Source organism: Ursus americanus, chromosome 5, assembly GCF_024610735.1.
Source record: "Ursus americanus isolate L20-20 chromosome 5, mUrsAme1.1.p, whole genome shotgun sequence".
NCBI classification, from domain to species: domain Eukaryota; kingdom Metazoa; phylum Chordata; class Mammalia; order Carnivora; family Ursidae; genus Ursus; species Ursus americanus.
Genome location: NC_142131.1, coordinates 84,576,863 through 84,721,041, shown reverse-complemented (window position 1 = coordinate 84,721,041; position 144,179 = coordinate 84,576,863). Strand labels below are relative to the sequence as shown.

The 144,179-nt window shown below is 36.6% G+C and overlaps 1 protein-coding gene across 1 annotated transcript; it reads left to right on the top strand.

Moving 5' to 3' along the window:
- The first annotated feature begins 32,832 nt into the window (after positions 1–32,832).
- LOC148110174 (erythroid membrane-associated protein-like) lies at positions 32,833–104,539 on the top strand. Its single transcript, XM_087862473.1, has 6 exons — positions 32,833–33,232; positions 82,871–82,891; positions 87,416–87,436; positions 103,045–103,065; positions 103,317–103,343; positions 104,013–104,539. Exons 1-6 carry the CDS (start codon positions 32,833–32,835, stop codon positions 104,537–104,539), a joined length of 1,017 nt encoding a protein of 338 aa, XP_087718599.1.
- Positions 104,540–144,179: the final 39,640 nt, after the last annotated feature.

The window sequence follows — 144,179 nt, the reverse complement described above, 5'->3', positions numbered from 1 at the left end:
TGCAAAACTGGACTATTGAGACTTCATCAAGATAAAAAGTTTCTGCACAGCAAAGGAAATAGTCAGTAAAACTAAGAGGCAACCCATGGAATGGGAGAAAATATTTTCAAATGATGTGATAGATAAAGGGCTGGTATCCATGGTCTATAAAGAGCTTATCAAACTCAACACCCAAAAAACAAATATTGCAGTCAAGAAATGGCCAGAAGACATGAACATACACTTCTCCAAAGAAGACACAAAAATGTCTAACAGACATGAAAAAATGTTCATCATCACTGGCCATGAGGGAAATACAAATCAAAACAACATTGAGATACCACCTTGTGCCAGTTAGAATGACAAAAATTATCAAGACAAGAAACAACAAATGTTGGCAAGGATATGGAGAAGGGGGACCCTCTTACACTGTTGCTGGGAATGCAAGCTGGTACATCCACTCTGGAAACAGTATGGAGGTTCCTCAGGATGTTAAAAAAAAATAGAACAACCCTGGGCATCTTGGTGGCTCAGTCAGTTGGGCAACTGCCTTCGGCTCAGGTCATACCCTGAAGTTCTGGGATTGAGTCCTGCATTGAGCTCCCTGCTCAGTGGGGAGTCTGTTTCTCCCTTTGACCCTCCCCACTCATGTTCTCTCTCTCTCATTCTCTCTCAAATAAATAAATAAAATATATATATTTTTTAAAAAAATAGAGCTTTCCTATGACCCAGCAATTGCACTACTGGGTATATACCACAAAGATACAGATCTAGTGAAAAGAAGCGATACATGCACCCCTATGTTTGTAGCAGCAATGTTCACAATAGCCAAAATGTGGAATGAGCTGAGATGCCCTCAACACATGAATGGATAAAGAAATCTGTTTCATACATGCAATGAAATATTTTTCAGCCATCAGAAAGGAGAACACCAAACATTTGCACTGACATGGATGGAATTGGAGGGGATTGTGCTAAGTGAAATAAGTCAAGCAGAGAAATGTAATTATCATAAGGTTTCACTCATGTGGAATATAAGGAATAGCACAGAGAACCATAGGGGAAGATAGGGAAACTTGAATGGGAAGAAATCAAAGCCAGAGACAAATTATGAGAGATTCTGGACTCAGAAACAAACTGAGGATCACAGATGGGAGGGGTTGGGGCAATGGGGTAACCAGGTGATGGGTATTAAGGAAGGCATGTGTTGTGATGAACACTGGTGTTATAAGCAACTGAAGAATCATTGAACACTACATCTGAAACTAATGATATATGTTAGCTAACTGAACATAATAAAAAATGGACATATACCTTTTTCTGAAGAGGACATATGGATGTCTAAGAGAAGTAAAAAGTACAATGAGATTATCACCTCACAACATTCAGAATAGCTAAAATTAACAACACAGGAAACAATAGATGCTAGCAAGGATGTGGAGAAAGGGGAACCCTGTTGCACTGTTGGTGGGAGTGAAAACTGTAGCAGCCACTGTGGAAAACAGTAAGTAGGTTGCTATAAAAGTTAAAAATAGAACTACCAACTACCATCCAGCAATTGTACTGCTAGGTATTTACCAAAAGGATACAAAAATACTGATTTAAAGTGGCTCATGTACCCCAACGTTTACACTATATAGTCACATTATCAACAATAACCAATTTATGGAAATAGCCCAAATGTCCATCAATTGATGGATGAATAAAGAAGAAACTATAGATAGATAATAAATAGATAAATAGATGATAGTAGAGAGATAGATTATGGTAGATATAGATAGATATAGATGATAGATGATAGATAGATAGATGATAGATAGATAGATAGATAGATAGATAGATAGATAGATAGATAGATGATAGATAGATGATAGATAGATACATCTAGATCTAGATATATAACTTAGCCATCAAGAGGAATGAGATCTTGCCATTTGTAAGGATGTGAATTTAGCTAGGAAGTAATATACTCTGTGAATTACATGAGTCAGAAAAGACAAATACAGTATGATATCACTGATATGTAGCATTTAGGAAATAAAACTGATGAACATAGGGGGACAATAGCATGCAAACCAGGAAATATACTGTTAACTATAGAGAGCAAACAGGGTAACTGGAGGGGGAGAGAACAGGGGGGATGGGTTAAATGGATTAAGGATCACACTTATTGTGATGAGCACTGCAGTGTTGTATATAAGTGATGAATCACTAAATTCTACACCTGAAACTAATATCACACTCTATGTTAACAAATTTTATTAAAAAACTTGGAGGAAAAATTATATTCCTTTACTAACATCTTAATATCATTTAACTGTTTGGATTGAGTGATAGCATCCTTTTTACTTTTTTCTTTTTTTTATTTTTAATTATATTATGTTAGTCACCATACAGTCCATCCCTAGTTTTTGATGCAAAGTTCCATGATTTATTACTTGCGTATAACACCCAGTGCACCATGCAATACACACCCTCCTTAATACCCATCACCAACCTACCCCATTCCCCCACCCCCTCCCCTCTGAAGCCCTCAGTTTGTTTCTCAGAGTCCATAGTCTCTCATGCTTCACTCCCCCTTCTGATTACCCCCTTTCGTTATCCCTTTCTTCCCCAACTGATCTTCCTAGTTCTTATGTTCCATAAATGAGTGAAACCATATGATAATTGTCTTTCTCTGCTTGACTTATTTCACTTAGCATTATCTCTTCCAGTCCCATCCATGTTGCTGCAAATGTTGAGAAATCATGCTTTTTGATGGCTGAGTAATATTCCATTGTATATATGGACCACATCTTCTTAATCCAGTCATCTGTTGAAGGGCATCTCAGCTCCTACCATGATTTAGCTATTGTGGACAATGCTGCTATGAACATTGGGTGCATATGGCCCTACTCTTCACTACATCTGTATCTTTGGGGTAAATACCCAGTAGCGCAATTGCTGGAACATAGGGTACCTCAATTTTTAACTTTTTAAGGGACCTCCACACTGTTTTCCAAAGCAGCTGTACCAAATTGCATTCCCACCAACAGTGTAGGAGGGATCCCCTTTCTCCACATCCTCTCCAACTTTTGTTGTTTCTTGCCTTGTCCATTTTTGCCATTCTAACTGGGGTAAGGTGGTATCTCAATGTGGTTTTGACTTGAATTTCCCTGATGGCTAATGATTTTGAACATTTTTTCATGTGTCTGTTAGCCATTTGTATGTCTTCATTGGAAAAATATCTGTTCATATCTTCTGCCCATCTTTTGATTTGTTTATTTGTTTCTTGTGTGCTGAGTTTGAGAAGTTCTTTGTAGATCTTGGATACCAGTCTTTTATCTGTAGTGTCATTTGCAAATATCTTCTCCCATTCCGTGGGCTGTATCTTAGTTTTTTTTTACTGTTTCCTTGCCTGCGCAGAAGCTTTTACCAATGGAACAGAATAGACAACCCAGAAATGGACCCCCGGCTCTTTGGGCAACTAATCTTTGACAAAGCAGGAAAAAACATCCAGTGGAAAAGAAGACAGTCTCTTCAATAAATGGTGCTGGGAAAATTGGACAGCTACATGCAAAAGAATGAAACTTGACCACCCTCTCACACCATACACAAAGATAAAGTCCAAATGGATGGAAGACCTCGATGTGAGACAGGAATCCATCAAAATCCTAGAGGAGAACACAGGCTGTAATCTCTTTGATATTGGCCACAGCAACTTTTTTCATGACACATCTCCAAAGGCAAGAGAAAGAAAAGAAAAAATGAACTTGTGGGACTTCATCAAACATCCTTTTTTCTTATATTAATTTCTAATATTAATGATCTGTAACTTTTTTTTCACGCTAGAGTTTTTGTCATTTTCATTTATTATTTCAATTATCCAACTCTTGTTTTTGTTAGTTTTCTCAGTTTATATCCTGATTTCAATTATATTGATTTCTACTGTAATTTTTATGATTTACTTTATTCTCCTTATTTAAACTTAATATGCTTCTCTTTTTCTAGAGGGTGGGTAGATTATCAATCTTAGTTTTTCCTCTTTTCTAATATGTTTTTTCAGTGTTATAAAATTCCTTCTAATCACTGTTATTGCTGTATTCCACAAATTTTGATAGATTGTATTTTCTTTTTATTTACTTCAAAATTGTTTTGAGATATTTGGATACTTCTTCCATGGTATATGTGTTATGTACAAGCCTGTTGTTTGGTTTCCAAGTATTTTAAGGTTTTCAAGTTATCATTCTCTTTATTTCCCTGTTAATTTCACTGCAGTTGGAAAACATACTTTATGTGATTTATATTCCTCTAAGTTTGTTATGGTGGGTTTTATAGTAGAGAATGTGATGTACTTGGTGAATGTTCTATATGAGCTTGAGAAGAATGTGTTTCCTGTTTTCGTTGGATTATGCAAATATCAGTTAGATGGAGTTGACTGATGGTGCACTTCTATTCAACTATGTGCTTACTGATTTTCTGTCTGTTGCATCTAACAAATACTGATAGAGGAGTACTGAAGTTTACAATGATAACGGTAGATTAATCCATTGCTTTTTGCTGTACTATTCATTTTCACCTTACATATTTTGTCACTCTTGTTAGACACATACACACAAAATATGGCTATATCTTCCTAGAGAATAACTCTTTATCATTATGTAATACTTTTTTCTTTAACACTAGTGATTTTCCTTGCTTTTATGTCTGTTTTATCTGAAATTAATATAGCTACTCCAACACTCTTTGGATGGAAGTTAAAATGACTTATTGTTCTTCATCTTTTTACTTTCATGAATTTATAGTTAAAGTGGGTTTATTGAAGATAATATAGAATCTGATCTTGCCTTTTTATACACTCCAACAGTCTCTACATTTTAATTAATGTATTTAGAACTCTGAGATATATAACATAATTTTTTATACAGTTAGATTAATACTCCCACATTTGTTACTGTTTTCTACTCATTGTTCATGTTCATTCTTTGTCTTTCAGGTTTTTTCCTACTCGGTTTGATTTTAATTGAGTGTCTTACAAGATTCTGTTTTCTCTTTTGAATTAGGATAATAGTTTATTTTCATTTTTTCTACTGGTTTAATTAGAGTTTGCAGTATAAATATTTAAGTAATTATTCATTTCTGTATTTTGACCAATGGAATTTTTATTCTTTCTGGATTTTTTTTCCATTTCTTGCATGAGAATCAGTTTTTGTCCATGGGAGTCATTAATTACCTTTCATTTTGAAAGATTATTCCACTGATAGGGAATACTAGGTATTTTTATTTTCCAACAATTTAAATCTTTTAATGCAATCTTTCTTGCTTGAATGATTCATGAACAGATGTCCAATATAATTCTTACCTTTATCCTCTAAAAGAAAAAAAAAAGTAAATAAAAAATAAACTCATTTTCTCCCCTGCTGGCTTCTTTAAGTTCTCTTTTCCTTTCTTTCTTTCTTTCTTTCTTTCTTTCTTTCTTTCTTTCTTTCTTTCTTTCTTTCTTTCTTTCTTCCTTCCTTCCTTCCTTCCTTCCTTCCTTCCTTCCTTCCTTCCTTCCTTCCTTCCTTCCTTAATTTGTCTTTGATTTCATCAGTTTGAATATCATATACCTAGCTGTAATTTCTAAGTTATTTCTCTTATTTATTATTCTCTGGGATTCTTTTATCTGCGGTTTGGTGTCTGCCATAAATTTGGGTAAATTCTCAGCCATTATTTCTTCAAATCTTTCTTATATACCTTCAGACGTCTTTCTTTTCCTTTTTGTTTTCTATCACATGTATGGAACACCTTTTGTATTTGTCTCACAGGTCTTAAATATTCATATGTTTTATAATTAATTTTCAGTTTTCACAGTTTCTACTGACCTTTTGTCAAACTCACTGGTGTTTCCTCTGCCATGCCACATTTACCGATGATCCTAGTGGGGGGATTTTTCATTTGTGTTACAGTGCTTTTTGTTTCTAGCATCTCTTCTGTTCTTTCTTAGCATTTTCCATCTCTCTGCTTACATTTCCCATTTCTTTTTGTATGTTTTACATTTATTTTCAATTAGAAACTTTATACTATCAACTTTGTTTTTAATTCCTAGTCTGATAACTTCTACATCTCTTCTGTTGAGACTGTGATGCTGATATTTTCTCCATCTTCTTCAAAATCTCTTCCTTGTCTTTTAGTATGTCATGTAAATTTTTTTTTCTTGAAAGCTGTGTATGATTTAGGAGGTAAAAGCACTAAAGTAAATGGACACTCAGTGGGGAATTTTATGTTTATCTGCCTTGGAATTAGTCTATGTTTACTGTTTGTTCTAGGTAAGGTGTCAGAGGCTAAAATTTCTGACATGTTTTTGTTTTTATCTCCCATTTTCCATTTGGATCTCCACAGAGATTTCCACATCAATAAGATCTAAAGCATGCATTTCTTTTACTATATTCCCCCAATGTTAGGGGATCCTTATTGATGTGGTGGTAAGGTGTGGGGAAAGGGTACTGTAGTTTTAGAATCAGGATCTAATCTTTTAGTGAGCTTGTGTCCCTGGACTATGATTTGTACAAGTTTCTCAGTTGTCCCCCTCTCTTGCCCATCATTGTGACAGGCTGGTTAGAAGAGGGATGAGTTGGTTGTTTCCCTTCCCAAGATTAGTGAGACTCTAATAAACCCAGTTTGTTAGGCTTTGCTAAAGTAGTTTCTTTTGAGGAGAAGCCTTTTAGGAACAGGATGTTATGGGGTATTTTAAAATGACCACTTTTCTCTACTTTCTGCTGCTTGTCTGAGGAGATTTTTCTCCAACTTTCACCATGGGAATGTAGAAGAGCTCCTGGAGGTAAAGTTCACAGAAGTGGATGTGTCCCCCTAAGAAAGACTCCCTTTTAAGCATTTCACTCTCAAGATTATCCATCCCAAGCATCCAGCATCTATTAGAGTTTAAGGTTTTTGCCGTAGTTCTGTGGGTGGTTCCTACTATATAAACTGTGATTCTCTGTATCTGCCTGTTGGTCTCTCTAATTTGGGGGCAGCTGTTTTCTCTGTGATAACAACTTTCTGATGGAACTAAGAAGAGTTGCTCATTTTCAGTTTCTTCATTGCTTTTTCTGTTTTTTGTTTGTTTGTTTGTTTGTTTGTTTGTTTTTCTTGTTGTGAGGATGGGAGTAAGGACTTCCAAGCACCTTACATGCCAGACTCGAAACCAGATTGTCTATATATATATTTTTTTACATATCAGTGTGGTGTAAGTATATAGAAATGAATGATCATACTAACTAAAATGTTGAATTAATAAATCAAGACTATCTTCTAATTTACAAAAGGTCTTCAACAGCAAAGGTTTTTTTAGAAATGTGAAAATGCTTTTTAAAAGATGAATATATTAATGTTACCATGTTTATATCTACCCATATTAATAAATGCAACTTTTCTTTGATGTCTACTATTATGCCTCCACTTCTCTGCCCTAAACACTCATGTGTTTTATTTTCAGTGAACTTTTCTTATATTATTGATAACTTCTATTTTTGTCTTACTATTTTAAATAAATCAAATTTTATAAAAAACTAATTCATTGTTTCACACCATACATTGTACTCTATCTAATCCTGTAACAACATTTCTTTTCTAACATATAAAGTCAACCTATTATCATTTAGTATCACTGATTTTCTATGACTTTGACTTTCTTAAAATTACATTTATTTAATTATATTATTTATTTATTTGAGTGAGAGAGACATAGGGAGAGAGAGCATGAGCAGGGGGCAAGGGACAGAGGGAGAGGAAGAAGACGACTCCTCACTGAGCAGGGAGCCTGACACAGGACTCAGTCCCAGGATCCCAAGACCATGAACTGAGTTGAAGGCAGACACTTAACTGACTGAACCACCCAGGCACCCTTATTTTACATTTTTGATTTTTTTAAAATTTGAAATGATTATACACTTGTGAAAAGTAGCAAGTTTGGTACAGAGAAGTCCCTTTCACAATTTCTCTCAGTGATAATATTTTCTTTTTTTTAAAAAAGATTTTAACCACTGTGCCACCCAGGCACCTCTCAGTGATAATATTTTCTATAACCCCAACATAATGTCACACCCAGGAAATTGAATTGACTACAATCCACAGAAATTGTTCAGATGTTACTACTTTTAAATGTGCTCATTGAGTGTTTCTTTTTGTGTGTTGAAGGGCCAGGTTTATGCAATTGTATCCAATGTGTAAATGTGGATAACAACTTCAACCAAAAAACAGAAAAGTAAAATCAGCATAAAGATCTCTTAAGTTACCACTTCACTGTCACTTTTTCTTCCACCCCTTACCTCAGCCCCATTCCCAGTCCCTAATCCCTGTGAACCACTAATCTATTGTCCATTCATGTAATTTTGTACTTTAAAGAACATTTTATGAATAGACTCATGTAGTATGTAATCTTTGTCATTGCTTTTTCACAGTGTAATTCCACTGAGATACATACAAGTTGATTTGTGTACTAACAGTTTATTTTATATTGATGAGCAGTATACCATATTATGGATGTGCCACAGTTTTAACTACTCACCCACTGGAGAACACTTGGATTACTTCAAAATTTTGACTATTACGACTTAAGGTTTTAAACTCTTGTGTACACATTTTATGTGGACATAGTTTTATTTCTCTGTGAATATTGCTTAAATTGCAATTTTAATATCATGTGGCATTTAGATATTTACTTTATTAGAAATTGCAAAACTTTTTTTTCTGAAGTGTCTGTGCCATTTTACATTCTCATTAGCAATGTATGATTGGTCCAGTTTACCTGAGTCTTTCTCAGTATCAGCATTGTCACTTAGAGAAAAATAAATAGAAGTTTTATTTTTTTACAACAGATGTTTAATGATATTTCATCACATTTTTATTTCATATTTGCTTTATAGCTAAGGATGTTGTACATATTTTCATATAAGTATTTATATACCTAAGTGCACTCTATGGATAACATAGAGTAATCATAAACCATGCCTATTTATGTTGTTTGGCACATTTTTATAATTAGTTTATTTTTTTTTCCATTTTTACTCTTGATTTGTGATGTTTGTTTATATATTATAGCTAAAATATGCAACACAGCTTCTCCCATGCTTGCTCCAAAAATGTAGGATCAAAGAAGGAGAAGATTCCCTCTCCTGGGACACATCGCTGAAACACCCTCCCCTGGGATTGGAGGTCTAGGCAATCTTTCCAACCTCTGTACTTCTGCACAGGAGCTTCTGTCTGCATTATGTGACACTGTCCATGTTTGCTTTGTGCCAAATACAAGAATTTGATTGTTATTAATTTCATTTGCCTTGAAAGAGTAAAAGAGTGTTTTTTAATTTTAATTCAGAAAACCTATCTTGATACTAAACTGAAGATAGGGTCAAAGTTTTCTTCATTCTGTAAGGTGTTTGTTTCATCCTGTGATTGATAACCGTGTGTTAACATTGTTCCTTATTGGGCCCTTCAATGTATAAAAGCATGAGTCAGTTTGTTCAGAGTCTGCTTCCTGCTTTCACTTTCCAATATGTGAGTGGCCTAACAAGCCAGTTTTCTGTTTGGGCGTCATGTTTACAGTGTTTTAGAAACAGTGTGAATATAAGTGAACCAGACCTCAGGACTGGGACCCATGACAGCTCATGGGAGGGCAGTGGCCTTACCTTCCAGCCCTGGGACCACCAGCTGGGATGCAGCCTTTATGTGTGAACATCAGGACCCTTCTTCTCTTGGTTCTGCTTCCCTGGCCAGGTTCAGGTGAGTAAGATGGAGGGATAGGTGGGTTTTTCTTTACCCTGGAATTTAACTCAGAAGTAATTTTGTTCCATAGCACATTGCCAGGGGTCTGCTTTTTTCCAGGTCCTACCTGGACCAGCTGACAACCTCAGAACTATTCTTTCAGTCATTTTTTGTTTCTTTGTTTGTGCCCCCCCCCCGTCTTCCTGTGTCTCTTTCCCTTTCTATGCTTTTTAGGATAAAATCATATAATTATGAAAAGATGATTCATAAACTGTATATAATAGAAGAGGAATATCTCAAATCTCAACACACTCTGTTATTAATTTGGTCCAGTTGATGTAACACATTTTCTAAGCTGAGCCTGGAAAAGAAAAGTCAGTTTGCTTCCCTGAGGAATGCTCTCTGCTCACTGCTGTCAGAACCTACAGTCAGAAACTTAGGGATCCATGGTCATGTTGCACCCATCCAGCTGCATGACCCTTGGCAGGGTATTGAACACTTTTGGCTTTAATAAATGCCCTTATGTTCACATGAGTGCATTTGAACTGAGATTGGATATCATTTACAGTATGGAAATTACAGATGGAAGAAAAATAGGTGTCAAATGATCATACTAATGAAACATGGATCTTTCCAACATTGTTTTAGATATGGAAGATTATACAGACATGTGGTAGTCTTAGTGTTATAACCTTGCATCCAAGCATAACCTATAGTACATATTCTAGTCCAGCCTGGTGGAAGCCAAGGCTACAAATTTGCCCCACATAATCATTGTGTCGATTGGATGCTAGCCATCTGAGGCATGATGGCCTTGTTCAGTCTGTAGCAAGCCAATTGGTTGCTTGTAAATTAATGGTATGGTCACAGGTTTCTGAGGTGAGCCATCCCATTTGATGAGTAATATTGGGTCATGAATCAAGTATATGGTTTTTCTGTTCCCAGAATAAAAAGGTCTTCATCTTAATTTTCCTATTGTTGGAGTAAGCCACATATAGCCACTCCATATTCGATATCATCTTTCCTGAGTGTATGATAGGAAGGAATATGTACTTAGGAAATTTGTCATCAGAGCCAATCTGTTGGTTGGCATATTCAGGTAAAATCTTGATAATTTGAGGATAAGAGAAAGGCCTCCTATGTCCTGGAGAGTCCCATGTAACATTTAGCATAAGACAGCAAGAAACATTACTCTTTTTTTTTTTTTTTGGTAATAGAAATGTCCCTATATGTGTTAGAACTCAGGTGACTTCCTATTGGATTTGGTTAAAGGTGGCCACTGTGTGCTTGGGTAAACCCTCTACTTGTAATTTATATCAATAGAGATGCCTCCCAGGACCAATATGGCTAAGAGATAAAACCATTATGAAACCTGATGTCTATCATTAACTGTATCCTAATTATGAGGAATCACTGGCAAGTAGGAAATGACTTGTCCCAGGAGATAAGGGCATCCCCAAGTTCATTCTCCAGTTCTATTATAAGAAAAGGGGTCCCTTCCATTATCTCCACAAACCTATAGTTAACCTCATGGAATGGGGTACGCTTTGACTTTTTAGAACAGATTTTGTTATCCCAGCCACATAGAATTGATCAAGGTGACAGCTGAGTTACACAATTATTGTGAAGTTTATCCCATTGTCCAGATATTTAAATAATCACATGTCCTGGGGGTCTCTTTTATTATACCCACAGACTAACAAGCCACAAGATTGTCTATATGTGAGCTATTATGGCAATCCCTCTGAAGGTAACTTCAAGTTGTCTAGTTTAGGCAAATAACAAACATTTAAAATCCAATCAATTCTGTATGTGTAAGAAAGATCTAAGGATTGGGAATACACTTTTGTTGAAGGAAAACAAAAGCCAATCTAAACTCAAATCTAACATCTAAACAGATACTTTATTGAAACACATTTTTCTCTCTAAATTTACCCTCATTTCCAGAGATAGCCAAATCAAGACTAATTTGTTTATAAAACAAGTATGGTTTTAACAAAACTAATCTAATTATTTATATAAGCTCGTCAAAAATACTGATTGATTACATGGATCCTTTAAAATGTGCTTTGCTGCAACTTTTCATAAGGAATCTCCAGACTGAACTTTTAATAACCTTTTGAGGCCAGAGCAAAGTGAAATATTTGTCATCATACTAGCCTTCAATACCTGTAGAAGGTGTATTCCTCTTCTCAAGGTCTCCAATATATCCTGCATCTGCCAAGGAGTGTCATTCCTCACTCACCTGGTCAGGCTGCTGGGAAATCCATAAACATAATATCAGGCCAAATTCTCAAGGGGCTTTATTGGCTTCAATATTCAACCTCAATTCCTTAAAACTATCTGTTCTCTCCAGGTCTATCCAGTTCTCTTTCAAACATGACATTCCAGTCAAAGACTTGGTAATATAACCAGAGTTTCCAATGGTGTCCTGTTGCCAGGAGAACAGATTCTCATGGAACTTATGCAAATGATTTTAATTGCCATGGAAAAAAGAATACTCGCTGACAGTTTAGAATTCTGGAGGGTTCAGGTAGGGAGAAAAGATAAATGCTTCAATTTTTTTCACAAAGGAATATTTTATCATTTTCCTTAATTCATCCAGTCCTATGTTTTTCATATTTATTCAGTTTAAATGTAGCTTTCCCATTAGTTCTGGAAATTCTTACCCAGGACAGTTTTATGATTTTAAATATATAAAACACCTGTATTTGTCAAAAATTCTTTCTGTGAACCTCTTTGCAATCAAAACCTATTTCAGAACAGTAACTGTAAATGACAAAGAAAAAATCAGAAATGGACATGGTTAAAGATCTGATATGAGAATTTATTATAATGCAATTGAAGAAAAGTGTGGTTATTTCTGTGACCCACAACATTTCTATAATTCAAGTAATGACCTTTTATCAGGGCATATTATAACTTACAGCATCAGGAATTTCATATATTTTCTAGAATAGCATTTACCCATACAACACAACCTAAGGCTTATCACTATTGTTTTGACAATGCTGTCTGAGTAACTTCACATACCAAATAGACAAGGATAATTAGTAAAAAGGACTCCATTTACCATTTAAATCTTTAAAGTTTGTTAAAAATCTCAGAGAGTTAAAGCACATGTCCTAGAAGTATTACAGATCATTATAAATCTAATATTTATATTTAACCAAAGTGACAATAAGGTACTCTATAGGAAATCATATCTTTGTTAGCAATACTTAGCTCCTTCAACATCAAGAATGTTTCATTTATTTATTTATTTTTTTAAGTAGGCTCCATATCCAAAGTGGAGTTTGAACTCACAAACCTGAGATCAAGAGGTGCATGCTCTAAACTGACCCAGCCCGCAGCCCTGAGTAGTTTTACCTTTCTTAAGTAATAAAATCCTGATAGGGCGTGATCCCGGTGTTCCGGGTTCGAGTCCCACATTGGGCTCCTTGGCTAGGAGCCTGCTTCTTCCTCTCCCTCTCCCCTGCTGTGTTCCCTCTCTCGCTGGCTGTCTCTCTGTCACATAAATAAATAAAATCTTTAAAAAATAAAAATAAAAAATAATAAAATCCTGATAAAGACAAAACATAGAAGCTTCGCTTTTAGGGTAGATAAAGAAAAACAAAAAATAAAACAAAAAGCAAAAAAGACCAAAAAACTGGTTTTCTGGGGAGAAAAACAACAACAACAACAACATTCTTTACACTGTCTTATAAAGAGCAAACTATCAATTCAAAGAAACTTTGTCTTTTTAACAAAGAGAAAAGCAGAATTTCAGTCTTATACCAATGTACTTTAAAATCCATTCATTTCAACCACAGTCCTGATCATATATAACAATATTTTCTAAAGATTTCCCTTCACAAACCTTCTACAACTTTCCTTTTCATTCAGATTTTATCCTAACCCTTATCTCAGCAAACAACCAGTCTCACTTTAGGACAAAATTACCTTTATTTTTTCCCCTCAACAATATGTATTCCCATTCTTTATATATTTCTTACTAAAAAAAAAAAATAGGGGCGCCTGGGTGGCACAGCGGTTAAGCGTCTGCCTTTGGCTCAGGGCGTGATCCCGGCGTTATGGGATCTAGCCCCACATCAGGCTCCTCCTCTATGAGCCTGCTTCTTCCTCTCCCACTCCCCCTGCTTGTGTTCCCTCTCTCGCTGGCTGTCTCTATCTCTGTCAAATAAATAAATAAAATCTTTAAAAAAAAAAAGTAGTAACCAATTGTGAACTGTCACTTACCCAGAATTATTTAGGTCTGAAATTCATAAATCTAGTTTTTAATATTAAAAACTTAGGTTTTTTCCCTAGTACAGTCTTTCAAAAAAGCATAACACATGTTTACCAGCAGATTCAAATATGTTCAATTTCTCTGCAATTAGAGGCTGAAGCACAAAACTTCCTTTAGCAATCAATGCTTTACCTCTTTATCTTATTTGGAAAGGCTTTTTTATCCAATGAATACAGTCCAATTTATCAATTAAATTAGCAAAACTTCAAAGATAGGATACCAAAGATTTTGAAAGCTACTAAAAGATTTATATATAAATGTTTTCATTCATTTAACCTACTTGTTTTTAACTATTATCCATGAGAAGTTTGAGACAGGCAAAATTAGACATCCTATTAAGTCATCTTCTCAACTTCTTCTTTGCTGATTTGAATACATTTTATCCCTAGTTGTTGTCTGATTGCTGTTGAAAGGACTTTTGTATTATGTTGAATAATAATGGCTAGAGTGGGCATCCTTGTCATGTTCCTGATCTTAAGGGAAAGGCTTTCAGCTTTTCCCCACTGAGAATGATATTCGCTGTAAACCTTTCATACACGGTTTTTATGAAATTGAGGAATGTACCCTCTATCCCTACACTCTGAAGGTTTTTTTTTAATAATAATATACTTTTTATTTTATTATATTAGTCACCATACAGTACATCCCTGCTTTTTTATGTAAAGTTCCATGATTCATTAGTTGTGTATAACACCCAGTGCACCATGCAATACGTACCCTCCTTACTACCCATCACCAGGCTATGAAGGGTTTTAATCAGGAAAGGATGCTGTATTTCGTGAAATGTTTTTTCTGCATCAATTGAGAGGTTCATATTGTTCTTGACTCTTTCTTGTGATATGATCTATCACACTGATCGATTTGTGAATGTTGAACCACCCTTGCATCCCAGGGATGAATCCCACTTGGTCATGATGGATAATCCTTTTTATGTACAGTTGGATCCTATTAGCTAGGATCTTGTTGAGCATTTTGGCATCCATATTCATCAGAGATATCAGTCTGCAATTCTCCTTTTTGATGGGGTCTTTGCCTGGTTTGGGCATCAAGGTAATACTGGCCTCACAGAATGACTTTGGTAGTTTTCCTTCTGTTTCTATTTTTTGAAACAGCTTCAGGATAATAGGTATTATTTCTTCTTTGAATGTTTGGTAGAATTCCCCGGGGAATCGGTTAGGCCCTGGACTCTTGGTTTGGGGGAGGTTTTTGATCACTGCTTCAATCTCTTCATAATTAATTGGTCTGTTTAAATAATCAGTTTCTTCCTGTTTCAGCCTTGGTAATTTATAGGTTTCCAGGAAGGCATTCATTCCTTCCAGGTTGTTTAATTTATTGACATAAAGCTGTTGATAAAAGTTTCTAATGATCCTTCCTATTTCCTTGGTGTTGGTCATGATCTCTCCCCTTTCATTGATAATTTTATTAATTTGGGTCCTTTCTCTATTCTTTTGAATAAGTCTGGCCAGTGGCTTATCGATCTTATTTATTCTTTCCAAGAACCAGCTTCTAGTTCTGTTGATCTGCTCTATGGTGCTCCTGGTTTCTAATTCAATGATATCTGCTCTAATCTTGATCCACTACTTTCTCTCTGCATGGATTAGGCCTGTTCTTTTCCCAGCTCCAGCTTCTTGAGGTGAGAATATAAAAACTGCATTTTAGATTGCTTTATTCTTTTGAGTGAGGCTTGAATGGCTCTATATTTTCCCCTTAGAACCGCCTTTGCAGTGTCCCATAGGTTTTGGACCATTGTGTTTTCATTCTCATTGGTCCCAAAAATTGTTTAAATTGACTTTTAATTTCCAGGTCAGTGATTGGTATTAAGGAGGACACGTATTGCATGGTGCACTGGGTGTTATATGCAACTAATGAGTCATGGAACTTTACATAAAAAAACAGGGATATACTGTATGATGACTAACATAATGTAATAAAAAATTAATATAAAAAATAAAATAAAATATAAAAAAGTCATCTTCTTGAGGACAAATTGCAACAGAGATTCTCATGAGCTTACCTGACCTTTAGTAAAACTTGGTAGAATAAAAGTTTCATACTTAATGCTAATAACTCTAAAGACATATCTGCCTTAATTAAACTAACAAATTAGTTTAAATACAAATATGTTGGACCTGGGTCCACTTAAACGTCAACAATTTGTTCCTACTATCAATTTTTTACCGGGGACACCCATAGGAAAAGGAAGTGGACAGTTTATGTCTAAGAGAACCCTTGGAACCCTGCATGTTGATTAGGGATGTGCTGCATTTGAACCTCATACGGTGGTGGTCCAACTGCTTGGGGTGCTCTTTGCTCCTGATAGCAAGGATAGGAGGAGCAGCAGCCAAAGGCACTGGGGGCATGGAGGATGGTTTAGGAGCCAGTTATGCAAGCTGCACCCATAGTGGGGCAGAAACAGGATGAAGGGAAGGTTGAGGTAAAGAAGGTGAGGTGCCATCAGCAAGGCTGGAGGAGAATAAAAGTCCAGAGGCAAAGAAAGAGGACTCCCAGTCTTAAACCTGGTCAGCTCAGACAGAGAAACATACACACACTTTCTATCCACCAACAAAAAGTGAAAATAGGCAGCCCAGCCCATGTTGGGCTGGAGAAGAGAGGGAAACTCCCTGAAACAAAAGGAGTCTTGGCAACTGTTTTGGAATATTCCTTAAAGTCCCTGTCTTAAGGTATATTAACCAGATAATTGACTCCAATTATCATGGTTATTACCCTGGAAGTGAATGAGGGAGGAAAGCCCATAAACAACAAGAGCCAGGCAACATTCATCCAGTTCTTTCAAAACATTCCATATCTGACACACAAAAGAAGAAGCAGACAGAGAGGAAATATGTGACTCAGAAAAATAAAAGGGGGCATGTACAGTATCTTGACAGCAACAAGTTTACAAGAGAGACAAGGTGGGGGCACATAGAAAACATGACATATCACAGGTGACTTGGTGGATTAACAGAAGTAGAAGGGTCAATGCAGCTGAACTGATGATGGATTAAGGGCTAGAGGGTAAAGAGAGAGGTGTCCTTAGGCCACCTAAGGTAGGATGAACAGATCAATGTTTTGGTACTGGCCCATAAGGGCCTGACCATTTGGGATTTTGGTCAATTTTCCCTGACATCTACAATAATGGTTTAATTTATAAACAGTATTGATATTTAAGGACCCATTAATGGGCCATTTTTCATCATCCTCCAGAGAACATTGAAGCCAGGCATTATTATAGAAGATGAGGTGTTTCTTTAAATCCTGATGTCCAAATTGACCCCAATGTGTTAGGAGACAGCCCCAAAGGGAATCCTTTTGGACTGAGAAAGTAGATCCCTTAGCCAGTCCCTACAAAATGAGGAAAGTACACTAACAACCTAGGGGTCGGTTACCAAATTCTCCCTCAGCTTCCAAATGGCATCACATCAAGAATATTGCTGAAGTTTCCTGGGGTTTAGAGAGGTGGCACCCATCTCAACAACTCTGACACCTTTGTTCTACCTGAGAGGGGATGTTGACCTCTCTGAATGGAATCAATGCCACCAACATTGGGGCTTCTTCTTCCCATTTTGAGAGAGACAATATATTTGGTAACCAATAATAACAATACCACTTGTAAGCCTCTAGATTTAGTATAAATGAATGGAGTATAGATCCTGGCCTTTGTGAAGAAGGGGCAGCAATTTTATGTCATAGTATGCATCATATATCTAAGCTAGGTAGGTGTTTGTCTGTGTCTGTCACAGTGGTTAATTAGATGAACAGCTAGATAATCTGGTGGATGTATTAAACCACCTCACCTTCTTCATGGGAGAACAACAGACAATTCCATATCTTTGGCAGCATTTACTTTTCCAGGCATTGTGAGGAAGGAATTGAAAGTAGTAAGGGCAGAATGCCAGGGCCCAGTTAGTTGTCTTTACTCTCAGACTATCACAAGATAGTTCCTGAATCCTACACCAACAGTGATAAGAAAGCCAACCCACCCAGCACATGGGAGACAGCATTGAACGTGTACCACTTTGACCTCCCTTTCTTAGATACTGTAAAGATTCTGCTGAGATGATGCTCTTCCTTATTATTAAGCAATAAGCTCAGTTTTTCTCCATCAATTAATTATTCAATGGATCTTTGTGAAGACTCATAAATTGTGAGTTGGCTCACATCACATACAACTTCATCATGTCTGAGTCAGAATATCCAGCTCCAAATGGCCAATGTGCCAAGGGCCCAAATCTCATTTTGTAGCCTCCCAATCTCTTGACATCCCAGATATATTTTGGCAAATAAATGTACCACTGAACTCTAAGCCTTATGTACCATTTAATTAGAAATGTCCTGTCTATTATTAATATTGCTCTAGAAAAGAGAGAAAGAGAGAGAGAGAGACAGTAGGTTATTGTCTGAGATGTTGTAATGCCCATAATTCACCTTAAGTTTCATACAGATTCTCAAGTTAACTATATCCCAGCTTGCCCAATTATGTGGCAGACAAGTTGTGCCACACACCCATCCTACTTATTTCTTAACAGATTTACCTTGCCTGGTCAGAGTCCACTCCCTGTTGTTTGCTTTCAATTATCAACCTGTCCAATCTCATTTTTTTTTTTTTTAGTCTATAAGAGCTTATGTAATCTGGCTTTTTATTTTTTTTATAAAATAATTTTTTATTATATTATGTTAGTCACCATACAGTACATCCCTAGTTTTTGATGTAAAGTTCCATGATTCATTATTTGTGTATAACACCCAGTGTACCATGCAATATATGCCCTCCTTAATACCCATCACCGGCATTCATTTCTAAGTATAGTCTGCATAGAGTAGGGACTCTATTAGAATTAAATATACACTAGGTGAAAAAACAGCTTCTGCAAAAATACATTATTTTTTAATGTTTTTACTTTGATCAGATGGTTGCTTTTCTTGCTATCTTTGTACTTCTGATTGCACAAAAACAGATGCCTTACTTCTACACAGAAGGTCTTGAACTACAAATAGGAAGTGAAGAAATCCTATTACACAAAATGTGGATAATGCATAATAAATACTTAATAATCTCAATTGTCTTGAGAAGCCTATGACAGGAAAATTTAAAAAGTAGGTTGGACTTTGTTGGGAGTTTAGATATTTTATTTCACTTGCATATAAAACCAGTAAAGAAAAATTAGATTTTAAGTGAAGAGACTTAAAAGTAAATTTTCCTACCAACACAGAGCATCTTTTCCACAAATATAGAAAAGAACTAAACAGCATATAGTTCAAGATGGTGGCAAAGGACCTCGCCTCCTCCCACAGGCACAACAAATCTACAACTACATACGTAATTCTCTGAAAGTAGAACTTGAAACTAGATGAACAGAGACTTCACATAAAGGTCAGCACTGAGTTGGGTAAAAGAGGGAAACATACAGTCTTGATAAGGAAAAAAGAAAAACAAAACCAAAACCAAAACAAAAGAAAACAAACCAAAGCGAAAGCACCCAGGATGATATTCCATAGTCAGGAGACATCTCAAATGTAAGAAACTTCCATGAACAGCAGGTACCACAATAGGTACCCTAACCCTTATATTCTGCATGGAACAGTAAGCCCCCAAAACACCTGTATTTGAAAAACAACAAGGAATACATCAAGGAAAATGATAGCATTATAGGAAAAGGAAAAATCTTTTTTTTATAAAGGGCTTTCACATAAACTCACTTGACAAGAAAACAGCTGCAAAAATACTATATCAAAAATGTATATACCATACATGAAGAAGGACCACTTACTAATTTTGGTGTCCCTACCAAAAAGGCAGAAGACAGCTGAGTCTATCATTATGGACTGAGACACTGGCATAATCCATTTTTGCTATCTCCTTCTGCCATGCTGCTCCTAGAACTGCCAGGTGACATTTTGGAATTCTCTCTCTAGTCTGTTGATGCCAGGTGGCACGCCCTGCTAAGAGCTGACACAAGAAAACTACCTGAAAAAGAGTTCAAAGTAAAGGTCATAAAGGTACTTACCAAACTCAGAAGAAGAAGGGATGAATACAGTGAGAATGCCAACAAATATATAAAAAACATAGAGACAATACCCACCAGAGCCAAAGAATACAATAAGAGAAATGAAAAATACACAAGAGGTTATAAACAGCAGATTACATGATACAGAAGATTGTATGAGCATTCCGGAAGACAGGGTAGAAGAAATTACCAAAACTGAAAAACAAAAAGGAATAAAAAGTAAGGATAGTTTAAGGGACCTCAAGGGATGACATCAAGCACACTAGAATTCACCTTGTAAGGGTCCCAAAAGGAGATGGGAGAAGAAAAGGGAAGAAAACTTATTGAAAGAAACAAGAGGTGAAAACATCACTAATCTGGGGAGTAGGATGAAACAGACTTCAAGGTCCATGTTGCATACAGAGTCCCAAAAAAGATAAAGCCAAAGAAACCCACACCAAAACACATTATAATTAAAATGTCACAAATTAAAGATAAAGAGCGGATCCTAAAAGCAGTAAGAGAAGAGTAATTAGTTACATGTAAAGGAAGCACCATAAAACTATCAGCTGACTTCACAGCAGATTTTGCAGGCCAGAAAAGAGTGGCAGAATATATCCAACGGTTAAAGGAAAAAAGGGGGAAAAATGACCACCAACTATACTCTACTGGCAAAATTGCCATTCAGTATTTGAGAGATAGTTTTCCAGAGAAGCAGAATCTAATGGAGTTCATCACCACTAAACTAGCTTTATAAGGAATTAAAAAGACTTTTTTAAAAAGATAATTAAAAACCATAACTAGAAATGAGAGAGTATAGGATAAAAATTTTAGTGGTAAGGTAATCATATAGAAAAATGGTGGATTAATTACTTATAAAACTGGTAATAATGTTAAAACATAAAAGCGGTAAAATCATCTTTATCAAGAATAATTAGTTGGGGGATAAAAAATAAACAGATAAAAATATGATGTCAAACATAAAACATGGAGGAGGAGTTAAAATACAGTGCTTTTAGAATGTATTCAAACATTAGTGACCACCAACTTAAAATACTCTGATAAATACATAGATTGTCATATATGTACTTCTCTCATGGTGACCACAAACCAAGAGTCTATAATAGATCCATAAATGTTAAAGACAAAGGAATCCATATATAACACTAAAGAAAGTCAAAGTCATAATTTTGCAAAGGAATAGAGCAAGCAAAGAAGAAAGAGACAGAAGAGAATTACTGAAAACCCAAGAAATGGCAGTAAGCACCTACCTACAAATAATTACTTTAAATATAAGTGGATTAAAGGCACAAATTAAAAGACACAGGATTGCTGCATGGATAAGGAACATGACCCATCTATATACTGTCTACAAGAGACTTTATTTAGATCTAAAGACACACAGAGTGAAAGTGAAGGATGGAGAAATATATTCATTCTAAATGGAAATGAAATGAAAGTGAGTAACATATGAAAACAAAACAAAACAAAACAAAAATTCTAAAATTCATTGAATGCAGCAAAAGTAGTTCTAAGAGGGAAGATTAGCGATAGAGGTGCACCTCAAGAAAAATCTCAAATAAATAATATAACATTATGCCTAATGGAACTAGAAAAAGAACAAACACAAGCCCAAAGTTACTGGAAGGAAGAAATTAATCAGAAGGAAAGATCAGAGTGGACATGTATGAAATAGATACAGTGTTCTATGGATCAATGAAACTAAATGTTGATGCTTTATGAAGATAAACTATATCAAGCACATTTAGCCACACTTATCAAGGAAAAAAAGGAGAGCACCCCCAAAAAAATTCGGATAGGCCGGTGATGAGTATTAAGGAGGGCACGTATTGCATGGTGCACTGGTTATTATATGCAAGTAATGAATCATGGAACTTTACATCAAAAACCAGGGGTGTAGAGGGGCCTGTGTGGCTCAGTAGTTAAGCGTCTGCCTTCAGCTCAGGGCATGATCCTGGCGTTCTGGGATCGAGCCCCACATCAGGCTGCTCTGCTGGGAGACTGCTTCTTCCTCTCCCACTCCCCCTGCTTGTGTTCCCTCTCTCACTGGCTGTCCCTCTGTCTGTCAAATAAATAAATAAAATCATAAAAAAACACAAACAAACAAACTAGGGGTATACTGTATGGTGACTATCGTAATATAATGAAAAATATTATTAAAAACATAAAGGTCAATATCCCTGATTACTATATGTGCAAATACCTTCAACAAAATATTAACAAACTAAATTCAATAACACATTAAAAGGATCATACATCATGATCAATTGGGATTTATTCCAGAAATGGAAGTGTGTTTCAAAATCTGCAAATCAATCAACCTGATACAGTATATTAACAAAATGAAGGATAAAAATAATGTGAACATCTAGATAGATGCAGAAAAACCTTTGGACAAAATTTATTATCAATTATGATATAGAAGGAACATATCACAACATGAGGTTGTGTATGACAAACCAAGAACTAACATCATATTCAACAGTGAAAAGCTGAAAGCTTTGCCTCTAAGATCAGGAAAAAGACAAGGATACCCAATCTTGCTACTTTTATTCAACACAGGATTGGATCTCCTAACCACAGAAAGTATTCAAGAAAAATGCATCCAAATTGGAAAATAAGTAAAATTGTCATAGTTTGCAAATGGCATATTATATACAGAAAATGTAAAGCATCTGTCAAAAAACTATTAGAATTAATTTTCTGTAAAGTTGCGGGATACAAAATAAATATATAGAAATACGTTGCATTTCTACACACTAACAGTGACCTATCAGAAAGAAAAATTAAGGACAGAATCTCATTTACAATTGCATCAAAGAGAATAAAATGACGAGGAATAAATTTATTTTTTTATTTTTTAATTTTAATAATTTTATATTGTTATAATAGTCAACATACTGTATATCCCCAGTTTTTGATGACTTGTTCCATGATTCATTATCTGTATATAACACCCAGTGCACCATGCAATATGTGCTCTCCTTAATACCCTTCACCTGCCTATTCGATTCCCCACCTCACTTCCCTTTGAAGCCCTCAGTTTGTTTCCCAGAGTCCACAGTCTCTCATGGTTCATTCCCCCTTCTGTTAAATTTCCCTTGATTCTTCCCTTGCTTCTCCTACCAATCTCCCTGCTATTTCTTATGTTCCATAAATGAGTGAAACCATATGATAATTGTCTTTCTCTGCTTGACTTATTTCACTTAGCGTAATCTCCTCCAGTCCCGTCCATGTTGCTACAAATGTTGTGTAATCGTTCTTTCCGATGGCTGAGTAATATTCCATTGTATTTATGGACCACATCTTCTTAGTCCAGTTATCTGTTGAAGGGCATCTCGGCTTCTTCCATGATTTAGCTATTGTGGACAATTCTGCTATGAACATTGGGGTGAATACGGCCATTCTCTTCACTACATATGTATCTTTGGGGTAAATACCCAGTAGTGCAATGGCTGGGTCATAGGGTAGCTCAATTTTTAACTTTTTAAGGGACCTCCACACTGTTTTCCAAAGTGGCTGTACTAACTTGTATTCCCACCAACAGTGTAAGAGGGATCCCCTTTCTCCACATCCTCTCCAACATTTGCTGTTTCCGGCCTTGTCAATTTTTGCCATTCTAACTGGTGTATGGTGGTATTTCAAGATGGTTTTTATTTGAATTTCCCTGATGACTAATGATTTTGAACATTTTTTCAAGTGTCTGTTAGCCATTTGTATGTCTTCATTGGAAAAGTATCTGTTCATATCTTCTGCTCATTTTTTGATTTGATTATTTGTTTCCTGTGTATTGAGTTTGAGAACTTCTTTGTAGATCTTAGATACTAGTCTTTTATCTGTAGTGTCATTTGCAAATATCTTCTCCCATTCCGTGGGCTGCCTCTTAGTATTTTGGACTGTTTCCTTGGCTGTGCAGAAGCTTTTTATCTTGATGAAGTCCCACAAGTTTATTTTTTCTTTTGTTTCTCTTGCCTTTGGAGATGTGTCATGAAAAAAGTTGCTCTGGCTGATGTCAAAGAGGTTGCTGCCTATATTCTCCTCTAGGATTTTGATGGATTCCTGTCTCACATTGAGGTCTTTCATCCATTTGGAGTTTACTTTGTGTATGGTGTGAGAGAGTGGTCAAATTTCATTCTTTTTCATATAGCTGTCCAATTTTCCCAGCACCATTTATTGAAGAGACTGTCTTTGTTCCCCTGGATATTTTTTTCCTGCTTTGTCAAAGATTAGTTGCTTAAAGAGCCAAGGGTCCATTTCTGGGTTCCCTATTCTGTTCCATTGGTCTATATGTCTGTTTTTGTGCCAGTACCATGCTGTCTTTTTGATCACAGTTCTGTAGTATAGCTTGAAATCCGGCAACAAGATGCCCCCAGCTTTGTTTTTCCTTTGCAACAGTTCCTTGGCGACCTGAGGCCTTTTCTGTTTCCACACAAATTTAAGGGCTGTTTGTTCCAGTTATTTGAAAAATGTCATTGGTATTTTGATCGGGATAGCATTGAACGTGTAGATTGGTCTGGGTAGCATGGACATTTTAACTATGTTAATTCTTCCAATTCATGAGCATGGAATATTTTCCCATCTTTTTGTGTCTTCTTCATGTCTTTCAAGAGTGATTTGTAGTATCAGGAATATATATCCTTTACGTCTCTCGTTAAGTTAATTCTGAGATAACGTACGATTTTTGGTGCCATTGTAAATGGAATGGATTCCCTAATTTCTCTTTCTTCAGTCTCATTGTTCATGTATAGAAATGCAACTGATTTCTGAGCATTGATTTTGTATCCCACCACATTACTGAATTACTCTGTAAGTCCTAGTATTTTGGGGTGGAGTCTTTGGGGTTTTCTATATAGAGTATCATCTCATCTGCGAAGAGAGACAGTTTGACTTCTTCTTTGTTGATTTGAATACATTTTATCCCTTTTTGCTGTCTGATTCCTGTTGCAAGGACTTCTAGTACTATGTTGAATAATAATGGTGAGAGTGGGCATCCTTGTCATATTCCTGATCTTAAGGAAAAGGCTTTCAGCTTCTCCCCATTGAGAGGGATATTGGCTGTAGGCTTTTCATAAGTGGTTTTTATGAAATTGAGGCATGCACCCTCTATACCTACACTCTGAAGTGTTTTAATCAGGAAGTATGCTGTATTTCATCAAATGATTTTTCTGCATCAATTGAGAGAATCATATGGTTCTTAACTCTTCTCTTTTTTTATACTATTTTTTATTATATTATGTTAGTCACCATACATTACATCCCTGTTTTTTGATGTAAAGTTCGATGATTCATTAGTTGTGTATAACACCCAGTGCAGCATGCAATACCTGCCCTCCTTACTACCCATCACCAGTCTATCCCATTCCCCCACCCTCCTCCCCTCTGAAGCCCTCAGTTTGTTTCTCAAAGTCCATAGTCTCTCATGCTTCATTCCCCCTTCTGATTACCCCCCCCTTTCTTTATCCTTTTCTTCCCCTACTGATCTTCCTAGTTCTTATGTTCCATAGATGAGAGAAACCATATGATAATTGTCTTTCTCTGCTTGATTTATTTAACTTAGCATTATCTCCTCCAGTGCTGTCCATGTTACAGCAAATGTTGAGAAATCGTTCTTTCTGATAGCTGAGTAATATTCCATTGTATATATATACCACATCTTCTTAATCCAGTCATATGTTGTTTTAACTCTTGTTGATATGATCTATCACACTGATCAATTTGCGAAAAGTGAACCACGTTTGCATCCCAGGGATGAATCCCACTTGGTCATGATGGATAATCCCTTTTATGTACTGTTGGATCCTATTAGCTAGGATCTTGTTGAGTATTTTGGCATCCATATTCATCAGGGAAATCGATCTGTAATTCTCCTTTTTGATGGGGTCTTTGCCTGGTTTGGGGATCAAGGTAATACCAGCCACATAGGAAAACTTTGGTAGTTTTCCTTCTGTTTCTATTTTTTGAAACAGTTCAGGAAATAGGTATTATTTCTTCTTTGAATGTAGAATTCCCTGGGGTATCCATCAGGTCCTGGACTCTTGGTTTGGAGGAGGTTTTTGATCACTGCTTCAATCTCAAAGGAAAACTTTGGTAGTTTTCCTTCTGTTTCTATTTTTTGAAACAGTTCAGGAGAATAGGTATTATTTCTTCTTTGAATGTAGAATTCCCTGGGGTATCCATCAGGCCTTAGACTCTTGGTTTGGAGGAGGTTTTTGATCACTGCTTCAATCTCTTCATAATCAATTGTTCTGTTTAAATCATCAAATTCTCCCTCTTTCAGTCTTGGTAGTTTATAGGTTTCCAGGAAGGCATCAATTTCTTCCAGGTTGTTTAATTTATTGGCATAAAGCTGTTGATAAAAGTTTGTAATGATCCTTCCTATTTCCTTGCTGTTGGTCGTGATCTCTCCCCTTTCATTGATAATTTTATTAATTTGGGTCCTTTCTCTATTCTTTTGAAGAAGTCTTGCCAGTGGCTTATTGATCTTATTTATTCTTTCCAAGAACCAGCTTCTAGTGCTGTTGATCTGCTCTACTGTGCTCCTGGTTTCTAATTCATTGATCTCTGCTCTAATCTTGATCAACTGCTTTCTTGTGCATGGGTTAAGCCTGTTCTTTTGTTCCAGCTCCAGTTTCCTGAAGTGAGAATATAAAAATTGCATTTTAGATTTTTCTATTCTTTTGAATGAGGCTTGAATGGCTATATCTTTTCTCCTTAGGACCGCCATTGTAGTGTCCCATAGGTTTTGGAGTGACGTGTTTTCACTTTTATTGGTCTCCAAAAATTGTTTAAACTGATTTTTAATTTCCTGGTTTACCCAATCATTTTTGAGCAGGATGGTTCTTAGTTTCCATGTGTTTGAATTTCTTCCAAATTCTTCCTTGTGATTGACTTCAAGTTCCAAACCATTATGGTCTGAGAATATGCAGGCAATAATCTCAGTCTTTTGGTATTGGTTGAGACCTGTTTCGTGACCCACTATATGGTCTATTCTGGAGAAAGTTCCATGTGTATTCAAAAAGAATGAGTATTCTGTTGTTCTGGGGTGTAGTGTTCTATATAAATCTATGAGGTCCATCTGGTCCAGTTTGTCATGCAAAGCTCTTGTTTCTTCATTGATTTTCTGCTTAGATGTTCTGTCTATTGCTGAGAATGGAGTGTTGAGGTCCCCTACTATTAACCTATTATTTCCTATATGTCTCTTTATTCTGGTCAAGAGTTGGCTTGTGGGGGCACCTGGGTGACACAGCAGTTAAGCGTCTGCCTTCGGCTCAGGGAGTGATCCCGGTGTTGTGGGATCCAGCCCCACATCAGGCTCCTCCGCTATGAGCCTGCTTCTTCCTCTCCCACTCCCCCTGCTTGTGTTCCCTCTCTCACTGGCTTTCTCTATCTCTGTCGAATAAATAAATAAAATCTTTAAAAAAAAAAAAGAGTTGGCTTGTGTATCTAGCTGCTCCCCTGCTGCGATCATAGATATTTATTATGGTCATATCCACTTGTTGGATACATCCTTTAAGAATAATATAGTGTCCTTCTATATCTCTAACAGTCTTTAGTTTAAAATCTAAACTGATATGAGAATTGCTACCCCAGCTTTCCTTTGAGGTCCATTGGCATGAAAAATGGTTTTCCATTCCTTCACTTTCAGTCTGGATGTATCTTTAGGTTCAAGATGAGTCTCTTGTCGACAGCAAATGGATGGGTCATGTATTTTATCCAATCTGCAACCCTGTGGCGTTTTATGGAAACAGTTAGGCCATTCATAATGAGAGTGAATATTTAGAGATATGATTTTAATGATGTCATGTTGCCTGTGAAGTCTTTGTTTCTATAGATTGTAACTTTCTCTTCTGTATCACTCTTGGGGCCTTTTTACCTTTATAGAACCCCCCCTCAATATCTCCTGTAGGGCTGTTTTGGTGGTTCTGTATTTCTTCAGTTTCTGCCTATCCTGGAAGGTCCTTATCCCTCCATCAATTCTGAGTGAGAGCCTTGCTGCATAAAGGATCCTTGGCTGCATGTTATTCTCAGATAGAGCTTTGAAAATACGCTGCCAACCCTTCCTAGCCTGCCATGTCTCTGTAGACAGGTCTGGCATTATTCTGATATTTTTCCATCTGTACGTAAGGATTTCCTTCCCCCTGGCAGCTTTCAGTACTGTGTCCTTGGATCTAATATTTGCGAATTGCACTATGACGTGACGTGGTGTAGGTCTGCTTTCATTGACCTTGGGAGGGGTCCTCTCTGCCTCTTGGGCACAAATGCTTCTTTCCTTTGCCAGATTAGGGAGGTTCTCAGCTACAATTTGTTCAAATTTCTCTTCTAGACCTCTCTCTTTCTCCACCCCCTTGGGGATGCCAATGATTCTGATATTGGAACATTTCATTGAGTCAGTAATCTCCCATAATCTACATTGTTGAGATTGGATTTTTTTGAGCCAAGTTTCTGGTTTAACTTTCTCTTCTACCATCCCACCCTCCAATATACTAATTCATTCTTCTGCATCATTTACCCTGGCCGTCAGAGCATCTAGTATAGACTACATTTGATACATAGCATTTTTAATTTCTCCCAGTTTCACTCTCATTTCCACCCTTAGAGATTCTATATTCTTGTTAATATTTTTGTTCATATTTTTTCAAACCTACATATCATCCTGACTGTTGTTACTCTGAACTCCACTTCTGACAATTTGGTTATATCCATATCCATCAGTTCTGTGGCAGAGGCCACAGGCTCATTATCTTTTCTTTGCTGGGGGGGGGGATTTCTCCTCCTCATCATTCTAATGAGGAGAGGTTGTGGGGATGCCCAGAGCCCAAATTATTGACCAGAACCCAGGCAGTGTGCACTTGTTTCATTGGGACTTTAGGGATGTGGGCTTCTTGATTTTTCAGCCTGCTTTCTGGGGGAGGGACCTGCCACTCTGATATTCAGGCAACCTTGTTTGGGTACATTCACCCCGTCCCCTGCAAGGGGGGACGGGGATGGGCACAAGGTAAGCTGGTATTTCCGGGCTTTTATTCTCTGGTGGCTTTCCCTTGCGGTTTTCTGTGACTCTTCTGAGAGAGCAGCAGTGGCCATATCCTAGCCCCTGTCTCAGAACAGAGAGATCGTAGTCTGCTCTCCACTGAGTTCTCTTGGCCACTTTAACTCTGTTTTTGTCAGAGCTGCTAAAAACTCTGCAAGAGTCCCAGGTTGTGCACCCCACAGCCGGTGTCCCAGCCCTCACTTTCAGGGCTGGCACATATCTCTCCTTTGTGCTTCTAACACTGCCAGCCTCCCCTGGTTCCCGTGCATGCTCCCAAGCTCCCTGTTTCAGTGTGGTTTGCACATGCTCTGGAGCACCATTATTCAGTCTGGTCGCACATGCACTCCCGAGCTCCCAGGATCAGTCCGGTTCCAGTGAGCACTCTGGAGCTCTGGTTTTCAGTCTGGTCACATGCCTGATCCCAGACTCATGGTCCCAGTGTGCTCTCTCACAAGTGCCGATCTGTGAGTCCGGCCCCTCCCCAGTGTAAGTGCCTACTGCTTCCTGGCGCCTGAGCACATTGGCTCCCTCCCCCTTCCATTTATCTTAGAATATCTGTGTGCAGATTCACAGCTCCCCGCTTCGTACCTCAATATTCAGTGCTGGAGCTGTTAGTTTGTAGAGATCCAGATGTATCTTCCTGCATCTCGGTCTGATTCCGTGGGTTTTCAGGATGGTCTGGTAGATACCCAGCTCGACTCAGGGGACCAACTGAAAAAGTGGTCCCCTACTCCTCTGCCATCTTTTCTCCTCCTTAGCCCAGGAATACATTTAATCAAGGAGGTAAAAGATCTGTTCTTTGAAAACTTTAAGACATTGTTAAAGTGTCCATACCACCAAACTAATCTACATAGTCTTTGTAATCCCTATTAAAATTCCAAAGGAATTTTTCACAGAAATAGTAAAAATAATACAAATTTAGTATGAAATCACAAAAGACCCCAGATAGTCAAAAACAAAATGAAAACAACCACAACAAATAGAGGGGGAAGAAACAAAAAACAAAGCTGAGTTATCACATTTCCTGATTTCAAACTATATTATAAGGCTATATTAATTTAAAAGGTGTAGGATTGATATAAGAACAGATACAGAGATAATTTAATAAAATAGAAAGCCAGAAAATTAACCCTCACTTATATGGCCAATTAATCTACAACAAAGGATGCAAACATATAGAGTGGGAAAAGGACAGTGTCTTCAATAAATGGTATTTGGAAAAACTGTACAGTTTCTGCAAAGGAATGCAACTGAACCATTTCTTACACCCTATACAAAAACAAACTAAAAATAGTTTAAAGATTTAAATATAAGATGGAAAACTCTAAGACTCCTAGAAAAAGTATAGGTGATAAGTATTTTGATACCACTCAGTGATATTTTTGGATCTGTTTGTTCAGGCATAGATGACAGAAACAAAAATAAATAATACCACATTAAATTAAAAAAAGATTTTGCACAGGAAATGAAACAATCAAAACAACAAAGAGGCAACATACTGAATTGGAGAAGGTATTGTCAATTATATACCCAATAAGTGGTAACATCCAAATGTATTAAAACTCATACAAATCAATCAATGGGAAAAATATGAAACAAAAAAAATGTGCAGAGGACTGGGTAGTAGACATTTTCCAAAGAATACGCACAGATAGCCTTCAGACACATGAAAGTATGCTAGAAATCGCTAACCACAAGGGAAATAATCAAAACCACAATGACACACTACCTCACACCTGTCAGAATGGCTAGTATAAAAAAGAGAAGAAATAACTAGTGTTTGGTGAGGATCTGGAGTGACAGAAATCCTAATGCACTTTTGGCAGGAATGTAAACTGGTGCAACTTCTATGGACAATAGTATGGATGCACCACAAAAAGTTAAAAAATATAGAACTATCTTATGATTCAGTAGTCTACTTCTAAGTATTTGAAAAACAAAAACCCTAATATGAAAAGACATATGCATTCCTATATAAATTGTAGTAATTTTTCACAATTGCCAAGATATGGAAGCAATCTAATCTGTGAATAGTAAATAGGTAAAGAAAGAAGTTGTACACACACACACAAACACACACACACACACATGCACACACACACACACACACACACAATGGATGATACTCAACCTTAGGAAAGAAAAACATCTTGCCATTTGTGACAAGGATGGACCTAGATGGTATTATGTCAAGTTATATCAGTGAGAGAGAGGAAGGCAAATACCATATGGTTTCACTTATATGTGGAATCTAATAACAAAACAAGAGAAAACAAATGAACAAATGATCCAGAAACAGAATCATAGATATAGAGAATAAACTGATGTTTGCCAGAGGTCAGGGGATGGAATAATGGATGAGAAATGCCAGAGATTAAGAGGTACTATCCTCCAGTTATAAAATAAGACATAAGGATGTAATATACAGCATAGGGAATATAGTCAATAATATTTTAACAACATTGTACAGTGATGGCAAGTAGACATTTTGGTGAACATTTCTTAATGTATCACTATGGTGTACATCTGGAATTAATACAATATGGTAGGTATGTCAATTAATCTTCAATAAAAAGAAATGAATTGTTTTATTAATAATAAGCTCCAAACCAGACTGCAATGTCCATTGTAAGCAATCTGCTAATGAAATTGATCATGTAACACTCAATCAGTGAAATTGCAATAGAGAAAGAAATTTCATCCCCTTTTCCAATGAAGCTGGTTCGATCCATTACATGCACATCCCAAAATATATAACAAAAAACTTGTCCAAGCTCATCAAGGTGCATTAAATATGTGCAATTTTTATATTTCAATTATAACCCAATAAAGCTAAGAAAGTAAAGTAAAAACAAAAATGTGTCCTTAAGTAAAAAGAATTTGACAGTACTTTTAGCTATACATCATTTAAAATTTATCTAGTAATTAGGGGGTTATCTGTGTTAGTTAATTGCTTCTATATAAAAGAAAAATTGAGCTTTCCTTACATGTATGACAAGCAAGCAGTTAGAACTTGGAACCATGTGTGTCTAGGTTAAGCATACATAGTGACAGTGAGACAGGAATGCTATCGCTTTTGATGTTTACATTTCTAAATGATACCCTTAGAAGCTTAAGAAAGAAATATGTTAATTTCAATATTAGAACAAAAGACTATGTAACCTTTTAAAATATTTAAACCAGGCAAAATTCAACTTCTTTCAGATTTGTATTTAACCTATAGTTACTCACTATGCCTATTCTGAGATAAACTATAGTAATGTTCCAGAAAATTTATGTTGTACACAGTATCTCACACTTATTTTCTAAAATGGTAATATATTACAGTGTTCTATTTTTTCTTAACACAACAACTTCATTTTAATAGTAGATTATAGTATGTTAGTTAATACAAGATTTAAAGAAGGAAATATTTGGTTGCTATTAGAATTCTCAGTTTGTGCCTTTGTAATTACATATGCAGGGGCAATTTATCATTCACTCAATTCATTAACCACTGACTCCATTATGTATTATTTTTTGACAGACTTGATATTCTTATCTGTTAAATTAGAATAATATTCTATAACACATGGAATATTTATAAGGGATAAATAATGAGATTTATATAATTAGAATTCCAGCCTAGGCAAAGGGAAAAGCAATTAAATTTTTGTCAAGATCACATGAACCGCTGCACATTGGCATCATGTCCTCTACTATCTCTTACACTAATAGTGTATTGTGAGTCCTTATTTTAGTTCTGTTCATTAATTGGCTACAGTTCACTATGTCAGTTAGCCTGTTCTTTGTTTACTGATTAGATGGTCACAATCATGCCTGTCATAGTCTCAGTGATGATTCTATTATTTTCAAAATTACTTCCAGGGCAATTCCATGTGATAGGACCTGGAGCACCAGTCATTGCCTTGGTTGGGGAAGAGGTTGTGTTGTCCTGCCAGCTCAGCCCATCAGTGGATGCTCAGAACATGGAAGTGAAATGGTACCGGAATGATCCTTTTGGCCTGGTGCATCGTTATAGGGATTCTCAGGATCATATGGAACAACAGAGGCCAGAGTACCAAGGGAGGACAGAGTTCCTGAAGGAGAATATTACCAAAGGGCATGTTGCCCTAAAGATCCAACCCATTCAACCTTCAGATGAAGGGGAGTATGTGTGTTTCTTTGAAAGTTCCACATACTACAATGAAGCACAATTCCAAGTGTTGGTCACAGGTGAGTCTGTGCAATGAAAATTCCTACACAAATTGTATTATTTTTCCATCACCAGTCTAAAGTATCTGTGTATATGGATAGAGGTAGCTAAATCCATGCAAACACTATGATGGAATGCCAAGATAGTTAGATATGTAAAATTAATCCCAATCAATCTGTCCCAACGTTCTCTGGCTGTAGTAAAAATATATTTACATCTTTTTATTCCAACATAATTACTTTGAAGGAAAGAATGAACAGGAATTATAGTATTTATCTTAGTTTCTATTCAGAAATGCAGAAGGAAGTAAACAGAGGCTGAAGGAATCTCACCAGCCTGCTAACAGGCTTTTTCTGCACCTTGCTGTTGCCCATGCTGGCAATCACCCAGTCAGATGTGGTCCTGCTGACTCTCAGTGTGACATCCTTGTTTATTGAGATCCCTGGATAGTTTGTCCCCTTAGATCTCACTCCCTCTCAGATATTTTCAACCATCAAAACAAAACAAAAATAAAACAAAAAACTGTACTGCCAGAATGAAAGTTAAGGAAGGACTTTAATTCAACCATACACTGAGCCATAAATCAGCATTTTCTCTACAAACATTGCAGGACCTTATACTGAACTCTGATGATGAGTTTCAGTATCACTTTATTTATAATGGGCATTAAGAGAAACTAACCCAGTCCTTCAGATGGAGCCAATAATATTGACCTTTCTCCCAAAGGCAGGAAAATCTTCTCCTCCAGAACTCCCCAACCTGTTTGCAAATGCTCAGAATTTAGTGACAATTCTGCATATGCCCTAAGTAATCCTTAATCCACATTTATATAATAAAGGGTGGGTTCTTATATAATTCTTCATTAAACAAAGGGGGCTATTGCAAAGAGACTTGCTTGCAAGTTTTAAACAGCTTTTTGAGTCAAAGTTTTGTCAACAGAGACTTTGATGCACACATCCCCTAATAGAATTTCTGCAGAGTCAGGGAAAGAATACTTGCCTCCTGAGACTCCTTCCTGGGTTTAGAGAAAATCTGCATCATTTTTTTTAATTACAAATTTTTGTTATGTTATGTTAGTCACCATACAGTACATCATTAGTTTTTGATGTAGTGTTCCATGATTCATTGTTTGCGTATAACACCCAGTGCTCCATGAAATACATGCCCTCCTTAATACCCATCACAGGGCTAGCCCATCCCCCCTTGGAAGCCCTCAGTTTGTTTCCTAGAGTCCATAGTCTCTTGTGGTTCATTCCCCCTTCCGTTTACCCCCCCCCCTTCATTATTCCTTCCCTTCTCCTACAATCTCCCTGCTCTTTCTTACATTCCACAAATGAGTGAAACCATATAATAATTGTCTTTCTCTGCTTGACTTATTTCACTTAGCATAATTTCCTCCAGTTCCGTCCATGTTGATGCAAATGTTGGGTAATCGTTCTTTCTGATGGCTGAGTAATATTCCATTGTATATATGGACCACATCTTCTTTATCCATTTGTCTGTGGGAGGGCATCTCAGCTCCTCCCACAGTTTAAGATACTGTGGATAATGCTTCTATGAACATTGGGGTGCATATGGCCCTTCTCTTCACTACGTCTGTATCTTTGGAGTAAATACTTAGTAGTGTAGTTGTTGGATCATAGGGTAGTTCAATTTTTAACTTTTTAAGGGACCTCCACACTGTTTTCCAAAGTGGCTGTACCAACCTGCATTCCTACCAACAGTGTAAGAGGGATCCCCTTTCTCCACATCCTCTACAACATGTGTTGTTTCCTACCTTGTCAATTTTTGCCATTCTGACTGGCATAAGGTGGTATCTCAATGTGGTTTTGATTTGAATTTCCCTGATGGTGAATGCATCATTTTTAAAAAATATATTTTATTTATTTATTTGAGCCAGAGAGACATAGTGATAGAGAGCACTAGGGAGGAGGAGGAGAAGCAGGCTCCCCTCCCTTTCCAAGTAGGGAGCCTAAGGCAGGGTTGAATCCCAGGCCCCTGGGATCATGACCTTAGCTGAAGGCAGATGCTTATCTGACTGAGCCACCCAGGTGCCCCAGAAAATCTACATGTTTAGGCAAATAATGTGGAGTTCCTCATCTCCAGTCTCTATCATATGCAAATGAATGTCACTAAAACTGGAGGCATTTAACCAGGCACTAGGACTGATGAATGAGAAATTATGTTCACCCATTCACAAAGTTTTCCTTTAGAGCAGGGATCATTCACTCATTATGATAACTTCTGAAGCAATCCTTGTATTAGACATCCCCTTCTAGAAGTCCCACAGACATTTTCCAAACCTTGGGTAAACCCTTATCAGGGTCTTTGAATTTGAGAGCCAGTTGTTACTACCGATTCTTCAGTGAACAACATGTCATTTCTCAGGATCAGCTCAATTTTCTTTATCTCGCATTTACTTGTTCTTTGTACAGAGTAATTCTATCCCTAAATACAAAACAACTTTTCACTATTTTCCATTTTAAATTTTACCCCAGATTCATTAGAAGAGTGCATTTCCTGTCTTGAAGCTTTTGGCACTAAACTCTGACATTGTGCTTTTGTATGAGTTTGTTATCAGCTCCAACAATGGTTAATTGACACACTTTCTACAAACTACTTTACAGTCTCTTATATCTTGTAGATGAGGTTATCTGTTACATAACTTCATTGATTTTTCCAAATCATATATGCAAGGGAAGTTGTATTTGATACCCAAGCAGATTTTTTAAAATAAAACTAAGATAAAGCTTATGGTGATCTTCTTAATTTGCCCTGCAGATATGTATTACATCAATAGCCATGAATTCCACCCAACTTTTTACTAGGCCCAGAAGTCCCCACAACATCCAAAGGAATTTGGTTCACTTTTTCATGTTCTCTGTGGGTAATAGAAATATCTGGATTTTATATTCCAAATAAATACAATATTTGCAGATGCATCCATTCACAGGGCACCCATGGGATGCACTCCAAATTAATGAAAAGAGATGCACTTTAAATTCTTAGGAAATTGTATCTCCCTCTGCCTTATTTAATATAAACTTGTATATAAATATTGACATAATAAGTGATTATGTTTGTTCTGAAGAATCCAAATAAAGACTTCTGTGTTCCCTAATTGTAGGGGGCTGTACTTTAAATGTTTTCCAACTGGGCTGCTTTTTTGCCACATTTTGTGAATTAAGTGGGAGGCATCTCATTTTTTACCTGCTGTTCTTAGTCATTATAAATCAGAAAAATAAAGTCCCATGCTGATTCAATGGTCTCACCTCCTCCCGGTGAATTATTTATGACCTTGTGTTATTTTTTCTGGGTTGGATCCATTTCTGTCCTACACCCATACCCAATGCAAAGTAGTGTCTGATGCTGTGTGTCATTGGGAGTTTCACCTGTTCCAGATCTTCAGATAGAGTCCTTGATGTTTTCTAACAAGAGACCTCGTGTTTTCTTCTGATTCCTTTAGTTACTGTGATTTCTGGCATGCATTTTTTTTTTTGCAGCAAAAACCTATTTTATTTTTTTTTTGTTATAATAATATTTTTGATTATATTATGTTAGTCACCATACAGTATATCCCTGGTTTCTGATGTAAAGTTCAATGATTCATTAGTTGCATGTAACACCTGCTGCACCATGCAATACGTGCCCTCCTTACTACCCATCAACAGCCTATCCCATTCCCCTACCCCCCTCCCCTCTGAAGCCCTCAGTTTGTTTCTCAGAGTCCATAGTCTGGCATGCATTTCTTTAACCCATTTCTCCATTCTGGAGGAGTGACATTTGCTCCAAAATGGTACCCAGTTCCTGATAGAAATGCAGTCTCTGCAGGGACTTCCACAGCCCTACACTGTCTCCTAAAGAAAAGATTATTTGATACCTTCAGTCAACACAGAGCCAACACATTCCCTGTGCTGTTTAAATATCCACGGGGTGTGGGTAATATAATTTCTGCAGAATCCAGAACCTCAGTGAATACCAACATTAAATTCTACTTAAAATCAATAATGATCCCTGTCCTCTACTGTCTACCTAGTTTGATAGTTCCAGGGTACAGGAAAGCAAATGCATTAGTCAATGACTCTTAGGGGAATCACAAGTATAGGTTCTAAACCTAACTAAAATATTCTCTAAGAGATAAGAAATAAAATTGAAGGCCCTGATATTAGATGACAAAATCTTGTAATGGTGGACACTATAGGTTTTCTCTCCCTACCATGGCCATAAGACAATGAAAATCCCAGACTCTCAAAATAGGTAAAGAATGTATTCAAGTCAGCCTGTGCTATGTCAGAAACAGTCCAGGCCTCAAGCATGCCAGTTAGAAATCCACAATAGTAGAAGAACCATGGTGACCTGGTGTCCTCTCCTGCTGGCAATCTTTTTTTTTTTCCACTTTGACCCCTCAGTTTTGACTTGATATTTAAATTATATCATTAATGGCTAAGGCAACATATGGAATAAATGTTTCAATCTTCTAAAAATATCCGTACCTGCCTCGCCTAATCCCCATTCCTATTTTTAATTGATGCTGAACCTACACAATATATTTTACCCCTAGCCCTCATCTAATAAGGTAAGCAGAATGCCATAGTTTGAAGTACAACATTACATTTCTCTCTCCAGAAAATAAGATACTGATGAAGCATTTATTATGTGCAAAGACCTGCTAAATATCTTTTTGTCTTTAGGATATTCCCACCCACATTGACACTTCCTGAATACATGAAATGCAATGGGATGGTCTTTCAAATTGAAAGATCTCAGAAAATGAAAACCATCTTTCTTTTGTATTTTTAAGTGATTAACTATTAAAGATTAATAAAATTATTTATTAAAACCTAATAAGCAGTTTATATGGAGTAATCATTACACACATTATATGAGTAGAGATAATTTTTATTTTTGTTTTACAAAAAGGGAATAGAGGTATAGAGAGACTGGGTCATTTGTTACACGGTCACTGGTACCAGGACAAATGTAAACTTTGACTCTAGAGCTTATCCTCATAACCATGATGCTCTACTGATTCTCAAAGGTATTGTATTCTGAGGATAACATTTATCAGTACCAGCACTGGAGGTCACTACTATGCCAGTGAGGTCATCACTGGTGCAGCAAGCTATTGACTAGTCACCTCCTCCTGGTGTTTTCTGAGTCTGGTCATCAATGCAACATCAGATGACATTAGATAATTTTCCTCCACAACTTAATAGGACTGCCATAACAAATTGTTGCAAATATGATGGCCTAAAAACAACATTTAATTTCTCACAGTCCTGGAGACCAGAGTACACAATATAGTTGTCATCAGGATTATCGTCCCAAAGAAGCATCTGAAGAGAATGCTTCCTTGCTTTTCCTAGCTTCTGGTAGCGCCAGGCATGCCTTAGACTCTGCTGGGATCCCTCCAGTCTCTGGCTCTATCTTTACAGGGCCAATTTCCCTGTTTCTCTGAGTCGAAGTTTCTTTCTGTTTATAGATCACAGTCATTTTGGATTAGGACTCACCCTAATCCAGTACTATTTCCTCTTTACTAATTACATACAAAATGGTATCCAAATAAGGGCACAGATACTGACAGTTAGGACTTGAACATATCTTTCTAGAAGACATAATTCAAACCACAACAAGGGTAATTTGATCCCAGTAAATTTGATCTTATTGCTGTGCTTGTTGTCATCGTCATCGTCATCGTTGTTGTTGTTGTAGACTAGTTACTTTACGTAATACTGTGTGGAATGTTGCACTACTATTCACTGAACTTCAGAAGACAGAATCTTTCTGAGTTAAAGGGAGAAAGGAGCCTAGAACTGGAAGAGTTCCTAGACTCTGTGAGGTTTACACATTTCTTATCTTGATGTTTTACCACATCCACATAATCCATTTTGAAGATGGCTCACAGCCACTCTGTGTGCTCCAGTCCTTGAGAAGGGAGAAAAAGTGAAGGGAACAGTGCATCTCCTTTCTTTGAGGGCAATATTCTAGAAGGCACACACATTATTTTCATTTCAAACACTTTCACCAGCCTATCAAAGCCACTCCTAATTGCAAGGGGATTGGAACATGCGTTCTTAACCTGGGCTGACATATCCACAGCTAAAACTTACATTATTTCCCCAAATTGTTCTATGCAAAATGGTAGGTACTACATACATGTTACATTTAAATTGGGGGTTTTGGGTAGCTCAGTCCTTTAAGCATGAGCCTTCAGCTCAGGTCATGATTCCAGGGTCCTGGGATGGAGTCTGGCATTGGGTTCCCTGCTCAGCAGGGAGTCTGTTTCTCCCTTTTGCCCTTCCCACTTTCATGCTTTCTCTCTCTCAAATAAATAAATAAAATCTTTAAAAAATAAATTTAAATTTAGTTGGTACACATTTAATTGATTAAAATATGAAATTCAGTTCCTAACAATATTGAGGTGCTCAGTAGCTACCCTTACCTACTTTATTTGAACCACATTTATATTGGTAATGTTCCCAACATCATAAGAAGTTCTTATTAAAAATAACACATTTAGAATTATGGAATAAAACATTTGGAGAATGATTAGCAATATGCCACAGAAAACCACTAACTGATGTGTGCCATTACATTTAGAGGTTGTAAGTTATTTGATAGAGTGTTTTTCTACCCAACTTTAAGAGTCAACATCATTAGCCATTAGGGATATTCAAATCAAAACCACATTGAGATACCACCTCACAGCAGTTAAAATGGCAAAAATTGACAAGGCAAGAAACAACACACATTGGAGAGGATGTGGAGAAAGGGTAACACTCTTACACTGTTGGTGGGGATGCAAGTTGGTACAGCCGCTTTGGAAAACAGTGTGGAGGTCCCTTAAAAAGTTAAAAATTGAGCTACCCTATGACCCAGCCATTGCACTACTGGGTATTTACCCCAAAGATACAGTTGTAGTGAAAAAAAGGGCCATATGCACCCCAACGTTCATAGAAGCAATGTCCACAAAGGCCAAACTGTGGAAGGAGATGAGATGCCCTTCAACAGACGAATGGATAAAGAAAATGTGATCCATATATACAATTGGATATTACTCAGCCATTGGAAAGGATGATTACCCAACATTTGCATCAACATGGATGGAACTGGAGGAGACTCTGCTAAGTGAAATAAGTCAAGCAGAGAAAGACAATTATCATATGATTTCAATTATTTGTGGAGCATAAGGCATATCAGGGAGATCAGTAGGAGAAGGAAGGGAAAAATGAAGGGGGTGAAAACAGAGGGGAGACAAACCATGAGAGAATATGGAGTCCAGGAAACCAACAGGGTTTTAGAGGGAGGAAGGTGGGGGGATGGGATAGTACAATAATAGGTATTAAGGAGGGCATGTATTGCATGATACACAGGTTGTTATATTCAAACAATGAATTATGGAACACTACCTCAAAATATGATGATGTACTGTATGATGACTAACTACTACTACTACTACTACTACTACTACTACTACTACAAATCATCAGATAAAATAATCAGTAAAATTTCAAAGAGGAGTGAGGCAAAAATAAAACAATACACACATGCTGGGCATTTGAATACTTTGTTAAATGTTGATACAGCTGGTTTGTTTTCTCCAAAGTTCTTTGTGCCTAATTTTCTAACTTCCACTTTTATAAATAAGAAAACTGAGTTTCATAAGAGATAAATAAAATGTAAAATGGCAAAGAAATGCTTGGAGAAGTTTAATTTCGCTCTCTCTCTTTTGCTATTCTAGTCTCAGGTATGGCTCCTAATATTCACATTGAGCCTGGAAATAGGAGGGAAATAAAGTTGACCTGCACATCCACAGGGTGGTATCCAGAGCCTGAGGTGCAATGGAGGGACCATCACGGACTGAACTTGGCACCTGCTTCTGAGACAAAGAAAATAGAAAAAAATGGACTTTTTCATGTGGAATCATCTCTCACAGTGGCTAAAAGTTCAAGAGCAAAAGTGTCCTGTGTTATAAGGAACCTAATACTCAGAGTAGAGAAGGAAGTGCATGTTTCCATAGCAGGTCAGTTTCCTTCAAAGTCTGTATCTTGATATATCACTCCTAATTGAGAAGATCTTACTGACAAAGACTTATTACTGACAGATTGAGAAGTATATTCTAATTTATCCATTTTATAACTCTTAATTTGGAGAACACGTAAAAATTCATATTTGTTCTTGTATTTCTTTTTGTGACAGAAACATCATTGTCATACTTTATACAAATTAATACATGAATGCACAAGAACATTCAGAAGGTGAAAGAGTATTTTGAGGATCCTTTCAAAGTTCCTCCTAAACTTCGGATCCCACTGCCAGGGAAAGCCATTTTTCGCAACATGGTGGTGTTTTCTCCCATCTGTCAAATTGAATTTGAATCTGGGCAGAGCTATTTCCCAGATTCATGATCTTGGGTAACTATTGAGCTCCCTGTGCTCAGTTCCCATCTGTTACATATGGGTAATATTAATGTCTACCTCGTGAAATTGTTATGAGTATTAACTAATGTAATTAATATCACAGGCAGAGAAGAGCTCAGACATTCCAATCTACTCTTTATGCCTATCCAAAGTAATCTTTCAAAGAATGTTTGCCCAAATTATCTCCAACTTCCTGTATATGCAGATATCTTCATTTGAAGTATTTCACCTTGTCAACAACATTCTATCTCTTGTCCTTTCTTATCTCTCCAGCTTTGTCTTTCATCCCTCTCTTCCTTGTCTCCAGATCCTCCCACCCCACATTAATTCTCTGAACATATTCAACCAAGCTATACCCCTTGCAGTCTGTTATTGACACATTTGTTCTATTTTCCTGTCACTAAGTGTTTCCTACTGGTCCCTCGATTCTTCACCTTATCTTCCCAGGAAGGTGTCTTCAACCCAATCTGTTATGTGCCCTCTTCACTCATGCATTACTGTGATTATGTTTCACTGTTTTCCCAGATAGAATAATAGACTCCCAAGGACACTATATCTTATTTCTTTTATGTTCCCATTTCATAGAAAAATACCAAACCACAATATACTTTCCTATAGTAGATAAATATTTGTATGATCTTTTATCAACAGTGGAGTGTCATTTCTATAATGCTTTAGTTTGGGAAATCACACTGTTTTAAGATAATTAGAAAGAGACCTTGATTTTGGAAATGTGAAAGAAGCAAACACATAAACAAGAATAGAGGATTTTTGTTTAATAACTTTGGTAAAACAAAATTAGAACAGAGTAAATTATCAGTCTCTTACTGTAATTTTTATACTGAAGAAATGTGTTGAAACATATAATTGGGTATCATGACATGGGCAATATTATAACGCTCTTGAAAATATGAATGTAAGAGATAAAATATTTGTTTTACATTTATGTATTTGAGATCACCAATTAAAAATTCCACAGATGTCTTGTTGAGATCTTAAATGAGAGTAGTCCTGGAAAGAAAGTGTCCTTGAGACCTCTTTTAAAATAAGAATATTAATTAGAAAAATATCAATACAATAGATAATTTTACTGATTTCAGTTGCTAGTTGACAGATATCGCATAAGAAACTTTGAATTGAAATAAAACCCTGTCTCTATAACCTAGATCATCAATCCTATTAGGCTTACTATCCAAGATTTCACAATTTTTCCTTTAATCTTTAGAAAAGTTCCACATGCCTCTCATTCATTGGCATATTGTCAAGCTCACATATGTTTTTGTAGAAAATAATTGAATAGAAAGGACACATGACAAAGTCAGTTTGGGGAACCAAAGATGAAAAATTGGAAAAGAAAATATGAAAATAAAATATTTTTTTTGCATTTGTCGATTTTTATTTATTATGAAAGAATTATTTGTCATAAATATAGTAATATTAATTTTTGCTAAATCTTGATTGTGGGTACATGGATGTCTGATGCATTGTCTTTTTTCAGCATATTAAAAATTGTGATAATTTATAAAATAAACCTTTTGAGTCCCCATACATTAGGAACAAGGAAGGAAAAAGAAACATCTTTAGCATTTCTGAATTCCTTAGGATTGTAGGGAGGGATAGGTGAGGCTTAGAATCTGTGCTTTGCTAGCAATGTCTCCTAAAAGAAACCTCTTGGGATTTGTTCTCCGCAGCCAAGTCACTGATGCCAAGCTGGATACTAAGTGAGACTATCTATATTTTTCAGATGCCTTGTTCCCTGAAGACTTTCTTTGGATAGTAGGGTTGTTGGCTGTTCTGATTCTCCTGGCCACCAGTGCCACCACCTGTGTTCTACTTGTGCGTGCTAGAAAATCCAAAGGTAAATGAAAGACAAACAAACAAAAAAACCCACAAAACCCAAAAAGAAACAAACAAACAAACAAAACCAGAAACAACAACAAAAACTGGGGGATTGGGTTCAATTGTGAAAGAATTAGAGAATAATCACAACACAAAATTCATAAATATTTTGTAGGGGGTCTTTAGCATTTAAAATTGGGAACAGGATCCATAGTCTCTAGTGGAGCACTGGGTGTTATACGCAAACAATGAATCATGGAACACTACATCAAAAACTAATGGTGTACTGGATGGTGACTAACATAACATAATAAAAAATGTTAAAAAAATTAAAATTGGGAATAGGAAAAAACTAAACAGAAAAAAAATAATTCTAAGCACACACTCATGGCTCTGCATGTTTATCAGAATGTAGAGGTTGTCCGGTCAAAGTCAATTATATCATCAAGGAAAAAAACATGTGCTTGGTTTGTTTGTGAACTGACACTTAAGTTCGAGGGTTTAGAAACTAGATTATTTCTCTGTTTGTTTGTTTATGTGCTTGTTTATGCAGCCAGAGATAATAAATTCTCTGTGAAATAATTTGTTACCTGAAGTCTTAGTTTAGAATTAGGATGGAATTTTCCAGCATGCAACCAAGAATACTTTATCTGGCAAGTCTGTCATTCAGAATGGACAGAAAGATAAAGAGCTTCCAGGACTGGCAGAAACTGAAATATGTGACCACCAAGCCAACCCTACAAGAAATAATAAGGGGGATTCTATAAATGAAGAAAGACCCCAAGAGTAATATAGGTCAGAAATTAACAGAGACAATATATATAGAAACAGGGACTTTACAGGCAATGCAATTGCACTAAATCCATATCTTTCAATAGTTACACTCAATGTGAACAGGCTGAAACCACAGGGTTTCAGATTGGATACAAAAGCTGGACTGATCCATACGCTGTCTACAAGAGGCTCATTTTGAACCTAAAGACACCTAAAGATTGAAAGTGAGGGAATAGAGAACCATTTATCATGACAATGGACCTTGAAAGAAAGCCAGAGTAGCAATTCTCAGACAAACTAGATTTTATTTTATTTTTTTATTATAATAACATTTTTTATTATATTATGTTAGTCACCGTACAGTACATCCCTGGTTTTTGATGTAAAGTTCGATGATTCATTAGTTGCGTATAACACCCAGTGCACCATGCAATACATGCCCTCCTTACTACCCCTCACCAGCCTATCTCATTCCCCCACCCCCTTAAGACAAATTAGATTTTAAACCAAAGACTGTATTAAGAGATGTAAAGGGACACTATATAATACTTAACCAGTCTTTCAACAAGAAGATCTAACAATTGTAAATATCTATACCCCCAACATGGGAGCAGAAAGCTACATAAACCAACTATTAACCAAAATAAAGAATCATAGTGATAATATTACATTAATAGTAGGAGAATTCAAAATCCACTCACAGCAATAGAGAGATCACCTAAGCAGAAGATCAACAAAGAAACAAGAGCTTGAATGACACATTGGACTGGATGGTCTTCATAGATATATACAGAACATTCCATCCTAAAACAACAGAATACTCAGTCTTCTTGAGTGTCCAGGAATCTATCTCCAGAATACATTACATACTGTGTCATAAATCAGGTCTCAACCAACAGCAGAAGATTGAGATTATCCCCTGCATATTTTCAGAGCACAATGCATTGAAACTGGAACTCAACCACAAGGAAAAATTTGGAAGGAACACAAACAATTGGAGCATAAAAAACATCCTGCTAAAGAATGAATGGGTCAACCAGGAATTTAAAGAGGAAATTAAACAATTAATGCAAACCAATGAAAATGAAAACACATCATTCAGAAGCTATGGGATACTGCAAAGGCGATCCTGAGGGAAGTACATAGCCATCCAAGCCTCACTCAAAAAATTAGAAAAATCCCAAATGCACAAGCTAAATTTATACCTAAAGGACCTAGAAAAAGAGCAGAAAATAAAACCTAAAACCAACAGGAGAAGAGAAATAATAATGATTAGAACAGAAATCTATGGAATAGAAACTAGAAGAGTAGAACAAGTCAAAGAAACTAGAAGCTGGTTATTTGAAAGACTTAGTAAGATCAATAAAAGAAAAGATAAAGGATCCAAATTAATAAAATTATGAATGAAAGGGGAGAAATCATGACCAATATCAAGGAAATAAGAACACTTATTAGAACTTATTTCCATCAGCTATATGCCAACAAACTAGGCAATCTGGAAGAGACAGATGCATTCCTGAACATTTATAAGTTACCAAAACTTAAGCAGGAAGAAATAGACAATCTGAGTAGACCAATACTAAGCAAAAAAATTGAAGTAGTAATCAAAAGCCTCCCCCAAAACAAGAGTCCAGTGACAGATGGCTTCCCAGGGGAATTCTTCCAAACGTTTAAAGAAGAAATCATACTTATTCTATTGAAGCTATTCCAAAAAATAGAAATGGAAGGAGAAGTTCCAAACACCTTTTATGAGGCCAGCATTACCCTGATCCCAAAACCAAAGACCCCCATCAAAAAGGAGAATTGCAGAACAATATCCCTGATGAAAATGGATGCCAAAATGCTCAATAAGATCCTAGCTATTAGGATCCAACAATACATTAAAAGGATTATCCAACAAGACCAGGTGGGATTTATTCAGATGGAAAAACATCCCATGCTCATGGAATGGAAGAATAAACATTGTGAAAATGTCAGTGCTGCCCAGAGTAATCTACACTTTCAATGCAATCCCTTTCAAAGTAGTATCGACATTTTTCACAGAGCTGGAACAAAGGATCCTAAAATTTGTGTGGAACGAGAAAAGACCCCAAATCACCAGGGGATTGTTGCAAGTGAAAACCAAAGCTGGGAGCATAACATTGCCTGATATCAACCTATACTACAAAGCTGTGATCAGGACAGCATGGTACTGGCACAAAAACAAATACATGGATCAAAGGAACAGAGTAGAGAGTCAGGAATGCAACCTCAGTTCTCTGGTCAGCTAATCCTGACAAAGCAGGAAAGAATTTCCATTGGAAAAAAAAGACGGTCTCTTCAATAAATGGTGCTGGGAAAACTGGAGAGCCACATGCAGAAGAATGAAACTGGACCATTCCCTTACACCATACACAAAGATAAACTCAAAATGGATGAAAGACCTCAATGTGAGACAGGAACCCATCAAAATCATAGAGGAGAACATAAGCAGTAACCTCTTTGTCATCACCCACAGCAACTTATTTCCAGGCATGTCTCCAAAGACAAGGGAAACAAAAGAAAAATGAACTTTTGGGACTCATCAAGATAAAAAGTTTTCCAAAGCAAAGGGAACAGTTAACAAAACTGAAGAGCAACATATGAAGTGGGAGACGATATTTGAAAATGGCATTTCAGATAAAGGACTGGTATACAAGATCTATAAAGAACTTCTCAAACTCAACACCCCAAAACAGAAACAAGACAAAACAAACAAACAAACAAACAATCCAGTCAATAAATGGACAGAACACATGAACATATACTTCTCAAAAAAGACCAACAAATAGCTAACAGACACAAGAAAAAAAAAAGTTCAATATCACTAGCCATCAGTGAAATAGAAAACAAAAGCACAGTGACATTCCACCTTACACCAAGTTGAATAGCTAACATTAAGAAGATGGAAAACAACAAGTTTTGGCAAATATGTGAATGGGAACCCTCTTACATTGTTGGTGGGAATGTACCCTGGTACACCACTCTGGAAAACAGTATGGAGTTTCCTCAAGACGTTAAAAATAGATCCACCCTACTACCCATCAATTGCACTACTGCATATTTACCCCAAAGATGCAGATGTAGAGAAAAGAAGGAGCATCTGTACCCCAATGTTCATAGAAGCAATTACCACAATAGCCAAACTGTGGAAGGAGCCAAGAGGTCCTTCAACAGATGAATGGATAAAGATGATATGGTTTATATATGCAATGGAATATTACTCAGCCATCAGAAAATATGAATACCTACTATTTGCATCGGCATGGAAGGAACTGGAGGGGATTATGCAAAGTGGAATAAGTCAAGCAGAGAAAGACAATTATCATATGGTTTCACTTATATGTGGAACATAAGGAATAATGCAGAGGACCACAGTAGTAGGGAGGGAAAACTGAATGGGAAAAAATCAGAGAGGGAGACAAATCATTAGATACTTTGGAATCTGGGAACCAAACTGAAGATTACAGAAGGGAGGTGGTGGGGGATGGGGTAACTGGGTGATGATCATTAAAGAGGGCATATGATGTGATGAACCCTGGGCATTTTACGCAACTGATGAATCATTAAACACTACATCAAAAACTAACGATGTATTATTATATGTTGGCTTATTGAACATAATAAAAAATAAATAAAAATAAAAATAAAAAACAAAGAAAATAATTGTTGATTATACTGGAATTAAAATGAAAAGCTATAAAAATTATACTTGACAAACAATATTATATTAGTTTCAGGTTTACAATATTGTGATTTCACAACTCTATACATTTTATTTTCTTTGTTCAACACAAGTGTAGCTACCATCTCTCACTACACAACTATTCCAATACCAGAGATTATATTCCCTATGTTGCACCTGTCACCCACATGATTTATTCATTCCATACCTGGAAGCCTGTACTTGACACTCCCTTTCACCCCTTCCCCTTCCACCCCTGCAACAACCAGCAAGTTCTTTGTATATATGGGTCTTGGTCTGCTTTATTTGTTTTGTTTTTGACATTCCATGTACAAATGCAAACATACGGTTTTTGTTTTTGTCTGAAATCTCACTTACCATAATACCCTCTAGGTTCATCTGTGCTGTTGTAAATATGATCTCCTTTTTTTTTTGTCGAATAATATTTTTCACACATATTACTTATTTATTCATCTGTGCAAGGACACTTAAGTTGCTTCCATATCTCAGATATTGTAAATAATACTGCAATAAACATAATGGAACATGTGTGTTTTAGAATTAATGTTTCTAGTTTTGGAGGGTAAATACCCAGTAGTGGAATTGCTGGATGTACAGTATTTCTAATTTTCTAAATAAGTTCCCTGCTGTTTTCCTCAGTGGCTTCACTAATTTAGATTCCCACCACAGTTTGTGAGAGTTCTCTTTTCTCCACGTCATTGCTAACACTTAGTATTTATCTTTCTGATACTAGCCATTGTGACAGGTGTCAGATGACATCTCTTGGTTTTGATTCACATTTTACTGGTGATAAGCTATGTTGACTATTTTCACATGCTTCTGTTGGCCATCTGTATAACTTTTTTGAAAATTGTCTAATTGGGTCCTCTGCCCATTTCTAAATGAATTACTCTTTTTTGTTTTTCGTTTGGTTTTGGTTTTGGTTTTGAGTTGCATTTGTTTTATATATCTTGGATATTGAGTTCTTACCAGATAGCATTTACAATTATCTTCTCCCATTAAGTAGTTAACCTTTTTATTTTATTGATAATTTCCTTCACTTTCCAATGGATTTTTAAAAGTATTTTTTAAAGGATTTTATTTATTTATTTGAGAGAGAAAAAAAGGGAGAGAAATATGGTAAACAGGAGGGAGAGGGAGAGAGAATCTATGACACCGTGAGGAACATAGAGCCTGTCCTAGGGATTGATCTCATTATTGTGAGATCATGACCTGAGCCAAAACCAAGAGTCAGGTGAACAATGAACTGAGCCACCCAGCCACCCCTGTGCAAAGCCTTTTTATTTGGTGCAGTTTAGTTTTTATTTGTTTCCCTTGCCTCTACAGACATATACATAAATATGTAGCTAGTAACAATGTCAAAGAGGGGCACCGGGGTGGCTCAGTTGGTTAATTGTCAGACTCTCGATTTCAGCTCAGGTCATGATCTCAGGGTCTGGGATTGAGCCTTGTGTCAGGCTCTGCACTTAGCGTGGAATCTGCTTGAGATTCTTTCCATCTCTTCCTCTGCCCCTCCCTGCTCACACTCTCTCTCCCTCATTCTCTCCCTCTCTCTGTATACCAATAAAAATAACAATCATTATTTTAAAAAAAGAAGAATGTCAAAGAGATTACTACCTGTGTTTTCTTCCAGTACCTTTATGGGTTCAGATAACACATTTAGGTCTTACCCCATTTTTATTTCTGTGTATGGTGTAAGGAAGTGAGTCAGTTTCATTCTTTTGCATGTGGTTAACAAGGTTATCCAGGACCATTTATTGAAGAGGATTTATTATCCCACTGTATATGCTTGCCTCCTTTGTCATAGATTAATTGTCCATATAATCATGGGTTTATATCTGGTGTCTATTTAATTCCACTTATCTATGTGTCTATTTTCTGTGCCAGTAACATATTTTTTTAAATTATTACACCACTGTGGTATATTTTGAAATATGGGATTATGACATATCCAGGTTTAATATTCTTTCTGGATTGCTTTGGATGGTCAAGGTCTTTTGTGGTTCCATACACATATTACAATTATTTGTTTTAGTTATGTGGAAACTGCTATTGGTATTTGAATAGAGATTGCATTGAATTTATAGCTTGATTTGGGTAGTATTGGTATTTTTCACAGTATAAATCTTTCCAATCCAGCAGCATGGAATACCTTTCTATTTGTTTCTGTCATTTAAATTCCTCTAATTGATATTTTATAATTTTCAGAGTATAAGTCATTTACCTCTTGATGAAGTTTAATCCTGGATATTTTATTTATTAATTTTTTGGTGTCATTTAAATGGGATTTTGTTAAACATTTTTCTGCTGCTTTATTTTTGTGTATAAGAAAGCAAATTATTCTGTATATTAATTTTTTATCATGCAACTTTACTGAATTCATTTATTACTTCTAAGAGTTTCTCAGTGGAGTTGTTAGGGTTTTTTATGTATAGTATTATGTCTTCTGCAAAATGTTACAGTTTTCTTTCTTCCTTACTGATTTGGATGCATTTGTTTCCTTGCATTGTCTGATTGGTGGAATTAGGATTTCCAGTACTATTTTGAATGAATGTGGCAGAGTAGACATACTTCTCTTGTTCCTGTTCTCAGAGGAAAAGCTCTCAGTTTTTCACCATTAAGTATGATGTTAACTGTGGGTTTGTCATATGTGACATTTATTACATTAGGGTATGTTCCCTCTAAATCCATTTTGTTGAGAGATTTTATCATGAAAAATATCAAGTTATGTTAACCAGTATTTTCTGCATCAATGGAGATGATTATATATTTTTATCCTTTATTCTATTAATGTGGTATATCATGTCGATTGATTTGTAGATACTGAATCATCCTTGCATTCTCCAAAGAAAAACTTGATCATGGTGAATGATTGCTTTAAATTATTGTTGAATTTGGTGTGCAAATATTTTGTTGAGAATCTGCATCTATATTCCTCAGGAATATTGACCTGTTTTTGTTTTGTTTGGTTTTGCTTTAGTGTCTTTTGTTTTAGTATCAAGGAAAAGCTGCCCTCAAGAGATGTATTTGGAAGATTTCCTTCCTGTTGTATTTTTTTGGAATAGTTTGAGGAGAATCACTTGAATTCCACCAACAAGTTAATATATATATCAAGAGGTTTTTGGTTACCAATTCAATATTTTTACTTGGAATTGGACTGCTCTGATTTTCTGCTTCTTTGATTCAGCTTTGGAAAATTTTATGTTTCTAGGAATTTAACCATTTCTTCTAATTTGTCCAATTTGTTGGTGTCTATTATTTCATAGGGCCTATTACAATCCTTTTATTTTGTGCATTGGTTTCTACTTCTCCTCTTTCATTTCTGATATCATTTACTCTGATATCATTTCCCCTCTCTTATTTATTTTTATGTGGCTAAAGTTTTATTAGTATTGTTCAACTTTTCAATGACATTGATCTTGGTTTCATATTTTCTATTTATGTCTCTATTTTATTTATTTCTACTCTGATTTTTATTATTTTCTTCCTTCTAGTAATGTTGGGATTTGTTTCTGCTTCTCTTTCTAGTTCCTTTAGGTGAAAGTTTAGATTGTTTATTAGAGATTTCTTGATTCCTGATGTAGGTATCAGGAATATGAATTTTTCTCTTAGAACTCTTTTTGCTGCATCTCGAGATCTTGGAGAGTTTTTTTTTTTTTTTTTTTTCCTTTGCCTCCATGTATGTTCTTATTTCCTCTTTGATTTCTTTGACGGCCTATTTGTTGTTTACTCTCCTCATGCTTGTGTATTTTCGAGGTTTTTTTCCTTGTATTTGTTTTCTAATTTCACACTTTTTGATTGGAAAAAAATACTTAATGTGAGTGCAATCTTCTTCAATTTATTGTGAGGTTTGTTGCTTCCTTTGTTTTTTTGTTTTTTTTTTTGGGGGGGGGTTTGGCTTTAAATGTAATCTATCCTGGAGAATGTTATTTCTACACTTGAAAATAATGTTTTTTTTCTGTTATTTTTGGATAGAATGTTGTGCATAAATCTGGTAACTCCATCTGGTTTAATAGATCATTCAAAGACATTGATTCCTTATGGATTTTCTGCCTGGCTGATCTACCCATTGAGGTAATTGAAGTACTAGTGTCCCTTACTGTTATTGTACAACTGTCAATGTCCCCCTTTATATTTGATAATATTGGTTTATGTATTTAGGTGCTCCAATTTTGAATGCATAGTTATTTATAATTCTTATATCCTCTTGTTGGATTCTGCCCTTTATCATTATGTAGTACCCTTTTTCTTTGTTTTAAAGTCTATTTTGTATGATATAAGTATTGCGACCCCACTTTTTCTGTCATTTCCATTTGCATAGTAAATGCTTTTCCATCCCCTCACTTTTAATCATTGTATGTCTTTAGGTTTAAAGTAAGTCAGCTGTAGGAAGCATATAAAGGGACTTTTATTTATCCACTCCATCATCCTACATCTTATATTTGAAACATTTTGAAGATTTACATTAAAAATAATTATTAATAGGGGTGTTTGTGTGGCTCAGATATTAAGTGTCTGCCTTTGGTTCAGGTCATGATCCAAGAATCCTGGGAATGAGTCCCACATGAGACTCCCTACTCAGCAGGGAGCCAGCTTCTTCCTCTTCCTCTGCCACTCCCACTGCTTGTGCTCTCTCCCTCTCTCTGTCAAATGAATAAATAAAATCTTAAAAAATAATAATTATTAATAAGTACACCATTATTGTTCTTTTGTTTTTTGTTTACTGTTTGCCTTTATAGTCCTTTCTTAGATTCTTCTCTTGCTTTCTTTCTTCATGATTGATTACTTCCATTAATGCTATTTTTTGGCTTTTCTTTATATATTTTTTAAGTTTTTTTATTATGTTATGTTAGTCAACATACAGTACATCCTTAGTTTTTGATGTAGTGTTACATGATTCATTGTATATAACACACAGTGCCCCATGCAATACGTGCTCTCCTTAATACCCATCACCAGCCTATCCCAGTCCCCTAACCCCCTCACCTCTGAAGTCCTCAGTTGTTTCCCAGAGTCCATAGTCTCTTGTGGTTCATTCTCCCTTCTGTTTACCCTCCCATCATTCTTCCCTTCCTTCTCCTACTGATCTCCCTGCTATTTCTTATGTTCCATAAATGACTGAAATCATATGATAATTGTCTTTCTCTGCTTGACTTATTTCACTTAGCATAATCTCCTCCAGTCACATCCATGTTGCTGCAAATGTTGGGTAATCATTCTTTCTGATGGGTAATAGTCCATTGTATATGTGGACCACATCTTCTTTATCCAGTCATCTTTTGAAGGGCATCTCAGCTCCTTCCACAATGTAGCTATTGTGGACAATGCTGCAATGAACATTGGGGTGCATATGGCCCTTCTCTTCACTACATCTGTATCTTTGGGGTAAATACCCAGTAGTGCAATTGCTGGATCATAGGGTAGCTCAATTTTTAACTTTTTAAGGGACCTCCACACTGTTTTCCAGAGTGGCTGTACCGACTTCATTCCCACCAACAGTGGGATCCCCTTTCTCCACATCCTCTCCAACATTTTTTGTTTCTTGCCTTGTCCATTTTTGCCATTCTAACTGGTGTAAGGTGGTATCTCAATGTGGTTTTGATTTGAATTTCCCTGATGGCTAATGATTTTGAACATTTTTTCATGTGTCTGTTAGCCATTTGTATGTCATCATTGGAAAAGTGTCTGTTCATATCTTCTGCCCATTTTTTATTTGATTATTTCTTTCTCGTGTATTGAGATTGAGAAGTTCTTTATATACCTTAGATATCAGTCTTTTATCTGTAGTGTCATTTGCAAATATCTTCTCCCATTCCGTGGGCTGCCTCTTAGTTTTTTGGACTGTTTCCTTGGCTGTGCAGAAGATTTTGATCTTGATGAATTCTCACAAGTTCATTTTATCTTTTGTTTCTCTTGCCTTTGGAGATGCATCATGAAAAAAGTTGCTTTGGCCGATATCAAAGAGGTTATAGCCTATGTTCTCCTCTAGGGTTTTGATGGATTCCTGTCTCACATTGCGGTCTTTCATCCATTTGGAGTTTATCTTTGTGTATGGTGTGAGAGAGTGGTCAAGTTTCATTCTTTTGCCTGTAGGTGGCCAATTTTCCCAACACCATTTATTGAAGAGACTGTGTTTTTTCCACTGGATTTTTTTTTTTTTCCTGCTTTGTCAAAGATTAGTAGCCCAAAGAGCCGAGGGTCCATTTCTGGGTTCTCTATTCTGTTCCTTTTGTCTATGTGTCTGTTTTTGTGACAGTACCATGCTGTCTTTGTGATCACAGCTTTGTAGTATAGCTTGAAATCCAGCAACATGATGCCCCCAGCTTCGTTTTTCCTTTTCAGCAATTCCTTGGCGATTTGGGACCTTTTCTGGTTCCACACAAATTTAAGGGCTGTTTGTTCCAGTTCTTTGAAAAACGTCATTGGTATTTTGATCGGGATGGCATTGAAAGTGCATATTGCTCTGGGAGCATAGACATTTTAACTATGTTAATTCTTCCGATCCATGAGCATGGAATATTTTTCCATGTTTTTGTGTCTTCTTCAATGTCTTTCAAGAGTGATCTGTAGTTTCTAGAATATATATGTATGTATATATATATACATATATATATATATGTATATATATATAGTGTATCTATTTTAAGTTTTTGTTTTATGGTTACCATGAGGTTAATATATAACATATTAAGTATATAGCAGTTTAAAATAAGTTCAATGCCTTATCTATTAGGCCGCTGGGGCTTCTTTACATCAAAAACCAGGGATGTACTGTATGATGACTAACATAATAAAAAATATTACTATAATAAAAAATATAAATAAAATAAAATAAATTCAAATACATTTTTAAAAATTTTCTTTTTCTTCTCTCTCTCTCTCTCTCTCTCTCTATATATATATATATATATAGTCATATTCTACATCTTCTTAGTTTGTGAGTTCCCTTAACAAATTTTTAGACATAATTAATTAAATACTTTTGTCTTTTAACCTTTATAGTAACTTTATAAATTATTGCCCTATTATCTTTGTAGCGTGTTTGCTTTTACTCAGGATTTTTGTATGTTTGTTCGTTTGCTTGTTTTTTGTATTTTTTTCCTTTATTATTTTCTTCCTTCCAATTGTGGCCTTTTCATTTTTACTTAAATGTACCTTTAAATACTCCTTGTAAAGACTATGGGGATGAACTTCTTTAAATTTATTTGTCTGGGAAACGTTATATCTCTCTTTCAGTTCTGAATGATAACCTTGCCAGCTAGAGTATTCTCTTCTTTTTTAATTTTTTAAAAATTCAATTAGCCAACATATAGTATATCATTAGTTTTTGGTGTAGTGTTCAATGACTCATTAGTTGCATATCACACCCAGGGCTCATCACATCACATGCCCTCCTTAATGCCCATCACCAGGTGACTGAATCTCCCACTACCTCCCTTCTATAATCTTCGGTTTGGTTCCCAGATTCCAAAGTTTCTCATGGTTTGTCTCCCTTTCTGATTTTTTCCAAGTTTTCCCTCTCTACCCCTGTGGTCCTCTGAGCTATTCCTTATGCTCCACATGGGAGTGAAACCATATGATAATTGTCTTTCCCTGCTTGAATTATATCATTTTGCATAATCCCCACCAGTTCCACCCATGCAGATGAAAATGGTAGGTATTCATCCTTTCTGATGGTTGACTAATATTCCATTGTATATGTGAACCACATCTTCTTTAACCATTCATCTGTTGAAGGACCTCTTGGCTCCTTCCACAGTTTGGCTACTATGGATAATGCTGCTATGAACATTGGGGTTCAGCTGCCCCTTCTTTTTGCTACATCTGTATCTTTGGAGTAAATATGCAGTAGTGCAATTTTTGGGTCATAGGGTAGCTCTATTTTTAATGTCTTGAGGAAACTCCAGGCTGTTTTCTAGAGTGGCTGTACATTCCCACCAACAATATAAGAGGGTTCCCCTTTCTCCACATCCTTGTCAACATTTGTTGTTCCCTGTCTTGTTAATTTTAGCCATACTAACTGGTGTAAGGTGGTATCTCATTGTGGTTTTAATTGGTATTTCCCTGATGACAAGTGATGTGCAGCATTTTTTCATGTGTCTATGGGCCATTTGTATGTCTTCTTTGGAGATGTAACTGTTCATGTCTTCTGCCCATTTCTTGACTGAATTTTTTGTTTTATGGGTGTTGAGTTTGAGAAGTTCTTTATAGATCTTGGATACCAGCTCTTTATATGAAATGTCATTTTCAAATATCTTCTCCCATTTTGTAGGTTGCTTTTTAGTTTTGTTGACTGTTTTCCTTGCCTTGCAGAAGCTTTTTATCTTGATGAAGTCCCAATAGTTCATTTTTGCTTTTGTTTCCCTTGTCTTTAGAGATGCGTCTTGAAAGAAGTTGCTGTGAGCAGGGAGAAGAGGTTACTGCCTGTGTTCTTCTCTGTGATTTTTGATGGACTCCTGTCTCACATTTAGGTTTTTCATCCATTTTGAGTTTATCTTTCTGTATGGAATGACAGAATGGTTCAGTCTCATTCTTCTGCATGTAGCTGCCCAATTTTCCCAGCACCATTTATTGAAGAGACTGTTTTGGTTTTTTTTTTAATTTATTTTTTCCCTGTTGGATATTATTTCCTGCTTTGTTGAAGATTAGTTAACCATAGAGTTGATGATCTATTTTTGGGCTCTCCATTCAGTTCCTTTGATCTATGTATCTGTTTTTGTGCCAGTACCATGCAGTCTTGATGATCACAGCTTTGTAATAGAGCTGGAAGTCAGGCATTCTGATTCCCAGCTTTCCCCCACCAACATTCCTCTGGTATTCAGGGTCTTTTCTGGTTCCATAAAAAAAATTCAGGATTGTTTTTTCCAGCTCTCTGAAAAATGTAGATGGTATTTTTATAGGGATTGAATTGATAGTGTAAGTTGTCCTGGGAAGCATAGACATTTTAACAATGTTTATTCTTCCAATACATGAGCATGGAATTTTTTTTTTTGATCACTTTGTGTCTTCCTCAATTTCTTTCATAAGTATTCTGTAATTTCTAGAGTACAGATCATTTACAACTTTGGTTAGCTTTATTCCTTGATATGTTAAGATTTTTTACTGCAACTATAAATGGGAATGATGTCATAATTTCTCTTTCTGCAGCTGCAGTTTTAGTGTACGGAAAATTTCCCACCCCCGATCTTACCCATAAGTATAGAATAGTTGTTATGTCTTTCTCACTAGGTCCAATCAGCATGTCATCAATGTTATGGACCAGTGTGATATTTCATTGAAGGGAAAGCTGATAAATAACCTTTAATCTTTTTAAGTTTGTTTAAGTAATCTCTACACCCAATGTGGTGACCAAACTCAAAACCCTGAGATCAAGAGTTGCACACCCTTCTGACTGAGCCAGCCAGGTGCCCCTAAATAACTTCTAAATAATTGGGAATAGGGGGCGCCTGGGTGGCACAGTGGTTAAGTGTCTGCCTTCGGCTCAGGGCGTGATCCCGGCGTTATGGGATCGAGCCCCACATCAGGCTCCTCTGCTATGAGCCTGCTTCTTCCTCTCCCACTCCCCCTGCTTGTGTTCCCTCTCTCGCTGGCTGTCTCTATCTCTGTCAAATAAATAAATAAAATCTTTTAAAAAAATTGGGAATAGTACCAATTATGTGGCAATACTCAGAAGTCTGGAACAAATTTCTCCTGAAGACTGTGTATGCTCTGAATTGGCGTTCAATGCACAGAGCTGTATTTTTTATGTCATTCATAATTCTAGGAAGCAAAGGGGTGGAAATTGGAGTGGCAGCATTCACAATTACCTATGGTGAACCATAAGCAAAATTTTAATTTTTCCTCCCATGACTTAATGCTCTGTTAGCCTAAAGGACTTTGCTCCAGAGGGAGGAATGTTTCTCTTGGGAGATACAACAATAATTCCACTGAGCTGGAAGTTAAGAATGCCACCTGTGGGAGTGCCTGGGTGGCTCAGTCAGATAAGCATCTGCCTTCAGCTTAGGTCATGATTTCAGGGTCCAAGGATTGAGCCCCATGCTGTGCTCCATGCTCAGTGGGGAGCTTGCTTCTCCCTCTGCTCCTCCCTCTGCTTGACCCCCCCCCCTTCTCTGAAATGAATACATAAAATCTTTTAAAAAAATGCCACCTGGTCACTTCAGACTCCTCATATTTCTGAGCCAACAGGGGAAAAAATACAGTGTTAGCTGGAGTGATTGATCTTGACTACCAGGGTAAATTGGACTGTGATGCTACAGTGGAGGTAAATAATACATTTGGAACACAGAAGATCCCTTTGGTTGTCACTTAGTATTCCTGAGCCTTGTGATTAAGGTCAATGGAAAATTATAAGAGCCCAATTCAAGCAGGACTACTTATGGCTGAGAAATGAACTTTTGGGTTACCAAATAGGTAAAAAATGACGATCAGCTGAGGTGCTTTTTGAAGACAAAGGGAATACGGAATAGGTAGTAGAAGAAGGTAATTATAAGTACCAGCTACAACCACATGGTAAATACATACATTAAGTCTGTTATTGCTATGAATATGTCCTCCTTATTTTCTTATTAATATGGTTTTGTGTTTATATACACATATATTAGGAAAATGTATGTTTTTATTTCCTTGCTTTTTCCTTATTGTGTAACATAAGATTAAGCATTGTTAATTTTACATCATAGTATTTAAGTTGCAGGATATTAGAAGAAGAGTAAACATCACTCAAGAACTTTGCATCTTGTTATGGGGAAGGGATTCATTTGTTTTCAGTTGTATACATAATAGTTGTATAATGTGTGGTGGGATTATGACCTTACTGTTAGCTTTATTTGGGTATTCAGTATGCTTTAAGAAGATGAGTATAGATGCCAAGTTGGCCATGGGTTGAATTCTGATGGCTAATCTTATGTATCACAGCTAGGGTTAAGAAATGCCCAGATAGTTTGTAGATTATTGCTTCTGGATGAGTCTGTGAGAGTGTTTCTGGAAGTGATTAGGATTTGAATCGATAATCTAATTAAAGACAATCACCTTCACCAACGTGGATGACCATTATTCAATCCACTGATGGCCTGCATAGAACAAAAGGCCAGGGAAAAATAAACTTATTTTCTGAGCTTGAACATACACCTTCTGTACTTGCGCATTGAAGCTTCTGATTATTGGGCCTTTGTACTCAAGCCAGGTTTACATGATAGTTCCTCTTGCTCTCAGTCATTTGGGCTTGAACTGAGACTTACATCTTTTGCTCCCCTGGTTGTCAGTCCTTCGAGTTTCGTGCAGAGCTACACAACTGTCTTTTTGGGACCTTAGAATTTCAGATAACAGATTGTGGGACTTTTCAATTTTCACAATCTTGTTAGCCAATTCTCTATCTATCTATCTCTCTCTCTCTCTCTCTATCCATTTATTTATCTATCTAAAAAGATTGAACAAATATTTAAAGAAATAATGACTGAAACTTCTCAATTCAATCAAAGACCTGAACTAATTCAAGGAGCGTTAAAACTCCAAATAGAATAAACTTAAAGAATCCCAACTCAAGAACATTTAATCAAACTTTTGAAAGCCCAAGAAAGAAAATTTTGAAAGCTGCAAGGGAAAATTAACTTAGTACTCACACGATATCCTCAAAAATATCATACTGATTTTTTCCTTGTAAATCATTGAGGTCAGACAGAAGATAGTAGGATGGCATGTCTAAAGATTTGAAAGATTTTTAAACTGCCAACCAAGAATTATATGTCTAGCAAAAATATCCTTCAAAGATGAAGGAGAAGCTGAGCCATTCCCGGATAAACAAAAGCTAAGGGAGTTCATTATGCCTAGACTTAGTTTAGAAGAAACACTAAAAGTAGTTGTTAATGTGAAAGTGAAAGAATGTTGGATTGCAGTTGAAAGAAATAACAATTTCTAGTAGATATAAATGCATGGGGGAAATATAAAAACCATTACTATTGTGTGTTTTATTTGTAGATCCACTTTTTTAAATTCTTTATAGGACTGAAAAGACAAACACAAAAATATAAATCTAGGCTATTGGGCACAATATAATAACTATATTTTAGGGAAGACATTATTATAAAAATGATAAAGATGTAATTTATGAAAGCAACAACATAAAGTTTGGGAGAATGGAACTGTATAGGAAGAGAAATTTGCATTTTATTAAAATTAGGTTGTTATGAATTTAAGAGATTTTATAAATTTTGGATGCCAAATATTGTGTAAGCAATAGGAAAATATTTTTAAATGTGTAGACAGAAGAAAATGAGAAAAACAATAAATTAGGAATCCTACAGAAAAGGAAATAAACACAAAACAGGCAAAAATGGAGGAAATGAGAAACAGAAAACATAATATTAGACGTAGAATAAAAAAACAGAGCAAAATGGCAAAAGTCTTTATTTATCACTAAGTATTTCAAATGTAAATGGGTTAAAACCTCCAATCCAAAGACAGACTGGCAGAAGATATTTAATACAACATAATCCGACCAACAGTGCAAAAATGTTCCTTTTTTTTCCACATCCTTGTCAACACTTGCTCTTTCTTGTCTTTTTTTAATTCAAATTTATTTATTTATTTATTTGTTTGATTATTTATTGTATATTCTTTCCTGCTTTGTCATAGTTTAATTGACTGTATATTTATAGGTTTTCATATAACTTATGTTTATTGCAGCATTACATACAATGGCCAAATATAGAAGCAGCCCAAATATTTATCAATAGGTGAATAAATGAATAGAAGAATAGAAGAAAATGTTACATATATATAGATGAAATCTTGTCATTTGCCAAAACAGATAGAGATAGAAAGGATTATACTAAGTGATACAAGTCAGTCAGAGAAAGAAAATATCATATGATCTCTCTCATATCTGGAATTTAGGAAAAAAAAACAAATGATCATATGGGGGAAAGAAAGAGAGAGAAACCAAGAAACAGATTCGTAAAGATAGAGAATAAACTGATGGTTACCATAGGGGAGATGGTTAGGAGAATGGGTTAAATAGGTGATCAGGATTAAGGAGTACACTAAAAATGATGAGCACTGAGTAGTGTATAGAATTGTTGAATCCCCATATTGTACACATGAAACTAATACAACACTGTATGTTAACTACCCTGAAATAAAAACTGAATAGTAAACATAATTCAGCTATCCACTGTTTGCAATATATTTACTTTAGGCATAAGACACATACAGTTTTTAAGGGAGAAGGTGGAAAAAGACACTCCAGGCACATAGTGTCAAAAAAAAAAAAAAAAGCTGCGGAGGGTACACTAATTTCTGACAAAATAGACTTTAAGTCAGAAAGTGTTAAAAGATACAAAGAAAGGCATTATATGGTTAGAAATGAACCAATTCACTGGGTTAGCCCATCCCTCCACCCCCATCCCCTCTGAAACCCTCACTTTGTTTCCCAGAGTCCATAGTCTCTCACGGTTCATTCACCCTTCTGTTTACCCCCCGTTCATTCTTCCCTTCCTTCTCCTACCAATCTCCCTGTTATTCCTTATGTTCCACAAATTAATGAAACCATGTGATAATTGTCTTTCTCTGCTTGACTTATTTCACTTAGCATAATCTCCTCCAGTCCCTTCCTATGATGGGTATTAAGAAGGGCACATATTGCATGGAGCACTGGGTGTTATACACAAACAATGAATCATGGAATACTACATCAAAAACTAATGTTGTACTGTATAGTGACTAACATAACATAATAAAATTTTGTAAAAAAGGGTTAATTTAAAAAAATGAACCAATTCAACAAGAGGTGTAACAATTATTAGTGAATATATATATTATATATTATTATATATATTATATATATTATATATATATATATATATTATATGATATATATATATAAAACAAAGCCCAAAAATATAAAACAAACATTAACAAAATTAAAGGGAGAATTAGTCGAATTAGTCAAATTCTGCAATACCAATTGAAGACTTCAGTATACCATTTTCAATAGTAGATCAAACAGATAGACAGAATATAAATAAGGAAATACAGCCTTTGAACAAATGTATACAATAATTAGACCCAACAAACATACATTGAAGACTTCACTACCAATAATAGGATCAACATTTTTTAGTGCACGTGGTAAATTGACCAGGATAATCTATATGTTGGAATCACAAAATGAGTCTTAATCAATTTTAAAAGATTATGGAAATTTACATCAAAAACCAGGGATGTACTGTATGGTGACCAACATAATATAATAAAAAAATAATATTATAATAACAAAATAAAAAATAAAAGATTAAAGTCATATAAAGACTTTTTAAATATCAATTAAAATTTGGGATATAAAAAGTAAACAGCAAACACACAGTTGAAAAAAATTATGATGGAAATTATAAAATAAAAATGAATGAAAAAAATACCTCCCCAATATAACGGGTTTATGGGATGTCATGATAGTGGTCAGAGAAAAATTTATAACTGTAAACACCTCCATTAAAAAAGAAGAAAAACCTCAAATAAATCAAATTACACATTAGGAAGTGTAAGATTTTTTTAAAGCAAACTAAAAAAAAAGCTAAGAGATGAAAGGAAATAATAAAGAATAGAAAAATAACAGAATTTTAATATTGGTACATTAAGAATATAAAAATACTTAGAAGTATTTGGCTAGACTTAGAAGAAAAAAGAAAAAACACATTATTTAAATCATAAATGAAAGGGGTACAATACTAGTGAGATTAAATAGGTCAAATTTACTATGACAATATTATGAACAATTACATGCCAAAAAATCAGATAATCAAGATATATTGAACAAATTTCTAGAAACAAAAATTATCTAAACTGACTAAAAATAAACTATTAAATCACAAGAGACTAATAAAAAGTAAAGAAATTGGGTAAGCAACTATAAACCTTCCAAAAAAAAGGAATGTTCAGGGCCATGTGGCTTTAGTGGTGAATTCTACCAAATATTTAAAGAATTAACAACCATACTTCATAACCTCTTCCAATAATAGAAGAGGTCAGAACACTTAATGACTCATTTTATGAGGCAAGCATTACCCTGATACAAAGCCTGATAGAGACTAATATCCTTAAGAATATTAAGGCAAATATTTTTCAACAAAATCCTAGCAAACCAAAATCCAATAACATATTAAACGGCATATTAAAAGAATTTTGTACTACATGATCATCTCAAATGACACAGAAAACATATTTTTAAAAATCTATCACTCTCATGTTAAAACATGAATAAAAATGAATAAAAGGAAATGGCTTCAACATAAAAAAGGGAAATTATGCAAAATCCAAAGCTTACATTATACCTAATAGGAAACTTTTCTCCATAAAGTCAGGAACAAGACAAGTTTGCTTATTTCATCAATGCTATTTAACATTGTACTGAAAGTTCTATCCAGAGCAATTAGACAAGAAAAAGAAACAAAAGTTGAAATAGGAAAAGAAAAAGTAAAACAAACTCTATTCACAGAAGACATGATCCCCTATGTTTAAAAAAAAAAGTTAATAGAAATAATGAATCAACTGATCAAATTCATAGGTTTGATCAAAACACAAAAATTAGTTTTATATCAATACAGCTGCAATAAAAAACCCTAAACATATATTAAGAAAGCAATTCTTTTTACCATAGTGTCTAGAAAATTTTACCAAGGAGAAATAAGTTTAACCAAGGAGGTAATAGAATTGCACACTAAAAACTACAGAGCATTCTGAAAGAAAATAAAGAGTAAATAAATGGAAAGAATCACAAATCCATAGATAAGAAAATTTAGTATTATTTAGATGCCAATGTTACCCAAGTTATTTGCAGATTCAATGCAATCACTGTCATAACTCCAAAAACACTTTTTTTTAAGTGGGGGAAGGAAGTTGGTGTTCAAATTTATCTGGATCACAAGAGGCCCTGAATTAAAAAGATTAAAAAAATGTTGAAATTGAAGAACAAAGTTGGAGGAGTCATAATTCCCCATTGCAAAACTTACTGCAAAGCTATGCTGCTAATAAAAAAGATGTGGTATTGAGTAAGGATTTATTTATCTATCTTCTGCTATCTATCTATCATCTATCTATAACTTTCAACTATCTATCATGTATATCATTTATATATAATCAATGAAATAGGATTGAGAGGCCAGAAATAACCCCACAGCTCCTTGCAAAATGATTTTTGATGAAAGTTCTAAGTCCATTATATGGGTGGAGAATAATCTCTTTAGCAAATGTTTCTGGGGGTGCCTGGGTAGCTTAGTCAGTTAAGTGTCTTAAGTCTTGGTTTTGGCTCAGGTCGTGATCTCAGGGTCCTGAGATTATTCCCTGTGTTGGGTTCCATGCTCAGCCCGGGGTCTTCTTGACATTCTCTCTCTCCCTCTGCCACTCTCCCCCTGCTTGTGCCAATTCTTTCTCTCTCTCTAAAATAAATAAATAAATAAATAAACTTAAAAAAATGTTCTGGAGCAACTGGATGTACACATGCAAAAGAATGAAGTTGGACCCCTGCCTCATACCATGCAAAAACATTAACTCAAAATATGTCAATGAAATAAATATAAGTGCTAGAAAAAACATAGAAGAAATAATATGGAGAAATATTCATAACCTTGTATTAGCAATGACTCTTAATAGGACACACTAGAACACAAAACGCACAAGCGACAAAGGAAAAAAAGATAAATTGAACTACATTGACTTTTAAAACTTGTTTGCAGCAGGGGCGCCTGGGTGGCACAGTGGTTAAGCGTCTGCCTTTGGCTCAGGGCATGATCCTGGCGTTATGGGATCGAGCCCCACATCAGGCTCCTGCGCTATGAGCCTGCTTCTTCCTCTCCCACTCCCCCTGCCTGTGTTCCCTCTCTCACTGGCTGTCTCTATCTCTGTCAAATAAATAAATAATTTAAAAAGTCTTTAAAAAAATAAAACTTGTTTGCAGCAAAGGCCATTATCAAGAGAGTTAAAGGGCAAATTACAGAATAGGAGAAAATATTTTAAAAAACATATACTGAATAAGAATTTTATATCATGAGCACATGCAGAAGTTTATCAAATCAAAAATAAAGCAATCTGATTTGAAATGAGTAAACTATTTAAATGTTATTTTTCTAAAACAGATATATAAATGGCAAGTACTTTCGTGCCATGAAAAGATGCTCAACACTATTAGTCATTAGGAAAATGAAAACCAAAACCACAGTTTGATACCTCTACTCACCTTTTAGGAGGGCTATATTATAAAAAATGAAAATAACAAGTGTTAGTGAGAATATGGAGAAATTGGAATCCTTGGACATTGCTGGTGGGAATTTTAAATGGTGCAGCCATTGTGGAAACAGTTTGGTAGTTCCTCAAAAAGCTATAGATGTAATTGCCATATGATCAATCAATTCCATTCCTAGATGCATACCCCAAATAACTAAAAACAGGGACTTGAAGAGTTACTTTATGCCAATGTTCAGTGCAACATTATTCACAGTAACCAAAAGGTGGAATAAATAGAAATGTTCATCATCACATGAATGGGTAAATTAACTATGGTACATAACAACAGTGGGATAGTATTCATCATCTATAAAATGGAATGAAATTTTGTTATATGGTGCAAAATGAATGAACCTTAAGAACATTATGCCAAGTAAAATAACCCTGACAAAAAAAGGGAAAATTTGTATGATTAATTGATATTGAATAGACTAATCAAATGTTATAGAAACAGAAAATAGATTAGAATCAAGAGGAGTTGGAGAGTGGGGCAGTGGGAACTTACTGTTTAATAGTTACAGATTTTCTAATTGGGGTGTTAGAAACATTGAAAACAGTTGTGAGGCTTGCACAACAGTGGACTGTAACTAAAGCCACATACTATACACTTAATAATGTTTATAATGGCAAATTGTAAGTTTATAATTTATGTGTATTTATATATGTATACTATATATTTTATTCATATATATGTTTATATATATGGTATATACACTAATATATAGTATATACACTAATATGTGGTATATACACTAATGTATGGTATATACACTATATATATGGTATATACACTATATGATATATACACATAGTTTATATATATGGTATATACACTAAAACAAAAAGTTATTTTTCTCTATAGTGATTGCAATGAAGGAAGACATACATCACTCCAGACTATTGAATTAAATCCTGTTAAAGTTTTACATTTTCCCCTATATTCTGTTATCTATATCTACATCTATATCATCTCTATCTCTATCTCTATCTATATATTCACTTCATGACACCTTCAAACAACAAAAGTGAGCTGTCTAAAAACCTGACTCTGTCAAATTGGATTAATAGAGAATCCTCTTGTGAGCCAAAAAAAAACAGCTTAAACAAACTCTAGATGAGTCCTGCTAATAAATTTGTTTTCATCTGTTGTTTGTTCTGTTTTGTTTTATTTTTTAGGTTCACTCAGGAAGAAGCATGGTGAGTTGGTTTACTTATTTTTTTAAGATTTATTTATTTACTTGAGAGACAGAGTGAGCAAGAGAGAGAGAGAGAGAGACAGAGAGACAGAGAACATGAGCAGGGAAGGAGCAGAGGGAGAGGGAGAAACAGACTCCTCACTGAGCATGGAGCCAGACTCAGGGCTTTATCCTGGGAACCCAGGATCATGACCTGAGCTAAAAGCAGGTGCTTAACCAAATGAGCCACCCAGATGCCCTGAGATGGTTTACTTCTAACTCAGAGAAACTCATGTTTCCATTTAGAGGATAAGATCACAGATTCAAGTTGTACCTGAAGAAACATGGATGAAAAAGAGGAGATTTCAAGAACTGTGCATGCTTGGAAATTTCCCACAGAACTAACCCTACCCATGTGAAAATAGAGAGACTTGGGTGAGAATTTAAGTAAAGGCTAATGAACTATTTTGTACATATGAGCACTTTTCTAACCACAGCCTTGAGGATTAGATGTGTTTTGTCAGTTTCAGAGATCTAGGGCCGAAACATTGTACAATTCCATTCATTAAGTGATTTCTAAGGACCAAATAAAGCAAATGTTCTCAAACCCAAGCATGCCTCAGAATCACATGGAAGACACATTTTACTGGCACACACCCCAGAATTTCTGATTCAATAGTTCTGAGTTGGGCAAGTATTACCATTTCTAACAAGGTCCCATGTTACAAATGCTGAAGCCACTGTGCCAGGAGCCATACCATGAAGAATGGTGATATATGAAATTTTAATTAATTATTTAGGAACATATTAAGAACTACTAAACATTGCAATTTAAGTTTAATTTATAATTGCATGATGGATTAAGTAATACAAAGTATTAATGCACAAGAGAGAGATCAAATCCAGGAAGAAGACATGTAGCTTCCTAGAGTGCATAGAACTTGATGTCATTTAAACTTTGGTATTACAACTTGATAATACAAGGTAAGATATATAAGAGTGGACCATGACTTCTTTCTAAGGTAAGTATATTCCTCTGTTTTGATTTAAAAATCCCAATATCTATGAAAACATTTTTTAAATTACTGTAAAATCTTAAATCATTAAGAAAGACCAAGGGACTTTTCAAAACTGAAATTTGACTCCCTTGGACATTTTGGACCAGGGCAAATGCACATACTTGCATTTGAGCTCAGAGAGAGCAATACTGTAAGGTGTAGATACTGAATTTTATTCCTAGTCCTATTCCAAAGACATTGTCTACCTGAATGAGTGTAGGCTGTTGGGGAGACAGAACACTAGGAGCTAAAAAGAAAATGTGACTCTGGGGAAGTCAGCAAGTAGCGAAAACAAGTAGTATCCTATTGCACGGATTTTGAAGAGTGGGTCCTGGGCTTAAACATATACACAGGTAGCTTGGGCTAGTAGGAAATTCCAGACCCAGTACAAGTTTATGTGCCTTCTCTAGAAAGAGTTTTCCAGATACAAAGATTTTTTTAACATACACTGTTGGATTTGTTTCAGGTGCACAGCATATTTATTTAACAATTCTATACATTACTCAGTGTTCACCACAATAAGTGTAGTCACCATCTATCGCCATACATTATTGCAATTTTACTGACTATATTCTTTATTCTGTGCATTTCATCTTTGTGACTTATTTATTTTATAATTAGAAGATTGACCACTTAATCCCCTTTATTTTGTCCACTCATCCACTTACCACTTCTCTGGCAACAAAAATTAGCTGTCTGTATTTAAGAGTTTGCCTTTTGTTTTTCTCTTTTCCTCTAATTTTTGTTTTTTTGGGGGGATTCTATATATGAGCAAAATCATGTTATATGTCCTTCTGACTTATTTTATTTATCATGATATGCTCTAGAAACATGAATGTTGTGGAAAATGGTAATATCTCATTATTTTTTAAAGCTAAGTACATAAAAATGGTGAGAGTGGGCATCCTTGTCATGTTCCTGATCTTAAGGGAAAGGCTTTCAGCTTTTCCCTGTTAAGAATGATATTTGGCACTGGACGAGATAATGCTAAGTGAAATAAGTCAAGCAGACAAAGACAATTATCATATGGTTTCTCTCATCTATGGAACATAAGAACTAGGAAGATCGGTAGGAGAAGAAAGGGATAAAGAAAGGGGGGGGGGTAATCAGAAAGGGGAATGAAGCATGAGAGACTATGGACTATGAGAAACAAACTGAGGACCTCAGAGGGGAAGGGCGTGGGGGAATGGGATAGGCTGGTGATGGATAGTAAGGACGGCATGTATTGCATGGTGCGCTGGGTGTTATACACAACTAATGAATCATCGAACTTTACATCAAAAACCAGGGATGTACTGTATGGTGACTAACATAATATAATAAAAAATATTATTATAAAAAAATAAAATTAATGAGTGGAAGTGTAAAAAAAGAATGATATTCGGTATAGGATTTTCATAGATGGTGTAAAAAAATGAATGATATTCAGTGTAGGATTTTCATAGACGGTTTCTATGAAATTGAGGAATGTACCCACTATCCCTACACTCTGAAGGGATTTAATCAGGAAAGCATGCTGTATTTTTTCAAATGCTTTTTCTGTATCAATTGAGAGGTTCCTATGGTTCTTGACTCTTTTCTTGTTGCTATGATCTATCACACTGATGGATTTGTGAATGTTGAATCACCCTTGCAAAACAGGGATGAATCCCACTTGGTCATGATGGATAATCCTTTTAATGTACTTTTGGATCCTATTAGCTAGGATCTCGTTGAGAATTTTGGCATCCATATTCATCAGTGAAATCGATCTGTAATTCTCCTTTTTGATGGGGTCATTGCCTGGTTTGGAGATGTAGGTAATACTAGCCTCAAAGAATCAGTTTGGTAGTTTTTCTTCTGTTTCTGTTTTTTGAAACAGCTTTAGGAGAATAGGTATTATTTTTCTTTGAATGTTTGGTAGAATTCCCCAGGGAATCTGTCAGGCCCTGGACTCTTGGTTTTGGGGAGGTTTTTGATCACTGCTTCAATCTCTTCATAATTAAGCAGTCTGTTTAAATAATCAATTTCTTCCTGTTTCAGTCTTGGTAGTTTATAGGTTTCCAGGAAGGCATCCATGTCTTCCAGGTTGTTTAACTTATTGGCATAAAGCTGTTGATAAAAATTTCTAATGATTCTTCCTATTTCATTGGTGTTGGTTGTGACCTCTCCCCTTTCATTCATAATTTTATTAATTTGGAACCTTTCCCTATTCGTTTGAATAATTCTGGCCAGTGGCTTATTGATCTTATTTATTCTTTCAAAGAACCAGCTTCTAGTTCTGTTGATCTGTTCTACTGTGCTCCTGGTTTCTAATTCATGGATCTCTGCTCTAATTTGAGCAACTGCTTTCTCGTGTGTGGGTTAGGCCTGTTCTTCTGTTGCTGTTCCAGCTTCTTGAGGTGAGAATATAAAAACTGCCTTTTAGATTTTTCTATTCTTTTGAGTGAGGCTTGGATGGCTATATTTTCCCCCATAGGACTGCCTTTGCAGTGTCCCATAGGTTTTGGACCATTGTGTTTTCATTCTAAATGGTCTCCAAAAATTGTTTAAACTGATTTTTGACTTCCTGGTTTACCCACTCATTCTTGAGCAGGATGGTTCTTAGTATCCAAGTGTTTTAGTTTCTTCCAAATTTTTCCTTGTAATTGAGTCCCAGTTTGAAAGCATTGTGGTCTGAGAATATGCAGGGAATAATCTCAGTCTTTTGGTATCGGTTGAGACCTGTTTTGTGACCCAGTAAATGGTCTATTCTGGAGAAAGTTCCATGTGCATTCCAAAAGAATGAGTATTCTTTTGTTCTGGGGTGTAGTGATATGTGTGTGTGTGTGTGTGTATATATATATATATATATATATATATATATATATATATATATATATATATATATAGTGTCCATCTGATCCAGTATGTCATTCAAAGCTCTTGTTTCTTTGTTGATTTTCTGCTTAGGTGATCTGTCTATTGCTGAGAGTGGAATGTTGAGGTCTGCTACTATTAATATATTATTATCTATATGTCTCTTTATTCTGGTTAAGAGTTGGCTTGTGTATCTTGCTGCTCCCCTGTTGGAGGCATAGATATTTATAATTGTCATATCCACTTGTTGGATACAACCTTTAAGAATAATATAGTGTCCTTCTATATCTCCAACAACAGTCTTTAGTTTAAAATCTAACCTGTCTGATATGAGAACTGTTACCCCAGCTTTCTTTTGAGGTCCATTGGCATGAAAAATGGTTTTCCATCCCTTCACTTTCCATCTGGATGTATCTTTAGGTTCAAGATGAGTCTCTTCTAGACAGCAAATGGATGGGTCATGTCTTTTCATCCAATCTGAAACCCCATGGCCTTTTATGGAAGCATTTAGGCCATTCACATTGAGAGTGATTATTGAGAGATTTGATTAAAATGATGTCATTTTGCCTGTGAATCTTTGTTTCTATAGATTGTAACTTTCTCTTCTGTATCACTCTTGGGGCGTTTTTACTTTCATAGAACCCCCCCCCGTTAATATCTCCTGTAGGGCTGGTTTGGAGGTTACGAATGCCTTCAGGTTCTGCCCATCCTGAGAGGTCCTTATGTCTCCATCAATTCTGAATGACAGCCTTGCTGCTAAAGGATCCTTGGCTGCATGTTATCTCAGATAGAGCTTTGAAAATACACTGCCAACTCTTCCTAGCCTGCCAAGTCTCTGTAAACAGGTCTGACAATGTTCTGATATTTTTCCCTCTGTATGTAAGGATTTTCTTCCCCCTAGCCACTTACAATACTGTATCCTTGAATGTCATATTTGCGAATTGCATTATGACGTGACATGGTGTAGGTCTGTTCTCACTGACCTTGGCAGGGGTCCTCTCTGCCTCTTGACATGAATGCTTGTTTCTTTTGTCAGATTAGGGAAGTTCTCAGCTATGATTTGTTCACATATCTATTCTAGACCTCACTCTTTCTCAACCCCTTCGGGGATGCCAATGATTCTGACATTGGAATGTTTCATTGCATCAGTAATCTGCCATAATCTACATTCTTGAGATTGGATTTTTTTGACCCAATTTTGTTTTAACTTTCTCTTCTACCATCCCACCTTCCAATTCACTAATTTGTTCTTCTGCCTCATTTACCCTGGCCCTCAGAGCATCTAGTTTAGACTGCTTTTGAGTCATAGCATTTTAATTTCTGCCAGATTCACTCTCATTTCCGCCCTTAGAGATTCTATATTCTAGTTGATATTTTTGTACATATTTTCTTCAAGCCTACAAATCATCATGACCATTGTTACTCTGAACTCCATTTCTGACATTTGGTTATATCCATATCTGTCAGTTCTTTGGCAGAGACCACAGACTCATTATCTTTTCTTTGCTGGGGAGGATTTCTCCTCCTTGTCATTCTGATGTGGAGAGGTTGCGGGGATGCCCAGAGCCCAAAATATTGACAAGGACCCAGGCAGAAGACATGATACTCTATATAGAAAACCCAAAGGCTCCACCACCAAACTACTAGAACTTATAGAGCAATTCAGTAATGTGGCTGGATAAAAAAAAATCAATGCTCAGAAATCAATTGTATTTTTATATACGAACAATGAGACTGAAGAGAGATAAATTAGGGAATCCATTCCATTTACAAAAGCACCAAAAATCATACATTATCTTGGAATTAACTTAACCAGAGACATAAAGGATCTGTATTCTAGAAACTACAAATCACTCTTGAAAGACATGAGGAAGATACAAAAAGATGGAAAAATATTCCATGCTCATGGATCGGAAGAATTAACATAGTTAAAATGCCTATGCTACCCAGAACAATCTACACTTTCAATGTCATCCCGATCAAAATACCAAGGACAGGGGCGCCTGGGTAGCACAGTCATTAGGCGTCTGCCTTCAGCTCAGGGCTTGATCCTGGCGTTCCAGGATCGAGTCCCACATCGGGCTCCTCCGCTGGGAGCCTGCTTCTTCCTCTCCGACTCCCCTGCTGTGTTCCCTCTCTCACTGGCTCTCTCTGTCATATAAATAAATAAAATCTTTAAAAAAAATACCAAGGACATTTTTCAAAGAGCTGGAACAAACAGTCCTTAAATTTGTCTGGAACCAGAAAACACCCCAAATCACCAAAGAATTGTTGAAAAGGAAAGACAAAGCTGGGGGCATCACAATGCCGGATTTCAAGCTGTACTACAAAGCCGTGATCCCAAAGACAGCATGGTACTGGTCACAAAAACAGATGAATACACCAATGGAACAGAATAAAGAACCCAGAAATGGACCTTTAACTCATTGGGCAACTAATCTTTGAGAAAGCAGGAAAAAACATCCGGTGGAAAAAAGACAGTCTCTTCAATAAATGGTGCTGGGAAAATTGGACAGCTACATGCAAAAGAATGAAACTTGAGCACTCTCTCACACCATACACAAAGATAAACTACAAATGGTTGAAAGACCTCCACGTGAGACAGGAATACATCAAAATCCTAGACGAGAACATAGGCTATAACCTCTTTGACATCGGCCACAGCAACGTTTTTCATGACCATCTCCAAAGGCAAGAGAAACATAAGAAAAAATGAACTTGTGGGACTTCATCAAGATAAAAAGCTTCTGCAAAGCCAAGGAAACAGTCAAAAAAAAACTAAGAGGCAGCCTACGGAATGGGAGAACTTATTTGCAAATGACACTACAGATAAAAGACTGGTATCCAAGATCTACGAAGAACTTCTCAAACTCAATAAACGTGAAACAAATAATCAAATCAAAAAATGGGCAGAAGTTATGAACAGACACTTTTCCAATGAAGACATACAAATGGCTAACAGACACATGAAAACATGTTCATAATCATTAGCCATCAGGGAAATTCAAATCAAAACCACATTGAGATACCACCTTATGCCAGTTAGAATGGCAAAAATTGACAAGACAAGAAACAACAATTGCTGGAGAGGATGTGGAGAAAGGGGATCCCTCTTATACTGTTGGTGGGAATGCAAGTTGGTACAGCCACTCTGGAAAACAGTGTGGAGGTCCCTTAAAAAGTTAAAAATTGAGCTACCCTATGATCCAACCATTGCACTCCAGGGTATTTACCCCAAAGATACAGACGTAGTGAAGAGAAGGGCCATATGCACCCCAACGTTCATAGAAGCATTCTTCACAATAGCTACATTGTGGAAGGAGCTGAGATACCCCTCAAAAGAATACTGGATAAAGAAGATGTGGTCCATATATACAACGGAATATTGCTCAGCCATCAGAAAGAATGATTACACAACATTTGTAGCAACATGGACGGGGCTGGAGGAGATTATGCTAAGTGAAATAAGTCAAGCAGAGAAAGAGAATTATCATATGGTTTCACTCATTTATGGAACATAAGAAATAGGAAAATAGGTGGGAAAAGGAAGGGAAGAATGAAGGGGGTAAACAGAAGGGGAAATGAACCATGAGAGACTGTGGACTCTGGGAAACAAACTGAGGGCTTCAGAGGGGAGGTGGTGGGGTATTAGAGTAGGCTGGTGATGGGTATTAAGGAGGGCACATATCTCATGGTGCACTGGGTGTTTCCTTGGCTATGCAGAAGCTTTTGATCTTGATGAAATCCCACAAGTTCATTTTTTCTTTTGTTTCTCTTGCCTTTAGAGATGTGTCATAAAAGAAGTTGCTGTGGCTGATGTCAAAGAGGTTACGGCCTATGTTCTTCTCTAGTATTTTGGTGGATGCTGTCTCACATCGTGGTCTTTCATGCACTTGGAGTTTATCTTTGTGTATGGTGTGAGAGAGTGGTCACGGTCCATTCTTTTGTATATAACTGTCCATTTTCCCAGCACCATTTATTGAAAGGAGTGTTTTTTTTTTTCCACTGGATGTTATTTCCTGCTTTGTCAAGGATTAGTTGACCATACAGTTATAAGCCCATTTCTGGAGTGTGCTTTCTGTTCTATTGGTCTATATCTCTGTTTTTGTGCCAGTACCATGCTGTCTTGGTTTTTGTGCCAGTACCATGCTGTCTTGCCTGAAATCATGGAATTTGATGCGCACAGCTTTGTTTTTCCATTTCAATATTTCCTTGGTGATTCGGAGACTTTTCTGGTTCCACACAAAATTTAGGATTGTTTTTTCCAGCACTTTGAATAATGTCATTGGTATTTTGATAGGGATGGCATTGAAAGTGCAGATTGCTCTCCATAGCATAGACATTTTTAACTGTGTTTATTTTTCCACTACATGAGTATGGAATGTTTTTCCATCTTTTTGTGTCTTCGTCAATGTCTTTCTTTTTTTTTTTAAAGATTTATTTATTTATTTATTTATTTGACAGAGATAGAGACAGCCAGTGAGAGAGGGAACACAAGCAGGGGGAGTGGGAGAGGAAGAAGCAGGCTCATAGAGGAGGAGCCTGACGTGGGGCTCGAACCCGGAACGCCGGGATCACGCCCTGAGCCGAAGGCAGACGCTTTAACCGCTGTGCCACCCAGGCGCCCCCGTCAATGTCTTTCATCAGTGTTCTGTAGTTTCTTGAATATAGATAAATTAAACAACCTAGAAGAAATGGATGCCTTCCTGGAAACCTATAAACTACCAAGACTGAAACAGAGAGAAATTGATTATCTAAACAGACTGATTAATCATGAAGACATTGAAATAGTGATCAAAAACTTCCTGACTTGATTCCATAGGTAAATCTACTAAACATTCAAAGAAGAAATAATACGTATTCTCCTGAAGCTGTATAAAAAAATAGAAACAGAAGGAAAACTACCAAACTCATTCAATTAGGCCAGTATTACCTTGGTCCCCAAACCAGGCAAAGATACCATCAAAAAGGAGAATTACAGACCAACATCCCTGATGAATATGAATGCCAAAATTCTCAATAAGATCCTATCTAATAGGATCCAATAGTATATTAAAAGGATTATCCATCCCGACCAAGTGGGATTCATCCCTGGGATCCAAGGGTGGTTCAACATTCACAAATCAATCAGTGTGATAGATTGCATTATTAAGAGAAGAGACAAGAACCATATGATCCTCTCAATTGATGTAGAAAAAAACATTTGACAAAATACAGCTTCCTTTCCTGATTAAAATCCTTCAGAGTGTGGAGACAAAGAGTACATGCCTCAATTTCAAAAAAACCATCTATGAGAAGCCTACAGCGAATATCATTCTCAATAGAGAAAAGCTGAGAGTATTTCCCTTAAGATTAGGAACACAATAAGGAAGCCCACTTTTGCCATTATTGTTCAACATAGTACTAGAAGTCCTAGCAACAGCAATCAGACAACAAAAAATAAATAGGTATTCAAACTGGCAAAGAAGTCAAACTCTCACTCTTCACAGATGACATGATACTTTATACGGAAGACCCAAAAGACTTCACCCCCAAATTACTAGAACTCATTTAACAATTCAGTAATGTTGCAGGATACAAAATTAATGCTCAGAAAACAGTTGCATTTCTTTTTTTTAATGTACATCCCTGGTTTTTGATGTAAAGTTCGATGATTCATTAGTTGTGTATAACACCCAGTGCATTTCTATACACGCACAATGAGACTGAAGAAGGAGAAATTAAGGAATTGATTCCATTTACAATAGCACCAAAAATCATAAGATATCATGGAATAAACTTAACTAGAGAGATAAAGGATCTATATTTTAGAGACTGGACCATTTTCTTACACAACAAAGATAATCTCCAATGGATGAAACATCTAAATTTGAGTCAGGATTCCATCAAAATCATAGAGGACAACATAAACAGCAACATCTCCTAGACCTCAGGTGCAGCAACTCCTTGCAACACACATCTCTAAAGACAAGAGAAACGAAAGCAAAAATGAACCATTGCAATTTCATGAAGATAAAAAGCTTCTGCATAACAAGGGAAATAGTCGGGGCGCCTGGGTGGCACAGCGGTTAAGCGTCTGCCTTCAGCTCAGGGCGTGATCCTGGCGTTACGGGATCGAGCCCCACATCAGGCTCCTCCACTATGAGCCTGCTTCTTCCTCTCCCACTCCCCCTGCTTGTGTTCCCTCTCTCGCTGGCTGTCTCTATCTCTGTCAAATAAATAAATAAAATCTTTAAAAAAAAAAAAAAGGGAAATAGTCAACCAAACTAAAAAGCAACCCACGGAATGGGAGAAGATACTTGCAAATGACATTTCAGCTAAAGGGCTGCTATCCAGGATCTATAATGAACTCATCAAAGTCAACACCCCAAAAACAAAAAATCCAGTCAAGAAGTGAGCAGTACACATAAACCAAAGAAGACATACAAATGGCCAACAGACATGAAAATCTGTTCCATATTACTTGCTAACAGTGAAATACAAATAAATACAATACAAATAAATACAAATAAAAACCACAATGATATACCACCTTACAGCAGTTAGAATTACTAAAATTAATTGGACAGGGGACAACAAATGGAGAGGCTGTGGAGAAAGGGGAACCCTCTTACACTGTTGATGGGAATGCAAGTTGGTACAGCCACTTTGGAAAGCAGTATGGAGGTCCCTTAAAAAGTTAAAAATTGAGCTACCCTATGATCCAGCAATTGCACTACTGGGTGTTTACCCCAAAGATACAGATATAGTGAACAGAAGGGGCACTTTCACCCAATGTTCATAGCAGCAATGTCCACAATAGCCACACTGTGGAAGGAATGAATATGTCCTTCAACAAATGAAAATAGTTTTGGTTCATATAAACAATAGAATATTACTCAACCATCAGAAAGGACGAATACTCACCATTTGCATCAATGTGGATGGAACTGAAGGGTATTATGCAAAGTGAAATAAGTCAAGCATAGAAGCACTATTACCATATAACTTCACTCATATATGGACTATAAGGAATAGTATAGAGGTTCATAGGAGAAGGGGAAAAAACTGAATAGGAGGAAATCACTTTGGGAATCAAACTATGAGAAACTTTTGACTCCAGGAAACAAACTGAGGGTTGTGGAAGGGGAGGTGAGTGGGGGAATAGGCTAACTGCATGATATCCATTAAGGAGGGCATGTGATGCGATGAACGGTGGGCGTTACATGCAACTGATGAATCACTGAACACTACTCCAAAAACTAATGATGGCTAACTGATTTTAATTTTTTTAAAAATGAGCTCTTTTGTTTGTTAGTAATTGTTTTGTATATTTGGATGCTTCCATGTCGGGAGCATAAATGTTTTTAATTGTATATATATAATATATATATATTATATATATATTCCACTTAATTATGATATAGCACCCTTCTTCATCCTTTATTACAGTCCTCGGTTTAAAACCCACTTTGTCTAATATAAGTATTGCTACTCTTTCTTTTTTTGACATCCATTTGCATGATACATGTTTCTCTATCCATTCACGTTCCATTTGAAGGTAACTTGTGTTCTAAATGAATCTCTTTAAGCAGCATATAGTTGTCTTATTTTTTGTTTGTTTTCGTTTGTTTGTTTATCTTTTCTGACCCCTTACATCTTCCACTTGCATTCAGAGTAATTGTTGACAGATATGTATTCAGTGTCATTCTATTACTTTTTTTCATTTTTTTCTGGATATTCTCTTTTTCCTTTTTGACTTTGTCAGTTTTGGGCTTTCCTTCCCACTCAGAGGGCCCTTTAACATTTCATGTAAGGCTGGTGTAATGATCACAAACTGTTTTAGTTTTTGTTTGTCTGTGAAACACTTTATATCTCCTTCTGTTCTGTGTGATAGCCTTGCTGGATAGAACATTTTTGGCTGTAGATTTTTCACATTCAGCATGTTGAATATATTATGCCATCCATTTTGTCTTGACAAGTTTCTTTGGAGATACCTGCAGCTAGCCTTATGGGGCTTCCTTTGTAAAATTAGTGACCACTTTTGTCTTGCTGCTTATTGGATGTTTTACTTTATCACCATATTTTTCAAAGTTAACTACAATATTTTTTGTGTTGACCTGTTTTTATTGATTTTGATGGGAGTTCTGTATGGCTCCTCGATTTGGATATATGTTTCCTTCCCTAGATTAGGAAAGTGTTCAGCTATTTTTAACTCAAATAAGCCTGTTCCCTTTTTTCTCTCTTCTTCTTCTGTGACTCCTATGATATAAATCTTATGTTTGATGCAGTCACTGAGTTCTCTATGTCTATTCTCTTGATCACAATTCTTCTTCCTCTCTTTAGTTCAGCTTTTTTGTTTTCTGTTATTCTATCTTCTATGTCACCTATTCATTCCTCTGCTACTTCCATCCTTCTCATTGCATCCAGTCTGTTTTGAATCTAAGTTATTTTATTTTTCATTTCTGACAGACTATTTTTTTAAGTCTTTTATCTCTTCATTAAGGCCTCCAAAAGTCTTCCATTCTTTTTGTAAAGCCCATCTGGAATATTATGATGGCTGCTTTTATTTTTCCATCAAGCATATTACTCATATCTGTTTTGCTTAGATCTCTGGCTGAGACCTTATATTTTTGTTTCATTTCAGATATTTCCTCAGTCTTGGCATTTTCTCAAGTCTCTGTTTTCTCTGTGTTAGGAAACCTTGTTATGTTTCCTCCTCCTGAGAGTAGTGGCTTTATTAAAGAGGTCATTACTGTCCAGAAACATAGTGTTTCAGGGAGTGTCTCTGGTATATTCTGTATGCACTCTGCTGCTGTGTTTTGGCTGTGCTGACCTTCAGGCCAGTCATCTTCTGAGACTGTCCTTGCCTGCTATGGACAGTGTTTGGAACTTGGCCAGAGTGTGGCAAGTTTTAACTAGGTGTGTTCTGATTTGCTTCTCAAATGAGACCTGATTTTACTTCCACTAGAACTGAGTCCTTTCAGAACTCTCCGATTGGGAGAGGTTCTGCTGGCCCTCTGAGGAAGAAGCCTACTCTGCTGGGACTGAGGCACACTTGAGAGACAAGGGCAGTAGAGGCAGAGCACAGGGGTGTGGAATCTGGTGTAAGCATGCTAGGCAGCTAGTTTCACACTGCAGTGCTTTCTAAAGGTAACTTTGTGTTTATACTGAGGGGTGGGGGGACAAAATGGCATTAGCCAATTCCTTTGTCTCTAGAGAGGGCTCTCCATGCCTGCTATTCCCAAGGAAGTACTCCCAGTATTGTGATTAATCTTCCCTCTGTGTGTCCCAGGTGTTTTCCAGATTCTCATTTTCATGCAGTCTGCCTCTCTGTTGTTTGCCTGCCTTCTCCCCAGGAACACTTCAGTGCCCTCAGGGCTCTATCCCAGCCAAGCCTGCTGACTATTAAAACTCCAGGCTTTAGGGCAAGTGGGTGGCTCAGTTGGTTAAGCCTCAGCTTTTGGCCCAGGTTATGATCCCAGGGATTGAGTTCCACATCTGGCTCCCTATAGAGCAGGGGATCTGCTTCTCCTTCCTCCTCTTCCCCTTCCCCCTGCTCTTGTTTTCTCTCTCGCTCATGCTCCCTCTCACTCTCTCAAATAAATAAGTAAAATCTTAATTTTTTTTCATGAAACTCCAGGATTCAGGGGTGTGGCATGGGGAGGGTTCTGCACTGGTCTTCTGGGGGAGGGTCTTACCTCCCTGGGACTGATGCAGGTTTCACCAAGAAGGATTATTGTATCAGAATGCAGGGCTGCAGGGTGTGGTGGCAGAGGGCCCTGTGCCTTTTCTGAAGGGTAGGTGAGAGAAATGGTCCCCATGGGGTCTACCGGGTGTTTTGTCCCTGTAGAGTGGAGCCTGTTGACTTATTAAACTCCAGTCTTTAAGGCCTGCTGTTTGGAAAAAAAAAAATCACAAAAATAAGCCTGTCTCTTTTTCCAGAAAATGGTTTTGGGGAAGTGTCCTCTTGTGGTTTCCCCTGTGTACTGCTCTCTCTCTCACCTTTCCTGCATTCAGGGTTCCCTTCCCTTCACAGCACCCGTGATCTATTTCTCCCCCAAACTATGTCTCTGCACTTCTTACCTACCCAATGTGGCCTCTTCTCTTCCTCTAATTGTGGAGTTGTTCTGTCTTCCTCAGGTTGACTTACCAGGGATCCAGAATACTTTCATTGTTATCTAGTTGTGTTTGAGGAATGAGAGGAGCCTAGGGTCCTCTTACAATGCTGCCATCTTAGCTCAGAAGCAGACAATCTTGATAAGGAAGAAAAAGCTGGAAGTATCACACTAACTGGATTTCATAGTATAACATATAGCTATAGTAATCAAAACAATGTTTTACTGGGACAAAAGTAGACACATAAATAGATCAGTACAACAGGATGGAAAGCCTACAAACAACTCCACACTTATATGGTGAATTATTCTATGACAAGAGGGGCAACAATATACAACAGGGAAAATGTTCTTTCAATAAATGGTGTTGAGAAAACTAAACGAATACTTGCAAAAGAATAAAATTTGTTAAATGTAAGATCTAAACCATAAAATTCTTAGAAGAGACATAGGCAGTAAGTTCTTTGACAGTCTTAGCAATATTTACATGAATCTGTTAAATAAGGCAAGGACAAGGAAAGCAAAAATTAACTAATAGGACTACCTCAAACGAAAAAGCTTTTGCTCAGTAAAGGAAACCATTGACAAAATGAAAAGGCAACCCACTGAATGGGAATAGATATTTACATATGACACATTTAATAAAGGATTAACCAAATCATACAATTCAATGTCAAAAATTCAAACAACTCAATTAAAAAATGGGCAGAACCAGATTAGACATTTTTATTTTTTTTAAAGATTTTATTTATTTATTTGACAGAGATAGAGACAGCCAGTGAGAGAGGGAACACAAGCAGGGGGAGTGGGAGAGGAAGAAGCAGGCTCACAGCGGAGGAGCCTGATGTGGGGCTCGATCCCATAAAGCCGGGATCACACCCTGAGCGGAAGGCAGACGCTTAACTGCTGTGCCACCCAGGTGCCCCCAGATTAGACATTTTTAAAAAAGACTTACAGATCACAGGAAAAGATGTTAGATATCACTAACCATTAGGGGAATATCTATCAAAACCACAATAAGATATCATCTCACACCTATCATAATGGTTATCATCAAAAAGACAGGATATAACAAATGTTACCGAAGATGTGGAAAGGGATCACTGTGAACTGTTGCTGGGAATATATATTGGTGCAGCCATTATTGAGAATAGTTTGGAAGTTCCTCAAAAAAATAAAAATAGAATTACCATATTATGCAGTCATTCCAGTACCAGATACTTATCTGAAGAAACTGAAAACACTAAATCAAAAGGCATATGCTTTCCTATGTTTATCACACCACTACTTACATAACCAAATATGGAAGTAACATAAATATTCAATGTATGTGTGTGTGTATATATATATATATAATATACATATACGTATATATATACATATACGTATATATATACAAGCATATGTGTATCATATATATGTATGTAAATATCTATCTATATACACACTCATATATATACATATATATAATGAAATATATACAGATATATATAATTAAATATTACTTAGCCATAAAAAAGAATGAGATCTTGCTGTCTGACACAAAATGGGTATATCTTGAGGTTACTATGCTAAGTAAAATAAGTAAGATGAAGAAAGCCAAATACCATATGATTTCAATTACATGTGGAGTCTAAAATTCAAAACAAACAAAACAAAACAGAAACTCTTTATAGATACAGAGAACAAACTGATAGTTGTTAGTGGGTATGTGGTTGGGGAATAGATGAAATAGGTAAAGAGTATTAAAAGGTACAATCTTCCAGTTACAAAATAAATGAGACATGTGTATATAATATACTGCATAGAGAATATAATCAATAGTACTGTATCAACTTTGTATGGTGACAGAAAATTACTAGACTTATTTGGTGATGATTTCATAAAAAATATAAATATTGAGTCTCTATGTTGTACACCTGAAGATAATACAATATATCATGTAAATTATTCTTCAGTGAAAAAAATAAAATTCTTGCTGGGTGAATGAGGGTTTAAGATATTAACACTTTGTTCGCTTATTCTCTTTGAATGAGCTCCAATTATCATATCTGTAATTAATGTCAGAGAGATTATTATTCAGTGTTTCAAAATCATTTAAGAGTATATGGTTAAGACTTGTTACAGTGTTGTTCCTTGGGGATATTTTAATGCAGGGCAGCTCAGAACTACTAAGTACTCACACAACAAGTCACACTGTGCTCCAGAGAATGAATATCTCCCTGGGCAGTGTTGGAAGATCATGTCTCAGAGCTCTATGAATCATGGTCCTCAAAAGCATGTCAAGAATCTCTATGTGTGTGAAACTTCTACACATTTGTTTTCCAGCTGCACAACACTTGGCTCACACACAAGAAATAATTTCCAACTTACATCTGTTGTAAGCTCCCTTCACAGAGCAATGAATTGTCAGAATTTTTTAGTTTTCATTCTCTAACTTACTTGTCTATTTCTTCTTAAAGGTAAACTCGAGGAAGAACATGGTAAGTCATCCATTACTTCTCTGTGTTTAATGGATCTGTGTTATATTGTGATCACAATATAAAAAATCAGGAATCTGTGAAGGAAAGATTTAAGAGAAAAAAAAGGTCTATAAAGATATAAGGAAATAAATGCCAATTTAGGATTTGGAATTGTGCAATTCTTTACATGTCCTAATTAGATTGTTCAAGTGTCCATGAGCTCCGTTGGATCATTATGTCTATAATTCCTTGAAGTTTGCAAATATTGTTTTCATTCTACAGAGAGTAGAACCTGGTTAATTCATGGGCAAAGTATTAAATGAAGGTCTGCAATAAATCCTCCAGAAATCCTGAAAAGGCACAGAGTGCTACATTTCAGTGCACAGCACAGCCTGGTCCACCATCAAAATCTCTTCTAATGTTAGCTATTCTTACTCATTGTTTGTTAGTCTGCATGTAGTTTTACTTGGTAGCCCACTTCCATTGGAACTGAGGAAAGGACAATTGTGTAAAATGCACTTGGAGAACCTTTTTCCTCCTGTGCATTTTTAAAACTTCATCATGTCTGGAGGATTCTTTCTCACCTACTCTGACCCGTTCAAATTAAAAAAAAAAAATCATCATGTGCTGTATACCAGTTTCCAAGGTATGAGTTGGTGTTCGTTGTCATCCTATTATGCCCTTTGTAAAGTGTCCAGGGAAAAATGATGTCTTTCAATGCCAAGGATTTCTTGTTAGGATGAGTAATGAAGCCTGACTCACTGTTTCAGGTTATCCCTGACCCTGGATGCCTCCCCCTTCCAAAGGCTAACTGACTCTGTCCCAAATTCTTGAAGCTCAGGCTCCCTGTGTAATATGGATGAAATTTGGTTAATATCATGATGAGATCCACATAATCAACAGATGGACCTGCATGGACTAATTTAGTTCTTGAAGAAAGGAGAGTATAGATGATGGAATTATGGGCATATTTCATGATGCTGTGGAATCTCTTAGAAATCACCCATTTGAGATGACATACACAATGCGTGCTTCCTTATCTCTCATCTCTATCTTTTATTTTCACCTATTTTGCTAATATTTTAACGAGTCAGATCTTGAAACATTTAAGTAGTATCTGTTTCTCTAGAAATTGTTCCATATATCCTTTTTGAATTATTTATTATATATATATATTTTAAGATTTTATTTATTTATTCGACAGAGATAGAGACAGCCAGCGAGAGAGGGAACACAAGCAGAGGGAGTGGGAAAGAAAGAAGCAGGCTCATAGCGGAAGAGCCTGATGTGGGGCTCGATCCCATAACGCCGGGATCACGCCCTGAGCCGAAGGCAGATGCTTAACTGCTGTGCCACCCAGGCGCCCCTATATTTTGTTTTACATATAATTCTTTACACAGAAAGGTAAGCGATATTGATTATATTTTAGAAGGAAGTTATCATAGAGAAATATATTTGATCTATGAAAATTTTATTAGCAATTGATTTCCACATCATAAACTATCAATTCTTTTAAATGATTTCCCTATATATGGTTAGTTATCAGTTGAGACAATATTCTCATTTTGTAACATTATAAATTATAGATTGTATAGCCAGTTTCCATTTTAAAATAATCACACTGTAACATCTTTGTTTAATCATGTCCTCTGTTATTAGATACTTTAGTTTTTTGAAAAAGATTTTATTTATTTATTTTAGAGAGAGAACATGAGTGGAGGAGGAGCAGAGGAACAAGGACAAGTAGACTCTACACTGAGTATGGAGCCAATGAGGGGCTGGAACCCGACTCTGAGATTATAACCTGAGCCAAAACCAAGATTCTGAAACATTAATTGACTGAGCCACCCAGGCACCCCTAGAGGTTTTAATATTTAAAGGCTCAATAAAATAATAATAATGACAACTAATTATCATTAGAATTTTATATGATAAGATGGCAACCAAATTTATCAATATCAATATTTGGCTATTTTTAAAAATTTATTTATTTATTTATTTATTTATTTATTTATTTATTTATTTTAGAGAAAGGGTGTGAAAGAGAGAATGGTAAAAGGGTTAGAGTGCTGGGCACAGAGCCAGTCATGGAGCCTTATCTCATGATCTCTAGATCATGACCTGAGTAAAAGCTGAGAGCTGGTCTCTTAAATGGCTGAGCCACCCAGGCATCCCAATATTTGGCTCTTTTAAGGCTTTACATTTGTTTTCTGTGATATGTTTAATTGTTAAGATATAATGTGCAGAACCTTTGATATACTGAATCCTTGTTTTTTGTTTGTTTTGTTTTGATTTTATTTTTTTAACTCTTGACCTTGTTACTTAGGAGAATATTTTTATAATAATTTGATCTCTATGTATTTGCACCTGTTTTTCTCTACTCCTGAAATATTTCATTTCTGTGATCATTTCCTAATTAACATTGCTTTCCCTGGGGGAACCTGGTGAACCCTCATTGAGTAGTCTATGGGACCACATAGCCATGCATCCCCTCATTATTGTTTTGCATGGTGCTCTGCACATGTGACTGGTCAGGGCAATGTGTCCTTCTTTACAGAAAGTCAACAGCCTGATCAGTGCAGAGCTAAGTGTGGTCAGCCCACCGTACCTGTGGGGTGGAAAACATGATATTTATTTATGATTTTTTCTTTGTTTGTTGTGATCCTTATTTTTCTAGATTATAAGGGAAAAGAGAACAGGAGATCTGTTTTCTTCCCTGGTCTAGCTTTTAAAGATCACACAACACCTAATTTTCATAGAATCCCTAATGTCATAAGTAATCTCTTATATTGACTTCATCTTATAATGTTCTGAATCTCAAGTCTTTGGATATACTCCTCTGAGCCAAAAGTAAGGCATGGTGAAGAATCTTGGTCTGGAGCTGCCCAGAAATGGACTTGCCTGAGACTTTGGGCTAGGCTCTATGGACCTCAGGAAAATCATGGGGAGGGAGGAGTTCCTAAGTGAGTCACTCAGTACTCATACCCCATGAAAGGATATAAATAGGTTGGGAATTGGGAGGGATCACCTTGATGAATATGCCAAAATCTTCCCCAAAAGAAAGAGTAAGTGTTATAGCATCTAAACACACAGATGAAAAATACCTCTCACAATGGTTATTATCAAAAGACAGGAAATGTTGACAAAGGTGTGGAAAGGGAACACTGTGAAATATTCATCGGAGTACAAATTGTTGTAGCCATTATTGAAAAAAGTTTAAGGTTCCTCAAAAAAATAAAAATGGTATTACCGTATTATGCCATAATTCTAGTACTAGGTATTTATCAGAAGAAGGTAAAAACACAGCTGCAAAGAGGCATACATTGTCCTATATTTATCAGAACATTATTTACATAGCCAAGATACAGAAGTAACAAAAATGTCCAAAGACAGATAATGACATAATGGATAAAGAAGATATATATATATAGAGAGAGATCCTCTTATATATAAACTATATATTTATAGATTATATATATATATATAAGATTATATACAATATCATATATATAAGATTATATATAATATGTATATACAAATCTTGGCATTTGAGAGAACATGGGTGTACCTAAATAGTACTACACTAAGTGAAATAAATCAGATGAACAAAACCAAATCAGATGAAGGAAACCAAATATCATGTGATTTCACTTACATGTGAAATCTAAAATTCAAAACTAACTAACGAAAAAAATAGAACAGAAACTATAGATACAGAGAAGAATGGTTGTTATAGGGGATGTGGCTGGGGGAATAGATGAAATTGGTAAAGGGGTTAAAAGGTGCAATCTTCCATTTACAAAATAAATAAGATGTGTATGTAATGTACAACATAGAGAATATAATCAATAGTACCGTATCAATTTTGTATGGTGATACATAACAATGAGACTCATTTTACTGATTATTTCATAAAATATATAAATATTGAATAACTGTGTTGTACACCTGAGGCTAATAAAACACATCATGTCAATTTTGCTTCAATGAAAATAATAAAATTCTTGCTGGATGAATGTGGGTTTAATATATTAACAATTTGCACTCTCCTCAGCATAGATATATGATTTTGGAGATATACACTTCACACTCATTCTCTTTGAGTGACCTCCTCCAATTACCATATCTGTAACTAATAATGTCAGAGAGATTATTATTCAGCAGTTTGAAATCATTTAAGAGAATATGGCTAATACTTGCTACAGTATTGTCCTTTGTGTATATGTTACTGTAGGGCAAATCATAACTACTAAATACTCACCCAGCAAACCACGCTGTGCTCCAGAGAATGAATATCTCCCTGGGCAGTGGTGGAAGGTCATGTCTCAGAGCTCTGTGAATCATGTATGGGTTCTTAAAAGTCTGTTAAGAATCTCTATGTGGTTGAAACTTCTATTTATTTGTTATACAGGTGCACAACACTTGGGTCACACACAAAATATATAGTTTCCTACTCACAACTATTATAAGTTCCCTTCACAGAACAATGAACTGTCAGAATTTTTAGTTTCACTCTCTAACTTCTTTGTGTGTTTCTTTTTAAAGGTAAACTTCAGGAAGACTACGGTAAGTCATCCATTACTTCCCTGTGTTTAATGGCTTTTTTTCTAAAATAATATTTATTTTGTTATATTAGTCACATACAGTACATTCCCAGTTCTTGATGCAATGTTCCATGATTCATTACTTGCATATAACACCCAGTGCACCATGCAATATGTGCCCTCCTTAATACCCATCACCATTCTATCCCAATCCCCCACCCCCTCCCCTCTGAAGCCCTCAGTTTCTTTCCCAGAGTCCACAGTCTCTAATGGTTCATTCCCCCTTCTGTTTACCCCCTTCATTCTTCCCTTCCTTCTCCTACCGATCTTCCTATTTCTCATGTTCCATAAATGAGTGAAACCATATGATAATTCTCTTTCTCTGCTTGACTTATTTCACTTAGCATAATCTCCTCCAGTCCCGTCCATGTTGCTACAAATGTTGTGTAATCGTTCTTTCCGATGGCTGAGTAATATTCCATTGTATATATGGACCACATCTTAATCCAGTCATATGTTGAAGGGCATCTTGGCTCCTTCCACAATTTAGCTATTGTGGACAATGCTGCTATGAACATTGGGGTGCATATGGCCCTTCTCTTCACTACATCTGTATCATTGGGGTAAATACCCAGTAGTGCAATTGCTGGATCATAGGGTAGCTCAATTTTTAACTTTTTAAGGGACCTCCACCCTGTTTTCCAAAGTGGCTGTACCAACTTGCACTCCCACCAACAATGTAGGAGGGATCCCCTTTCTCCACATCCTCTCCAACAATTGTTGTTTCTTGCCTTGTCAATTTTTGCCATTCTAACAGGTTTAAGATAGTATCTCAAGGTGGTTTTGATTTTGATTTCCCTGATGCCTAATGATTTTGAACATTTTTTCATGTGTCTGTTAGCCATTTGTATGTCTTCATTGGAAAAGTGTCTATTCATATCTTCTGCCCATTTATTGATTTGATTATTTGTTTCACGTGTATTGAGTTTGAGAAGTTCTTTGTAGATCTTGGATACAAGTCTTTTATCTGTAATGTCATTTGCAAATATCTTCTCCCATTCTGTGGGCTGCCTCTTAGTTTTTTTGACTGTTTCCTTGGCTGTGCAGAAGCTTTTTATCTTGATGAAGTCCCACAAGTTCATTTTTTCTTTTGTTTCTCTTGCCTTTGAGATGTGTCATGAAAAGGCTTGCTTTGGCCAATGTCGTAGAGATTGCTGCCTATGTTTTCCTCTAGGATTTTGGTGGATTCCTGTCTCACATCGAGGTCTTTCATCCATTTGGAGATTATCTTTGTGTATGGCGTGAGAGAGTGGTCAAGTTTCATTCTTTTGCATATAGCTGTCCAATTTTCACAGCATCATGGCTTGATCACAAAATAAAGGTCAGGTATTTTTTTGAAGGAAAGATTTAAGAGAAAAAAAGTCTGTAAATATATAAGGAAATATATAAGGAAATAAATGCCAATTTGTTTTTTTTTTTTTGCAGTGAGAAATTGTTTTTAATTGAAGTATATTTTGTTTACTATAAAATGCACAGATCTTAGCATACAGGTCGAGGAGCTCTGACAGTTGTACACACCTGTGTAACCGGCCCCTAAGTGAAGACACGAGCATTGCCAGCATCCTGGAGAGGTCCCTTGCAACCCTTTGCAGTCACTCCCCAACCCCCACCCTCACCAGCTCAGGCAGCCTCTGGTCTCTTCTGTCACTACAGACTAGCTTTGCCTGTTGTCGAATTTCATATAAATGGAATTTGACAGTATGTGCTTTTTTGTGGATGGATCTTTTCACTCAACGTCCTGTGTTTTTGAGATTTGTGTTTTGGAATCATGCATTTCCTTCCCTTTTATCTTAATTAGGTGATTCAAGTGTCCAACAGTTCTGCTGGATCATTATGTCTATAATTCCTTGAAGTTTGCAAATATTGCTTTCTTTCTACAGAGATGAAAACCTGGTTAATACCTGGGCAAAGTACTAAATGAAATTCTACAATAAATCCACCAAAAATCCTGAAAAGGCACATGGTGCTATACTTCAATGCAAAGCACAACCTGGTCCACCATCAAAATCTCTACTAATGTTAGCTATTCTCACTTTTTCTTTGTTAGTTTGCATGTATGTTATACTTGCTAAACCACTTCATTTGGAACTGAGGAAAGGAAGCTTGTGTAAAATCCACTTGAAGAAACTTTTTTTTCCTGCCTTTTGAAACTTACTTATGTGTGGAGGATTCTTTCTCCCCTACTCTGACTCCCCCAATTTTTAAAAATCTTTCATAACCTGCTTCATACTAGTTTCCAAGGTATGAATTGGTATTTGTATTATCATCAGATTATGCCCCTTATCAAGTGTCCAGGGAAAAATTATGTCTTTCAAGGCCCTAAATTTCTTCTTGGAATGAACAATGAAGCCTGATTGGCTGTTTCAGGTTATTCCTGACTCTGGATGGGTCCCTTTTCCAAAGGCTCAGTGATCTTGTCCCAGTCTCTTGCAGCTCAGACCCCATGGGTAACCTGCATGAACTTTGGGGAATAACCTGTGATGAGCTCCAAACAATCATCAGATGGATCTGTAGGGTCTGACTTAGCTCTTGAAGAAAGGAGACTGTAGATGATGGAGTTATGGACATATTTCATGATTACTCTGTAATCTCTTAGAAATCATCTATTTGAGATGATGTACACAATGCCTATTTCCTTGTCTCTCTTCTCTATGTCTTATTTTCACCTAGTTGGCTGATATTTTACAAGTCAGAGTGTGAAATATTTGAGTAAAGTCTCCTTCTCTAGAAAATCTTCCACACACACTCTCTTAACTATTTATTCAATATTTTGTTTTTACACGGAAGTCTTAACTACAGAGAAAGGTAAGTGGTATTTGTTTATATTATTTAGAGTGGAAGTTATCATAGAAAAATGTACTTGATCTATGAAAATTATATTAGCAATTGATTTCCACATCATAAACTATCAAAACTTTTAAATTCTCTTTCTATATATAATTAGTTATCATTTGAAACAATCCTGTCCTTTTGTAATACTACAAATTATGGGTTGTATAACCAATTTGCATTTTAAAATAGTCACACTCTAGCATCTTTGTTCAGTTATTTCCTCTGTTATTAGATGTTTTAACTTTTTAAAAAATATTTTATTTATTTATTTTAGAAAGAGAGAGAGCATGAGTGGGGGGAGGAGCAGAAGGATAAGGACAAGTAGACTCCACACTGAGCATGGAGCCCAATGAGGAGCTGGAGCACGTGTCTCTGAGATCATAACCTGAGCAAAACCCAAGAGTCTGAAACATTAACTGACTGAGCCACCCAGGCACCCCTAGATATTTTAATATTTAAAGGCCCAATAAAGTACTCAGATAGTCCTCTATGATTTTTTCTACCATTACTTTTAAAATACAAATGAATACCCCTGAACTTTGATCTTACTCTTGGTTTTCTTCTAATTCCTAAATTCTTTATTATTAAATGATAATTAATTATCATTTAAATTGTATATGACAGGGGTGCCTGGGTTGCACAGCGGTTAAGCGTCTGCCTTTGGCTCAGGGCGTGATCCCAGCCTTATGGGATCTAGCCCCACATCAGGCTCCTCCGCTATGAGCCTGCTTCTTCCTCTCCCACTCCCCCTGCTTGTGTTCCCTCTCTCGCTGGCTGTCTCTATCTCTGTCGAATAAATAAATAAAATCTTAAAAAAAAACTAAAAATAAATAAACTGTATATGATAAGATGCCAACCAATTTACCAATATCAATATTTGGCTATTTTTTAAAGGATTTATTTATTTATTTTATAGGGAGAGTGTGAGAGAGGGAGTGGGGGAAGGGCAGAGAGAGAGGGAGAAGCAGACTCCCCATTGAGTAGGGAGCCTGAATGAGTTCCAGGATCATGACCTGAGCTGAAGGCAGATGCTTAACCAACTGAGGTACCCCAGGTCCCCCGAATTTGTTTACTTCTAACTCAGAGAAACACGTGCTTACGTTTAGAGGATAAGGTCACAGATGTAAGTTGTGCCTGAAGAGACATGGACCAAAAAGAGAAGATGGCAACAATTGTGCATGCTTGGAAAGTTCCCACAGAACTAACCTTATCCCTGTGAAAATAGAGAGACCTGGAGGAGAATTTAAGTAAAACCTAGTGAACTGTTTTTTACATGTGAGCACTGTTCTAGCCACATCCTTGAGGAGTAGCTGTGTTTTGTCAGCTTCAGAGATCTAGGGCAGAAACACTGTACAATTCTGTTTATTAAGTACTTTCTAAGGACCAGGTAGAGCAAATGTTCTTAAACCCAAGCATGCATCAGAATCATATGGAAGGCACGTATTGCTGGCACACAGGCAGAATTTTCTTATTCAATATTTCTGAGTTGGGCTGAAGTATTGGCATTTCTAACAAGGTTTCACGTTAGAAATTCAATGTCGCTGTGCCAGGAGCCATACCATAAAGAATGCTGCTCTATCAAATTTTAATTAATGATTTAGTAACATATTAAGAACTACTAAACATTAGAATTTTAATTTCTTGGGATGAGCAATGAAGCCTGACTGGCTGTTTCAGGTTATTCCAGACTCTGGATGCCTCCCAGTTCCAAAGGTTCAGTGATCCTGTCCCAGTCCCTTGCAGCTCAGACTCCATGGGCAATCCGGATGAGCTTTGGGGAGGTTCCTCAGATCAGCTCCTCACAATCATCAGATGGATCTGCATGGACTGACTTAGTTCTTGAAGAAAGTAAACTGTAGATGATGGAATTATGGGCACATTTCATGATACTTTGGGATTTCTTAGAAATCATCCATTTGAGATGATGTACACATGACTGCTTCCTTGTCTCTCTTCTCTATCTCTTATTTTCTCCTACTTGACTAATCTTTTACCAAGGCAGAGCTTGAAAGATTTGAGTAGAGTCTGCTTCTCTAGAAATTCTTCCACACATACTTTGTTGAATTCTTTATTCAATATTTTGTTTTTACACAGAAGTCTTAATTACAGAGAAAGGTAAGTGGTATTTCTTTATATTTTAGAAGGGAAGGTATCATAGAAAAATACCTTCGATCTATGAAAATTATATTAGCAATTGATTTTCACATCATAAACTATCAATTCTTTTAAATTATTTTAAATTCCTCCCTATATATATTATTAGTTATCAGTTGAAACAATGTTGTTCTTTCATAACATTATAAATTATAAGTTTTATAACCAATTTGCATTTTAAAATAGTAACATGGTGACATCTTTTTAAAAATATTTCCTTGGTTCATTAGATGATTTAATTTTTAAATGTCAAATGATCAGATATTCCTTTATGATTTTATCTGCTATTATTTTAAAAATATAAATCAATTTCTGAATTTTTGATCGGCACCTATTTTTTCTAATTTCTAAATTCTATGTAATTAAATAATAAAATAATTAATGCTAATTTATATTTATATGCCAGCCAAATTATCAACACCAATATTTGATCTTTTAAGGCTTTACATTTTTCTATATGAATGTTAAACTCTTAAAATATAATATCCATATGCTTTCATATACTATATCCATATATTTTTTGTTTTGATTTTGTTTTATAACTCTTGACCTTGTTATTTAGGAGAATATTTTTGTAATAATTTGATCTCTATGCCTTTGCACTTGTTTTTCTCTACTCCTGAAATATTTCATTTCTGTGATCATTTCCTAATTAACACTGCTTTCCCTGGGGGAACTTGGTGAACCCTCACTGAGTAGTCTATGGGACCCCACAAGCATGCAGCCCCTTATTATTGTTTTGCATGGTGCTCAGTACAGGTGACTGGTCAGGGCTCTGTGTCCTTCTTGACTGAGAGTCAGTAGACTGATCAGTGGAGAGCTAAGTGACATCAGTCCATCAATACCTGTGGGGTGTAAAAACTGATGTTTATTTATGAATTTTTCTTTGTCTGTTTGTTTTGATCCTTATTTTTCTAGATTATGTAGGAAAAAAGAACATGAGTTCTGTTTTCTTCCCTGGTCTAGCTTTTAAAGATCACATAACACCTAATTTTCACAGAATCACTTATGTTATAGTTAATTCCTTATACTGACTTTATCTGTGTTGTTCTGAACCTCATGACTTTGGCCATATTTCTCTCAACCAAAAGTAAAGCTAGGTGAAGAATCTTAGTCTGGAGCTGCTTAGAAATAGACTTGCCTGAGACCTCAGGAAAGGCTCTATGATACCTCAGGAGAAGGAGGAATTCCTAAGAGAGTTACTAAGTACTCATACCCCATGAAAGGATATAAAATAGATTGGGAATTAGGAGGGATCACCTTGATGAATATACCAAAATCTTCCCCAAAAGAAAGAGTGTGCATTATAGGATCTAAACACACAGATGCTCCTCACGTGAGACAAGGTTTTCTCCTTCTTTCCAGAAACTCACACTTTGCTCCACCTTAAGCTCACTTTCTCTTAAGAACCACAAACTTCATAAGAGGTGAGAGCAGGTAGCTGACCTGAGGCAGAAGGGACAATGGGCATTGCCTGGCCTGCACAATTTAATACTCAAAATGTATATGGAAAAATAATTCTGGGAAGTTTATTTGAAAGGCTAATAATGAGATTAAATGAAGTTGCTTCTTGCAAAAATATCCATGATTTCCAGGTTATTCTATAAACCAGTCATAAAGGCACATATAATTGTGTGTCATATAGTCTCAGTATGTCAGATGTTTAATAAGTAGCTATTTTGAAAATGTACTTACTTAAATTAATTTGTTACAGTTCATAAAACATACTATATTATGTACTTGAGAAACTTCTCAAGAAAGTCCTTGTGAGGACATTTGCTGACTCTTATCTGAAAGACTCAAAGCAATGAGTTATTGATATGGTTGGGTAAAAACCATGGAAATTTGTATTGACTCTAAGTCTGCAACCACGGAGAGTTCACTCTGCAGGACAAATCTGCAATATGTTCAGATTAATATCAGATATGATGTGGGAGGTCTTCAAGACTGAAGGACTAAACAATATATGGTTTGGAGAATTTTATGGTGTGGATCAGGAAACTATCTCTCTATTGCTAACACTCCAAGAGACACGTCATGTTTTTATGGTTGTTCAAATAAAGGATCTATTGCTTGATGTGAATATGCTAAAGAAATCACCTCATTAACACAAGGTAAGCTAAAGCAAACCCCCCTCTGAGGAAATCCTTAGAAAGTATTTTTTGTTCTTTTTCAGTTTCTTCTTCTCAGCTTCCAGGTATTGTGAATGATCTTGTGAAATAATGAGGATTTGAAGGCCAGTTTCTGAGTACCCTCTACTCTGGGAAGAATGAGTAGAATTTGCAGGTCTTTGGCACCTATTTTCTCAACTTGCAGACATCATCCAAAAAATACCCTTTTAAATATCCTGTTTTATTTCCATATAAACACATTTGCAAGTCTTATGGTATTCTTTAGATTGAATAATGTTTTTTTCTTATTATTCAGAAAATAAGTCTCTTTCTGTGTCAGAGATATCTACCGGATCTTCAAGTCTATGGTCTCAGGGTCTGTGTTGTCAAGCAGGAGCAAGTTCTAGGACAGATCTTCTGTGAGTAAAGATAAGAGGACACGTTCTAACATACTGTTCTTTTTTTTTTTCTTTACATAGACAATATAGAAAAAGAGAATGGTAAGTGTTCTTATTTTTGACTGAAGCAGTGTTTGAACATTCCACACTTGATGTTTTTTCATTATTATAAAGAAAAGCTAATATCCAGACACACCACTTATGATCTAAAAATATTTAGAAACGAGATCCATAAAAACACACTCTTTAACAGAAAGCAAGCCCATGGTTGGGATTTTGCCCTAATATTCTTTATGTATACTCGGCCACACAAACTTTAAAAGTTGAAAACTGTTGTGGAGCACCTGGGTGGCTCAGGTGGTTAAGCATCAGACTCTTGGCTTTCACCTAGGTCATCATCTCAGGGCTGTGAGATCAAGCCCCACATTGGGCTCCCCGCTAAGCAGGGAGTCTGTTTGAGATTCTCTTCCTCTCCCCTCCCCTACTCACTTTCTCTCTCCCTGTCTTCATCTAAAATAAATAAATAAATCTAAAACAAATAAAAATATTTAGAAACAACTTAAATATCTTTCTGCTACTTTTCAGAAAGTAAAGTAATCATAACACAGGGAAAGTTATAGCTGTAAAGAGAGAAGAACCAGATGCATCAGCTAGTACTGGTGAGGGCTGGAAGTCAGGTGTGACATCTGCTCCATGCACTGAGGGCAGTCATTTTTTGTGCCTATGGTAATTAACTGCCTGGTCCATAGTCAGTGCTTAGGAAACAATGAGAGAAAAAGACTTTCACCTTGGAAGTTGCTATCTCAGGACAGGTACACATTTCACATTTAAGTGATAAATGTAAACTAATATTCTCATAAGTGTTATGGAAGAGGATTCGTGATGCATGAATGCTACTATTGTTAGTGAGATTGAACTTAGTGCTGGGTGGTGAATTTGCTGAAAAAGCAACAACAAAGATGAGACTAGTGGTAGTGAAGAGGACAGGTTGGTCAAAGGGAGCACTAGCATGTGGAAAGCAGGAAGCACAAGAGACACTAAAGTCTGGGGGGAGGTGAGCACATGATTCCATCAGAGGAGACGTAATATTCAGCTGACTCTGATCCAGAAAATCCTGTAAGGGCTGTAGGGTAGACAAAGGCTAGGAAATGCAACATCTCATTACCATTCTAAGAATTTTGAATGTGATCCTGGAAACAGAATTTTTAATATTATCCAAGAAATTCAGGGAATCACAAAAATATTACATGAAAAGGGGGTACAGTGACAACATTTTCATTTCAACAATGTTTTTTTCTTGGAGGTAGAGAATATACCATATGGTTAGTGGGGAAAAAAAAGAAAAAAAAGAAAGAAAGAAAAAGAAAAGCTAGAGGGAATCTACTCTGAGCTCTACACTTAGTTAAATAACCTCATCTAAGAAATCACTATTTCATGGTCAGTCTTCAATGCCAGTAATTGTATATATTATTTAGTTATTATATTAGTCTGCTGGTCTCTTTAATGTGAAAGAGAAATCTTGTGTAAAATCAATAGTTTAATGAAATAGAGAAATCCTGTGTAACATCTGTGGTTGGTTTTTGAATCTGATTCTTTGCCTAGAGACCTCCAGGATAGTGTTTGCAGTATTGTCCCTGCTTTATCTGACTTTGGAATCATATTCGGATTTAGTTTTTCTGTGTGGCAAATCTCATATGAGGAAAGCTCTTGACCAAATGTAAACATACTCTGAGTGAGTCTATATAATATAAACCTATTCTGATTAAAATCAGATTAACCAGATTAATACAAATTTGAAAACCAATGCACATAAACTTATTATATTTCCAATAATTCTCAGTTTCTCAGAATTGAATGAATACTTCCTTGGAGTAAAGAAAAATTTCAATTCATTTGACAAAGAATGCCAACAAACAACTTTTATTTTAAAAAATAAATTCATACATAGAAGAAGAAAAACATTTATCCATTGTTTAAGGAAGGTAGGTTAGTCATGTGGGGCATATCCTGACAGGAAAATGTATTTATCCTCATTATCATCATCATCATCAACAATCAACATTTATTTATCAAAGTGTTTTATATCAAACAAATTGTGCTTTACAATGATAATGCATAGGTAAATACAAAGCACCTATTGGTGAATATCAGTCCTATGCTGAGAAATTTTGAGTGAGGAGCGATTTCACCTAATAAGATGATAAGATCAGCATTTTAAAAAGACTGCATTAGAGAATCCATTGATGTGTGCAAGAGCACCTATCGGTAGAGCAGTAAAGGGACTTCCACAGTAGTTGAGAAAGATTCAGAAGGGTGATGAAGATGGTGTGAATCTATGATGGAGGCAGAATCAAGAAGTCTCAATCAAGGTGAAGGGTGAAGTGGGGGGTAATGGAGAAGGAGGTACAAACAAAATGGCCGTCTTTCTGATCTATATAACTGTATACCTTGATTTTGGTCATTGAGATGGTAATAAAATTCAATACTCTGGTACCAGTAATTCCTCAACTCTCTTACCATTAGTGATCTCTTCAATTGCCTAAACTTCTAATAATTAGTATCAGGCCCTCAGTGACATTCGGCCAAAAAAAAAAAAAAGAATAATTTTGAACTTTATTCTCTGTTTTTAATTTATTGCTTTGTCTTTTATTGCTTTGTCTTTGGTATTTAAGTAACAAACTGAATTTTTACTTTAAATGATTTTTGACTCATTTTTTGTGTGTCATTTCACATGATTCTCTTTCTCTCAGATTACCTCAAAGATGAGATTTATAAATGATCAACAGTTTTGTTTTTTACTTTTATCAGAATAAGGGAAAATCAGTAATTCAATGCACAAAAAAGAACTAGCTTACTAAATGTTATTTACAACAAAGGAAACCATCCAATCACTCTATTATGCTATAGAAGGGTGCTTGCTTTCATGGAAAATACTAAAATTAATTTTGAATAGAACAGAGTATGTTATGAAAACCATGTATTAGATTATTCCTTTTGTTATTGTGGTGTAAGAATATTTTGGGTATTTAGATAATGATAATATAGCTAGGTATTTTAAAGGGGTTGTAGCTGGGTAATGGAAACCTGAAAGGATATTTTTTCTCTCTTTTATTTTTTATACTATATTAACACATATTATTTTTGTAACAAATGATGTTTTTAATTAAACACAAAGAAAGTAATCCTTGTCAAAGTCAGCAGCAGTGCCTCTGGTGACCCTCCTTGTTTTCTTAAAGAACCTTGATTTTAGAATGGTGTTTCAGTTGGCAGGCTGCTTGACTTTGCTTCTGTGGATGGAGAGATTGTGTCATACTCATCACGATGAAAATAGATCTCAGTCTGAAGAAGACCCTCAGTAAAAATGTGCTGGATAAGTAGGAAATTTTTTTAATAATAATATTTTTTATTATACTATATTAGTCACCATACAGTACATCCCTGGTTTTGGTGTAAAGTTCCATGATTAATTACTTGCATATAACAACCAGTGCACCATGCAATACGTGCCCTCCTTAATACCCATCACCAGCCTATCCCATTTCCCCCCTCCCCTCTGAAGCCCTCAGTTTGTTTCCCAGAGTCCATAGTCTTTCATGGTTCATTCCCCCTTCTGTTTACCCCCCTTTTCTTCTTCCCTTTATTCTCCTACTGGTCTTCCTACTTCTTATGTTCCATAAATGAGTGAAACCATATGATAATTGTCTTTCTCTGCTTGACTTATTTCGCTTAGCATTATCTCCTCCAGTCCTGTCCATGTTGCTGCAAATGTTGAGAAATCATTCTTTTTGATAGCTGAGTAATATTCCATTGTATATATGGACCCCATCTTCTTAATCCAGTCATCTGTTGAAGGGCATCTCGGCTCCTTCCATGATTTAGCTATTGTGGAATTTTTGAAATTAAATTAGGAATGTAATGAATAAAAAGTAATAAATGTTGCTTGTGGACATGTCAGTTAAGTTAAATACCAGTTGCTGAATGAAGAATTTTGGATTTTTTTCACATTAGCTCATTTATCCACTACCTTGTAGATGACAGTAGCATCCTAAGTTAAGGTACTTTCTTGATAACATACAGATCACACCTGGTAGAGATACAATTTGGTTACAGTTTGAGAAAGCTCTGTTCATATTTTGAACCATCTTTAGCTGACTGCCATGAATCTCTAGTTTATTTTAATGATTTTTTTATTATATTATGTTAGTCACCATACAGTACATCCCCGGTTTCCGATGTAAGGCTCAATGATTCATTAGTTGTGTATAACACCCAGTGCACCATGCAATACGTGCCCTCCTTACTACCCATCACCGGTCTATCCCATTCCCCCATCCCCCTCCCCTCTAAAGTCCTCAGTTTGTTTCTCATAGTCCATAGTCTCTCATGGAATCTCTAGTTTAAAAATGTATTATATATTCATGTAATTGCTACTTCTTTAACTGCATGACAATTTCTTTTTCATACATCTCTATATTACTTAAAACTCTATGCCATATATTTGAATATAAATTTCTTCCTCAGTTTGCATAACTGATTTCTGTTGTGGTATCTATATTCTTGTGCTAACATATGTAGCACATAAAGAAACACCTAAAAAAACCTAAATGATGTATCATAATTGCATTATCCAATTAATCATGTCAAAATGATAAATAATTATGGTTACAACTTTCTTAGAATGGTGTTTTGTTGTTTGCATTGTAAAATAAAATCACCACTTTGATGAAGGTGAATTCATGATGTATGTACATATTTACAGTAGACTTTCTTTAACATTAATTAACTTTAGGGGCACTTGGTGGCTCAGTCAGTTATCTGCCATGGCTCAGTTTGTGATCTGGGGTCCTAGGATTGAACCCCACATCAAGCTCCCTCCTCAGTGCGGACCCTGCTTCTCCCTCTCCTTCTGCTGCTCTCCCTGTTTGTCCTCTCTTGCTTTCTCTCTCTGTCAAATAAGTAAAAAACCTTTAAAATAAAATAATAAAATTAATAAAATAAAATAAAATAAAAACTTTATTTTCTAGTAAATACAAAACTTTGCAAAGAAAAAAGAGCTTTGTTGATAACTGGATGCTAAATATTCCTAAGTCACATATCTATTACAAGTACATATTGAACATTATATTAAACACATATTAAATATTATATACCCAGTAATGTATCTGGCAAAATTCATGTACTTAAGAACTTATTTATTTATTTATTTATTTATTTATTTATTTATTTATGTATTTGGATCATTGTTATATTGCAATATATTGACCAGACTAACCTTTGCTAATACCTCTCAGATCAATATCACATCTTATAATTATAATTTCTTTTTTGTGGTAAGGACATTTTTTTAAGGATTTATTCATTTTTTTGAGTGAGAGAGAGAGAGACCAAGTGTGGGGAGAGCAGCGGGAGCTAATCACAAGAGGACTCCTCCCTGAGCTTGGAGACCAAATCAGAGCTCCATCTCAGGACCCTGAGATCATGACCTGAACCAAAATCAAGAGTTGGACACTTAACCAACCGAGCCATCCAGGGAGCCCTGTAGTAAGGACATTTAGGATTTACTCCCTTAGCAACTTTGAAATAGTTCTTTATAACACTAATAAATGAAAATAAGTGCTTATTTGCCTTATCTTTTTTATTGATATACAATTGACATATTTCATTGTGTAATTTTTAGGTGTACATGTTGATCTGATACATTTACATATTGCAATATAATTACCACCACAGCATTAGCTAACACCGCCATAAAATTGTGTAATTGTAATTCATTTGTTGACTGAGAACAATTAAGATCTATCCTCTTAACAACTTTGAAGTTAATAATGCTTTAGTGTTGACTACAATCATGATGCTGTGCAATAGTTCTCCAGAACTTACTCATCTCCTAGTTGTAGGTTTTCACCCTTTGGCTACTATCTTCCCAATTCCTCTCCACCCAGCCTCTGGTAATACCCATTCTATTCTCTGTTTCTATGACTTCAGTTTTTAGTTTTAATTCCACATATAAGTGATACCATACAATATTTTTCTTTCTCTTTCTGATTTACCTCACATAGCATAATGCATTCACATATCATCTGCATTCATGTGATCACAAGTGCCATTTCCTTTTTTTTAGTGACTGAATAATAATAAAAATTATATATATACACACACATATATGTATATATACAATTATATTATATAATAATAAATATATACCACAAATATAATTACATATAAATTATAAATTGTTATATATAATTAATTATATATGATATATAATTCTATATTAATGTTTATATATAACATATATATATATGTATGTATAGTATACACACACACACACACACACACATATAATGTTGGTCTTCTTTCCATGTGCCTGTTGTTCTTTTGGGCACTTGTACATCTTCTGTGGAAAAATATCTACTCCTTTCTTCTCCCCACTTTTTTAATCAGACTGTTTGTTTCTTGCTTTTGAGTTGTATATGTTCTTTATATATATTTTGACATTAACTCGTTCAGTGACTTGCAAATATTTTCTCCCATTCTGTATGTTGTCATTTCATTTTGTTGATTTTTTTCACCATTCTGGAAGCTTGGAAATCTAAGGTCGAGGCACCAGCATATTTGGTTTCTGAGAATCCACTTCCTGGTTTGCAGATGGCCTTGTTCTCACTGTGTTCTCACATGGCAGAAAGCTGAGAACAAGAACAAGTACTCATGGTTCTTCTTATAAGGGCACTAATCCTATTCATGAGGTTTCCACCGTCATGGCCAAATTAATTTCCAAAGCCTCTACTTCTTAATATTATTACATTGGGGAATAAGATTTTAATATATCAATTTTGTAGAAAAAATTCAGTCCATAACATGACATTATAGGCATGGTACTCAAAAACTTTCCTGGTGACCTATTTTCTAAAAAAAAAAAAAATAAAACCTAGTAAATTGGTTACAGAATTTCACACTTGTGAAATTGTTAGGAAATATCTACATACTACAATAATATGGCACTTTACCATCAAAGAGACCTGAAGTCTACATGTGGCAGCATGAACCTCCCCTACCTCCACTTCCATGCCCAACAACTTGTGCAAAGGAAGAGAATAAAATAAATAGACAGTATGAGATAAAGCAGAAATACAGAGAGAAAAAGAACAGAAAAGAAATATGGATAAAAATCAAAGAAAGACAGGGCATGGAGCTGTGCACCGTTGGTGAGTGTGGCAGCTTGGAGTTATTGTGAAGTGGCAGGATGGAAAGTTAAAATATCAATCGTGGATGGGCTTATTTTATTGTCCTTCTGAGATGTGTACGCATATGTGGGTGTATTTGTGTGTGTGTTTATATATTTTATGTATTTCTACAACTCTAGCTCAAGTGAGTAGAGCTTTCTGTCACACAAAATCACACATAAACAAATGCAAAATTCACAATGTACTCAAATTCTTTCTTAATATGTTAATCATAGGGACACATTTGCATTTTCAAAAGAAGCATAGCAAAAATAACTGCATTTATTTTTCTTAACATTTTAAAAGACTTTGAAATCTATTTTACAGGGGGTAAGGTTAGAGGGAGAGAGAGCTGCAAGCAGACCCCATATGAGTGTGGAACCAGATGTGGGACTCGATCTCATGACCCTGAGATCAGGTCCCTGAGATCATCATCTGAGCCAAAATCAAGAGTTGGATGCTTAACTGTGTCACCCAAGAGCCTCTGCATTTAGTTTTTAATTCTTCAGGTGCAGAGAAGCAGAAATTATATCCAAACCTCACTGGTGTTTTCAGTGCTAGCTTCTTAAATTTTTACTTTTTTGAGAGGGCAATCTGCAGGAGTCCATGTGCTTAATGCAAACACCTGGGAGTGGCTATTTCTGGGCAAAAAAATTTGCATTAATATCCTTTGAATTATGTTAAAGCAAAGCCAACAAAAAGACTTTAAACCATTATTTTCCAAATCAGTTACTTTAATCCATCTATTGTTTTTTTTCTAACCCAAATGATTTACATGTGCAGATATTAGAAAAAGAGTTAATAACTCCTATCCAATTTCTCACAAGGATTTGCCACTGTTTTTTATTTCAGGAAAACTTCATGAGGAGCTTGGTAAGTGATATTTCTCTGTGAGGATAGAAATGTAAATATATTTCAAAGCAAACTCTCACTATGTTCCATTCTTTCAGAAAGGATAAAACTCCTGGGAGAAGAAGGTGAGTAATGGAAATGGACACCTCTGCCTCTGACTTATGCACCCACCTTTTGACCACTCATCACTTTCCTGTTTTACTCACTGCTAAGCCTTGGTTTCAAAACTAAAATTTTCTTTTTTCTTTCCTTTTTTTTTTTTTTGATTTTAGGGTTGAAGTTTGCTAGAAGATATGCAGGTAACAAGAGGTTGAAGTATTTATATATTGATTCTTACTTTTAGACAGCACACTGGGTCACCAGAGAAGGGAGAAGGTAACACAGATTACACACACTCACTTTTTATTTTTTCCTCCAAAACTTCCATTTTATCAAATAAATGGTTAAAAACACTCAAATCCAAAGTAAATATGTATAATTGTTTTTCATTAATTCATAAATTGAATCAGATGGATCTGTACTTGAATCCAAACTTTAATTAATATTAGTAATCATAGTTGGACAAACTTCCCTAAGTCTTCGTTGTCTGAACTACAAAATAAAACTATGTCTCCATTTGATTGATTTATTAAAATTAAATAAGTATAAATGTGCTTCAAACAGCACTAGGCACATAGTAAGTGTTCAATGTAACATTGACCATATTTAAAAAATTATTTTGACTGGAAAATATCTATATGTTTAGATATTCATCTTTTCTATTCTGAACAAATGCTAATTACCAAGTTCTCAAGTGTGTGATTTGATAAATAGAGGTGATATAAAAAACATGACCTGAGGGAAAGGAGCAGCTTCATTTGAAAAGAACTAGGAAAGATCCTAGACGAAGGAGGGTCACTTGTATAATGTGTTAAATATTGTGGATTATTAGTGGTCATAGCCAAGACTGACAACATGTTCTTCCGTAGAAAATGTTATCTTGGATCCAGACACAGCTCATCCATATCTCCAAATTGCTGAAGACAACAAAAGTGTGAAAGGAGGTGATATCTTGCAGGATCTACCCAAAAGTACACAGCGGTTTGATAACCTAGTCTGTGTATTAGGTCAGCAATTTTTTTCTGAAGGTAAACACTACTGGGAAGTGAGTGTGAAAAATAAAATAAAGTGGACTCTAGGCATTTGTAAACATTCTGTCTGCAGACAGGGAGAAATCACAGAGTCTCCAGACACTGGGTTCTGGACACTGTGCTTGAATAAAAGTAATGACTACCAAGCTCTTGCAAATCCACACATAACACTCCACCTTGAGGAACCTCCTGACATTGTTGGAATCTTCTTGGACTATGAGGCTGGAAGGGTCTCCTTTTATAATGTGACCAACCTGTCTCACATCTATACCTACAGAAAGTGCTTCACAGAGGTCTTGAGACCATACTTTTATCCTGGCCCCCTCTACAATGGTCAAAATGAACACCCTCTGAAAATCCTGTGACTAGGGTACATAAACAAGCCAGGAAGAAGATGTTCTGTGTGACTGAGGAAGAAAATGCCTTATTTTGAATCTGCTGAAATTGGGATTTATATATATATATATATATATAATTTATAAATTTTATGATTTATATATATATAAATATTTTCTTTTAGAATGTTAGACTTCTTCCTTCAAATGAATCTAAAAATCATTTTGATGTCATAAATTATACCTTTTTATCATTTTAGTCCTCAATATGTCTATTTGTTAATGGACAAGAATTATTTGATTTGAGTTACATGCTATAGAATTTAGTTGGCAATTCCAGGCCACAGGACATAAATACAATAGCCAAAGGAAGTTTCTACTTTTGCAAGTGGTGAAGAAAAGCTAATTCTCAGTTGATCCCTGATAGGTGTGATTTCTCCTTCATTCATGTTTTGAAATGGAAGAGGGTGTGGGTTCTACTCTGCAACATCAGGAAATTGACTGGGCCCCAACCCTATTGATATTGCCTAAACCTAGAGGAGCATGATTGCTTTGACAAGAGAGTTCTTTTTTTTTTAAGATTTTATTTATTTATTTGAGAGAGAGAGAGACAGCCAGCGAGAGAGGGAACACAGGCAGGGGGAGTGGGAGAGGGAGAAGCAGGCTCCGTGAGGAGGAGCCCGATATGGAGCTTGATCCCAGGATTCTGGGATCACGCCCTGAGCCAAAGGCACCCCTGACAATATAGTTCTAAACATGGACTGACTTACTATTGACTTAAAAAAAAAGTATCTTCAAGTGAATATCTCCTCCAGTCATTCATTTCCTTAACTTTTCACCTCAATGTTGTTTTGACATTATAATGACCATAATCTCCAACCTAATTAAACAGAATATTATCATTTACTCATCTATTCAACAAATGATTATTTGGCACTGTATATATTTGTTCTAAATATCCATTATCTGCAACACTGTAGATTGTCTATCTGTAACTGCAACTGTGTATCTGGCACTGGCAATAAACAGGTAAAAATTGACAAATAAATCCTAGCTTCAAAATTTATGAGAAAGGATCAAGATATAGAATGATAATGAGTGGGTTCATTTAAATTTAGTTATCAGGAAAACTGTCACTGAGAAAGTAATGCATAAAGATGGAATTTACTACATGCATAGCTGGAAATAATTCAAATCAAGACAACATGTGAAATGCAGAAAGAACGGGCCTGGGTGAGAAAGTAGAGGAACACCTATAGGGCTCACATGAAGTTGGGAAAGAAAGGTTTTAAAGTAGGTTGCAAAGATCAGTAGCTGAAGCAACATGACAGGCTGAGCTAAAATGGATTTTCTTAGTGCCACTAACAGACCATTTGGGTGTATTATAAATACATATACAAATATACATTATACAAATATACATTATACATATACAAATATAAAATATTAAAATATAAGTAAAGAAATGTTAAAATGATAGCTTTGAGCAATAATAATAATAAAAATAAATAAATAATAATAGGTGAACTAGACCAAATGAATATCAAACCCACCATCATAAGTTATTTTAAAGGAGGTGGCCTAAATCTGGTTACATGAATCTACATGCTCATAGGCATGGAATATTTAATAAAGTCAAGAGACAACATGGAGGTTTTAGGAAAGATCTCTAGGTACAATCTGAGTTACTCCCCCAGAAAATTGGTTGATGGTAAGGTTGCTTGCCCCTTAAAACATATGGGGGAAAAATTAAGAGTTTAGTTACTCTGTCTCATAAAATCTAAAGAACACAGTGGACCTATGTTCACCTTCTGCCTGGGACGTTGAGAGTGAGAGAAGGGCCAGCAGCTACTCTGTAGTGTGATGGAAGAGTGCTGCATTGCATGACTGGTGTACTTAGAGATTTTCAGAGTGAAGATCTCATGATTCCTGAAGGCTAGAATATGGTCCATGGGAAAGGACTCTTCTGGAATGCTGCCTGCAAAAAAGAATACATATTAGTGGAAATTAGATTGTGTCTATAGGATGCCTGTTGGCTGAGAAAAGAATCTTGAGAAGCCAAAATACAGACATATTTCACCCTCCTCAAAGTAACAGCAAGAAAATGTTCCTCAGCTATCTGAGGGCCTTTGAAGAACTAATGTGGGAAAATTGAGCTTGGAATGCCTTCTATTGTAGCTCAATACAACAATAATTAAGTAAAAAGGTTCTCACTCTAGTCACCTCTAATACCCTCTCACTCAAACACTCCACAATTCCCTAGTTCCCTACAATGTGTGTTTTCCCTCACTGAAGTGAGTAATATACTGACTCGTTCAATCATGCATATTTTCCTGGTAGCTTTTAGCTAAAGGACATATATAAATGCTAAGGAGAAAAACCGTCTAGCATATTGAGGCATCTTTCCACTAACATTAAACTGCCCTGTAGAATAAGATTTAGAAATTGTGGAAAAATTCAGCCAAAGGGGAAACTCATAACAAAAACAATTTGCAAAAATTAACTATTCCAGTTACACAGACACAATACAACCTCATTGTGCTGAAATTTCTGAAACTCTGCAATAATTAAAAATAAGAAAATCAGGAAGGAGTTAAGATGGCAGAGAAGTAGGGGAACCCTAAGCTTGCCTTGTCCCTGGAACACAGCTAGATAAATATCAAATCATCTGAACACCAAGAAATCAATCTGAGTACTGAGAGAACAAAACTGCACACCAAAAAGTAAAGAAATGACCACCTCATGGGTGATGGGAGTTGTGGAGAGTTGATTTGGGGGAGAAAGGAACTGCAGGTGCTGCAGAGAGGAGGAAGCCCTGATTACAGAAAGCAAAGCGACAGGGAGAGAGAGAGAGAAAGAGAGAGAGAGAGAGAGAGAGAGAGAGCAATAGCAGGGAGGAAATTGTCCAGGGGAAAACAAAAACAAAAACTTCCCCCAAAACAATTGACTGGGAAAAGGAGAGGGGATGACTACCACAAGTTATTATGAGCAGTGGAGAGCAGAGTCTGAAGTGTTAAAAGTCTTTGCTGGGGTTCATGCCTGGTGGGCCTAGCAGTGATCCTGTGGAGAAGGAGGGCAGAGACCTGAGATTGGGCAGTATGGTAGGAGGATCTACTGGGTTGCTTGGGGAGAAGCAGTTTCCCTTGTTGGAGTGTATAGAGGAGTGGTGGCATGGCCTGACTCAGGACAATGTGCTGCCCTGTTCATTAACATAAGGACAGGGAGATGGGCTGAGGACAGCAAAACTTGGTTCTGACTTTTTGCTGTGCTTTACCATAAACGTTTCCCAAAGTGCTGTGTGGTTGTGTAACCACTTTTCTGAGACAAATTGGCAAATGGAAAAAGCATGATGACACCCTCCCAGAGAGGAGCAGGACAGGTCCATGCCATGTGGGTGGGTCCCTAAATTTGGAGTATTGAAACTCAGCTGTGTGTCTGAGAGAAAACGTGGGAGTGCTGGGCAACAGGACAGGCAGATAGCTCAGACACAGACAGAGGAAAGGCTGGGAACTGACAGAAGTTGGAGACACATGAGGGGTGATTCTTTGCTCTTCTGTCAGAACTTCCTGAAGAGTGTTGGGAGTGAACTCCCCATTCTGGGGATGAGAGAGCAGGGCACTGCTATTTCTTTTCTCTCCCTGCCCATCAGCACTGATCAACTTCAGTGAGTAACACAGCGTGCGCACCCCCCAGTGCAGACCTGAACTCCTTGCACCGAGGCCCACCTCCAAAGTCCTGCAGGTGCATCTCCACCAGGGCAAGTACACCTGAGAATCAATGTGGCAGGTCCTCCCACCAGAAGTATAACAGATATCACTCCCAATTACCAAGTCTACTGATCATAGAGTGCTGAAAAGATTCAGGATCTAGTTTTTCTTTCTTTCTTTCTTTCTTTCTTTCTTTCTTTCTTTCTTTCTTTCTTTCTTTCTTTCTTTCTTTCTTTCTCTTTCTTCCTTCCTTCCTTCCTTCCTTCCTTCCTTCCTTCTCTTACTTTCTTATTGATCTAGCTTCCTTTCACAAGTAGACCAAAACACACCCAGTTAAAACTTGCCACACAGTGGACAAGATAGAGACATCCCCCAAGGCAGACAAAGAGAAACTTTGAAGAAGATTCATCTTAGGGTAGAAGCAGCCAAAAAAATAACAGTAGAATGCATATAGAACACCCCCCTTTTGTTTACAGGCCTCTTCTATAGCCATTATTCTCAGGATCAGAAATATAACTGGCTTTCCTAACAATCACATATAAAGAAAACAGATGCTTAGACAAAATAACAAGACACAGTAATTCACTCCCAAAAAAGAATAGAAAGAAGTAACAGCCAGAGATTTAATCAATAAAGACATAAGTAAGATACCTGAAACAGATTTTAAACACAATTATAAGAATATGAGCTGGACTTGTAAAAAGGCATAGAAAACACTAGACAATCCCTTATTACAGAGAGAGAAAAAAATTAGGCCAAATTAAAAAGTGCTATAACTGAGATGAAAACCGACTGGATGCCATATAGCAAGGATGGCTGAAGCAGAAGAACAAATCAATGATATAGAAGACAGAATTATGGAAAATAATGAAGCTGAGTAAAAGAGGGTAAGAAAGGTATCGGATCATGAATGCAGACTTAGGGAACTCATCTACTCCTTAAAAATGTAATACCATTCTTGTCATATGAGTCCCAGAAGAATATGAGAGAGAAAAAAGGGAAGAAGGTTTATTTGAGTATTTGAGCAAATTATAGCTGACATCTTGCCTAATCTGGGGAAAGAAACACATATCAAAATACAGGAAGGACAGGAAACTACCAATCAATTGAACAAAAGCTGGCTGTAAGCAAGACATATAGATAAATGCACAGAATACAAAGATAAGGAAAGAATCCTGAAAGCAGCAAGGAAAAGAAAAAATAAAAAGTCCTTAACCTATAAGGGAAGACAGATCAGGCTTGCAGCAGATCTGTCCATAGAATCTTGTCAGGCCAGGAAAGAGTGGCATGATATATGCAATGTGCTGAATCGGAAAAAAATATGCAGCCAAGAATACTTTATCCAGCAAGGCTGTCATTCAAGATAGAAGGAGAGATAGTTTCCCAGACAAGATAAAACTGAAGGAATTCATGGCCCCTAAACCAGCCTTGGAAGAAATATTAAGGGGGCTTCTCTGAGTAGGGAAGAAATAACCAAAAGCAACAAAGAATAGAAAGGAACAGAGAATGTCACAAGAAACACCACTGTACAGGAACCACAATAGCACTAAATTCATATCTATCAGTAATCACTCTGAATGTAAGTGGACTAAATATTCTAATCCTAGGACATAGGCTATTAGAATGGATAAAAATACAAGGCCCCTTTGTATGCTGTCTATGCGAATCACTTTAGACCTTAAGACACATGCAGATTGAAAGGCAGGGCATTTGTTATGGTGAGCCCTGGGTGCTATATGTAAGTGATGAGTCATTATATACTACTCCTTAGACCAATATTACACTATATATGAATCTACTAGAATTTAAATAAAAATTTGAAAGACAATAAGTAAATTATAGAGACGCACAGTTAGTCAGAAGGTGAAGCCACAGAATTTCAGATTCAGGGGAACTGTGATAAAGACATTTCTACTGAAATCTGTGGAAATTCAGAAGTCATTGAAATGGGAAATTAATAAAAAGTAGGCCCCCAGATATGACTAATGTCTACATTTCCATTGCTATAATTGGTAGAGGAAATGCTATGGAGTAGACTTGGGCTTCCTTGAAACGGTTTTATTAGGCACCATGCAGAAATTTATTTTGACCGTATCATCAATCTACATTGTCAAAATGGCACAATAATTCCTCAAAAACAGATCCTTTTGTGTTAGTGTAAATGTGACCTCTATTTACCTTAGCATAGGGGTAAAGAGAAAATTGGAGAAGCAATCCTAAAATAAGGAACAAGAATAAAGATGTGGATTCTGTTGAGTGGAAGTCCTGATGTTATCAATGTTAAGTCTTAGGTCCAGCCAATGGCTTTGCTTTTGAAGCACAATGAGAAACCTGGAAAGCAGCTCTAGTAGCTTCCCGTGGTTTCCTGAACTATTAGCCAACTCAAGGCCATTAGCAATACTGGTAACAGAAGTGTTATCAGAGCAATGTAAGACTTGTGGTCTCTGGGATAAATTCCTTGGATTTTTTCCCAGAAATATGCTGGAGGCCATTTTTCATGCTCTTGTTACAGACAAATAGCACAGAAGATTTCATTGCAGCTGAGATCCCCAAAGAAAGAAAGTCAGTGCTTGCGTATCAGTCACTGAGGCTGACTCCTGACACTGAACTCCGGAGGTCTTCTTCCCCAGGAATATGCCAGCATCCACTTCTCTGGGAAATAATGAACATTCCAGATATTGAGGGCAGCTGAAGTTTCTGGGCAGATAGGTGGATGAGGAAAGCTAATGGGCTGCAGCATATTTATAAGCTGGGCTTCAGAATACAGCCTGAGAAAGATGTTACAATATGAAAAAAGGAAAAAAAAATAGTGGGATGAAAGCTATAAACAGCTGTCAAGGACTGAGAGTTATCAAAAGGAGAAATGAGGAGGAAGGGGAATGTCAGATGGTTGTCATGTGGAGAAACCTTGGAGGAGAGGCTGCCACCCCTTTGAAAGGTCTTGATGGCCCCTCCTGTCAGTCTGCCTAACAAGTCTACTAAAGCACAGTAAATCTGTCACTTCCCAATGGAAAGGAGATCTACACAGTTCTGTCAGTCTCTGACTGAAGGGTCCCTCTGCCCTTCTGTGGATCCATCCCACCTCTTCTTGCATAGAAGTAACTATAATGAAAAGTAGTGGAACACAAACATTTTGAGACGTCAGAACACTGGTACGTAGGAAGCTCTACATCTGGTTTACTTGCCTGAACAGAAAACACAGTTCTTTGGAATATAGTACAAAATTCAGCCCACACTAAGAGGGCTTGCTCAGTGTGACTCCTGCTAATGGCTTTCATGAGGATATATAATGTTCACTACAGGACTGATGCTGCCTGGAGCTCAATGAGGATGAAGTACTGGCTCTCATCCCCTCTGCTATAAAAATACCTACAGATACCCAGGGATTAAGGAAGGAATGCAACACAGCAGGTTGAACAGAACTCATTTTCTAAATGATTATCAGGGAAGTAGGTATTCATATGGAACAATTATTAATGCATTCTTACTTTGTATCACAACCACAGTGAGAAATCTTCAATAACTAACATGTTCTCATATGGTGACTAACATAATAAAAAGTAAAAAATAACATTTTCCCACATATTAAATATTCATATAATATGAAGTACTGGTAAGGATATAAAACAAATGAAAATTTCATAAAGTACTGATGTGAGTATAAATTGCTATGATAATTTTGGGAAATGTTTTGGCATTATTCAATTTGGGAAGTACTCTATGGCCCAACAATAACAGACGTAAATATAGAAGGTAAATAATTTTATTCCTAAGTGCAATTAGAAGAATGTATATAAATATCCATAAAAATATTGTTATTAAATAGCCCCAGACGCCTGGGTGGCTCAGTGGTTAAGAATCTGCCTTTGGCTCAGGTCATCCCAGGGTTCTGGGATCGAGCCCCATATTGGGTTCCTTGCTCAGTAGGGAGCCTGCTTCTCCCTCTCTCTGACAAATAATAAATAGCCCCAAACTGATAACATTCCTAGTGTTTATCAAAATACAGACAGAATGAATAAATAATGGAATACTTATAAAATGGAATATTTATCTGCAACGAAATTGGAGAAACATAACCACATAAAATGCTTGGATTTTTTAATAGGTAGACTGTTTAACTAAAATAGTAAGATAATAACAAAAGTCTGGACTCAGATTGGTTCAAATGGGAAACCTAAATTATATTGTGTAGGAGTCCAGGCATAATTGTTTACATATGGAGTCATTATAAAGTGGCCAATATACCACTATCTACTGACTCAGAACAGTGGTTTCCTATAGGGCAGGGTTTCATAACTTCACCACTATTGTTATTTTGTGTTAATTTATTATTCGTTGTGGGGACCATTCTGTGCATTCTAAAATGCTTAGGTGGCATCCCTAAACATTCCCCACTGAATGTCAGTAGCAAAGCTACCCCTTGCCCTGCAATGACAATGTAAATGAGTCGATAACACTGAGAAAAGTCCCTTTGGGAGGGGAGGAGGGATTGTCCATTCTGAGAACTTCCAGGTTGAGGGAGGAGTATTTTATAAAGAAAGGGCATTCATAGACTAATGCATCCTGGAAAGGTGGTTTTTCTACCTAGTTACTATTATAGGAGTTTGACTTTGTAATTTTTCATGGATTTTACATACATGTCTTCAAACGCATTTCTCTATGCATTCTACAACTCACAACACACACAGAAATAAATGCACCCACTTCCATTCTTAAAATAAAATTACAAATTTTAAAAAATATATTTTTTTGTTAAATTAGTCCCCATACAGTACATCCCCAGTTTTTGATGCAATGTTCCATGATTCATTATTTGCACTGCACCATGCAATATGTGCCCTCCTTAATACCCATCACCAGCCTAGTCCAATCCCCACACCCCCCCTCAAAGCCCTCGGTTTGTTTCCCAGAGTCCATAGTCTCTCACGGTTCATTCCCCCTTCTGTTTACCCCCCCTTCATTCTTCCCTTACTTCTCCTACTGATCTTGCTATTTCTTATGTTCCATAAATGAGTGAAACCATATGATAATTGTCTTTCTCTGCTTAACTTATTTCACTTAGCATAATGTGTTCCAGTCCCATCCATGTTGCTGCAAATGTTGCATAATTGTTCTTTCTGATAGCTGAGTAATATTGCATTGTACATATAGACCACATCTTCTTAATCCAGTCATCTGTTGAAGGGCATCTCAACTCCTTCCACAATTTAGCTATTGTGGACAATGCTGCTATGAACATTGGGGAGCAAATGGCACTTCTCTTCACTACAGCTGTATCTTCGGGGTAAATACCCAGTAGTGCAATTGCTGAATCATAGAGTAGCTCAATTTTTAACTTTTTAAGGGACCTCCACACTGTTTTCCAAAGTGGCTGTACCAATTTGCATTCCCACCAACATAGTAAGAGGGATCCACTTTCTCCACATCTCCAACATTTGTTGTTTCCTGCCTTGTCAATTTTTGCCATTCTAACTGGCCTAAGGTGGTATATCCCAATGTGGTTTTGATTTGAATTTCCCTGATGGCTAATGATGTTGAATATTTTTTCATGTGTCTTTTAGCCATTTGTATGTCTTCAATGGAAAAGTGTGTTCATATCTTCTGCCCATTTTTTGATTTGATTATTGGATTCACATGTATTGAGTTTAAGAAGTTCTTTGTAGATCTTGGATACTAGTCTTTTATCTGTAGGGTCATTTGCAAATATCTTCTCCCATTCCGTGGGCTGCCTATTAGTTTTTTTGACTGTTTCCTTGGCTGTGCAGAAGGTTTTTATCTTGATGAAGCCCTACAAGTTCATTTTTTTCTTATGTTTCTCTTGCCTTTGGAGATGCGTCATGAAAAAAGTTGCTGTGGCCGATGTCAAAGAGGTTGCAGCCTATGTTCTTCTCATGGATTTTGATGGATTCCTGTCTCACATTGAGGTCTTTCATCCATTTGGAGATTATCTTTGTGTACAGTGTGAGAGAGTGGTCAAGTTTCATTCTTTTGCATGTAGCTGTCCAATTGTCCCAGCACCATTTATTGAAGAGACTGCCTTTTATCCACTGGATGTTTTTTCCTGCTTTCTCAAAGATTAGTTGCCCAATGAGTTAAAGGTCCGTTTCTGGGTTCTCTATTCTGTTCCATTGGTCTATGTGTTTGTTTTCCTGCCAGTACCATGCTGTCTTTGGGATCACAGCTTTGTAGTACAGCTTGAAATCCAGCAACGTGATGCCCCGGCTTTCTTTTTCCTTTTCAACAATTCCTTGGCGATTCAGGGCCTTTTCTAGTTCCACACAAATTTAAGGGCTGTTTGTTCCAGTTCTTTGAAAAATGTCACTGGTATTTTGATCGGGATGGCATTGAAAGTGTAGATTGCTCTGGGTAGCATAGACATTTTAGCTATGTTAATTCTTCCAATCCATGAGTATGGAATATTTTTCCATCTTGTTGTGTCTTCTTTAATGTCTTTCAAGAGTGATTTGTAGTTTCTAGAATACGGATCCTTTACTTCTCTGGTAAAGCTTATTCCGAAATAATGTATGATTTTTGTTTCTATTGAAAGTGGAATGGACTCGCTAATTTCTCTTTCTTCAGGCCCATTGTTCGTGTATAGAAATGCAACTGATTTCTGAGTATTGATTTTGTATCCTGCCACATTACTGAATTGTTCTATAAGTTCTAGTAGTTTGGGGGTGGAGTCTTTTGGTTATTCTATATAAAGTATCATATCATCTGTGAAGAGAGACGGTTTGACTTCTTCTGTGCCGATTAGATACCTTTTATCCCTTTTTGTTGTCTGATTGCTGTTGCAAGGACGTCTAGTACTATGTTGAATAATAGTGACGAGAGTGGACATCCTTGTTGTGTTCCTGATCTTAAGGGAAAGGCTTTCAGCTTTTCCCCATTGAGAATGATATTCACTGTAGGCTTTTCATAGATGGTTTTTTTGAAATTGAGGAATGTACCCTTTATCCCTACACTCTGAAGGGTTTTAATCAGGAGAGGATGATGTATTTTGTCAAATGCTTTTTCTGCATCAATTGAGAGGATCATATGGTTCTTGACACTTTTCTTTTTGATATGATCTATCACACTGATCGATTTGCAAATGTTGAAACACCCTTGCATCACAGGGATGAATCCCACTTGGTCTTGATGGATAATCCTTTTAATGTACTGTTGGATCCTATTAGCTAGGATCTTATTGAGAATTTTGTTGTCCATATTCACCAGGGAAATAGGTCGGTAATTCTCCTTTTTGATGGGGTTTTTGCCTGGTTTGGGTATCAAGGTAATACTGGCCTCATAGAATGAGTTTGGAAGTTTTCCTTCTGTTTCTATTTTTTGAAACAGCTTCAGGAGAGTAGGTATTATTTCTTCTTTGAATGTTTGTAGAATTCCCTGGGGTATCTGTCAGGCCCTGGACTCTTGTTTTTGGGGAGGTTTTTGATCACTGCTTCAATGTTTTCTCTTCATAATTAATCAGTCTGTTTAAAAAATCAATTTCTTCCTATTTCAGTCTTGGTACTTTATAGGTTTCCAGGAAGGCATCCATTTCTTCCAGGTTGTTTAAGTTATTGGCATAAAGCTGTTGATAGGAGTTTCTAATGATCCTTCCTATTTCATTAGTGTTGGTTGTGACCGCTCCCCTTTCATTGATAATTTTATTAATTTGGGTCCTTTCTCTATTCTTTTGAAGAAATCTGGCCAGTGGCTTATCGATCTTATTTAGTCTTTCAAAGAACTAGCTTCTAGTTCTGTTGATCTGTTCTACTGTGCTCCTGGTTTCTAATTCATTGATCTCTGCTCTAATCTTGATCACCTGCCTTCTCGTGCGTCAGTTAGGCCTGTTCCTCTGTTCCAGCTCCAACTTCATGAGGTGAGAATATAAAAATTGCATTTTAGATTTTTCTATTCTTTTGAGTGAAGCCTAGATGCCTCTGTATTTTCCCCTTAGGACCGCCTTTGCAGTGTCCCACAGGTTTTGGACCAATGTGTTTTCATTCTCATTGGTCTCCAGAAATTGTTTAAACTGACTTTTAATTTTCTGGTTTACCCAATCATTTTTGAGCAGGATGGTTCTTAGTTTCCATGTGTTTGAGTTTCTTCCAAATTCTTCCTTGTGATTGACTTCAAGTTTCAAAGCATTGTGGTCTGAGAATATGCAGGCAATAATCTCAGTCTTTTGGTATCAGTTGAGACCTGTTTTGTGACCCTGTATATGGTCTATTCTGGAGAAAGTTCCATGTGCATTCGAAAAGAATGAGTATTCTGTTGTTCTGGGGTGTAGTGTTCTGTATATATCTATGAGGTCCATCTGGTCCAGTATGTCATTCAAAGCTCTTGTTTATTTGTTGATTTTCTGCTTATGTGATCTGTCTATTGCTGAGAGCGGGGTGTTGATGTCCCCTACTATTAATGTATTATTATCTATATGTCTCTTTATTCTGATTAAGAGTTGGCTTATGTATCTAGCTGCTCCCCTGTTGGGGGTATAGATATTTATAATTGTCATAGCCACTTGTTGGATACATCCTTTAAAAATAATATAGTGTCCTTCTGTATCTCTAACAACAGTCTTTAGTTTAAAATCTAATCTGTCTGATGTAAGAATTGCTACCCCAGCTTTCTTTTGAGGTCCATTGGCATGAAAAATGGTTTTCCATTCCTTCACTTTCAGTCTGGATGTGTCTTTAATTTCAAAATGAGTCTCTTGTAGACAGCAAGTGGATGAGTCATGTCCTTTTATCCAATCTGCAACCCTGTGGCATTTTATGGGAGCACTTAGGCTGTTCACATTGTGAGTCATAATTGAGATATATGATTTTAATGATGTCATGTTTCCTGCGAAGTCTTTGTTTCTATAGATTGTGAATTCCTGTTCTGTGTCACTCTTGGGACCATTTTACTTTTTTAGAACCCCCCTTAATATCTCATGTAGGGCTGGTTTGGAGGTTAGGAATTCTTTCAGTTTCTACTGATCCTGGAAGTTCCTTATCTCTCCATCAATTCTGAATGTCAGCATTGCTGGATAAAGGATCCTTGGCTGCATGTTTTTCTCAGATAGAGTTTTGAAAATACCCTGCCAACCCTTCCTAACCTGACAAGTCTCTGGTGAAAGATCTGACATTATTCTGATATGTTTCCCTCTGTGCATAAGGATTTTCTTCCCCCTGGCCGCTTTCAATACTATATCCTTGGATCTAATATTTGTGAATTTCACTATGATGTGATGTGGTGTAGGTCTATTCTCCTTGACATTGGGAGGGTTACTCTCTGCTTCTTGGACACAAATGCTTGTTTCCTTTGCTAGATTAGGGAAGTTCTCAGCTACAATTTGTTCAAATATCTCTTCTAGACCTCTCTCTTTCTCCACCCCCTCGGGGATGCCAATGATTCTGACATTGGAACGTTTCAGTGAGTCAGTAATCTCCCATAATCTACATTCTTGAGATTGGATTTTTTTTTTTGAGGTAAGTTTCAGTTTTAACTTTCTCTTCTACCATCCCATCCTCTAATTCACTAATTTGTTCTTCTGCCTCATTTACCCTGGCCATCAGAGCATCTAGGTTTGACTGCTTTTGATTCATAGCATTTTTAATTTCTGCCAGATTCGCTCTCATTTCCACCCTTAGAGATTCTATATTCTCATTAATATTTTCATTCATATGTTTTTCAAGTCTACACATCATCTTGACCATTGTTACTCTGAACTCCATTTCTGACAATTTGGTTATATTCATATCCACCAGTTCTGTGTCAGAGGCCACAGACTCATCTTTTCTTTGCTGGGGAGGATTTCTCCTCCTCGTCATTCTGATGAGGAGAGGTTGTGGGGTTGCCCAGAGCCCAAATTATTCTTTTTTTATTTTTTAAAGTTTTTTATTTACTTATTTGACAGAGAGAAATAGCCAGCGAGTGAGGGAACACAAGCAAGAGGAGTGGGAGAGTAAGAAGCAGGCTCTCAGCAGAGGAGCCTGATGCAGGGTTTGATCCCAGAATGCCGGGATCATGCCCTGAGCTGAAGGCAGACGCTTAACGACTGAGCCACCCAGGTGCCCCAAGAGCCCAAATTATTGACCAGGACCCAGGCAGTGTGCACTTGTTTCATAGGGACCTTAGGGATGTGGGCTTCTTGATTTTTCAGCCTGCCTTCTGGGGCAGGGGCCTGCCACACTGATATTCAAACAAACCTGCTTGGGTAGAGTTGCCCTGTCCCCTGCGAGGGGGGATGAGGATGGGCACAATGTGAGCTGTTATTTCCAGATGTTTGTTCTCTGGTGGCTTTCCCTGGCAGTTTTCTGTGACTCTTCTGAGAGTCAGAGCAGCAGTGGCCCTATTGTAGCCTCTGTCTCAGAACAGAGAGATCGCAGTCTGCTCTCCACTGAGCTCTCTTGGCCACGTTAAGTCTGTTTCTGTTGGTGCTTCCAAAAACCCTGCAGTTTCCCTGGTTGTGTGCTGCACAGCTGGTGTCCCAGCCCTCACTTCCAGGGCCAGCTTGTCTCTGTCCTTTGTGCTTCTAACACTGCCAGATGCCCCTGGTTCCTGTGCACGCTCCCCAGCTCTGTTGCAGTGTGGTTCTCGCGCGCTCCGGAGTGCCGGTTTTCAGTCTGATCACGCACGTGCTCCCGAGCTCCCTGTATCAGTCCTGTTCCAGTGAGCGCTCTGGAGCTCTGGTTTTTAGTCAGGTCATGCATGCACTCCCGAGCTCTCGTTTTCAGTCCAGTTCAACTGTGAGCTCTGGAGCTCCGGTTGTCAATCTGGATGCATGCCCGCACCTGAGCTCCCGGATTTAATTTGGTTCCAGTGAGTGCTCTGGAGTTCCGGTTTTGGGTCTGATCACGAGCTCGCTCCCAAGCTCCCAGTTTCAGTCTAGTTCAAGTGTGTGCTATGGAGCTCCGGTTCTCAGTTTGGACGCACGTGCACTCCCGAGCTCCTGGTTTTAGAGCATATTTTAAACCACAAATCAGGTCTCAAGCAATTAAAAAGACTGAAATTGCATCACTCATCTTTTCCAACCACAACAATATGAAACTGGAAATCAGTCCAAAAAAGTCAGGAAAGGACATGTATATACAAGATAAGTAACATCCTACCAAATAATGAGTGGGTCAACCAAGAAGTCAAAGAGGAAATTTAAAAAAACTGGATATATGAACCATGAGAGACTATGGACTCTGGGAAACAAACTACAGGCTTCAGAGGAGAGGGTGGGGGGGGATTGGGATAGGCTGGTGATGGGTATTAAGGAGGCACGTATTGCGTGGTGCACTGGGTGTTATATGCAAATAATGAATCATGGAACATTACATCAAAAACTAAGGATATTCTGTATGGTCACTAACATAACATAATAAAAATATTATTAAAAAATGGATACAAATGAAAATGAAAACACAACTGTCCAAAAACTTTGACAGGAAAGGTGGTGTAAAAGGGAAGATTATAGCAATACAGTCTTACCTCAAGGACCAAGAAAAACCTCAAATAATCAATGTAACCTACAACTAAAGGAGCTAGAAAGTAAAGAACAAACAAAGCTACAAACCAGCACAGAGAGGAAATAATAAACATTAGAGAAGAAAGAAGTGAAGTAGAGAATTAAAAGTAATAGTAAAGCAGAACAATGAAACCAGAATCTGGATGTATGAAAACGTAAATGAAATAGATAAACCTTTAGTCAAGTTCATTGAGAGAAAGTGAGAGGGGGTAGAGAAGAGAGAGATAGGAAGGACTCAAATAAATAAAAACAGAAATAAAGGAGTGGAACAACCAATGGCATAGAAATACAAAAGATTATATGAAAACAGTATGAAAAAGCATATGCTTATGCCAAAAATTAGACAATCTAGAAGAAATTGAAAATACTTAGAAACATACAACTTTCTAAAACTGAATTAGAAAAAAAAATAGAAAATTTGAATACAATGAAATTGAATCAATAATCAAAAAGTGCAAAATAAACACAATTCCAGGAACAAACTGCTTCACAGGTGCATTCTACCAAACATTTCAAGATTAGATAATAGTATTCTTCTCAAAATATTTCACAAAAAAAAAGAGGGAGGAAAGATTCCAAACTCATTGAACAAAGCCAGCTATATCCTCTCTAAAAACCAGATAAAAACACTATTGAAAAAGAAAATTGCAGAATGATATCTCTGATGAGAAAAGATGTAAAAATCTTTAATAAGATATTAGCAAAACAAATCTAACAATATGTTTCAAAAATTGTTCAATGATCAAGTGAGATTTATTCCAGGTATGCAGAGGTAGTTCAATATTTGTAAATTAATCAACATGATACATCGCATTAACAATAACAAAGGATGACAAATATATCATTATTTCAACAGATGCAGAAAAAGCTTCTAACAATGTACAACATCCATTCTTGTTAAAAACTCTCAGCAAAGGAGGTTTAGACAAAACACACCTCAACATAATAAAGGACATGTGAAAAACCCAGGGCTAACATCAACTCAATGATGGAATATTTAGAGCTTTTCCTTTAAGACAAGGGAAAAATGAAGGATGTCCACTCTCACCACTTTTATTCAGCATAACACTGGAACTCCTAGCCACAGCAGGCAGACAAGAAAGATAAATGATGGCATCCAAATTCATAAGGAAGTTAAACTTTCACTCTCTGTAGATGACATGATGCTACATATAGAAAGCCCTTAAAACATCACCAAACAAACTACTGGAATTGATAAGTACGTTTAGTAAAGTCATAGGATACTAATTTAATACACAGAAATCTGTTGCACTTCTGTACACTAAAAATGGTTTAACAGAAAGAGAAGTTAAGAAAATTGTATTTATCCATGCATCAACCAGAATTAACTACCTAGAAATAAACTTAACCAAGGAGATGAAAGACCTATTCTCTGAAACCTATAAAATATTGATGAAAAATTGAAGATGGCATGAATTAATGGAGAAATATTCCACGTTTATGGACTGGAACAATCAATATTTTTACAATGTCCATACTACTCAAAGCAATCTACAGATTTAATTTAATCCTTATCAAAACAACATTTTCCACAAAATTAGAACAAATAATACTAACATTTTTATGAAACCACAAAAGATCTTGAATAGCCACAACCATCTTGAGAAAGAAGAACAAAGCTGAAGTATCACAATTAAAGATTTCTAGATATTCTAAAATGCTATAATAATTAAAAACAACATGGTACTAGCACAAATATAGACACATAGATAAATAGAACAAAATGGAGAGTCCAGAAATGAACCATCTTGATATGGTAATTTAATCTATGATAAAGGAAGTAATAATATAAAAGGGAAAACAGTCTCTTCAATAAATGGTACCAGGAAACCTGGAGAGTACCACCCAAAGGAATGAAGCTGAACCACTTTCTTACACTATACACAAAGATGAACTCAAATTGGATTAAAGATCTTCATGTAAGACTGGAAGCTTAAAACTTTTGGAAGAAAACAGTTGTGGGGTCTCCTGGGTGGCTCAGCTATTAAGCGTCTGCCTTATGGCTCAGGTCATGATCCCAGGGTCCTGGGATCTAACTCCACATTTTGCTCCTAGCTTGGGTGGAAGCCTGCTTCTCCCTCTCACACTCCCCTTGCTTGGGTTCCCTCTCTTGCTGTCTCTCTCTGCCAAATAAATAAATAGAATCTTTAAAAAAAGAAAAAGAGAAAAGAAAAGAGGTGTAGTAATTTCTTTGGAATTGAAAATAGAAACATTTTTCTAGATATGTGTCCTCAGGCAAAATAAACAAAAGGGAAATCAAACTATTGGGACTACATCAAAATAAAAAGCTCTGCACAGCAAAGAAAGCCATCAACAAAAGAAAAACACAACCTATTAAATGGGAGAAGATATTTGCAAATATATTGATAAGGAGTTAATATCCAAAATATATAAAGAACTTATATAACCCAGCACCAAAAAAATTAATTACAAATGGGAGGGTGTCCTGAATAGACATTTTTACAAGCAAGACATACAGATGGCCAACTGATACATGAAAAGACGCTCAACATCCCTAATCATCAGGAAAATGCAAGTCAAAATCACAATGAGATATCACATTACACCTGTTAGAATGGCTAAAGTAAAAAAATCAAGAAAATAGCCAAGTGTTGGTGGGGATGTGGAGAAAAGGGAGCCCTTATTTACTATTAACAGAAATACGAATATGAGGGAAGAGTATGGAGGTTGCTCAAAACATTAAAAATAGAATTACCATATGACCCAGTAATCCCATTACTGTGTATTTACACAAAGAAAACAAAAACACAAATTCAAAAAGATATAGGCACCCTTATGTTTATTACAGCATTATTACAATGGCCAAGGTCTGGAAGCAGCCCAAGTGTCCATCAAATAAGTCTATAGATAAAATTGTGATACATTTACATGCACACACAATAGGATTAACGTTACTTAGCCCATAAAAAGAAAAAAAAAATAATGAGATTTTTACATTTGTGACAACATGGGTGGATCTAGAGTGTATAATGAAAAAGAAAATAAATCAGTCAGAGAAAGACAAATGCCGTATGATTTCACTCTTTTGTGGAATTTAAGAAACAAAACAAACAAAAACGAGACAAACAATAAACCAGACTCTTAAAGAGAAAAAACTTTTGGTTGTTTGAGGGGAAAGGGTGAGGTTGACAAGTAAAATAGATAAAGGGGATTAAAAGTACATTTATCTTGATCAGCACAAAGTAATGTATAGAATTGTTGAATCACTGTAATGTATAACTGCAATGAATATAACACTGTCTGTTATTTATACTTCAATAAAAAAATAATTGAGAGACAGAGGCTGTAAATTAGAGCTTCCATGCATGTTTATTTTGTGTCTGATTGGATATGTATGATTAAAAGATATTTTCTGGTATGGATTTTTTAAGTTTATTATTTCTTTAATTGTCTCTACACACAACATGGGGCTCAAACTCATGACCCAAAAGCTGCATGCTCTTCTGACTGAGTCATGCAGACAATCCAATATGAAATCCTAATTGATGAGATTATTTTAATTTAATTGAACCTAGATGCTATATTTAGCTGGATAAATCGCTACCTAAACTGAGTTAGTAGAACCTTTTAACATGATTCCAAAGTCTTAAACCCATGGTGGCAGGGAAGAGGGAGGCTGATTTTTGTGTTGTTTTTGTTTTTGTTGTTGGTGGTACTATCAATGCTGCTCCAAACTAAGGACAGACTGGGGAAACAGCCTGAAAACTGAACACCTAGCAGCCTTTGGATATACACACTTTTCAAGACTGGAAATTGAGAACCAATACCAAAATATTGAGAGGACTGAGTACCTGTTCAGAGATGTAATTATATTCAAGGCTATTCTTCTTGGAAGTAGAAGATGAAAAATCAGTATTACTAGACATACAAGTACTCAATTCTTTTCTTATATTTGGAGAAGATGTGTATGGCTGCTTTATGGGATTGATTAAAGTCTCTTACCTATGACAGAATCCCTGGAGCTTAGATACCCAATCTAGGGCTCACTATCCAAGTATTGTAAACACTGAGAGAAGATTATTGTTCGTGGCAATTCAAAAAGTCCTGCAAACTGAAATTCCAGGAACAGGCAGGCTAGACAGGGAACTGTAAGTCAAACATGCTACTTAAATATTTCAAGTCACCTTTATAAGAGGGAAATTGAAGGCAACTGATGGACTATAAACACAGCCTTGAAGCCAAGTTATTTTTAATATCTTGAATGTCCCAAGGACCAGCTAATAAAAAGAAGTAAATCCACCCATCAAAGTTTTCTGTTCTAGAACAGAGGGCATACAAATAAATATGGTGCTATAGATATGATTACTCATGGTGCTTTGAAAATCTGCCAGAGTATTTTCTGTCGTGTGCTCCAGTAAACACCTGAGTAGCAAAAGGCCAGTCTCACCTCCTCGAGAAATATCAATTTCAAGGACAGTGCTAGTTTAGTAAGATAATACAGATTTCCACACAGTTTTGGCTCAGGAAAAATGTCACCATTACAAGTACTTTCTTGTGAAAACTATTAAGGTATGTATATTTAAAATCTCCAAGTAGGCAGTTCAGGTTAAAGTGTAACTACTTTATTAACAATATAAGATCTGGATACCCCCTTGGCAAATTTCTGTGTTGACAGATGAGTAAAACATTAGACAGAAAACTATTTGGTGTTGATATAACATCTTTATTTCTCAATGTGGCAGAATGCCATAAAGATTATTTTACTTTTATATGACACATCCATTATGAACCATCTGAGGGCTTTGTCCCCTGGAATTTCATCTTCATTCTGACTGAGTAGCACCTACCTGGAAGTTCCTGGTTGACATGGCAGAGAGAAGAGAATTTGGTCAATACACACACTGATTATTTGCCTGTCGTTGACCTTTGCTCCCATTTTATTGACTGAAGCAATCTTCATGGCCAAACCTGAAATCATAATCTGTGAGTGAATTCTAATAACCTCCCAGGGAAGGTGATGAATACTAGTGAGCAAGCCAACAGCCTCAAAAGGACCATGGACTGACTGACTCCTCACTATAATTTTCCAGTGTTCCATTTTGAATACAGAAGTGGGGGCATCTGGGTGGCTCAGTCGGTAAGCGTCTGCCTTCTCCTCAGGGTGTGATCCCGGCATTCTGGGATCGAGCCCCACATCAGGCTCCTCTGCTGGAAGCCTGCTTCTTCCTCTCCCACTCCCCCTGCTTGTGTTCCCTCTCTCACTGGCTGTCTCTCTCTGTCAAATAAATAAATAAAATATTTAAAAAGTAAAAATGAATGCAGAAATGTTCAAATTCAGCTTCTTCCAATACACTGAAAGATAGCACCCTTTCATGTTTTCAGTTACAAGTAGCAAGCTCTGATGGGAAAAAAATAATATAGATTTGAAGATTTTCATTCTAAGGCCAATAGCCTGTAAAACAGATTATTTTATTTCAGTGGTTTTCTAATTTTCTATGTAAGGTTATTAGCTTTATTTTGGCAATATTTCCCTTAAAGCATTGGAATGAATAGTGAAAATTATTGCCATATGATATTTAATTAAGTTGGAGACAATCAATTACATTCACATCTTTATACTATGGATATAAAGAATCAAAAAAAGTAATGTACATCTATTGTATATATTTTTATAGTTTTTTATTTTTAAAAATTCCAGTATAGTTAACATGATAATGTTATATTAGTTTCAGGTGTACAAATAAGTGATTATTTTGCCATTTTTGAAGTTTGTATTTATTTTTGTCTTCAGTGCCATATAATTTTGAAAACTCTTCCTGTAAATGTGGCTTCTCACTATATCTGTCTATGCCTCTCCATGAGGGAAACCAGAGTCTATTTTTCCCAATTTCTCTTGCAGTTATACTGCTGGCATATTAACCATGTTCTCCAGTCATACACATTCATGTTAGAATGCAATATCAAAGTTAGTGACAGGGAAATCTCCTTTACAATTACCTTGGAAAAGATTTTTTTTTTGGGGGGAGCAGTTATCTTTCTAGGGTGTTGCAGCAGGAAGACATGCAAAGGGAACTCTGGAAGGATGGTAAGGTCTGTTTCTGGATATGGCTGGTGGTTATAAGATTGTTTCTCCTTTATGAAAAACTCTTTGAGCTGTTATTTATGATTTATGTATTTTCAATGTGTTCCTCCATGAAAAACTCACTTAGCAAGAGTAACAAAACAAAACTGGCAATGTGAAGATGAATCCTGGCATGGAATTCTCTCTGGAGATGGTGGTAGGAGGAAGTAACATGCACATATCACAGTGACAGAGAGTGTAGCTTCAGCTTCTGCACCAGCATAAGCAGTACCAGCTTCAGTGCTGCAACCAGTTGGGGCAGCCATGTCCCACTGGGCCAGCATGGGCTAAAATGTCTATGCTGGCCTCCAAGTGTGGCACTGCCAAAGGTTCTATAATGAATTAAATATGTGTCAGCAACTTTTGTTTCCTCTTAAACTAGGGCTGTCTCTCTCTAACTCATATAATATTTTCCTATTTATAATTGGAGAGTGAAAAGATTATCATGTATGGGTAACATATTTATAAATAGGGGACTATGGGAAGTTATTAGAGGGTTGTAAAATATTTCACAAAATTTGAGATACCTCATGTTAGTGTAGAATAGAATTACTTCCAGGACGGTGTAAGAACAATGATTACGGTAGGGTCTAGGAGTGGTAAAATACCCTGCCACTTCTTTCTGTTCTCATACCTGCAGTCTCACCACTCTACAGGACAGAAACCCGTTGTTGTTATCCAGTTCTGGATAATTTTTTATTGTTCAGGAAAAAAAGAAGGGGTCAGAATTAAGTTTTTTGATGAGGGTTTGATGGGGTTTCTTCCCTTTTTTTCTCTTAAATTGTTTCCCACTGGAGATATAACTCTCATACCCCAGAACTTTCAGAAACCACAAAATGGTACTTTTACATTTCACACAAAATGGGCTGTTTTATTTGTGGAACTCATATTTATAGGAATCTTTGTCTTAGTGAGTAAATCTTCATTGTGTTTGGCCTCTGACAAAATATCTTGACATTTTCAGTAATTGTTCACCCATGTTACTTGCTAACATAATTGTTCACCCACTCCTGGCTCATTTATTTGCCTTCATGGAAGAATTCCAGCACAGTATACAAGACCACACATCTGTTTCTCTTCCAACTGAGTTCCCAGGGGTGTATCTATACAAAACTTGGCCCATATTCTATACTAAATAAATGCAAAAATTAGAAAGTAATAGAAATCATAATAGATATCATTGAGGTCACTGAATCATACACACACACACACACACACACACACACACATACACAATATGGCCTGTTTGAGATTATTTATACAATAAACCAAAATTCAGAAGAGATTTTCTTGATGAGGTAGAAGAGTGGTAGCAAAATAAATCTTAAATGTCACAAAGCTTGGGAATTGTGTCCAGAATCAGCTGCTCAATTATCTTTACTACCATAATATGCTTTATTAGATATATCTCTTGTGAATTAGACACATATCCATATATCACCTTTTTAGCATAAAGCCCTGCATATATCAAGGATAAAATCCTTTAATAAATGGGTAGTCCATTTCTTAGACCTTTCTATTCCCCTGTCACTCCCCATGCTCGGATGGAATGGAGTAACTTTTCAAAAGAATGTTGCACACTTTAGTGTCCCATAACTTGAAATCCCTTGAGTGTTCTCTTATACATGTGAGGAGTTGGTGGTGTGGAGTGATGATTTAGAAGCAGTAAATGTTTGAGGGACATGTTTGCTGGTGGTGGTAACTGTGCATATGTGTTTATATTGGGGGATTTCTTAGATTCTATTTTATCAATTTTGTAACTAAAACTGATTTGTGTGACTTGAAGAAAACATTCTTACATGCCCTTAATATGAGTTTACAGGCAAATATATACACAAACAACATACAATACACAAAAAAGTACTATTCCACATGATTCTGTAAGTTACTTTTTAATGCACCAATATTGCACGAAAATCATTCCAGATGAGGGCCAAATATCTATCATCTTTGCTAAAAGATGCAAATTTGTTTAACAATTAATTTTTTAGCAATTTCATATCTATAGATGGACATTGTGATTGTCTAAAGTTTTTAATATTTGGTACTTATTGTGTTGCAGATAGTTTTATTTTATATTTCATTAGAACTGATTCAATGTTTTGCACATACCTTGTATCACTTTAGATTATGAGTATGCTTTCCTCATTCGGTAACCAATTTTACTTATCTAGCTTTTTTTTTGCTCAGTCTCAGAATGAAGACAAAACACAAATGAAAACAAAACACAAACAAAAACAAAAAACAAAAATCAAACAAAAAACAAATATTGATTATTATACTTTTCACATGGACTTCTGCAAAACGGTAAGAATTAGAATATCTATTTTCTCATTGTTATTTATTGAGTTGTATTTCAAAGGTTTCTTTTTTTTAAGATTTTATTTATTTGACAGAGAGAGACAGCCAAAGAGAGAGGGAACACAAGCAGGGGGAGCGGGAGAGGAAGAAGCAGGCTCCCAGTGGAGCAGGGAACTTAATGCGGGGCTTGATCCCAGGACCCTGGGAACATGCCCTGAGCCGAAGGCAGATGCTTAACAACTGAGCCACCAGGTGCCCCTATTGAGTTGTATTTCATCTTTTCTTAATGCCTTTATATGGTCTTTAATGATTGTTCTATTATGGTTTCTCTTTTCAGTTTTTTATATCTTAAAGAAACCACTATGGAGAGCCAAATCATCAGGAACCAACCTCATCCATCTTTGCCTGAAAAACATTTCAATTGATAAAATGTCTGGGTACATGTATTAATTTGTAGGATAATTTTATCTTTAAAATATGAAATTTCCAAAATCATGGGCTATAAAATATCTCTCTAGTAATTGATGTCTTTAAAGTCATTTAGTAAAATCTTTGATGGTATAAAAAATTTTTTTCCAATAATTTTCCAAATATTTTTCTTGATGTTTAATACTTTCATAGAGAATAACACCCTTAACTGTTCCACATTTTTAACAGACTTAAATCAGTATTGAGGTTTATCCATTGAATTATCCAACTATATGCTGAACATTTTTATTAATTAAATGATTGGCTTTTTGTTTGTTTTAATTTTCTTAAATAATTCTATCAGGTAGTGTTATCAGGTCAGGGAAGATGGCAGAATAAGAGGACTCTAAGCTCACTTTGTCCCAGGAGTACAGCTCGCTAACACTCACATCAGCGTAAATAATTCAGAAAACAACCTAGAGAAGGGCAGAACAAACTCCACAGCTAGATGTAGAGAAGAGGCCACAACAAAGAGGTTAAGAAAGATGGAGACAGGCTAGGGAGGTAAATAGAACTATGGGTCTGTCCACTTGAGGGAGGGACCTACAAACATGGAAAGGAGAAACAGACTATCACACTGGAGACCCTGAATAGGGAAAACAAATCCCTATAACATTTGGATTTTAAAACCAGAGGGGCCAAATCTTGTGAGTTCTTATAACAAGTAGGATGTAAAACTTGAATTTTAAACATCAGTGGGCTCAGTTATGGGAGAATCAGAAGGGTGAGAGGAAAATGAATCCCTGCCCTTAAAGAGACAGCACAACAGAAAGCCCACAGAGAGATAGCATAGAAACAATGGTTTGAAAAACACCATAGGCTTAGGGGAGGGAGATTCATTTGCACTAATCGCAGGCCATACCCTGGAGGGGCAGGGATTTTGGGGGAGACTCTTCCAGGAAAAATTGAGCATTTGGGTGCCATTATCCTCTCTGACCACCTAGCCAAAACACAGCTACCTGTGGAAACCAGTGGGGTGCTGACACTCACTGTTACTCACTAACATTGTGCATCATGCCCCCCCCCCATGCTTCAGTGGATTTGTCCCCTCCAGCCAGGTCTGGTCAGTCCCAGCATTGAAGGTATTCCACTCTAAAAGACCACCATAAACCTTATTAAAACCACTCCTCACACACCCTCCCCCCTGTGTACTGTGTGGGTCCACCCTCTCCAGCCAGGATTGGCTCAGTCTCAGCACTGCAGTTCCACTCTGATAGAGGACCGCAACACAAACCTTGTTAACACTCACTGGGAACTCTGACCACATGCATGTTGTGGACATGTGCCTTCCAATAAGGTCTTGGCCAGAGCCCTTCCAAGCTGGGACCACAAACCTAGCAGTGTGCAAGAAGCACTGATTAGGGCCACACCATCCCAAAGTGAATCTTACACTGGGGAGAGGGAAAGGTAAGCAAACACATCAGTCAGAATGCAACCCTAGCAGTGAGCTGGGAGTAGAAGCCTGCACTGACTGCAGGTCTCACACATCAATTTAAACTTCTCAGAGAACAACACAAGGACAACAACAACAACAACAAGGAAAGCGTCATGCAGATGGGTGCTATTGCATCTTTGACAGACCCGGTCTGACTGAAGTCCAGCCCAAGTCAGCCACAGAATGGTTCACTAATACCACAGAACCAAACACTGCCAGCAACAGGCAAAGAGAACCACTGCAGATGACTGGATGAAAGAAAAAAAAAAAAGTGACTCAGCCACCACAGCAGACAGGCACATCGCACATAGGAGACATCTTTCAAGGGTCAGGTTCCTCTGTGTGCCATGGTGGATACTACACTGCAGGGCCAACAGGACCCCTTCTTCATAAGGCCACTGATTCCAAAGGGAGATCTAGCTGACTTTACTAACACAGATGCAAATGCAAACTGTTAGACAAAATGAGACAGAGTAAGATGACCCATTTGAAAGAACAGGAAAAATGACAGCAAGACACATAAGTGAAATGGAAATAAGGAATGTAAATGATACAGCTTTTAATATAATGGTTGTAAAGATACTCACTGGTCTTTAGAAAAGAGTGGAGGGGGGCGCCTGGGTGGCACAGCGGTTAAGCGTCTGCCTTCGGCTCAGGGCGTGATCCCGGCGTTATGGGATCGAGCCCCACATCAGGCTCCTCTGCTATGAGCCTGCTTCTTCCTCTCCCACTCCCCCTGCTTGTGTTCCCTCTCTCGCTGGCTGTCTCTATCTCTGTCAAATAAATAAATAAAATCTTTAAAAAAAAAAAAAAGAGTGGAGGACATCAACAAGATCCTCAACAAAGACAGAAAAAGAACCAATCAGAGATGAAGAACAGAATAAATGAAATTATTTTTTTTAAAGATTTTATTTATTTATTTGACAGAGAGAGAGGCAGCCAGCGAGAGAGGGAACACAAGCAGGGGAAGTGGGAGAGGAAGAAGCAGGCTCCCAGCAGAACAGGGAGCCCAATGCGGGCTCGATCCCAGGACTCTGGGATCACGCCCTGAGCCAAAGGCAGATGCTTAATGACTGAGCCACCCAGGCGCCCCAGAATAAATGAAATTAAAAATACACTAAATGGATTAAATACCAGACTAGAGGAACAGAAGAGTGAATCAGCTACCTGGAGGATAGAGTAAAGAAAAGTACTGAAGCTCAGCAGGTGAGAGAAGATATTTTATAAAATGTCAGTACACTTAAGGTACTCAGTGACCCCATCAAACACAATAACATTTGTATTACAGGGATCCCAGAAAAAGAAGAAAAATAAAAGGGTGATGAATTTTATTTGAAGAAATAATAGTTGAAAACGTCCCAATTTGGGGGCACCTGGGTGACTCAGTTCGTTAAGCAACTGCCTTTGGCTCAAGTCATGATCCCAGGGTCCTGGGATCAAGCCCCACATCGGGCTCCCTGCTCAGCAGGGACCCTGCTTCTCCTTCTCCCTCTGCCACTCCCCTGCTTGTGTTTTCTCTCTATGTATCAAATAAATAAATAAAATCTTTTAAAAAAAACTTCCAGATTTTGAGGAAGGAAACAAATTCATTTCCAGAAGGAACAGAGAGCCCCCAACAAAACCAACCCAAAGATATCCACACCAAGACACATAGTAATTAAAATGGCAAAAAGTGATAATAGAGTGTGAATTTTAAAAGCAGTAAGAGAAAAGAAAAGTTATAGACAGCGGAAACCCCATACGGATATCAATGAATTTTTCAGCAGAAACTTTGCAGGACAGAGGAAATGGGATGATATACTCAAAGTGCTGAAAGCAAAACATCTGCAACCCAGAGTACTCCATTCCTCAAGGCTATACTTAAGAATAGGAGAGATAGTCTCCAAGAAAAACACAAGTTAAAGGAATTTATGACCCCTAAACCAGCCCTACAAGAAAGGTTAAAGGGGAATTTTCTAGGGAATAGGAAAGGCCATAAATAAGAGTGATAAATGTAGGAAGCAAAGAAGCAGTAACAATGAGTACATCTGTAGAAATCAAACAAGGGTCTCACAAAATAAAGGAATGTAAATTATGACACAATGTAACTAAAACATGTGGGGTGAAGAGTAAGAATGAATTCAAATGCAAACAACAAAAAACTTCATATGGAATACTATATGCAGAAGATGTTTTATACAAATGTCATGGTAAACAAAAAATCTGTAATAGATAGGAAATATTTTTTAAAAAAAGAAAGGAATCCATGTATATTGCTAAAGAAAGCCAACTAATCATGAGAGGAGAGCAAAGGAAGGAAAGAACATAAAATAACTACAAAAACTACCAAAACACAACTAATACAAAGACAATAAATACATAAAAATCAATAATTACTCTAAATGTAAATGGACTAAACCCATCAATAAAAACACACAGCATGACAGAATGGATTAAAAAAAATCCATCTAATTTCAGACCTAAAAACACCTGCAGATTGAAAGTGAGAGGATGGAGAAATATTTATCATTCAAATGGATTTGTAAAGAAAGTTGGGGTAGCAATAAGTATATCAGACACAATGGACTTTAAAACAAGACCATGAGAACACACAATGTAGGGCAATATATAATCATAAAAGGGACAATCCATCAAGAATATTTAATAACTGTAAATATTTATGCACCCAACATGGGAGCGCCCAAATACATAACACAGACAATAACAAACATAAATAATCTAATTGATAGTAATACAAAAATAGTAGGGGACTTTACTATCCCATTTACCTCAATGGACAAATTATCCACACAGAACACCAACAAAGAAATAGTGACTTCCAAAGACACATTGGACCAGAAGGACTTAACAGATATATTCAGAACATATTATACTAAAAGAACAGAATACATATTCTTTTCAATTGCACACGAAATATTTTCAAGAATAGACCACATAGTAGGCCACAAAGAAAGTCTCAAAACATTAGAAATGATTGAAGTCCTACCAGGCATCTTTTCTGACCACAATATGAAACCAGAAATCAAACACAGGAAGAAATCTAGAAAGAGGGCAAATACATGAAAATTAAATAACATGCTACTAAGAAGGACTGAGTTAACCAAGAAATCACAGAGGAAATCCCAAAGTTCATAGAGACAAATGAAAATGAAAACAGAATGGTCCAAAATCTTTGGGATGTAGCAAAAAGAGTTCTAAGAGGAAAGTTTATGCCAATACAGGAAGACATTATGAAGCAAGAAAAATCTCAAATAAAAACCTAACCCTAGACATAAAGGGACTAGAAAAAGAAGAAAAAACAAATCCCAAAACCAGTAGAAGGAAGGAAATAATAATGATTAAAGAAGAAATAAATTATATAGAAACTAAAACAAACAAACAAAAAGAAACAAGCAAGCAAAAGTCAATAGAATATATCATTGAAACTAAGAGTTTATTCTTTGAAAAGATCAAGAAAATTGATAAGCCTCTAGCTAGACTCATAAAAGGGAGAGAGAGAGAGATAGGATTCAAATAAACAAAACCAGAAAAGTAAGAGAAGAAATAACAACAGACACCACAGAAATACAAAGGATTTAAGATAATATTGTGGAAAATTGTATGCCAACCTAGGAGAAATGTATAAATTCCTAGAAATATATAAACTCTCACAACTGAATCAGAAAGGAATAGCAAATTTAAGTAGGTTGATTACCAGCAATGAAATTGGATGACTAATTAAAAAAAAAAAAATGCCCAAGAAACAAAAGTCCCAGGGTAGTCAGGTTCACAGATGAATTCTACCAAACATTTAAAGAAGAGATATTATCTATTCTTCTCAAAATATTCTAAAAAATAGAAGAGGAAGGGGGCGCCTGGGTGGCACAGCGGTTAAGCGCCTGCCTTCAGCTCAGGGCGTGATCCCGGCGTTATGGGATCGAGCCCCACATCAGGCTCCTCCGCTATGAGCCTGCTTCTTCCTCTCCCATTCCCCCTGCTTGTGTTCCCTCTCTCGCTGGCTGTCTCTATCTCTGTCAAATAAATAAAAATCTTTAAAAAAAAATAGAAGAGGAAGGAAAACATCCAAATCCATTCTATGATGCCAGCACTATTTGCATATCATAGCCAAATAAAAACACTACAAACGAAGAAAATCATAGGTGAATATTTCTGATGAATATAGATGCAAAACACCTCAACAAAATATCACTAAACCAAACCAACAATAAATTTAACAAAAGGCATTCAATATGATCAAGTGGGATTTATTCCCGGGATGCAAATGTGATTCAATGTTTGCAAATCAGTCAATGTAATGCATAACATCAAGAAGAGAAAGAATAAAAACCATATTATTATCTCAATAGATGCAGATAAAATATTTGCTAATGTACAGCATCTACCCATGATAAAAACTCTCAGCAAACTAGGTTTAGAGGGAGCATCTGTCAATATAGTAAATACCATATATGAAAAACCTACCACTAACATTGCACTCAATGGTGAAAATGTGAACTTTTCCCCTCAGTTCAGGAACAAGACAAGGATGTACACTCTCATCACTTTTATTCAGTATAGTACTTGGAGTCCTAGCCACAGCAACCAGACAAGAAAAAAGAGTAAAAAACATCCAAATTGGCAAAGAAGAAGCAAAACTTTCACTATTTGCAGATGACTTGAATCTATATATAGAAAACTCTAAAGCCTCCACCAAAAAACTACTAGAACTGACAAATGAATTCAGTAAAGTCATGGGATATAAAATCAAGGTACAGAAATATGTGGCATTTCTATATGCTAACAATGAAGCAGCAGAAGTAAAGAAACAATCCCATTTACGATTGCACCAAAACATGATAAAATACATAGGAACATAACCAAGGAGGTGAAGGAACTGTACTATGAAACCAATAAAACATTGGGAAAAGAAATTGAAGAATGTACAACAAATGGAAAGACATTCCATGTTCATGGATTGAAATAACAAATATTATTCAAATGTCCACACCATCCAAGGAATCTACAGATTTAATGGAATCTCCATCAATATACCAACAGTATTTCACAGAACTAGAACAAACAACCCTAATATTTGTATGGAACCACAAAATACCCTGAATAGCAAAGTCAATCTTGAAAAAGAAAAATAGTGCTGGAGGTATTACAATTGGAGATGTCAACTTAGATTACAAAGCTGTAGTAATCAACACAGTATGATACTGGCACAAGAAATAGACACATAGATCAATAGAACAGTATAGAAAGCCCAGAAATAAGCCAATGATTATATGGTTGATTAATCTTCAGTGAAGGAGGCAAAATTATGCATTGGGAAAAACAGAGTTCCTTCACTAAATGGTCTTGGAGAAACTGGAAAGCTATAGTCAAAGGAATAAAACTGGATACTTTTTTTTAAAGCCACACACACAAAAAATAAAATCAAAATGTCCTAAGGACCTAAATATGGTAACCAAAACCACGAAAATCCTCAATGAGAGCACAGGAGTTAATACCTTTATTATTGGCTGTAACAACTCCTTTCTAGGTATGACTCCTAAGGAAAGGAAACAAAAACGAAAACAAACTATTGGGATTACATCAAAGTAAGTTGCTGCACAACAAAGGAAACAACCAACAAAACTCCAAGGGAATTTACTGAATAAGAGGAGATATTTGCAAATACCATAGCTGATAAAAGGTAATTATCTAAAATACATGAAGAACTTATACGACTCAACGACACAAAAACATATAACCCAATTTAAAAATGGGCAGTGAACATGAAGAGACATGTCTTCAAAGAATACAACCAGGTGGCCAATGGACACATGAAAAGATGCTCAACATCACTCATCATCACAGAAATGCAAATCAAAACCACAATGAGGTATCACCTCATATCTGTCAGAATGGCTGAAATGAAACACAAAATACACCAAGTGTTGGTGAGGATGTGGAGAAAAAGGAGCCCTTTTGCTAGATCTGGTGGGGATGCAAACAGGTGCAGCCACTGTGGAAGACAGTATGGATGTTCTTCAAAAAATGAAAAGTAATCCAGTATTTGTACTACTGGGTATTTACTCTATGAGTACAAAATGACAAGTTCAGAAGGATATGTGCACCCCTATGTTTATTTCAGAATTAATTATAATAGCTAAATTATGGAAGCCACCCAAAGTCCATTGATAGATGAATGGATAATGAAGGGATGGTATGGAATATTATCCACTCATAAAAAGATCAAAAGCTCACTGTTCATAACATGGTTGGATCTAGAGAGCAAAATGCTAAGTGAAGCAAGCCAGTCAGAGAGCGACAATTACCATATGATTTCACTCATATGTTGAATTTCAGAAATGAAACAAACAAATACAGGGGTGGAGGGAAGGGACATACCATAAAACAGACACTTAGCTATAAAGAAAAAACTGGTGGTTTCCGGAGGGGAAGTTGGTGGGGGAAAGGATGAAATAGGTGAAGGGGATTAAGAATACACTTACCTTGATGAGCACTGGCTAATATATTGAATTGTTGAATCACTATATCCTACACCTGAAACTAATACAACATTGTATGTTAATTACACTGCAATTAACCTAAAATGAAATAAAAAATAAATTTAAAAATTGTGGAAAAATACTATCAGCTAAAAGTACCACTTCATTTATCTTTTGTTTTCAGTAATTATATGGTGTGTTACGGTGTCCTCAGTTTGGGAATTTACATGAGAATAATATTAAATATATCAAAAGCCTGAACAGTGGTAATATTGCGTTGGGCCTGATTTTAGTGGGAAAGCTCTATTTACGCATTACATATTGCTGTCACCTGCTTATGGAGTACTCCTTAGATAGTTGCTTATTCTTAAAACAACTGCATTATATATGCATTATCAATCTTACCTAACACATGAGGAAATTAAAAACTACATTTTCCTTTGTCATATGGATTTCAAATATCTGACAGATGTTGACTCATGTTCTGACTCCATATTCCATGTTAATTTACTGCAGAGTACTATAGGCTAAACTTTTTATTTCCCTGCAGAATAAAGAATCACTCTTGTTGATGTCCCCATGCATTGTTTCCATTCACCTTTTTCTTGTGATTATTATTCCGTTTGGGTTAAATTACTTTTTTTTAATGGACTGTGTACTCACAAATAGGGATTGTTAGTGCCAACCTTAATGTACCTTCTGGTCAGAACCTCCTGATCAACTTTTCCATGTATGAGTGTGGACAAGGGCAAGTGGGTATTCACCCCATTCTTGTCTATTAATCATTATAAAGAACCTTTACAGCCTTAACTGCAATACTGATTGCCTGCGGCACATTCCACTGAATATCTTGATTAGGGCAATTTAGTTTCATGTCCATGCAATGTCATTCACTTCCTTTAGCAGGGGTCTCAGAGAAACTGCAGAGACAGACAGACTCAAGTGAGATTCAGTCACTATCCAATAAGAATTATCAAGACACCAAATATTACTTCCACTTTCTGGTTGTCTTTACAATAAAAGTAGTGATTGATTTATTCAAAATACTCATCAAATCATAGGGGTACAAATAATTTATAATAAGTTAAATTTCAAGTTTAAATTATGCAGGGACTGGAGATTGGCTGTGAATGGAATTAGGACCTTTAGTTCCTATTATTTCACTTTATGGAGAGAACACAATTTTCAGAAAGGGTTATTAGCTTTTGATAGATTTAGAATAGATGGGGTTTTAAATGTAATCAGAGTACAAGAACTGTCCTAAAGGAAACCCTTCAGTATTAAAATCACATTTTCTGAAGTTGAACATTGTGAGAAATTGCAATTGATATTGAAGAATGCTTCTAAGAATTGTGGTAAGAGTAAAGCCTCAGTATTTATGGCATTTATATAATGTGTAAAAAATCCTAAAGCATAGTCAAATAAGAACACCTAAATTTTACATGCTATGAAAAACACATAATTAGAAGCAGGACTCTTGCTTGCAAAAGGAGCTTGGAAAATGATAAGTATGACCAGAAGAAGAAGAACAATAGTTTACTAGTGACTGAGAGAACACAGTCATAAGATTTAAAAATAATGGGTTCACTCAGAACTGTGTGGCAAGGGGAGGATTCTTGAGGAAGACTTTACACATTGCCCTCGGCCTATTGTGTATCTTAAGAGATGTAGCCCAAGAGTCAGACACCAAATTTAACACAAATCTAGATGTCAGCAAGAATTCTCTCTAAAGACTGGGGAGGCTGCCAGACGTCATCCTTGTGTTCTCTCTCTTCCCTATTCCAGGTTGAAAAGTGCCCATTACCCAGTATTCCTGAGAGAGGCTGATTTGCATATATTAAAAGCCAGAGCCTGAAGTTCTGACTGCTAAATATAACACAGATCCAGGAGCTTAGTCAAATCCCTGGAAACAAGATGCTGGTTGTGCAGCAAATGTGTTATCTATTTCTCATGCTTCAGAGGCTGCTGACATCTCCCTGTGAATATTTTGTGTATTCTCAGGCACCTCAGCTATTGCAGTTGCCACTCAAGGGACACATTTTTTTTTATTGTTAGCTCTGGTGATCCACATGGTTACATTCCCAAGGCATTATAGAAAAAAAATAAAAAGTTCTTAATTCCCTATACTCCCAGGGGTCAGTGAAGAGGGAACAGAGAGAAACCTCAATCTTCAAGGCTTTCTCTGAAAGCAGCCTATTTTAAAACTTGAAACTCAGCTTCCCTAAGTTCCCACTCCCTATTAGACTGCATCTAGGTGTTGACTGAGAGCCTCCTCTTTAGGACGCTTAAACATCTTGGCACATCTTCAACTATGAGGATCCAATAAAACAAAGTAGCCATCTTGGGCAATGACAGAAGTTTTGAAGACAGCCAAAGATTAGGGATAAGATGAATGACAAGTTTCATTCCCTATCTGGTACCACTCTGTCAAGATTGGAAAAGGTGACTTTTTTTTTCAATGTAATACAGAGAAACCAATACAGCAAGTCACAGGAAAAAAAAAAAAAAAAAGAATATGTTCTAAAGAAAGGAACAAGATAAAATCCCAGAAACAACCCTTAGTGAAATTGAGATTACTGATTTACTTAACAAGGAGTTCAAATAAAAAGTTCAGGGGCGCCTGGGTGGCACAGCGGTTAACATCTGCCTTCGGCTCAGGGCGTGATCCCGGCATTCTGGGATCGAGGCCCACATCAGGCTCCTCCGCTATGAGCCTGCTTCTTCCTCTCCCACTTCCCCTGCTTGTGTTCCCTCTCTCGCTGGCTGTCTCTGTCGAATAAATAAATAAAATCTTTAAAAAAGTTCAAATTAATGGTCACAAATATGCCTTCAGAGATTAAAAATGCAGTGCATGAAGAAAGTGAGAATTTCAACAAAGAGTTGGAAGATATAACAAAATACTAAACTGAACCCACAGAGCTGAAGTATACATAACTGAATTGAAAAATTCACTAAAGAGATTCAACAGCAGGAAAATAAAATGAAGCATGTGAAAGGATCAACAGACTAGAAGACAGAGCAGTGGGATTCATCCAGTAATTGGAAAAATTGCCCTCTGAAGGATGAAGAGCTTAAGGGAAGCCATTGAGAAATAGAAAGGTCAGTTTCAGGGCCACTGGGATGGTTCAGTGGTTAAGCATCTGCCTTCAGCTCAGGTCATGATCATGGGATCCTGGGATGGAGCCCCATGTTTGGCTCCCTGCCAGCAGAGACCCTGCTCTCCCTCTTCCTCTACCCCCCACACTGCTCTTTTTCTAACTCACACTCTCTCTCTCAAATAAATAAAATCTTAAACAAACAAACAAAAATGAAAGGTCATTTTGCAAGATGGAGTAAAATGAGTGGAGACTGAGGGAAAAAGTGTTGTATTTTACATTTGTTTCATATTTACTGAATGCTTTCCATGGACCAGACATTGGGATATTTACTGGATTTACACAAATAAATAGGAAAAGTTATTTTGTATAAAGAAAGAAAATGCCAGGTGTTGAGGGTATTTTCTGAAAAATGAGGAGTCAGACCTAACTAGCATGGATACAGCATTTTAGGAAACAGGAAGGGAAAAAGAAAAGAACATGCCCTGAAATCCATATGCTAATAGAACTTGAAAATTTCCATTGTGATAAAAACATAAGAATCCATTAAGGACTTTTTTTTTAAAGTGGTTTGCTAAATGTTATTTTAGGAAAATCCATCCTGCTGGAATATCAGAGATGAATTGTGCTGATTGATTGGTTAGCACTAATGACCAGCCAGAGACTCTTCTGACAAGCAGAAAGAATAATGAAAACTGTGCTAGTTTATTGCTAATGGAAATTCAATGGAAAGTTAGGCTTTGGGAACTGTTTTGAGTAAAAAGTGAACAGGCATTGGTGATTAAATGGAAATGTTGGATGAATGCTGTTTAACATCTTTCAAAGCAGGTCATTTGGTGCTATTACATTTCATAATCCGGGACCATAAGGTAGGTAATGTTATTATTTGAGGTGATAAATGCCAAAACATATTCCATTCTGGTCATAATTTCCTATGCTTCCTTTTTTTTTTCCCTGTTGCTCTCTCATCTAAGGAACATAAGAACTAGGAAGATCAGTAGGAGAAGAAAGGGATAAAGAAAGGGGGGTAATCAGAAGGGGGAATGAAGCATGAGAGACTATGGGCTCTGAGAAACAAACTGAGGGCTTCCGAGGGGAGGCGGTAGGGGATTGGTATAGGCTGGTGATGGGTAGTAAGGAGGGCACGTATTGCATGGTACACTGGGTGTTATATGCAACTAATGAATCATCGAACTTTACATCTAAATAAATAAATAAATAAATAAATAAACCAATTTTATTGGTCTTTATTGGTCATCGAACCTTACATCTTAATAAATAAATAAATAAACAAACCAATTTTACCTCCGTTCTGTAAAAAGAAAAAAAAAAGAAAGAAAAAAAAAGAAATTATTCTAATTAAACACTAATCAAGAGAATTCCAATCCCTTGACTATTGGATTTCTTTAATATCTACCACCACATTCAGTCTTCACTTTCTTTACAGTCAAGGAATGAAATCTCTATCACTTTAAACATGGTCTTACAAAAACTGTTAACTCTCTTGCTCATTATGAGAATGGAAGGCAAATCCCTACCCTGGATTAATTTAAACTTGCTATTCTTTTTTTCTTAAAAGCAGATGGCTATGCACAAAAGACAAATGGCTGTACTGAAGGCCTTTAATTTCAACAATATCTGTCTGTGTTGTCAGTTATTTCCTTTAATAATTCAATATTTTCCTTACAAGCATTCTTTTTCACCACTCACTGCCTGAAACTCTATCAAAATTTTGCTAGTCTCCTCATTCCTTTATACTACTCTGATATTTAATTTGGTGAAATAATCTCATCTCCTCCTTCAGATTCTATGAAATAGTTTACCATCCTGTTGTATTTCATGTGTCAAGGGAATAGGTTGTGTCTTTCCTACTGATAATTTTCCTATCCCTCCTCTTGATACTATTCCATTCCACCTCCTCTTGTGACAGTATTTCATATCATGACTTATCCTTTTGCACCTGTCATTTGCCCCTCATATTACTACATAACACTCAAATCACTCTTTCTTTTCTATGGGTCCTTATGATACGCTTCTAGAAATTTTCCTGAATATCTCTTGCTTACCAGGACCATTCCCCTGATTTACTGCAGTCTGGTCATAAATAAACACTTTGTTGCCAAATCCAGTCCATATGTCCAAAAGAAAAACAAAACAAAACATATTTATCTTTCCATTATTTGTACAGCATAAGGGTCATTAAACATGGAGTCCAAGATGGGAACTCCCAGACTAAATCTAAAGATGAGGCTTCTCCTATGCTTCTCACCTTGCCACAGGCTGTGCCCTCTGCCTGTGGTGTCTTTTACATCCCATGACTTGTGTGAAGTCACAGCATAAAGCTCTCATTTGGTATTGCACAGTTTATGTATTTCTTCATTCATACATATATTCTACATTGAGGCACTGGATTGAGTGATGTTTATAGCAAGTCTTTCATACTGTTTTTCAGGCTACTTTGCCTTCACTTCAGCTACTACACATCCACATCCATATTTGTGATACAAATCTTAGAAAACTCTACCATAATCATTTTTTGTTTTTATTCTTTCACTAAATAGAGAGGTCCATGATAGTACATATTAATCTATCTGGTTAATGCATAGGAAAATGTGTTTGATGAATGAATTAACAAATAAACATCTTATGATATAAAAAAATCACGTAGACCAATGAAACTGAAACAAGACTCCAGAAATAAATCTACAGATATACAGTCAATTATATTTATAATGATGCCAAGAACACATAATAGAGACCTGGTAGTTTTCTCAATAAAAGGTGCTAGGCAAACTGGATATTCACATGCAAATGAATGATGAGAGACTGGATTAAGATGGTCCTATGCAAGATCTTCAACTCACCTCCTCCCACAGACACAGCAAATCTACAACTACACATGGAAAAATACCTCAGAAAAGGACCTGAAAATTGAATAAACAGAGCCTCCACAAAGGATAAAATGAATCACTGAGATCAGAAAGGGGCAGAGAAATAGGCTCACCAGGGAAGAAATACACCTCATTGTGACCTGTCACAATCAAGAGGGATATCAAAGATACAGAATTTTTGCTGAGGGGAGAGGGATTCGAGCTCTACATCAGGAAACCCAATCCTTATATCTTGCACAGAAAAATAAGTCCCTGAATCACCAAACATTGACAATCAGTGGAGATTATATTCAAAGCTATAGGGGCACTTAACTGGCATTCACGAGGACTCCCATAGATTAATCCCAGCACAAAAACACCAATTTGAAAAGTGCATAGACCATACATAAAGGAGACACTTTTACTAACCTTGAACTACCTGCCAATGAAAGAGGAAATAGCAGATGTCCAATCGGTGACCTCCTCCAACTTGCCTCCTTCACCATTCTCTCAGCCCATAACCAAACCTTTATTGAAAAACCAACATTAAGAGGAGTTAAGATGGCGGAGGAGTAGGAGACACCGTTTTCAGCCGGTCCCCTGAGTCGAGCTGGATAGGTACCAGACCAGCCTAAACAACCACGGAACCAGCCTGAGATGCAGGAAGACGCATCTGGATCTCTACAAATGAACATCTCCAGCGCTGAGTATTGAGGTACGAAGCGGGGAGCCATGAAACTGTGCACAGATATTGGAAGATAAACGGAAGGGGGAGGGAGCCGCCGCGTTCGGGCGCCGGGAAGCGGTAGCCACTTGCACGGGAGAGCGGGCGGGGCTCGCGGACGGTACCCGCAAAACAGCAGACTGAGACCGTGAGCCGGGTACGCGCACCACCAGGCATCTCGCGGAACCCCGGAATCCCGGTGTGCTCACTGGATCCAGACTGAGACCGGGAGCTTCCGGAGCGCGCGGGGCGGCTGGCGGCTGGCGGCATTAGAAACACAAAGGACAGAGACGCGCCGGCCCTGGAGTGAGGGCTGGGACGCCGGGTGTGGGGCGCACATCCCGGGACGCTGCAGGGTTGAGCAGCACCAACAGAAACAGAGTTAAAGTGGCCAGAACATTAGTAGAGAACGGGCCGCAATCCCTCTGTTCCCTGACAGAGGCTGAAATTTGGCCGCTGCTGCTCTGACTCTCAGAAGAGGCATAGCCGGCCGCCAGGGAAAGCCGCCAGAGAACAAAAGCCTGGAAATACCGGCTCAGGGAGTGCCCATCCCCATCCCCCCTCGCAGGGGACGCCGAGACTCTAACCAAACAGGGCTGCCTGAGTATCGGCGCGGCAGGCCCCTCCCCCAGAACACAGAAGGCAGGCTGAAAAATCAAGAAGCCCACAACCCGGGCGCCTGGGTGGCGCAGTCATTGAGCGCCTGTCTTTGGCTTAGGGCGTGATCCCGGCATTCCGGAAAGGAGTCCCTCATCGGGCTCCTCCGCTGGGAGCCTGCTTCTTCCTCTCCCACTCCCCTGCTTCTGTTCCCTCTCTCGCTGGTTGGCTGCCACATAAATAAATAAATAAAATCTTTAAAGAGGAAGCCCACATCCCTAAGATCCCTATAAAACAAGGGGCACGGCCTGGGACCCAGTCAATAATTTGGGCTCTGGAAACCCCGCAACCTCTCTTCATCAGAATGACAAGAAGGAGAAGCCCCCCCCCAGCAAAGAAAAGACAGTGA

Excerpts from the sequence above, each read along its gene's own strand:
- LOC148110174 (XM_087862473.1), top strand. The coding sequence starts at position 32,833 with ATGCCTGTCATAGTCTCAGTGATGATTCTATTATTTTCAAAATTACTT. Across the intron at positions 82,892-87,415 it reads TAAACTCGAGGAAGAACATG|GTAAACTTCAGGAAGACTAC; the intron begins GTAAGTCATCCA and ends TTCTTTTTAAAG. Across the intron at positions 103,344-104,012 it reads GTTTGCTAGAAGATATGCAG|AAAATGTTATCTTGGATCCA; the intron begins GTAACAAGAGGT and ends GTTCTTCCGTAG.